The 103,833-nt window shown below is 38.5% G+C and overlaps 4 protein-coding genes and 3 pseudogenes across 10 annotated transcripts; 4 read left to right on the top strand and 3 right to left on the bottom strand.

Annotated features, from left to right (window-relative positions):
- The first annotated feature begins 8,004 nt into the window (after nucleotides 1-8,004).
- Nucleotides 8,005-14,934, top strand: LOC143850749 (zinc finger CCCH domain-containing protein 18-like). Of its 2 annotated transcripts, XM_077359997.1 has the most exons (8): nucleotides 8,006-8,149; nucleotides 8,976-9,931; nucleotides 10,301-10,468; nucleotides 10,562-10,741; nucleotides 13,590-13,666; nucleotides 13,795-13,962; nucleotides 14,044-14,170; nucleotides 14,400-14,934. In XM_077359997.1, exons 1-8 carry the CDS (start codon nucleotides 8,090-8,092, stop codon nucleotides 14,470-14,472), a joined length of 1,809 nt encoding a protein of 602 aa, XP_077216112.1. In that variant the 5' UTR covers nucleotides 8,006-8,089; the 3' UTR covers nucleotides 14,473-14,934. The 2 variants fall into 2 exon arrangements, with proteins under 2 accessions (XP_077216113.1, XP_077216112.1); XM_077359998.1 differs by lacking the exon at nucleotides 14,044-14,170 and having other exon boundaries at nucleotides 8,005-8,149.
- Nucleotides 14,935-27,121: 12,187 nt separating this feature from the next.
- LOC143851847 (uncharacterized) lies at nucleotides 27,122-37,361 on the top strand. 2 transcript variants are annotated; one of them, XM_077361346.1, is made up of 3 exons: nucleotides 27,122-27,251; nucleotides 34,473-34,706; nucleotides 36,494-37,361. In XM_077361346.1, the coding sequence occupies exons 2-3, from the start codon at nucleotides 34,502-34,504 to the stop codon at nucleotides 37,087-37,089; spliced, it is 801 nt and encodes a 266-aa protein (XP_077217461.1). In that variant the 5' UTR covers nucleotides 27,122-27,251; nucleotides 34,473-34,501; the 3' UTR covers nucleotides 37,090-37,361. The 2 variants fall into 2 exon arrangements, with proteins under 2 accessions (XP_077217461.1, XP_077217460.1); XM_077361345.1 differs by lacking the exon at nucleotides 27,122-27,251 and adding an exon at nucleotides 33,103-33,459.
- Nucleotides 37,362-39,907: 2,546 nt separating this feature from the next.
- Nucleotides 39,908-51,887, bottom strand: LOC143850179 (WRKY transcription factor SUSIBA2-like; annotated as a pseudogene).
- LOC143849523 (uncharacterized) lies at nucleotides 51,594-72,735 on the top strand. 5 transcript variants are annotated; one of them, XR_013235691.1, is made up of 7 exons: nucleotides 51,599-52,883; nucleotides 68,500-68,847; nucleotides 68,990-69,128; nucleotides 69,215-69,331; nucleotides 69,412-69,511; nucleotides 70,503-70,831; nucleotides 72,329-72,466. XR_013235691.1 is itself a non-coding variant. In XM_077358583.1 (6 exons), exons 2-6 carry the CDS (start codon nucleotides 68,781-68,783, stop codon nucleotides 72,511-72,513), a joined length of 537 nt encoding a protein of 178 aa, XP_077214698.1. In that variant the 5' UTR covers nucleotides 51,594-52,883; nucleotides 68,500-68,780; the 3' UTR covers nucleotides 72,514-72,735. The 5 variants fall into 5 exon arrangements, 4 of the variants coding, with proteins under 4 accessions (XP_077214698.1, XP_077214699.1, XP_077214697.1 ...); XM_077358583.1 differs by lacking the exon at nucleotides 70,503-70,831 and having other exon boundaries at nucleotides 51,594-52,883; nucleotides 68,500-68,807; nucleotides 68,990-69,097; nucleotides 72,329-72,735; XM_077358584.1 differs by lacking the exon at nucleotides 70,503-70,831 and having other exon boundaries at nucleotides 51,595-52,883; nucleotides 68,500-68,786; nucleotides 68,990-69,097; nucleotides 72,329-72,735.
- LOC143850178 (WRKY transcription factor SUSIBA2-like) lies at nucleotides 56,954-62,310 on the bottom strand (annotated as a pseudogene).
- A 9,395-nt stretch (nucleotides 72,736-82,130) lies between the features above and the next one.
- Nucleotides 82,131-84,329, top strand: LOC143851937 (uncharacterized). The gene is made up of 3 exons (XM_077361448.1): nucleotides 82,131-82,328; nucleotides 82,632-82,901; nucleotides 83,723-84,329. Exons 2-3 carry the CDS (start codon nucleotides 82,697-82,699, stop codon nucleotides 84,322-84,324), a joined length of 807 nt encoding a protein of 268 aa, XP_077217563.1. The 5' UTR covers nucleotides 82,131-82,328; nucleotides 82,632-82,696; the 3' UTR covers nucleotides 84,325-84,329.
- A 2,798-nt stretch (nucleotides 84,330-87,127) lies between these two features.
- Nucleotides 87,128-92,337, bottom strand: LOC143850177 (WRKY transcription factor SUSIBA2-like; annotated as a pseudogene).
- Nucleotides 92,338-103,833: the final 11,496 nt, after the last annotated feature.

Genomic DNA, 103,833 nt, shown 5'->3' with positions numbered 1-103,833 from the left:
AAATCCCTTTCTTAAATATGACTTCATTCTTACGTAGGCGGAAGCGTACTGAAAAGGTGAAGAACACCGTCTTCAACCCGGCGAAGAAGAGCACCGTCTTCTTTGATAAAAATAATCCTTGAATCTACAAGGACGAAGATAAAACTAGTAAACTGGAATTAGCATTCAAAATGTAATCTCCTTTACATAAAACCAATCGTTCCCTATTTATAGAAATCCTATTTCTAAACTCTATCACTAGCTAGGATAAACATTATCTTTAACTAACCAATCAAGATAAACGTTAGCTCTAACATCCTATCTAATGCTAACTAACCAAAAAGATTAAAAACAATTCTACGATTTTTGTTTGCCTTTTTCTTCATTTTCAATGAGGCTCCATTTATTTCTATGTAAAATCACCATAAAACAAATCTTACACTAATCTTTCACTTAAAAATAGGAGTAAAATTTGTTTTACGGCCATTTTATGTTGAAACTTAAAGAAACATAGCCTAAAAGACTAACAAGAGGCGTGGAAATGCTCCGAACGGGGGGATGCATACATGGATAGCTATTTACTATTCACTATTTAGTGACTAAATGATAGTGATGACTGATGTGTGCAGCAGATCATCATCTCAGGCACATGAGCTCCACAAGTCCTTCGAAAGTGGTATGCCCCAATTAGTAGCACCTTTGGCAATTGTGTATACAGAGAAACGTTCAATGTGTACTCTCTTCACTAATGGTGATGTGTGGTCTCTGGCCCGCATGTTTCTATTTTTATTTTAAGAATGAGAACTGGTATTAATATAATTAGACACCCACATATTTGACTTGGCATGAAATGCAGTGGTTGGTCCCACCCACATGAAATCAACATGAAAAGACAACAGAAAAAACCATCACCCAGACAAATCCTAGCCATCCAATTGAAGGGCATTTTGTTCATTTGGATCAAACAGCTAGGGTTGTTCTACAAGGGCGGTTGTTGTGGGGCCCATGGCCTGAATATTTGGCCCGCATGTGCCATGTGGACGTGATCGTATCCGCTGATCTGATCTATAAACACAAGTTTGGCATAATGTTTGTTGACCCCCGTCGATCGAATGATCCTAGCCCTAAATCTATGAAGCCTCATTTAGTAGGGAATTAAGCTTAAGTATTGATCTTTGTAGACCTTAATATTACCAACAAGATGTTTCATTCACAATGCAACAGACATTCTTAGGGCCCATAGTAAAAAAAAACTTCAAAAAATGCTTAGTATCTTTCCTAACAGACATCCTTTTGGCCCTTCTGTGCGCCATCTATATGATCAAATCCGTTCACCTGAGCGACCATCCCAAGCCCAGCCAAATTCTGTTGCGAACACCTTGATTGGATGGTCCTAGGCCCTTGATCCATTGAGTACATCCTTTGGGGCTCTGATCATAAAAAGCTAAACCCAAGGATTTTGTAGTTCTTTATCTTAAGCTATGGGATGCCTCTCCTTTATGGGACCAAGACAATGTCGGCCGCGTCCCAATGTTCTACCACATCAACGAACTTGATTGCACATATATGTCCCATTTGCAACCCTGGAATTGATCTTCGCCATTGATCCAAATGATCGACTTGCTTAACTGATCACAAAAACTTATGTTCATTAAGAAATGTGGACCCCATTACTTTCATCTCATGGAAAGTCTCATAAAGTGCATATCTCAATAAAATTCCGGGAAGTAATATATTCTCTCCATTTTCTTCCCCTTGCCACCCCCTCTAGTGTATTTATTAGTTATTACTATTCTTTTTTATTAAGGGTGCAACTCGGGTCGGGTTGGTTTCGGTTGAGGCCAACCCTAGCCCAACCTGCCTCTAAATCTCTCAACCCTAACCTAAACCGTCTTAACTTGTTTTTTCTCTTTTCAAATAAGGTCGGATTGAGTTTGGGTTAACCTAGGGCCCAGCATAAAAATACCAAAAAAAAAAAAAAAAAAAACCTAAGAAATCACAATATAATTAAAGGATGGACGTCAGGTTCTGGTCTGGTTGGGTTGCCCAATACCTCAACCGCAACCCAACCTGAGACAAAATCGGGTCGGTTTCGTGTTGAGCCCGACCCAAGTTGCACCCCAACTTTTTATATTAGAATGGGGTGGACCAGGAAAGAAAAGGGGGAGTATATATATCATTTCCCTAAAATTCCCCCTTATTTTTTAGAAGGGATTTGCTAGGGATTTTCGCATAAAAGCATTTCACGGCTTGTTGTTGCATGAGAGCAGCCACCTTAAATTCAAGGTGGCAAATGGGCCGTCATCCCCATGGAGTTCTGAGAATTTTTTTTTGAAACAGAACATTTCTCGGAACTCCGTGGGGATCCCACGGAGTTCCGAGAAATGTTCTGTTTTTTTTTTCAAATTTTGTGAACAATTTTCTTAGTCCCCTTTTGTCAATTTTTGTTTACAATTTTCTTGCTCCCCCTTTTGTCAATTTCATTTACAATTACTTTACAATAGTAATTTAGAAACAAAGATCGATTGTGCCCGGAATATTTATCCATGAATCCGGGCGGCACCTTTAAATTTTATTAATATCAAATATTATAATAAGAAAAGAAGAGCTGAGGAGGACATAAAACCTTGCCTCTAACCCTTTAAAGGAAAGAAAAGAGAAAAAATAAAGACAACTTTGAAATTACAATAACTTCTAAATTAAAAGTCTTCAGCAATCTTCAGATGATGAGCTTGAGCCTTCCAGTCCTTGTATCCTAACATCTGCATCAAGCCAGTCCTTCAAGCACACACATACCTCCAATGTTTTTTTATGACATTTTGGTTCTTTTGTCTTCCAAAACCCTGTTACCTGCACTAAAAGCGGACTCTGATGCTACTGTAGACACCGGAGGGGGGTTAGTAGATCACGTGCCATGACGGATAGCACTGCATATGTTTTCTCATTTGCTTTCCACCAAGGCAAAATTTCAAAAGTTTCCCATTCGTCGAGATTGATATAATGTTCATTTTTCAAATACAATGATAACTCATTGCAAGATGCTTCACCAACACTACTAGGTTTTGCTCTTTTAAGGCTTATTAAAGTAAAAATTGGATTATTTTTAGGCCTTGAGCTCGTAGAAGAACTGGGTCTTCTTTGTCCATGATCCACATCATATATATGATACATAGACCTTAATAATAATTTAATTTCATTTATACTATTCCCTGAATCTTCAGGATCATTACCGAGGTTGTTATTGCACTCTTTTAACAAGACTTCTAAACCTTGTAACTTAAACCTAGGATCTATTACTGTAGTGAAGGAATATAAAAGTGAAATTTTATTAAAATATTTTTTAAATTTAGCCTCCATGGCTTCAATTATTTGTTCATGTCTTTCAATTTTATTTTTTTTAAAAGTAAGCGTGATGTTATGTAAGTTACTCATAATTATGTTTGAGGTTGGTTTGTGAACAGCAGAAAAAGCATTAGTTGCAGTATAAAAAACTTCAAGAAAACTCATGAAACCCTCACAAGTGTTCCAATCTGGGAGACCTACAGTGTAACGGAGAGGTTGAGGTATATTTTTATTACCAAATGATTGAATTAAATTTTTATATGGGAGGCAATGTTTCAACATTAAATAAGTTGAATTCCACCTATGTCTAACATGTAATTTGAATTTAGAAAATTCTTTTCCATAACTGTTACATAATTTTGCAAATTCTTGTCTTTTAGACATTGAAGAATTGATAAATGTAATATAAGTTTTAATATTTTCTATTTGTGGGTTAATAGAGCTAAACCATCTTGCACAGCCAAATTTAAAATATGACATGCACATCTAAAATGAAATTTTTTTTCACTTAAAATATGTTTCAATTCAGTTTGTAATAATTCTACTGCGGAAGTATTACTACTAGCATTATCTAAAGTTATAGAATTTTTTTTGTAATATTATATTCACGAGCAATATTTTAAATATGTGTTGATGTAACATTTCCAGTATGTGGGTAATCAATAAGACTAAAGCTAATAATTCTTTTTTCTAAAAGTCAATTAGAGTTGATATAGTGTGCGGTTACACAAATATATGAATAACCATTTTTGGTACTCCAAATATCGGAAGTAAGTGCAACTTTCCCATTAAATCCTTCAAAATATGAAATCACTTGTTGTTTACGTTCATTAAAAAGTTTACAACTATCTGATTTTAGAGTGTTTCTAGGTACCCTTTTAAAAGCAGGATTTAAAGCTTGTTTAGCATATTTTTTAAAACATTTATCTTCTCAAAAAACAAATGGTTGTTCGAAGTGTATAACGTATGCGGCTAGTTCTCTTCTATTATTATCATGAGAGTAGGAAAATATTCCTATTGAACTAGACGTGCGACTTAGTTGGGTTTGCTTAGGGTCTAACGGGCCATACTTTTTACCACAAGCGTCGGCATGCCTTTTTAAGTGGCCCGTTCCACTCGAAACATTACAACTAAGATATCTTTTACAATATTTTCAAATTGCCCTAATTTCTATTTTCCCATCAGGACGTCTTATCTCTTCAGAAGTGAAGGTAGACCAAACAATTGAAGTTCTACCCCTTTTAACTTTAGAGCGAGAAGGAGCTTGGCTCCCACTAGCACTAAGGTTGGGTTCATTTTGGACTTCAAATTCAACCTCGTCTTCACTCCACTGACCTCCAAAATAAGCTTCCATTAACTCATCATTGCCCATGACTTGATTGTTGTCATGGCCAATGTTGGGGTAGAAAACTTCTTCCGAATCGGCCATTAAGAGAGATTTAAACAAAAATTAGTGAAAGGCAAATTACAATTAAATATTTAAATGGGTACCGACCTCAACCTATTTGAGCAAAATCTCGCCCTTTTTTTGATCGCCAATCGCCGCCCTCTTGATGAGTAGTTAACGCTATTAACTAGAGAGAGAAGTAGGTTGAAGATAGAGAGGGAGAAATTGATTGGGAGAGAGAGAGAGAGGAAGAACTTGATTAGGGAGAGAGAGAACTTGATTAGTGAGAGAGAGAACTTAATTGGAGATTTTAGATAATAGAGATAGAGTGAGCTTTGGTGAGAAATGAAGGGGGTGGGATTGGGTGGGTTATTTTTTGACTTCCCAAAATACTCCTAAAACTAGTTGTTGGGGGGGGGGGGGTTAATTTGGTAAAAGACATTAAATGACTTAAATATGCGCAAAAAAGAGTTGTTGGGGAGGGTATTTAGGGAAGGTAAAAGATTCAATCAATAAAAATCCAAAATACCCCTCAAAACTAGTTGTTGGGGGGTTAATTTGGTAAAAGACATGAAATGACTCAAATATCCAAAAAAAGAGTTGTTTTGGGGGTATTTAGAGAAGGTAAAAGATTTAAACAATGAAAATCCAAAATACCCCCCAAAACTAGTTTGGGGGGGGGGGGGGGGGTAATTTGGTAAAAAGCTTTTAACTTTCCAAAATACCCCCCAAACTAGCCGTTTGAAATAACTTTTGGGGGGTAATTTCGGGTTTTTCAAAAATAAAAATAAAAAAATATAATAAGAACCGGGCTCGCGGGCCGTGCTGGGCCGCCGTGTCGTGTCGTACCTGGGCAAACAGGCTGTGCTGTGTCGGGCCGCCCAACCAAGCTTGGCACGGCCCGCGGCTTCTTGCCGTGCCGGCACGGCACGCGTCACTGTAGCTATCCGTGCCGTAATGTGCCTTGCAGGGCCGCGGGCCGGCACGACCCGTTTGCCACCTTGACCTCAAATGAATTAACAAATAGAAAAAATTGCCAATGAGGGACCCCAAAATAAAGGAATTGTGAACGGGGGATACAATTTTGAAAAATTGTTAAAGAGGGTTGATGACCCCTTTCGAGAGTTTGATAACTCCATTTAGAGGGTTGATAACCCCTTTTTAGAGACTTGATAACCCCCATTTCGTCCCTCCCTAACAATTTTTCAAAAGTGTGTCCCCCATTCACAATTCTTGTATTTTGGTGTCTCCCATTGGCAATTTTCCTAATGAATAAGACAAAATCTGCTGAAAAGTGATCCTATGTGGCTGTTCTCTCATGCAACAGCCAGATGCGAAATGCCTTTAAGCGAAAGTCCCTAGCAAATTCCTAGTGGGATATAGGAGAAGGTTCAAATTTGAACTATGGTCAAAACGAAAAAACCCTAGTTGTTGGTGTTATCCCAACGGAACGGCCCGGTTCAGACGGGATCCGAAAAGCTCTTTTCCGTAATCGGATCAAACGAGATTTAATCATTTAACAATCTGCCCGTGAAGGTGGGGTCTTTCCGTCACCCCCGTTGACGGTAATCCCTCCATTCTAGCCGGTTGAACCGGTCGTCCTATCGGAACACAACACTCTCTAATGACCAAAATGCCCTTACAACCTCCCCTTTTACTTATTTACCATCATAAAATTGATAAATGACTAGTCACTCTATATGAAAAATTCTAGTTTTTTTTTTTAAGATAGTGATATTGGCACTACATTGTTCTACTAATTGCACAAACTCACCTTGTCTTTTCATTGTCAATGGGTGTCGGAGAGCATCTTGGAAATTGTAACAACTTTTGGCTGTTGCATGCAATTGAACAATATCGGGATGATCTAGATGGTTCATCTAGTGGGCCATACTATGGAGCAAAAAATTTGTTCTCAAATGAACAATTCTAACCCTTGGATTATGGAGAATTGAATTAGTTCTGTGATGGAGCATCTGATCAATGAAACTTTGAGCCTACAACATCTCCATTCTGGGGCCCATCTGATGAGTAATCTAGACAATTCGAATGTCTTGGGAGGAGCCCACCTACATGTAGTTGTGCCCAGTTTTTTTTTAAATACAATGGAATCCACCTTATTTGAAGATCCAAACTATTCATTTGTTGGGCCCTAACAAAAGTAGGCCATGCCTTAAAAAATATCTCCATTAGGGGTGCAACTCAGGTCGGGTTGGATCGGGTTGAGACCAGCCCTAACCCAACCTGAGATATCATTCCTTCAACCCTAACCCAACCCGAGCCTCGGGTTGAGGATGGTCAACCCTAACCCAACCAACCTTTAAATATCTCGATCCTAAACCAACCCATGTAACCCGAAATCGAGTCGGTTCAGTTGGGTTGGTTCCGGTTCACCTTGGGCCAAATAGAAATATACAATAACCCAAAGAAAATTAATATAAAATTAGAGGATGGAGGTCGGGTTGCCAAGGCCTCAACCCTAACCTAACATGAAATTAAATCGGGTCGGCTCTGACCAGAACCAAAATCGAGTTCGGGTTGAGCCCGACCCAAGTTGCACCCCTAATCTCCATAGGACGATCTTATCCCTCCGACCTATAGATGTTTTCTATACCGATCGGAGGGTTAGGATCATCCTATGGAGAAAATTTTGTGGGCATAATAACCTATTTACAATGGCCCCATGGTGGGACCCACTATATTTTTTGAAAATATATGCACGTGGGGAAACCATTTTAAAACTCTTCCTAAATAGGATTTAGATTTGGTCAGACGACAAGAAAAGAATTAAAGAAGAGAGAGAGAGAGAGAATACTTTTATGACCTTTACAAAATTAGCAAGGGTATTTTAGTCATTTAAATTATAGCAAGCTGTTTCTATCGATTCGGAAATTCAGGAGCATTATTTCAATTCCACCCCGTAATTTTCTGCAACGACAAATACAACCTGTAATTCGAGAAAACAAGAAAAAAAATGAGTTAGAAATTTAAAATTTCTAAAAGGGTCTCTTTGGTAAGCTTTGTTTTTTTTTTTTTTTAACTCTGTTTTATTTATCTAGTTGATTTGAACTCTTAAGGACAGGCGCCCTTTATAGCTATCCTTTTATTTTTACATTTTAAGATGATGTCTTTGTTTCAGAGAATAGAAGGTGAGTAATCATGGAGTCTGAGGCTTTGGATTGTTTCTTCTGAAAAAAATACAGTAAGTTTATTATCTGTCTATTCTAAAAATGGATAAAATCTTTATATTTGCCTTTTATTTCTTCCCTACTTAATTTGTCTTGGGTTTCTTTTATCATCATAAAAAAATGCCTTTTTTATACAAAAAGATGTTTATTAAGTTTGTTCTTTGGATTTCTTGAGAAAGATTGTTTCTGGGTCATGGGTTTGTGCTCTAATGATCAAAAGAGGGGTTTTTTCTTCCAATCTGCCATGAAAAGGGTATTTTTTTTTTGTTGTTTTGAGTTTTAGTTTCTCTACTAGCTTTTGCTCATAATCATGGAAATGGGGTTTTCATTTTTTTTTCTGTATCTCTTTTAACTTCTTATTTTCAAAGGAAAAAAAAGATTACTTTTTGGCCTGTTTTTGACAACCATGATTTTTTTTTTTTTTTTGGGTTCTCAAATGGTGGGAAGTGTCTAAAAACAAGGAAAAATCAATCATATTTTGAGTGGAGTTTTTTGGTTTCCTTGTTTTTCAGGCTTTTCCCACCCTCTACTCATTCATGTCCTCTCAAATTTTTTTTTTCTCCTACATGCACTACCCCCTCTCTCTCACTACTTGAGAAAATAAATTCATCATTAAAAAAAAAAAATTCATGGTTGCCAAACATGGCTTTAAGTGTCAAAAGAAGTTCTTTTTTAATATTCTAAATGGGGGAATAAATCTATTGTTATGTTTGTGGCAAATTCCTCCAGCTTTTCTTTTAGGGTTTTTTCAAGGCTCTTACCATCTTTCCTCTTTTGGGTTAATCAGAAAAAATGAGAAAAAACTATCATTCTTTGTTCTTATTTTCTTGTGCTAATCTCTTAGTATGACTTGTATGTTTCAATCTAGGTTTTTGATAGCTAAACCTTGTTATATGCTCATTTTGTGTGTTTCAATCTAGGTTTTTGATAGCTAAACCTTCTAATATGCTCATTTTGTTGGTAGATCTATAAATGTTTCAAAATTTCTTTTGGATGTTTTATTTTTGAAGAGCTCTTCATTGATTCTCTCTTTTCTAATTCTTATAAAATTTCTCTGTTTTTTTGTTTTCTTTCTGCAGATGGACTTTTCTGAGTCTACTAAGATTGTTTTCAATAGAATCCAGAGCCTAGAACCTGAAAATGTCACCAAAATTATAGGATACCTTCTTTTACAGGATCACGGTGAACGCGAAATGATCAGGTTAGCATTCAGCCCTGATAATATTCTCCATTCCTTGATTACCAAGGCTAAAGCCGAGCTCGGATTGATCCCCAAAATGACAATTCCAACCCCAATTCAACCCGCTTCCATCAATCCAACTGCCATTTCTGATCTTCCCTTACAATTCACACCCTTCACTCCATCTCGCCCGTTCTCTTCTCCTGCAACTTTTCGGATCTCAAATCCCTACTGGGAAGCTCAACTTGCTAATGATCAGCAGCCTATTCACAGCATAGATTTTGTGCCTCCACCGTATAGGGAGTCACTCGGAGATGAGTACCATCTTCATAATCGAGCTCAGTTCTTGAGTTTAGAGGATCAATTAGAGCCTTCCAACCCTGTGGGTCCTGACTTCTCAAGCAATTATTACTACCCCGGACCCACATTGGGAACTCTGAGTGCAAGAACCAGTAGGAGATCACCAAGTCTGCCCGAGTTCCCTGTCAAAGTTTGCCACTACTTTAACAAAGGTTACTGCAAACATGGTACCAATTGTAGATACTTTCATGGTCAATCGATGCCGGATAGCTTCTCACAGATCTTTAGTCCAAACCAAAATGAATTAGCTAATGAAGATCATGTGTTCTCACCCGGGTCACTTGAGAAACTAGAATTGGAGCTTACGGGGCTCTTAAAAGCAAGAAGAGGAATGCCGGTTTCGATTGCCTCTCTGCCAATGCTGTATTATGAGACATATGGTAAGACACTCCAAGCAGAGGGATACCTTACAGAGAGCCAGAGGCATGGCAAGGCAGGTTATAGTCTTACAAAGTTGCTTGCTCGATTGAAGAACAGTATTCGACTCATCGACAGGTGAATATGCTCCTCTGTCAGAGTTATTGTTGAAGTATAAATGATTTAGTAACACCATCTCTAACAGCCTAGGCTTTTGGAGTAACTGGTTGTTTCACATGGTATCAGAGCTATTGTTACAAAGCAGGTCTTGGGTTCAGAACCCAACAAATCCTAGATATTAAAAATCCACGTGCACAGCCAACCCAATAGAGGGGCCACACGTGAGGGGGTGTTGAATTACAAATGATTAAATAACACCAACTCTAACAGCTTAAGCTTTTAGAGTAATTGGTTGTTTCACACAGCCTGAAATTAGAGGATGTTCACTATTGAGATATCTTTTCTCTTAATGTCATAATGTTATTATTTCTTGTAATTGAGGTACAGGCCGCATGGACAGCATTGTGTCGTTTTAGCGGAAGATGCTCCAAGATATATGGAATACAGGAGTGAGAGGAGTGATCCCGGTGCGATAGTTGCCGGGTCTCGACAGATTTATCTGACTTTTCCAGCCGAAAGCACCTTCTCCGAGGAAGATGTTTCCAACTACTTTAAGTAATTAGTTATTGATAATGTTGTATGAAAAGCAGACGCTTTCACTTAAATTTCTCAGTATTTATATGTTATGCTTGTTTTGTGGTCTATCAGGACATACGGGCCAGTTCAGGATGTTAGGATTCCCACGCAGCAGAAGCGTATGTTTGGGTTTGTAACATTTGTTTATCCGGAGACTGTGAAAACCGTTCTTACAAAGGGAAATCCCCATTTTGTTTGTGGTGCTCGTGTTTTGGTTAAACCATACAGGGAAAAATCGAGGCTAATTGACAGGTACGTGTTCTGCTTTCTTTAAATAGACATTGATTTTTTCAGTAAATCCAATTGGGTTTCCGAGATTAGCCTTTTATTTTCTTCCTTTTTCTTTCACTGGTGTTGGTCAATGGAGAGAGCTGATATTATAATGGCTCTTATGATTCTGAGGTCGATGCTCAATCCTTTTTTTTTTTGGTCGATGTTAGCTTTAAACTATACCAAAGAAAAAAAGCATTTTTAGAGAAAGAAAGGGTTTACTCAGAGGTACATATGCTTATTTGATCTGTTAAACATATAATTAACCATTCTTGTAATGCCAATTCCTCTTTATTTCCATATTCCCAAAGGGGCATGCCCATAACACTAGAAACCCTTTTGCTGGGACATATTTATATACCATCATAAGTATCTACTACCATAAGAAGAATCAGGGACTGAGTTTGCACAACACACTATAAGGATTTTGCCATTCAAAACGAAAAAAAACCACTATAAGGATTTTGCATTTGCAGCTTGGAAAGGTGTTCCCGATGCAACTGGGATTACATTTTGAATACTTGGTCATAGAAACATGGGACCTCGTTTGTTTACATAACAAGGTATCAATCTTGAAACTCGAATTCGAATCAACAAGGGCCCAATTAGGGTTTACTTGGATGCTGGATTGACCTTTTTCAAATTTAAGTGGCGTACATTATAGTGTGAAGTTTTGAATTTTCAATTGTTCAACTTCAATCAACTTTTGAGTATTTGAGTGATTATTTCGGGTATTTGAATGAACTTAACGAATTCTTTAAGTACTTAATTTTTTGAGTTTAGGTGACAAGATTCATTTCATATGAGCACCAGGCGCCTACTGTTTTGCCTCCGCGTTTTAGTTTTGACCTATACCTATATCTGATATGTATATCATTCCAGTGTGGGTGTACGAAAATTTAGATAGTCCAACATGCGCCAATTCTCCCTTTAGCTGCATACCCATATTTTTTGCAAGGAAACTTCAGACCACGGATGCTCAATTGAACTCATTGAAAATGTGCATATGCATGTGTGTGCAAGGTTTTAAATTTCAGTTTCGGTTTCGGATATGGCTGAAAATTGGAAATTTCGGATATGGCGGGAAATTGAAATATTTTGGTTTCATTGGAAATTTGGGCTGCAATCGTGTAAAATTCAGTTGCAATATTTCGATTTCTCTTAAATTTCGGTGGACATCTTGTAAATAGGTGGTAACCCTCGTGAGAACGATTTGTTTTTTCGCTGAAATTTTGGCAAAATCTTGTAAATTTCCGATTTAATGTGAATCTCGTTTTAGCTTCCAACCGAAACTGACACATTTTTTTAAACCATGTGTGTGTGATAGACCCATTCTCCTTCTATCGGGGTCTGATTGGTTGCACTAAATCCCGACAACCGTCAGAATTCTGGATGCCATTCCTCATTTGGTTGTCAATACTGCATTGAACTCCTCGGAGACTCCGGGATGTCTCCTAGGTAATTATTGCATGTCCGTTGAGGTGGCATTTTTGTCCCATCCTTATAACTTTCAAACCAAAGTCTACAAAAAAAGGTGGAATTTTGCTTGAAAATCTTGGGAATGGTGCACCAAATCTTGGGACAGTGCTCTCTCTCTCTCTCTCTCTCTCTCTCTCTCTCTATATATATATATATATATATATATATATATATATATATATATATATATTGGTAATGACACCCCTTACTTATTCCCCTACTCTCCGAGTCTATGCCGGCCAACCAAACACTAACCATCATTCTCCAAGTAATTCCAGCCATATCCCGTGCTTGTCTCCTCGCTAGTTGACTACTTATTTCACTACTCTCCGAGTCTATGCCGCACATCCAAACATATCCTCGGTGTTTGGGAAAAGCCGTAGTGAATGTGCTTTGAGCTTGTTTGACTTGTGCATCATGTGCGCTTGTTGGTTCAATTCAATTTACCCAATAAAAAGAGGGTATGGCATACTTCACTTGCAAAATAGTTCTTGGTTCTGTAAACATATACCACCCTTGTCGGCTTGTCTAAACTTGCATCTTGGGGACAAAGGCCAATGCGCTGATATCCATTCATCTACTGTTGAATCGGAGTTTCTTGTTTTCCTTCTTTTTTTTTTTTTGAATAAGGCAGTTTTTTATTAAAAACAGAACCGAGATGGTCCTGAAGAGAAACAAAGAGAAGAGAAAAATTACAATAAGTCAAGGAGGAAGATAATCAAAACACTCTAAAACTGCCCTAAAAACACCTCCCCTGGCTAGGGAATCTGCTTCAGCATTGGTTGATCTCCTAACATAGTCAAACACAATAGAAGAACCCTGAACCAGATCCTCAATCTCCTCGAAAAAAGGCAAATATCTCCAAGGAGGAATCGCTTTACCCGAAAGCCAGCGAATTACATTTAAGGAATCCCCTTCCACTATAATTTTGTCAAAAGCGGATCTATCCAAATACTTGATCCCGCTATGAACAGCTCTGACCTCTGCTTCATTTGAATCCGCTACTCCGATAGGACCCGAGTAAGCCCAAAGAACTTCCCCTTTTTCATTTCTACATAAACCCCCAATTCCTGCTTCTCCAGGGTTACCAAGGGACGAACCATCGAAGTTAAGCTTGATTAGCCCATCTGAAGGAGGATGCCAAGATTGGATGATTTTCACTTTGCTGACCCCTTCCTTACAGATGATTGCCCATCCTTCCCAAAGGTCAAAAGCTGAAACAAAACGAAACAAAGGGAGGCTTCGAGGCCAAGATATAACAGCAGCTATCAGCTTTTCCTTATTATTTATTTATTTTTCATTTTGTGGATTGATGACTTTTGACTATTGAAAGTTTTTCTTGCCTCTACAGAAAGTACACAGACAAAATTGAGCCTCCAATATATTATCCATCTCACTTTCTAGATATGGATCCCGAGCTTCATTCAAGTAAGTAGTGTAGATGTTCCTTGACGTATCAAATGCACATTTTATCTTCATCCTTTTTGTTGCATCAAAGTTAGTCTTTATCAACATAGTTATTAATCTGGTATACTTTTTTTCTCTCGTTCTTTTAGTGCCAAGATTCTGTGATAATTCCAGATTGCTTAGAAAGCAACTGATGGATGAGCATGAACAGACACTTGAACTCGAGAGAAGACGTTTCTCTGAGTTGCAGTTAGCACCTAAGCCGCATATTCAACCCTATTTCAGCCATCCCATGGAAGACTTGAAACTCTTAGAAGGTCTGTCTAAGAATCTCTAATTCTAATTTTAAAATAGATTTTTTTTTCTTCTCCATCCTGAAATATCACTCCACCTTAAAGCTCGTACCGGTCACAATGAGTTTCCATCAGCCGATCGATTCAATTATCTGCTTGGTGTTCTAAACAATGGTTCCACAAGCGACGACAAAGCTAGGCATACAAGCAGCAATTACAATGATCAGGAAAGGTAAGACAAATGATATAAAAAAAACAAAAAAAACAAAAAAAAAAACCCCAAAGCTTATAGATTGCAGCCTTATGTTTCAATTGGAACACAAACTCATTTCCATTTCGTAATGTAGTTTAATTTCATGACAATCAGCTTAATTTTAGTTGATTGCATTTTATTATGCATGTGCCATGGCCCCTTTTATGTTGCTGATAGTGTTTTTCTGATGTTGTTTTTTTTTTTGCAGCGGCCAAGGAATTGATCTCCCGGAGAGTCCATTTGCATCTCCAATAGCAAGCAGCATTTCCACAATCATATAGATGTTTAAAACAGACGAATTATAGGTGTAGAGAGTATGACATTCCTTTTATTTCTCCGCTTTGATACTACACTTTTTTCAGACTCGCTACCGAATGATTGAGCTCCTCTGCGAGTCTATACCCAGCTGAAACAGCAGAAGCTTTCTTCTCCCTGTTGGGGGAAGGAAGTGCAAAGAAGATAATAGGTACAGGTACACTTTTTTATTGTAAAATCACAGAAGCAAGTTGTCTGTGAATCTTAGAATCTGTAATATATTTTGGTTTAGTTGTAGAAAAACTACAAATACGCAGGGTTCAAAGAAAAAGTTGTTAGAATCCCCTGCAATGTTGACAAACAGATGAAAATAACTATTTAAAGAAAGAAAAGGGCTTGGCATCTTATACCAAGTAGCTTCAATGAGTAATTATTCAATGCAAATACAATTATAGAGGAAATTTTATAGAAGAAATGTGCTTACATGAGTATTGGGGGATGTTGCAAATACACAATTTGAGCTAATGTCTACAATCTTATCGGTTACATCATTTTTCAAGACAATGTCATAAATATTAATCTGTGAATGGATTATCTTAATTGATTTGTGTTCTTGTTTGCATCATCCTCGCATAACCCACGAAATCCTTAAAGCAAGCAAATCAAAATATGATTTCTTTTTGATATTTCATGCATATTTGAAATCAAATATGTATGCTGTTGTACTTGAGCTTTGTTTTCTCATTTTCTTCTGATATATATTTAACCCAAATGATTTAAGAACATGCTGTCGGGGTCGTCAGTGTAACTTTGCCAGTTTGGTAATTTTAACCGGGAAAATCTGTTGGTTCTGGTTTTGATTCTAATGCCCATTTTAAGTTTGGAATCATGATTTCTGCGCTGTGGAATTTATCCGAAACAAACCAAGATAAATTTATATTTACTTCTGTTTTTATTTAGACTTCATCAGCGATTTTACATTATACAACCCTATTGAATATATATGAGCAGTATTATAAGTATATCATTGATAAAATATTAAAGAAAAAGTATATCATTGATAAAATATTTAAAAAAAGAGAGTATATCATTGGATTGATCCTTGGAATGATTAGTGTTTGTTGGATTGATCCTTGGAATGATTGTTTTTGGCATGGTTTTAAATTTTCACCGATGTGACCAAATTGCATAAACTAGAATCGAAAGTATAAGTACAATAGCAGTAAACTATATTAGTATGTATTAAATAATTATATTTATATGAATTGCATGTGAAATGTGGTGCATGTATTGGGTATACATATTTATATGAAGGGAGCCGATATTTACACCCCTTTTAATTCTGCGGACACCCATTTCAAACCTTTTCACCGGTTAAAGAAAGTAGCCAGTTTCACATACCCAGTCCTTTTGAAAATGACCAAAATACCCATAATTGCATCTGAATCGCTTACTCTCCTTTCCATCTCTCCCACGCCTCTCGCCCAAATCCAGAGTCCAAGCTGGGCTGTAAATGGCTGCCTGCCTGATTACATGCCATGGTCCCACTGGAATGGGAAAAGAGATAGGTTTTGTTTCCTTCTCTTTTACTCCGATTATGAGTGCATTCCCTGTTTCAGCTACTATATATATAAAAAAAAATCAGCCTTTTTTCTTTCTATTTTCCTCGGAAAACCTAAAATCACACAATCGGCTTGGTGAGATGGGGTTGGATTTGGGTGAGACGCTGCTGGTTTAGGGCGAGAGACAGACGTGTGGGAGAGAGAGAGGAAGACGGTTTAAGGGTTTGGAGAGAGATGGGATTTGAATCACTGTCATGGGTATTTTGGTAATTTCCAAAAGTACTTTTGTGGTATAAATGGCTACCTTCTTTAGCCCGTTTTGTGGGGCGAAAATGGGTGTCCGCAGAATTAAAAGGGGTGTAAATATCAGCTCCCTTATATGAATTATATGTTAAATTTGATATATACTAAACTATCAGACATGCGAGACAATACCCGTCACTAGGTGTTCTATGTTTTTAAACCATTATAGATGATTGTCTTACTTATGTGATGGTTTCAAAGTGTGTAATTGTGCTTATTCTAGCATGTCCCAACGTTTCATCCTAAAATTTTATCATTTGCATTGTTTTATGTGTTTTTAGATGATTTTCACCAGAATTTTCACAACTGAAACAAAAATGTTTCTGTTTCAATGACGACCGAAACTGAATTTTAAAACCTTGGTTTCTAGTTAATACTTAATGTTCGTTATCCCCTCTTAATTAATTGATATGACATTCCCACTACCAAGTTTTGATAATGATACAAACTCACCTTGTCAGCCATTCAGTACCAGATTCAAGTGGCTGTTCTCTCCTGAAAAAGTGAGCTGCAAAATAGCTTTATGCGAAATTGCCTACAAGTTCCATTTATTAAAAGTTTACTTTCTGTTATAAATGAACCACTGCCTGAAAATCACATGGACATGATTGACTAAAGTTCTGCTAATTCGTTACAGCTCACCATTTGAAACTTCGAATCCTCAGCCTGCTGAATTTAGGGCCAAATTAGTAGACTATGTTGGAATCTACCTTGCAAATGAGGTTAGGTTTGCTGATGAGAGGCCCCTTGAAGACAGACAGATACAATCCACCAAACCAAAACCACAGAAAGCAACACAATTTCACAGCCATGAGCTTTTGTAATATCAAAATCATGTCACCCCACAAGAAGACATACACCAAATGCTTCCTGTATATGCCCTGAAGATCAGATATCCTCTCACCAAGACCACTTGTTATATATTTTTTTTATTTAATATTTTTTAAAGCAACAAAAAGGAAGAGGAGGTTTCTATAACATGGGGGCTCCAACATGGTGGGGCCCAAGTGGAATTAGATACTGTGGGACCCACTTGGGTGTTTAACAGTTGGGCTTCTTTTGTCAACAGCTGAGTAACCCCGAAGGCTTCAAAGCCAGTTCTCTTGTTTGTACTACTCGTAGACTTCATTTAACGGTGTCAAAGGACAAAAAGACCCTTATCCGACCAAAAGAAAAAAAGGAGAAGACTTGCTAAGAAGTAAGATGACAGAATCGCGTGTTCGAATTGTTTTGATAATGACACTCACCTATTTGAACAACTTTTTTATAGGCTCTTGTCAATTTCTTGATACTTGGGTATGTTTGGATGTGCGGCATAGGCTAAGAGTCGTGGAATAAGAAGTCAAAAAGGAGGAAATAAGCATTGTTTTTTGTTTTTTTCTAGAATTACCTCTTGGAGAACTGGAATAGATTCCAGTAGTGTTTGGTAAAGTGGCTCAGATTTGCTAGACTTGCTGAGAGAGTAGGAGAACAAGTAGGGGTGTCATTACCAATGGAGAGAGAGGCACCTTTTTCAAGATTTTTTAACCAAAATTCTCCATTTTTGAGAGGTTTGAAAGTATGCATTAGTGGCAACCAAATGAGGAATCGGCTTTACTTTTCTCTCAAAATTCCAATGGATGCTGCCGTGCGTTTGTGAATGAAATGCAGGGTTCAGACACGCTTTCATTCAGAGCCTTTGTCACCTGTGTCCTACAAAAAATAATTAACTATTTTCTCTTGATGAAAGTACCCTTGTATTCTAGGCGTGGAACATGGGTGAGGCAATCCAAACCTGACGGGCTTGACCCGATTTTTCCTCAGTTTGGGTTGGGAAAAGCCGACCCTATTTATTTTCGAATTGGGATAGGGTTGAGGCGTTGGGCAACCTCACAAGATCCAACTCAAACCCATCCCCATCGCATAATTTTATCGGAATTTTCAAAATCTTAGGATTATGGTTGGTTTTTTTTTTCCTGTTTTTGCCCTGTCAACTTGAATCTAACTAAACCAAATTTGAAAAATTGAGTTAGATGGATTGGGTTAGAGTTGACCATTCTCGACCTGATGCTCAGATTAGGTCGATTTAGGGTTAAGGTATTGCGGCCTCAGGTAGTTCTAGGCTTGGTCTTAACCCGACCCTAGTCGCATCCCCATTCCCAGTCCCTTTCTCACCATGCGTCCGACAAAAAAAACAAAATTTTTTTTTTCTCACGACAAAAGTAAGTACCCATGTTTTCCCAATAAAATGACAAAAATAACTGTACTTTGATGCACATAGCAAGATAGAGTGAGTGTTTGGGACAACCCAAAACCAAACGTTCTTGATATTATTACTAGTGGGACACCCCTCGCAAGGGGGAAAATGCACAGGGCGAGAAAAAAGCATGCTTTGGAAGAAGGACAAATAATTCTTACAAAAGAATAACCGACTCTAATAGCTGAATATAAAGGCCCATAGATCTCCTTCCCATTTCAAATTGGGAGAATTTTTTTTAAAAAAAGAGTTACACTTTTAATTTGATTCCATTGAGTCTAGATATGCGGTATCACTCTAGTCACTTTACTTCAGCATGACTGAAACAAAAATATTTGGACCCTCCAATGGTTCAATTCCTGATTCATGTCCAAGTCTGTGGTTGTTTCATGAAATGCAAAAGTATTAGAAAATGGTAGAGGAATGTAGTAGCTAAGAGATTAGCATAGTATAAAGGAAATTCATGAGTAGCTAATACAATTCATGCCCAAGACTATCATGAATAGGAAGTATTAAAAAATGATAGAGGTTAGCATAGGAGAAAGAACAATCCAGAGTGACAAATACCAAAGCAAAATAAATGGGCAATAAAGAAACAAATCATGAATTCTTTTTTAAAATCTCATCTAAAAATATGAAAAGTCTTACATATCTGAGATCTACCACTAAGAAAGAAAAGAAGAACTAATGAAGGAAAGAGCAGCTAATATTAAATGGGTGCCTTGAGAAACCTTGAAAAGACCATGTTACATAACCATTTGATAGAGAAAGAAAAAGAAAAAAAGCAACAAAACTAAGGAAGAAAACTGTTGAGTATTGAGTACTTGATCAATTCTTCGGTTGCTAACAAAAGAACAACTTAATAACTACATATTTGTTAACCCTTACCTTGTAAATTTGTTGAAGATGGGGGAGGGGGCTGTTTATAGTAAATATTGTGGGCTCATTTATCATTATAATCCTTACCGATCGTATCATATGCTCAAGCTTAGAGTATACACCACCTCTAATCTAATCAGGCAAATGCCCATTGATTCAATTAGCTCACAAACCAAACATATCATCAATAGACTGATATTTTTGAACACCGGTTGGGGTCCGGTCAAACCCCTGCTTGCCCTTCAAAAAACAAAAATAAAATAAAATTTAATGATAAGTAGAACAAAATGTATCATGTGCAAATGAAATTGGATGTTCAAATTGCCTTTCATAAAATCTGCTTCAGCGGGTTTGAAATCCTCAGCCAAACAAAGAAAACCCTTTTTAACAGCCGGAAGAGATTAAACCCAAAAACCAATAAATCAGCCTCACCCTCTAAAAAAATGCCCTACCACATAGGGCACTAAAAAAAAAAAAAAACAACAACAAAGGCCAAAAAATTAATACCCAAATAGGGCTGGCAATTTCACCTGTGAAAACGGGGATCCGCCTGCCCCGTCCGGGGCGGGGATTTCCTCGACTTGGAGCGGGGATGGGGTGGGCCCCGCCCCGTTTTAATATGCAAGCCATTATCAATATTCTCTTATTTTAGTAATGTTTTAGTATTTTTTTTGTTAACAGTAAATATTTCTTTTAGGCTAGCGATATTGGCACTACCATATTTTGATAAGTGCACAACCACGGCTTATCTTTTTCTTTTTTATGGGCGTTAAATAGTTTTTTTGAGGTGAGGATTTTTTTGTGCGGGACGGGACGGGGACGTGGAATGCAACATCCAGCCCCACCCTGCCCCGTTGCCAGCCCTACTGGGAAACACAAAGTGCAACTTGTGTCCCAACTCACTACCCAAAAACTTCATAAGATCTAAAATCCTTATATGATATGCATGGAGAGAGGTGTTTTGTGGTGAAAGGCAGAGAAAAGGTTTCTACAACAGGTTGCAAGGCTGTTTTTGCCCTGTCTGGTTCACCTTCAAACAGAGCCTTTCAACGAACTGGATCCCCGGGGTGGGCAGAGAGATGGAGAAAAAAAATTTAGAAAACATGGGTCGATGGAGGAGAGAGAGATTACGGCCAATTAAGCACGTAAAAGACGGGCGGAATTGGGGGAAAACTCATTAAGAAGAACGATTACCATATAGCATGCAAGGTAATCTTGGCGGTGAATCTTTCCTTTCTATTTAGGCTTTAGGCGATAAACGTGGAATAGGAAAATGTAGCCAGAGAAAATACTGGAATACCAAAATAACGATTTTTTTTTTTTTTTTTTTTGAGTTATTTTGGAAAACTTTAAGTGCCACGTGAGATTGAGGCTGGATGGGGGGCTGTCCACATCAGCGTGAACAGTGAAACCCCCATCCCGCTATATTATAATAGATTCTAGAAGTTTGGTTACTATCACAGATTATAATACTTAAAATAGAATGGTATAAAATGAAGAGGGGTGCAATTGTTAAAATATGGGAGTCCAGATATCATTTCTCACCAATGAGAGAACCACTTTATTTTGTCATACCTTCAATACTCTCATAGTCTCTCATCGTGGCTGGTATATACGCATAGTTTTGGTGTGTTTCTTTGAGTTGTTAGCGTAATTTTTGCTTGAAAGCTTTGATTTAGAATTAGAGCAGTCAGCAAATGCAGTCAGCAAATGTGATTAAATTAAGGGAAATGATATCAGCACAACCATGCTTTAATAATTGTACAAGCTCAGCTTGTCTTTTCCTTTTAATTGGTTTGTAAGAGCTTTTTGGGGACTGTAATAACCCTTGACAGCTCTTTAAATACTAAAAGACAAGATGACTCAGTGCAATTATCAAAACATGGTGTTGCTGATATTATTTCCCTGAATTAAAGTTAAGAAAATTCTGCATATACACCAAAAGTCGTCCAAGTATTCAACATCTATTGACCACTCAATGTAGATGCGCAGATTGATATCGATCATCAGATCAAAATGCGCATTAATCTAATGGTTAGGATCACTCCATCATGACACTTCTGTGCTGTTTTTCATTGCGGAGAATTCAGCTAATTTCTTCCATTTCCAACTCTTGAGCAGATTTTTTAGTGGATTTGCACTGATTTTTTTCGGAACTAAGCATCGTCTGTTCTGCCTGTTTCGCCCTCTCTCGGAAGCTGAAAATTAGAAGCCTCGAAGAAAGCAACCTTAGAAGCCAAGCAGCTGGTGAAGTCTTCTAACAAAATTAAACAATATCAGTATAGATAAAATGATTTGTATTTCTTACAGCCCTAAGTGGGGGAATGCCAAGGTATGGGACTCGGTGGGACCCAGCTTGATGTGGGACAGGCTTAAAACGCTTATCCCAATGCATTCCATCAATCCTAGGGCTTTTGGATTATTGGTTAGGTATCTAACATTTAGTATAGAGCAATTACAATAGCACGTGTTCGAGTCTGTTGTCTCAGTCTCTGTCTTTTGGAATCTGGGTAACATAGAGAACATGTCATGATGCAACAATCTTTTACTAATCACAACTTGCTTCCATGAATTAATGAACGTGACAATCCTCGTTGCTCAAACAAGAATCCATGATAATTGATAAATTATAAGCAGATTTCACTAAGCTACAGCCACTTCCATTAACAATAGCATGTGCATATTATATAGAGCACTTGAGATTAGCATGGAGTGAAATCTAGATAAGCATGGGAACAGATAACTCTAATCAATTCTACTATCATAATTTATTTAGCTTACCTCGTTTAACCTACTTACCTAATCTACCATTGTTGACGGATTTTTTTTTTTGTAATGGATTGCTCGTCAAACTACAATGCACTTCTGGGATGCGATTGGATTCATGCCAATTTCTGTGTACCGTCATCACTTCATCAGAAGTTAGTTTTTTGGAATGGAAATCAGGTGGAAGTTGTTACTGCTGACGGAAAGCCATTCTTGGTGAATGCAAATATGGCAGAAGCCATATTCTATTATGCAAACATCGGTCCTTTGATACTAGAGACTGATTATCGTGGGAGTGGTAGGCCGAATCTATGAATAATGTGTTCCTTTAAAATTTTTATAACATCGGTCTGTGTAACCGACTTCATAGGAACACCTACCACCCATTTGATGAAATAATCCGTAGCCAACCATCAAGATGATCAAACGGTGAGATCTGTCACACACTAACAATAATAACCATATGTTTTGAGAAAGAATGTGAAAATGCAAAATATTTTTGACTCATAGCCATCATCTCTAAGAAACCCAAAAGACCCATAATAAGAGCGCATTATCATAATATCATATTTGAAATCATTTCTCTCTACATCTTTAAAACTCACCAACCGAAAATAGGATTACCTTTTTCTTCAGAAGGTATAATCTCCAGAAAAATCCATGAATGTTCATCAACCAATCACTAATTTTCAGCATATTTTCTGCCATTTCATCAAAAAAAAAAATTAGCAGAAAAATTGTGTTTAGCCCTTGCTCTCTTGCTTCATGAAAACCCATTGCCAAAAATCAGCTTTCAATCACTTATATGCAATTCAAAGAATGTAAAATAAAAGAAATTTCCACTAATCTTAGATAATTTACAATGAACTAATGAGTGTTTAAATAGAACACTCAAAGAGCAAAACATGGAAAGATATAATCTCAATCTAATCTACTTTCCTAACAAGCCTTCCTACCTCAATTTACCACCAAATCAAATCAAATCAAATCTGATATCCTAATTTATTTTGCATGCCCCATCCAACCTACTTACTAATTAACTCTTGTTGCCTCATCTAGCCAGATTATCTCATTTAACCAACATGCCTAGTCTACCACGAAGATGATCCAACGGTGAATCTCAACCCAATACAACCGTTAGATCTCACATATTCTAACAAAGAAAAACTATAATAAAGAAAACAGTTTATAGTCTTTCCCCAAGCAGTTCTCAACCATTTCTTTTCGGGCCATTTCATCAGAACCCAGAAATCAAAATATCATTTTGAAAACTCTTCAAAAAAAAATCCATCAATATACAATAATTTTTCATCCATTTCTCAACCTAGATTTGATAGCAACCAACTTAGTATTTTCACAATCAGCTCAGCATTTTCTTGTAATGCTAATTTGAGATCTCTGTTTACTGGTTGACTAGTAGAATGCTGATAAAATAAGAAGTGGTTCAGGGATGGTAGGTGCCTTCCATTTCTCAGAGCTGGTGCACTAATCCTAGGAAATCAGTATCCTTCAAAATAGGTAAAGTATCTATTTGAATTTTGGTGGGAAGATTCCAAACAAATAATCTTCCTCGTTTATCCCCTTGTTTCCAGCAGATGAAATAGTTCACGTTCTTATTCCAGTTTTCTTGGAATCTCGCATCCTACAATGCGATGGTGTTTTTTGTGTGTGTTTAGAAAGGCTTGAAATCAAGACCGTGTGATTGTGTGCACCACGTTAATGGGATGAAACTCAAAGCCAAAAGTTGGTACCACTTCGGAATGGCGAAATAAACTTTTATTGGTTATAAGAGGTAGGGTTGAAGAAAAGCCTAGGGTATTTCACAGGGCATTACAATTGTTTGGGTGGTCCCATTTTAAGATGGACCAAAACAAACCCACACAGGCGACAGGCCGTGTGACGCGTAGCGCGAGTGAGTGGGCTCTTATTTTTAAACTAGGTTCTAATCTGTTTATTATGTCATAAATCTTTCTCTAAATCCACTCTTGGTAGGTTTGCTTAAAGTTTTTTTATTAGTGAAAACACTAATTCTGAAAATATTGTGTTTGCAAGGATTGTTGAAGCTCAAGGCCTTATGTTTATAATGGGTGTGGTTTTTCTAGGATGCTCATGGTTTCATATTCAATAATCTTCACATGGGTTGTAGGTTTTGAGTTATCTGCACCTGGTGAAAGCATATTGTTTTCATCATTGGATCCGTCACAACCGACACTATCTGTGAAACAACCAATTACTCCATAGGTTAAGCTGCTAGAGGTGGTGTTAATCATTTACACTTCAACACTCCCCCTACCTGTGGCCCCTCTTTTTCTGATTTGTCCGTCCGCGTGGCACATGTGGCCCCTCTTTTAGGTTGGCCGCACATGTTTTCTAAGACGAAGGAGTTGTTACGTTTAGAGCCGAGGGCATACCGTGAGGCAACAGTTCTGATACCATATGAAACAATCAGATGCTCCAAAAGCTTGGCGTTCGAGTTAGTGTTATTTAATCATTTATACCAACACTAGGCTGAGGAATGGCAAATCGGGGTGTCTACACAAGGTCAATAATTTCGGGGGGCAATTGTTTTGGGTTTTGTGCCCATTTCGATTGGGGTGGCCATACAGTAGCCAGGGCTGATCGGAAAAGCCTTCTTTGGCTTTACTATATTGGTTATAAGTTCTGGTCGGCCCGCCAGCATTTGGAGAAGGCCGACTGCAGAAAAGGAAAAAATAAAACCTTCATTAGCTGAGTTTTAGGATGAGTGAATGGATGTTGATGGGCTTATGAGGAAATGGGCACCCTCCCCTTAAAGGCTAGCTTTTAAGGGTGAGTTTTATCCGAGTCCCAACAGCAACACGATAAAAAGCAAAACCTTTTTTATTCCTGTAACTTTATTTTTGATGTTTTAATCCTATTTCTGTGGTTGGCTCTTGTATAAGTTGTACAACCAGATCAAATATACCTTAATTGGATTAACTTTAGATCTAATATAAAAAATATCAAATGTAATTGATCTAATAGATTAAATAATATTAGTAATCTAACATTAGATAGATCTATGATTAATCTAACTATCTAACCATATAGATTATTAAAATGCAAAACAAGTTTTAGATCTTACACCATCTATCTATATCTTGATTGTGTACCAGCAACATGGATCTTTCAATACCTCTCTCTAGCTCGATCAGAACTTGTAATGGGGCTAGACCACCTCAGTTGCCGTCGATGGATGGTAGTGGGACTCAATTCCGTATAAATAAAATATTCATGTTAGGTTCTACCCATCATAATAGAACTCTAACTTTGATCTTATCAGGTCAGATTTAGCTTAATCAATTAACCACCTTAACTAGATAAGGCTGGCCTATACTAATCCATCCATATTCACTAATGAGAACTAATTACCCTATTAACATTATAATCATTCCCTAATTATGGGTATTCCTTGTACTTTACACATCTAACCTCTTCTTCAATCTAGACCGTTCATAGGCCCATAATCAATGGAAACCAAAATTAGGTCTTAAATAGAGTAGCATCTTGGGAACCCCGTATTGGAAGGTACTGGTCACACTGCAGCAGTTACCGAATTTATACAGGTCTTTTGGCTACATGGATAGATTTGCATGGCTCGTATAAAAACAAACGTGGCCTCTTTATTGTACTTGATCATATGTGTCCACCTGAAAGCAATCTACTCAACCAAGAAATTTGTAACTTTCGTAAAAGAATAAAAGAAGGGCATCGTGAAAGAGAAGCAACTTAGAATCATTTTTGAAATCTAGCTAAAAAACGAAATTTATCTTCTAGCATTTGAGGAGGATTTATTACCATCCATGATTCAGTCTCATTAACTTATATTCATTTTAGAGTCTAGTAAAAAAAACAAATTTATCTTCTAGCATTTGAGGAGGATTTGTTTGTTTGAATCTCATTGTCACTAGAGGCAACAATCCAACGATTTAGACACTTCATTTGTCTTCTTCTAAAAAATCAAACCCTTTTGTTGTTATTTATTGTTGATAAAAGAAGTTTTTCGTTAGCCAGTTTCAGTTCTTAGGACGATTTCAAATAAAAAAAAAAAAAAAAACTTTATATCATTTCAATTTCTTGGAACGGGGAGAAAAAAGAAGTAATATATATTCCTTAATATTAGCGAAATATGAACAGGAGGCTAAATCTTGATATATCTCATAGCAATATATTTTTGTTACCACAAGATAAATTATCTTATTTCGGCTCTTATAAGATATGAAGCCACGACAGGAATTTTTCTTGTCACTCAACTTCTTCTTTTCACAATTATATCTTACATAATGAATACAATTATTGGCTATTTCATGCTACGAGGAGCTTTGTCAATACTAGAAAAGTTCGTTAAGCACAAATAGGTCAAGGCAAAAGCATGCACTGTGTAGAAGAGGAACCTATAAACCCTGTACCCTAAACCCTAAAATCCAACTAGTCATTTGTAAGTAGACAGTTGGATTTCTTGTGACCAACAAATTCTAGGCCACCAAATGGTTTAGACTCATCCCAATTGATGTGACTTTGGCACTGGGACCGACAAGTGATAGAGTCTAGTCGCCAACCATTGATAACGTGTATGGTCGAGATTGACCAGACAATTTGGGTTGTCCCCTCTCCTTCCATGAATAAATTTAAGTAAAAGACAAATAAAATCCTAAAAAAAAAAAGCAATATTTTAGGTTTTTGCATGCATTCACAAATTTATTGTTTTTTTATCCATCAAGTAGAGCATACGTTAAATGCCCTGCAACAAACATACAAAACACCATCTTTTCTTCTTTTGTCATTCTCCCCTCCCTACTATGAAATCAAAGGCCCCGCCACATTCTCGATATCTACTCTGGCGAACTCCATTTGCCTTTCCGAAAGCTATATTTTTAACATTCTTCCGGATGATCCAAACATCGCCTTATAGCACTTCATAACCTCTGAGAAAGCTCCAAAGATTGTCTGTAGACTTCACATATCTATCGGCTTAAAGGAGGGAACTTGAGATTTAGTCATCGGCCAGAAACTCGCTGGAGATCTTCCGATTCTCTCAACGGTAAGCATTTGAAACCACTATTTATATAAAAAATATATTTAATATATTTATGCCCATTTTAAAGTGAAAAAATGGGTGCAAAATTTGTTTTACACCCATTTTACGTTGGTTAACGATAATGTATTATTATCTGGGATTTGCTAGGGTCCATCGTAAAAGGCATTTCGCAGAACGTTTGTTGCATGACAGAGCAGCCACCTCATAAATAATGACAAAATCTATTGGAAAGTGAGCCTTTTGGGATGGACCATAGCAAATCCCTTATTATCTTGAAGACCATTCACCATTATTCGGTATATAGTGGCCATTTGTTAATATACCCATTTGTTTTGATCGACTATCTACAAGGGACAATTGCACAGTCTACATGCACATTATCACTGCTCATTTATCAAATATTTTTGTCTAGAAAAGTATGAATTAAATACATCATTCAAGTACTATATAAAATTGTTCGGTGTATAAAATATCGTTTAGAAAGGATGAGGAGATAGTGCACGATTGTCTCAAGACAGTGCCAACTACAGATCCTTCAATCAACTATATACACCCAATAAATGTGTAAGCATTGTTATACACCCTGACTTCCACTTGGGTGCAATTTTCATCCCTTTGATTGTGGATAATTTAGTCTTATCAAAGACTGGATCATCAATATATGGTGGCTTGTCAGATCAACGGCTTGGATCACTCCACAAAAGTGCCACAAGAACAGTGGAGATGAGAGGAACGACACAGTTTTGTACCTAAATTAGGCCATGGTAGAAAATTCGGGCTAAGATGGCAATGTGTGGAAGCAATTAATCCCACATCGGATAAGTGAGTAGATGTGGATGGGCTAAAAAAGGGATTCCGGCACCCTCTCCTTAATGGCTAGCTTTTGAGGGTGAGTTCTACCTAGGTCCCAACAAGTGGCATTAGAGCTAGGGCGTGGTAACCCCGGTGTTCCTCCGAGGACAAAAAAATCCCTCGGGGAAGAATCTTGGTAACCCCGATATATGGATATATGCCTCTGAGAAATGAAAAATCCCTCGGGAAAGATCTCGTAGTTCCCACGTTGCCTCCGCATGGAGCGGCAAGATTATCCATTGTGCTTCCACGTGGAGGGGGAGATTGCTGGGGGGTTCCACGTGAAAGCAATTAATCCCACATAGGATAAGTGAGTGGATGTGGATGGGCTCAAAAAGGATTTGGGCACTCTCCCCTTAACGGCTAGCTTTTGAGGGTGAGTTCTACCCGGGTCCAAACACTAACGGCTGTCATGTAGATGGCCCACTCCTTAGCTTAAAGTCATTCCTTTTGTACAATCACTGACCAATAGATGTACGGCTAGAAAATTAGCATAAGATGAGCAATGATCCACATTCAAAAGTTGTAATGATAAGATAGCTCTTAATTTCCCCTTCTTCTTCCCTCATATTCGGTAAAGAGAACCGAGAGCTGCTTTGGGTTGCATAGAAGGTTGGAGAGAAGGGTTTTATCGTTGGCTTTCACCGGTGTGAGGTAACATTGTACTATTTGGGTTCTAAATAATGGATTGTGTCTTCTTGTGGTTGTTTGTTTTACTTCGCTTTGGTGTTCGTGGTTTGTTGGTATATATTTTCTCCATCTTATTTGTACAAGATGTTGAATTTTTCCGTGTGTTTGCCAGTGTTAGATTGGTAATATTTTCCCAATAGCGCCTCGTAAGCACTTTCATACTTACACAAAAGTTGTTATTGGCGGTGGCTTTGGCCGCTTCAACAATCCTCATTTCTCAAGCAAGAACCCATCATAATAACTATCTGAGAAAGAATGTGAAAATGCAAAATGTTTCTCTCTGACTCGTAACCATCAACTCTAGGATACCCAAAACAGCCCATAATAAGAGCACATATTCATACTATCATTACATCATTTCTCTCTACATCTTCAAAACTCATCAATATAAAATAGGAATATCATTTTCTTCAGAAGGTCCAATTTCTCCATAAAAAAATCCATGAATGCTCATCAACCCAACACTAGTTTTCAATGAATATTCTGTCATTTCATCAAAACCCAATTGACAGAAAAATTGTATTTAGCCCTTTTTCTATAGCTTCATGAAAACCAATTGTCAAATTTTTTTAGCTTTCAGTCACTTTTGTGTTGGAGGGCGAGCCTTGGTGCAATGGTAAGGTTGCTTCATTGTGACCTGGTGGTCACGGGTTCGAGTCACGAAAACAGCCTCTCTGCAAAGCAGGCGTAAGGCTGCGTTCATCTAGCCCTCCCCAAACCCCGCAATGGCGGGAGCCTGCCGTTTAAAAAAAAAAACATAATAAAGGATACAATTTATAGCTACTCCCCAAGCAGTTCTCTACCATTTCTTTCCTGGCCATTCATCAGAACCTAGAAATCAAAGTATCATTTTAGAGCATCTTCAAAACAATCCATCAATCTATAGCAATTTTTCATCTATTTCTCAACCTAGATTTGATAGCAACCAACTCTAGGTGGAGATGCTCTGTATTTTGACCACGAATTCTGTATTTTCTTGTAAATGTCTGCTTTTGATTGACTGGTAGAATACTGATACAATAAGTGCCGGGGTCCCCACGAAAGCAAAGAATCCCACATCTGAAAAGTGAATGGGTGTGGATCGGCTCATACCCTCCCCTTAATGGCTAGCTTTTAAGGGTGAGTTCTACTTGGTTCCCAATAAAGTGGTATCAAAGCTAGGGCGTGGTAACCCTAGTGTGCCTTCGAGGACAGAAAAAATCCTCCAGGGAAGATCTCGGTAACCCCGGTGTACCTTCGAGGATATTGAAATTCCCTTGGATAAGATCTTGTAGTTCCCATGCTACCGTCGCGTGGAGGGGCAAGATTATCCACATTGCTTTTGCATGGAGGGGGAGATTGTTGGGGGTTCCATGCGAAAGCAAAGAATCCCGCATAAGAAAAGTGAATGGACGTGGATAGGCTTATAAGGACTTGGGCACCCTCCCCTTAATTGCTAGAGTTAAAGGGTGAGTTCTACCCGGATCCCAACAATAAGAAACTAGTTAAGGAATGGTAGGCAACTTCCATTTCTCATAGATGGTGTACTAATCCTAGGTATCCTTCAAAATAGGTTAAGTACCTGTTGGAATTTTGGTTGGAATATTGAAAACAAACAATCTTCTACTTAAATCCCCATGTTTTGTCTTTTTGTGTTCTGCAAAGGCTTCAAATCATGACATTGAGCTTGGGCGCGCGTGCAACGCCGGGATTAAACTAAAGGCAAAAAGTTTAGTCCCATATAAGAGATGGAGAAAAAAAAAACACTTTTACTACCTATAAAGGTAGGGTTGAAGAAAGACTTGGGTCTTTTAGGAGCATTGGAATTATTTGGGTGGTCCTATTTTAAGATGGACTAAAACAAACAAACAAACACATGTGCAAGCTTGTGTCCGAGTTGGGGCATGATCCGGTGCTGAGCAAGTGGGTTATTATTTTAAAGGGCGATTTCAAATAATTAAACAGTTACTGATGTTGGAGACTTTACTTTTTCCTTGCATGGTTGGTTTACTAAAGCGTTTTTTAGTTAAAAACACTAATTCTGGGAAATATTGGGTTTGCAGGGATTGGTGAGGCTCAAGGCCTTATGTTTAAAATGAATGTCGTTTTTCTAGCATGATGATAGTTTCATATTGAGTGATATTTACATGGAGTTGTAGGTCTATCACAACTGAGTAGTTAGTTGAGAATGGCAAAATGGGGTGTCTACACCAGGTCAATAATTTTGTTAACAATTGGTTTGGAATTTGTGCCCATTTCGATCGGGGTGGCCTTACATCAGTGGCCTTACATCGGCGGTGGTGACAACCAGGGCTGATTAGAAAAGCCTTCTTTGGCTTGGGTTTTACTAACGTGTGCCCTAAGGGCACCCGTTAAGGTGCATTAAGGTGCATTGGGAAAGAGATTTTACACATGTTTTTATAAAGAAGTCTCAAAACAGGTGTAAAAGTGTGAAAGTATGTGTAAAATGATTGGACAATTTCTTTTCCAATGCACCTTAACAGGTGCCCTTAGGGCACTCAATAGGAAAACTCTTAATCCTAGTTCAATGTGGTTTGCTCTTATAGCAATTGTACAACCATATCACACATATATACCTTAGATTAACTTTAGATCTAGTATAAAAAACATCTAATGTAATTGATCTAAGAGATTAAACAACTTAAATAATCTAACATTAGATCTATGATTATTCTGATCTAATCATATAGATTACTAGAATACAAAACAAGTTTTAAATCTTATACCATGGATCATTATCCAATACCTCTCTCTCTTTCGATCTTGTAATGTGGCTAGATCACATGTCAATGGATGGTAGTGGGGACAAATTCCATATAAATAAAAAAATCATGTTAGATTTCTAACCTGTGAGAGTGTAATTTTCTGTAACATTTTTGTGATTCTTCTACGAAATGGGATAGTGAGAATCTTCAGAGCGGATTATAGTCACTTCGGAAAATCTCATTATTCCACATACTTTAGGAAGGTACTAGTCACACTACAGCATTATGGAAGTTTTATGGGCCATTTGGGTTTCAAGGAATAGATTTGCATGGCTGCCTCTCGTATAACAACAAAGATAGAATCTTTATTGCACTTGGCCGTATGTGTCAAACTGAAAGAGAGTTACCCAACCCCAAAATTTGGAACTTTCGTAGAAGTAGATAAGAAAGACATCGTGAAAGAGAAGCAACTTATATCAATTTTGGAGTCTAGGTAAAAATCAAAATTTAATTTTCTAGCATTTGATGAGGATTTGTTACCATCTATTATGGGTGCAACTAGGTCGGACCCAACCTGACGTCAACCGGTTTAACCCGATTTCAGCTCGGGTTGGGTTGGGTTGGGTTGGCCTTCCCTTGGATTGGGTTGGGAAAAGCCAACATAGTTGGGTTAGGATTGAGGGCTTAGGCAACCCTAACCCAATTTTTTTGTGATTTTATTGAGACCCCAATCCGACTCTACCCGACTTGACCTGAACCCAAAATTCATTTTTTTTGGGAAATGATAAAGGCGCCCCTTTTCATCACTTGGGACACCCAGCTGCATTGTACGTGGCAATCAGGTAACTTAATTCCTTCAAATGTGGAGTACATTAGCACCTTTTCAGTCATAGATACACTGTAGATGGGTGTCCCAAGTAATGAAAAGGGGCGCGTTTCTCTTTTCCCCCTTTTTTTTTTTTTTTTGTCTAGTTTTGCCCCGGGCCAACCAGAACCCCACCAACCTGAAATTTGGGTTAAATAGGTTGGGTTAGGGTTTACAAATTTAAACACAGGTTTGGTTTGGGTTACGGTGTTGACCCTCTCAACCCAAGGTTGGTGTTGGGTTGGGTTAGGGTTGAGGTAATGCTATCCTCAACCCAGTTAGTGCTGGCCTCAACCCGTCCTGAGTTGCACCTCTACCATCTATGATTGAATCTCACTGTCACTAGTGGCAACAATCAAATGATCTGGACCGTTCATTTAATACGCCCCACCATCTTTAGGGTCATCATACAAAATTTGTACCGATCATCAAACAATCCAAAACACTCAACGAGCCATTTATAAATCTACGGTTGGATTTCTTTTGACCATCAAATTCTAGGCCACCAAATGGTCTAGACTCATCGCAATTGATGTGACTATAGCACTGGGACGCACCAAGTGATTGAGTCTAGTCGCCAACCATTAATAACGTGTATGGTGACCAGACAATTTGGGTTGTCCCCTCTCCTCCAATGAATAAATTTATGTAAAATCCAAAAGAATCCTAAACAAAGAAATATATTTTTTCCCTTTAATTAGTAGGCATACGTTAGGTTTTTTTATAGTTTCAAACCATTTCCTTCTTGTCTTAGTCTCTCCAACTATCTCTTCTCTTACACTTTGGCATTTGTCGAGATTCAACACCTCCCTTACATGCCCTGCAACAAACATACAAAACCCCATCTATTCTTCTTTTGTCTTTCACCTCTGCCTGCTATGGAATCAAAGGCCCCTCCACGTTCTCTACTTCTACTCCGGTGAAGTCCATTTTTCGCCGCGAAATCTATTTCAACAGTAATCTTTCATATTATCCTTCACCATATCTCACTCCATAACATTTGTGAAAGCTCCAAAGATTGTCTATAGACTTCTCATATCTATTGGCTTAAGGGAGGAAGCTCGAAATTCAATCATCGGATCTTCCTATTCTCGCTGAGGTAATCATTTGAAACCACTATATTGATAAGTGCAACATGTAAATCACTAGTTGGAGAAAATGTTATATAAAGTACCTAACATGATTTGGTACATCTCCTCCCCCTCCCCGAGCTATGGCCAACACTGATTACTAAGCTCCACCATTTCGTGGGTACTCGTTTGGATCCGGGCTTTCTTTCATCCTTTGCTTTCTTTATAGAATACAGAAAAGCGCTTAGTAACCGGTTAGTTTTTTATATAGCTTTTGCTCTTTCTGTGCTCAAACATGGATATGAGAGTATCCACATGTTAAGAGGACTGCAAAGAGTGCAATCATCTGAATCTATTTCCTTTTACTAAGGAAGAATGAATCAAATCTTTCTTTCCTCAGGAAATCACAATCCGACAACCGCTTTTTTTTTAATGTAAAATGAGCATAAAACAAAAGTTATGCCCATTTAAGTGAAAAAATGGGTGCAAAATTTGTTTTACACCCACTTTACGTAGAACTAAACGGATCCATATGTATTATTATTATCTCAAAGACTATACGTCATTTTTCCATGTATAGCGGTCATTTGTTACCATAACCATTTTCTTTGATGGACTATCTACACCGGTTGCACAGTCTATATGCTCATGATCATTTCTCATATACCAATTTTTTTTGTCTAGAAAGTATGAATAAAATATATCATCTCAAGGACTATATAACATTATTCAGTGTATAGATAGGGAGATGATATTTTCACCCCCTGCAGTGCGCATTCGCTCCCCTTACAACGTGAACAGTGGGTAACTTTTTTGACATGAAATCACGTACGATAAAAGGGGGGCGAATGTGTACTGCAGGGGGTGAAAATATCATCGCCCTATCAATCATTCAAGGTTGTGGAGATAGTGTACTCATGTCTCAAGACTGCTAACTAGATCCTTCGATCAACTATATATACCGAATAAGTTGTGTATGCATTGTTATACACATGGACTTCGGTGTACAGTCTTTACTAATCATGGCTTTTTTTTGTGATAGATAACCAACCAAACGAGAGAGAGAGAGAGATGTATGCAGTTTGGTTATCAATGAAGAAGAGCATGAACTGTAGCGCGAGAACGCCGGAAGTTTACCTGCCGCAAAAAGTGAAGGGGAGGAAAAGTGGGATTGGAAAGCTGATGTCCGCGAGAGATTGGTTGCTAGAAAGGGAAGATCAATCGGACGAAGAAGTCATTTTTTCGCAGAAGATCAACGGCGGGGAACGCTTTTGTGGTAAGATGAACATTCCTACTCTCTTTTGTTAATGGCAAAACCATAGATCACATGCGTGACGATCAGTACCATTGATTTGGTTGGCTTCCACTTGGGTGCAATTTTCATCCCTTTGATTGTGGATCATTTGGCTTTATCAACGACCGGATCATCTATATATGGTGGCTTGTCAGATCAATTGGCTTGGATCACTCCACAAAGGTGACACATGAACAGTGGAGATGAGTCAGTTGATCTAACGGCTGTCATGTAGATGGCCCACCCCTCAGCACAAAGTTATTCTTTTTTTTACAATCACTGGCCAATAGATGGAGAGCTAGAAAATTAGCATAAGAATAACTGAATAAGATGGGCAATGATCCACATTCAAAGGTTGTAATATGATAAGATAGCTCTGGTTTTTCAGTGGCTCTTTTGTAACCATTCTAAAAATAAAAACGAAATGCTGCCTCACTTTTTGTTCCAAAATTAAGCTGGTTTCAAGCATTGTTTTTTGGAGCGAAATGGAGTTGAGCTTTTGGGTCGGGTCGGGTCGGGTTGAGCTTTTTCTTAAAAAAATGAATTGGATTCAACCCATTACTTGACCCAATTTTATGGCAAGAGCTAAACCAAAATTCCCAAAAATCGACCCAAGTTGCACCCCTAATGTGGAGAGAATGCGGGTTAATGTATAAACGTGGGGATTAGAGATTTTTATACTTTTGCAGTAAATTATTTAAATTTATTTATTACATTGTTGGTCGTCCATCTAAAGAATGTAAAACTTAATAATTTTTATCTTAATTGGCCCACCTAGGAAGTAGGATGGGACTTTGCTTTATATATAGCCACACTCGATATCTGATCCGACGACAGCTGACTTTTTCAAAGGCTGTCATTGGATCAAATATCAAGGGTGGCACCTATGTCGTACCCGATATTACAAGTACCAATACGTGAACACCATATAATTTCACTATATATAGTATAGTTTGCCTGAAATGCTATCAGCACTACTGTATTTTGATGAGGGCACTACTCACTTTATTAAAAGTACGGTATGGCCCGCACCATATGATGATCCAAACTGTCCATTAGATGGGCCACAGCCTAAATAGGTTGTGCCCCAAAAATAATTTCCATAGGTTAATCCTAACCCTCTGATCTGAATGTTAGAGGGTTGATCCTAACCCTCCGATCTGTGTTAGAGGGTTGATCCTAACCCCTTATAGATCGGAGGGTTAGGATCAACCCATGTAAATGATTTTTGGGGCACAACCTATTTAGGCTTTGGCCTTACGGTTTGGATCATCCTATGGTGCGAGCCAGTACTTTTAATAAAGTGAGGAGTGCCCTCATCAAAATACAAAGTGCTGATAACATTTCCTGCTGATTTATCTGGATATATGGTATACCGCTGATTTATTTGGATATATGGTATAGTTATGCATGTGAAACAACCAATTACTCTAAAAGCTTAAGCTGTTAGAGTTGGCATTGTTTAATCATTTATTTATACCGCACTCTCCCCTCACGTGTGGCCCCTGTTTTGAGTAGGCCTTTCATGTGGATTTTTAATATCAAGGAGTTGTTGGGTTTTGAACCCAAGACCTGCCGTGAGGCAATAGCCCTGATAACATGTGAAACAACCAATTACCCCAAAAGCTTAAGCTGTTAGAGTTGGTGTTATTTAATCATTTATACTTCAACAGAGCCACAATGAAGCATTATAATTATATAATCCCAATCGTTTATACATCGAATTTAGTTATATAATCTGACCAAATTCTTTTATAATATGTACATAGAGCTCGACGCTGGAGACATATCTAGAAATATCGTGGAGATGATCTTCCACGCAGCATTGATGAGGCCAGGAGAATGCATCAAGAAAATCGAAAAAGTCTTGAAGGTGAAGAACCCACCCGAGACCTTGGAAAGATTTGAGGAATATAGAGAGATGGTGAAGAGAAGAGCGCATATTCTAGATAAGTGGCACCCACGAAGCGCCGTTGATGGTAACGAGCTCTTAAGGTTTTATGTCACAACCATGAGTTGTTCGTGGAAGACGGCCAAGGTGTCGGAACTCTGTCGGGATCTCAGGTGCGGCGTGTGTCGGATAATCCTATCTGGGTCCGAAGAAGAGGATGTGAAGAGAGATGGGATTCTATTGAGGGCAAGTAGTGACATGTTGGAGGGCGAGGAGGTTGTGAAGGAGGAAGGGAATGTGAAGAGGGCAGTGGTGGTTTGTAGGGTGATAGCAGGGAAGGTGGTTAATATGGTTGAAGGAGTGTGTGAGGAAGGGTTTGGGGAAGTTGGGAGTAGTGGAGAGTTTTATGCTGAATTTGAGCATTTGTTTGTGAGGAATCCTAATGCTGTTCTTCCTTGCTTTGTTATTGTATGAGAGGAAGTTGGGAGTAGTGGAGAGTTTTATGCTGAATTTGTGCATTTGTTTGTGAGGAATCCTAATGCTGTTCTTCCTTGCTTTGTTATTGTATGAGAGAGAGAGAGAGAGAGAGAGAGAGAGCTTCTCTTTGTTATTATTGTAATTCTAGCTTAGTACTACTTTTAAGGGGCTTGTACAAAAATAAAAAATAAACCCAAGTTGTTTTCTTAATTTGTTGTTATTGTAATTCTAGTGTAGGCCTATTTATAAGGGGCAGCTACAAAATAAAAAATAAACCTATGTTCTAATTCACATTAGGGAAATGACAGTAGTACTCTCTCTCTCTCTCTCTCTCTCTCTCTCAGACCCTATTTTCACTCTTCCCCACCAATCTCTCTCTATAAGAAATCAGCCACTGAGTTCCAATAAAAGATCCACCATTGCGTTACACAGGCCAAGGTCAGCTCTCACTTCATGTCTCCCATCTCTTTTTCCAGTCGGTGTGTTACGTATGCAAGTTAATTCATAACATGATTGACCTTCTTAGGAGGAAGATCAGCCTCTTGACCCACTTCGAGGGAAGGGTCGGTCCTCCTCTCTATGTTCAAGAAACAGTTTTGGGTTTGAAAATTTTCATTCCGTTGAAAAATGGTTGATTATAAGTTATAAAACCACTTGATAACCATGAGACCCAATCCTATAAAACCTATTAAGACTAGGACCAAGACCTATTTGTCAACAACTCATTGTAAATAGTCATACTAAGTCCAAAAAACTAACACTATAACTCTTATCCTACCTTCATGATAAGATCATATCAAATAACAAACAATTAACTTATCATTACCCAAGGAACTAGGTACGTATCACATGGTGATTTTCTGCCTTTATATCTCCCGTCTTCTCCTCTTCCAGCCTTTGTTCATCTGTCTTTTTATCTCCCATCTTCTCCTTTTCCGATCACATGCACACCCCATCTATAAGATGAATGTCGACAAAATCAAAGGTTTATAATGCTCCTAGAGCCATGCTTATTCTAGGATCATTCAATTGTGAGAGTAGCTGCATTGAGCTAGACTTGTGGTGAATATGTGACACATGACACATGCATGGGCCTAGAGTCATCTTTCTTTACTTTCTCTCTTTCTATTTTTTTTGTGTAACAAAGAAGCCTTCTTTTTACACGGTTAAGGAAAAACCTTTGGATTTTAGCTTGCATTCGGTGACCATTCTCCACCCACTTTTTTAGTTGTGGTGAATGAGGGAAAAAAAAGAAAAGAATCTGAAGAAGCCTGTTCGGCAACCTGGATCGGTAGAGCCAGTTTCTCAGGTTGTCGCAATTTGTGCTGCTAAAAGATGAGAAAAGATAAGATTTTCCAACATGGAGTTTTTCCGAAAGATTGTCAACATCCCGTTTAGTTGGGGGAGAATGAGAAGACTTACTGAACATGTTGTTAGAATTATTAATTTTATTTTGGGATTTGCTGGGGTACACACAAAAGGCATTTTGCAGATGCTCTATCGCATGCCAGAGCAGCCACCTCTTGAATGAAGACAAAATCTGCTGAAAAGTGAGCCTCTGTGGCTGCTCTGACATGTGCGAAATGCCTTTTGCGATGGAGGCTAGCAAATCCCTTTTATTTTATAGGGATTTGCTAGGGTCCATCGCAAAAGGCATTTCACAGCTGGTCTGTCGCATGTCAGACCAGCCATTTTTTTGAATGAATACAACAACTTTTGTCTCCATTCACGAGGTGGCTGGTCTGATGTGCGATAGACTAGCCACGAAATGCCTTTTGTGATGGACGCTAGCAATTCCCTATTTTATATAGTTATGTTTTCTTCTTTTCATGAGTTTTCGTTACCAATTGTAGATTATATGTATAAATTTAACTGCATTATAATATAGTATGCAATAATATATAGATTCATTCAATATTATTGTTTGATAGGTATGATATTTAATAGCTAAAAGCAATTTAAATTGATAAGGTATTTAATAGTTGTAGAGAATTTACATTTATACAACAACTATAAAGAAATTTGCATTTATAGGATATTTAACAGATAAAGAAAAATTTACATTTATAAGGTTCTAAATAATTAATATATAGATTCCTTCAATATTATTGTTTGTTATGTAAGATATTTAATAGCGCAAAGAAATTTAAATCTTTAAGGAAGTTCGTCGTTGTTGAGAGTTTACACTTGTATAATATCTATAAGGAACTTTGCGGTTATAAGTTATTCAATAGAAAAGGGAAATTTTACATTTATATAGTATAGATAATTTGCATATAATGATTATGATGGTTTTATAAACTAAACAATTTATGGCTTACAAAGAGGCCTTAATGTCACATTTACAAATAAGATAAACATCAAATAATATTTGTGAATATTTTAGAGAAGGTTTGGATGCATGAAGCACTGCTGATGATCTGCAAAGAGGGATTCTTTCCCACCAGCTTCTACTTTAAATGATCTAAAATAGTTAGAGCATTGTCTTTGGAAATCAGAACATCTTGCCTTCATTAATTTTAGAAGATAATTTGTACACAATTCATCTGTTTACAAGGTCAAGAAAAGGCTTTCAAACATGGAAAGAGCTTATTTCAAAGGACAGTTACAGGATAAAGCAACAAAGCTCTCACACAACACAGAGAAAAGGAGCGTCTGTTCCTAACCGAACTATATTATAACATGAGATTCTCACCTTGCCCACAGAAGATCAATGACTTGTTTTCAACAGAAGCGAAGAACAACGCCGATCACTTTGCAGTCATAGAATGCAAGCTGTTATACTGGTTTTTTCTGCAACCTATAGGTGTCAATCTTATGGACCCAGTACCAATCCACCGGTCATTTGCCGATAAGAGTTGGAGGAATGGTTTAAAGGTGGAGTGTTGAAGCTAAAATTTTCTCCCTGGTCTTGTCTAGACACACAATGACCTGTGCCATCTTTGAAAACTTCCATAATATGATGCAATTGGGGGTTGCTTGAATCACCTTACCACAACTGGAACTTCTGGTGATTTGGATTTGTTCTTTGTCTGGTCTTTGCTTCTGCTTGATTGATCTATTTTCGTAACTTAAGCTGATCCCAACACCAAGATCAATGCTAATCACGTCGCTTTCTTCTGACTGTTCGTAGTGCTGAGGACTTTCTTTTGTTCAAAGCTGCTGACATGTAACCTGTTTAGAGCATTGGCTGTGTTTAATATCATGGACCCGGAGTGGTGTGACTACTAGTCCTCGCGGCAGGAATGTCGTGGTTATGGTTTCCTTCGTATGTGAATATAATGGCCTTCAGATCATGTGATGCCCTCTCAACGTGCTTCCTAGCAGGGCATCCAGCGTTTGTGCATTTGTAGTAAGTCCTGCATAACATGACTAGGATAAGAATACCCACAGATCTCAAAGGCAGAAGAATATGAAGCAAGCTTTGGAGTTGCTAGTTGCAGAAAAATGGCAAATGTTGCGACGCTATAAATCATGAATCCACTGAACCAACTTCGTGAAGAAAGTTCAGCGACAGTAAATGCAAAATTTTAACAAGAATCAAATTGAGAGAGCATGTGAACCAAGAAGCTTTCTCAGGTGCCTGCCATTATATAAAAAGAGCTAAAAATGTGTACTCTGCGTAATCAGAAAATAAAAGGGAAAAGAAAACCTACACCATGTTCACCAGAGATTAGAGATGCATGTCCTGACTGAGATCCATCAGATAAAATGAAGAAAAGATGAGTTTATGTGAAATATGAAAATGACTATTTGCCTTCTGCTGCCCTCTCAAGGAATTTCTTGAACAATACCTAAACTATGCAGATCTGAATCTTCAAGGGATGTAAATACTGTGAGAAACATATCATAAATAACAAGAATAAGATCATTTCACATCCACGCCACTAGTTGAAATGGGGCATTGCATTTTTTTAGCTGTAAACTCAGTCCAGTTACTTTATTACAGAAACAAAGTATGCTTTCTCATATAAGTCACTTAGGTTACATTTGAGCCATCCTATTATGAATGTCAAGATTATGAGATGTCAAGACACTAAAATGAGCACCGTTATGAGATGTCTCTACAATAGAATGTGCAAGAAGCAAACTTAACCTAAGGGCCTCTTTGGGTACCCCTAAAATATATTTGCAAATAATCTTATATGGATGCAGTCTTATTTGAATAAAATTTTATACATAAATGGCGGTCATAAAATTTTTTATATGAATCTTAGTTAATGGCTCCCAAAGTGACCTTAATGTCACATTTACAAATAAGATTAACTTTGAATAATCTCATTTTCAAAAGAACTGATTATGGTTGTATCCAAAGAGTCCCTAAAACAACTAAGAAATGAAAAAGAAACTACTCTAACCACTATCAGATATAGAATAGAAAGATGCACCTATCAAGCGTTCAGTAGCCATGTTCACCTCTAAGAGGACAGGTGAAACTGCAATGTGACCCCAAGAAGCCTTATTTGATAATACTAGCTTATGGAAACAAAGACAATCCATGTGCCTGAAGTAAAAGAGAAACATGCACAAACCAAAAGCTTTCACCTGAATTGACAATGCACATTTCCACCATTTATTGCAGGTAAAGTTATGCATTCATTTGTACTGGACAAGTAGCCAAAGCATTTTCTGGAGATACATGTATAACCAGGATAAGATGCATGGATAATACTTTGCTACTACTGGAGAACCTTTTCAAACTTCATTTTGGTCAGAAAAGAAATTCAGTTGCTTAGAAATAAGGAAGAGACACAGGCTAGTTTTGACGAGTTGATTTTTATGTTAGGCTCCGTTCTTTCGACGTAAAATTGCATGTAGAATTTGTTTTATTCTACATGCATTTTTATGTCGAAAAAAATGGAGCCTAAACAAAATTGACGACAGAAGTCTCTAAATTCGAGATTTCAAAGGACTACTTTTTTGGAAATTGGAAAGATTTAGAAAAGGATGCACCGGAAACTTGAGTACTGAAATATATTTAGCCCTAGTCATGCAAAGAAATTGGCAGTCATACATAATGACAGTGAATGACGTGCCGATATTTTGTGAACCATAGAAGTTGCCTTCTAAGTATGGGCGTTTTAGGTGACCACATTCTACATGGTTAATGGGATCAGCACACTGTAGTAAAGAAACTAAATCAAGACAAGAAATCAAAGTCACAACCCACCCACCCCCCCCCCCCCACCTCTCTTTTCCTGACTCCAAAAATTTCCCAATTGCTCTGCTTGCTGTACTTCAAGGTCCATATGTATTATCAGTCCAGCAAGTACTGAAAATTGCAGATAAAGATGAAGGCAGAGTTCAGAGTTATTATGTGTCTGTTATCAACATATGGAGGAGGCCTGTCTCTGTGCTTGCAACAGTGTTAACTGAATGAAATGAACAGAAACATTCTTCCACAAATTTTATGATCCAAGTATCATCCAAGGAAAGGGTAAGTATAAAAGAGAAAGGAGGACCAAAAGCAATAAGACAATCGCTTCTGCCTATTAGTTGTCTGATCCCAAGTAGTAACAGATACCTTGGATTAGGGTTCCATTTCACAACTTTCTGCCCATATTTACGCCAACAATACCCATCATCCAGGATATCGACCTCACTCATAGTTTGTACAACAACACGTCGGTTTACTTTACCCATCAGAGGTTTACTTTACCCATCAGAGGAGTAACATCTATACCGCCAATATCTTTCTTCCTGCTTGCAATTTTATTCGAGAGTAGAATAGAATTTAGCATTTATGTGTGCACCTTTTTATATGTAAAGGCCATACAAGTAAATTCAAACTAAGGCACCTTCGCTTTGACTCCGGATCATCATCACCAATCTTGTTGGATCGTCCACATGCACCTTCCATATATCATCACTTACTTAGACAGGAGAAGGCTCAGAGGCACTATTTGGATCAATAATGTGAGCTATATGGGCATTTGAATTTGATGGCTTCTCTGCAAGAAAAACAGTATGTACAAATCTTTCAAAATTTCATTTTTAAATAGAATTTACAAGCACAAAAATATCATTATCAGTGGAACAATATACAATACCTTCTGCACTGATTAAAGAAGAAAACCCACCGACCGCTAATCGACGACTAGTTTGAAGTTTAGGATGGTTATGCTGACCCTTATATATAGTCCCCGTAATTTGCCCATCATGTGAGCGTTCCAATTGCTTTTTCACTTGAAGGATGTGTACATTTATAATAGCTCCGTGGAAATTCACTTCCTTTAAAATATTTCTGCCCATATTTTCGTCAATTATACCCATCTTCTGACGATCTCTCATCTACGATCAAAGGATTAGGTTCTTTAGGATCAGATTGTGATGCTTGGATCCCACAGTCCGAGACCTGCCACTGCTGTGATTCATCGGAAATAACTTCAGAAGGTGCACTAGCCATCAAGGTAACCATGTGAGCTGGTGGATTTGAAGGTGTTACAGATAGAGCTGTGAAGTGACTGCCCCGTTCTCAGTTGTAACTGAAGGTGGACATGTAAATACTTGGGATTGGAGACCCTGGACTTGTGCAAATGGCTTAGCGTGAGTAGTTTGAACTAACAGAAGGCTTAAATTTAAAAAAAAGAACGTTAGGCAACCAGTGTCAGTAAACCTGGCCAAATCGCCTATGTAAACTACTAAACTGAACATACATAGAAACCAAAAATATGCTAGTAGAATGAAAGCTAACGAACGCATGTAAAATAGAAAACAGAACCTAACTCCTCATAGAAGCAGTTAAGATCAATCAGAAGCAATCACCTGCATCCTCTTTAGGATGCCTCCCACATTTTACAACATTTTAGACGAGAAATCAATTTATTTGTAATGGTCGTATCTTCCAAGTGAAAACAATGTCCAAACAACCTCACTTCAACTTCTTTATTGAATATAAAAAATAGCCCTTTTAAAAATAAAATAAATTATATATATATATATATATGTGTGTGTGTGTGTGTGTGTGTGTGTGTGTGTGTGTGTGTGTGTGTGTGTGTGGGTGATGATAAATTCGCACCCCCTGTAGGATGCGTTCACACTCCTTTAAGGGTGAATTTACGTCAAAAAGCGTTAAAGTCTGACGCTTTTTGACGTTTTCTGCCGTCAATTCACCTTATAGTGTGTGAATCATCCTACAGAGGGTGCGGATTTATCATCTCCCTATATGTACTTTTTCTTTTTATTTACCGTGAACGATTCCATCATTCAATATAGTATGCCTGGTCCAAATCAGGCATATTTGTGTTTTACTTCCCGTAACTCTTCCTCAGCTAGGCTTGGGCAGAATAGCAGAGCAAATACAAGTATTAGTAGCATAGCAAAGCAAAAATGTCTAATGCTATATATATAAAACAAATAGCATTAGAACAAGAAATTGCATCAGCATTCGGCATTAGCTATTTGGGAGATTTACTGCTGTAAACACCATTCCTTTGAGGGAACATATATTCTATGCATATATCTGAGTTTTTATATGATGTCCACGCGTACCTGCTCGTAATCAAGGCGCTGCCCTTGACATTTGATCCAACAGCAGCCCACTTTATAAGAGGCTGCTGTCTGATCAAAAGACAAGGGTGGCACTTCTGCCATACCCTGAATGCTTGAATTTTGCATGTGCGTGCGAACTGCATATAATCTCACTTATATATCCAATGAGGTGAACCAATGCTGCACCTGACCCTTTTTGGGGATTGACATGTCCAAGCATCATACTGTTAGAACTTCTCGAACAAAACAAGTAGGGGTATTTTGGTCATTATGTTACTCATGTATCAATTGTATTAAATAATTTTGATGAATGAAGAAACTGAGTTTAGACTCCCCACACGATTTTCTATCCTTTTCTCTTCTCTACTTTCATCTCATTTTCATATGTACGATAAATTTTACATGTTGTAAGAGCCATTTGATCAAAATCAACAGGCAACCATTTTCTCTCAATCATATAGGTACTTCTCTCCTACATAGAATCTTCCTCTACTAAGGTTATTTAGTTGGTTCAAATGCAATAAAAATAGGGCTCGAATTAATAGATCTAAGAGGTTATTTATTTGGTTCAAATGCAATAAAAATAGGTGAACAGTTAATTCCTAATCTAAGTGTTAGATTGGAGATGGATAGCTAAAACTCTAGATGAACGATTGGAAGAATTATGGAAAGAGAAGAACTAGAATACTGATAAATAAGACAAGTAGAAAAAACTAAAAGATGAATCGAATTATGACTAGAAAACTCACGAAAATAATAAACTAGCAACTAAAAAAAGTCGTGCAACATGTAGACCCCATAACTAACACTCATCCTACTAATAACTCCTAAGAATGGCAAATAAAAGGAAGGAAAATAAAAGTTAAACTCCGCTAATGTGGGCCCTGCTGCAGTTTATAATAAGAAAATTAATGGAAAGAAAGGGGAAATGGTTAGAGAACTGAACAATTATTGCATCATGGTAAGAGCTCTTTAGCATCTCGTGTTTACAAGACCTAGCACGTGTAATAAATTAAGTTTTTCAATATCTAGATGATCCAACAGAGTAGCATCTACATATAACCAAATGTATCGTGAGGAAGAGTAGAGGAATGCTAGATCATGGACTATTTTAAAGAGCGCATCACAATAAGGCAATCAGAGTGTATGGATATTAAGATGTTGATTGGCAGAGATATTCAAACACACAAGGGTCAGTTACAGGGTATTGCATTTTAGTGAATGATTGTGTAACCTCCTAGAGCAATAAGAAACATGACAATTGCCAGATCCAGTGTAGATGCAGAATATAGAGCTATGGCCTCCACTACAACAGAGCTCACTTCGTTGGGGAATCTCTTGCAGGAACTTCATTTACACTGATGTGACAACCAAAGTGCCATCAAGCTATTTCAACCCCAGTTTTCAATGCCAGGATAAAGCACATTGAGATTGATTATCACTTTTCCATGAAAAGGTTGAGAATGGTGTGTAAAGTTATGATGAGGTTATGATGAAACTGAGTTCAGAACCCATCCACACACTATTTCTCTCCTCTTCTCTGTTTTCACCCCATTATCATATTTACAATTCTACACAATACTATTACCTGACTCATGCCTGTGTACCTTAGTGCAACAAGCAACCAGCAAATTCAGGGCAGCATGTTGAGCTTTCCTTTTCTTTTCTTGTATTTTATCGCATTATTATTATTGTTGCTGTTGTTATCATTCTTTTGGTTGATGGAGATTTTCTACCTGACATAGCAAACCTTATTGCAACAAGGGACCAACATATTCCGGGCAGCATGTTGCACCTTCTTTTTCTTTTCTTATATTTTATATATTATTCTGTTGTTGTTATTATATGATTGAGTAAGATCTTTTACCGCACATAGTTTGCTTGCTTTTCTCACACTTCATCCTTTAAATCACTCATAATGATATGCATCTTTCGGCCTTTCTCAGCATCATTCAAATTGTTGATATGCATCTTCCCCTCCCATAAGATTTCTGCTTGAATTGATTCAATGCACAGTAATTGTCATTCAATTAAAGACTGACGAAGTTTTTAGGCTACATCTTTGGCCACAAATATGGGTTACATGTTATATGTCCTTTGTCACTCTTGCTCCAGTCTGCAACTTCCCATTTGTTTCTTGCTATCAAATTTTGGCACTACCATCGTGAAGAACTAATGGCAGATGAATTCTGTTTAGGTCAATAAGCATTCAATCAAGTATAGCAGGCAACAACTAAGAATCCAAGGCGTCATTGTGCATATTTCTTGCCGAAGATTATATCTTAATTTGTGCTGCAAGTATTTCATTACATTGGTATATCAAAGAGAATATTAGAACTTAATTTGGGTAGTGTGTCATGGTTTTCATCAGTAATCAGACTTTGGTTGAGTACACAATCAGTAGATGGGTTTATTCTTTTGTTAATTCACTGGCCATTATTTATCATGTACAACCCATAAATTTTGATGCGATGGACGATGATGCAGAGGAGACCTTAAAAAATGATTTTTCTGGGTGAAAGATTCTCCTAGCCATTTAGAACTATGTGCTGCTATCATGACAGTAACTTTTTTACTTTTTTTTTGAATGATAGCCAATTTCATTAAAAGGAGACCGAGATGGTCAGGATACAAAAAAATGAGAAAAACAAACGATAAAAAGGAACAAGAACAATCTAGAAACAAAACATTAGGGTGGAAGAGAATCGAATAGCACAAACTCCTCCAGGAAGACACAATCTCTTGCTAGAGCATCTGCCATCGAATTAGCAGACCTACGAATATGCTTGACGAGAAAAGATGAAGAACGCGTCCAATCACCTATCTCGTCAAAAAAGATGATCAAACCTCCAAGGGTGAGTAGCCGAATCATTAAGCCAACGAATGACATAGAGAGAATCCCCCTCAATCACTGGGTTATTCAAACAATCTCTGACTAGAAACTTGATACGCTGGAAAACAACTCTCACTATCATGACAGTAACTAAACAGTGAAGTACAGAGATTTGCATAACAAGGAGTATCTTAGAGACTGGCTATAGTCGTTAAATCTCCACTTTCATAATTTTTAATAACCCAACATCTATAGAAGGTCATAAATTTGATATTCATTTTGTCCGTAGCATTTCCATCGCGAAGCAAAGAATATGGAAATCCCTACTTTTATAATCATTTTGTCCACACGAAAGCAAAGAATCCCACATCGAAAAAGTGAATGGATGTGGATCAGCTTATACCTCCTTAATGGCTAGCTTTTAAGGGTGAGTCCTACCTGATTCCCAACAAAGTGGTATCAGAGCCAGGGCGTGGTAACCCCAGTGTGTCTCCGAGGATGGAAAAAATCCTCCGGGGAATATCTCGGTAACCCCGGTGTACCTTCGAGCATAGTGAAATTCCCTTGGATAAAATCTTGTTTTCCCATGCTACCGTCGCGTGGAGGAGGAGATTGTTGGGGGTTCCATGCGAAAGCAAAGAATCCCCATCATGCTACCGTCGCATGGAGGAGGAGATTGTTGGGGATTCCATGCGAAAGCAAAGAATCCCCATCGGAAAAGTGAATGGATGTGGATAGGCTTATAAGGACTTGGGCACCCTCCCCTTAATTGCTAGAGTTAAAGGGTGAGTTCTACCTGGATCCCAACAATAAGAAACGGGTTAAGGAATGGTAGCCAACTTCCATTTCTCATAGATGGTGCACTAATCCTAGGTATCCTTCAAAATCGGTAAAGTATTAGAGGCAAGGTTCTATGTCTTCTTCTAATAATTTTCTATATTAACAAAATTTTAAGGTGCCGCCCGGGTTCCTGGATAAATATTCCAGACACAATCGATCTTTGTTTTTAAATTACTTGCAATTTGACTTGCAAATTTTTCATAAATGACTTGCAAATTTTTTCAATTTTTTCCAACAAGTGCATTCTTGGAAATCGAAATCAAAATCCCCTTAATGACTTCCTTCCCCGTCGCTGCTCCTCGACGTTGCTCCGGCGGCAGCGAGACATCCGTTTCTCTCTCCCCCCCACCTCTCTCTCTCTCTCTAAACATGATCATGAAGATGATTGATGTATTTTGTATCCAAAACTCAAATCGAAATCAAAATACAAATGCATGAGGTATCCAAACGGGCCCTTATATAATATCTGTAAAAAAATTTGTGTTTATCAGGTATTCAATAAATAACGGAAAATTTACATTTATACAGAATAGATAATTTGCATATAATGATTATGATGGTTTTATAAACTAAACAACTTATGGCTTACAAAGAGGCCTTAATGTCACATTTACAAATAAGAGTAACATCAAATAATTTGTGTGACTATTGCAGAGAAGGTTTGAATGTGAAGCACTGCTGATGATCTGCAAAGAGGGATTCTTTTTTTTTTTTCTTTTTTAATGGTACAAAGAGGGATTCTTTCCTACCAGATTCTACTTAAATGATCTAAAATATGTAAAGAATTGTCTTTGGAAATCAAAACATCTTGCCTTCATTAATTTCAGGAGATAATTTGTACACAATCCATCTGTTTACATTGTCAAGAAATGGCTTTCAAACATGGAAAGAGCTTATTTCAAAGGACAGTTACAGGATGAAGCAACAAAGCTCTCACAGAACGCACAGGAAAGGAGTGTGTGTTCAGAACTGAATTATATTACAACATGAGATTCTCGCCTTGCCCACTGAAGACCAATGACTAGTTTTCAACAGATGCGAAGAACAACGCCGATCACCTTGCAGTCATAGAATGCAAGCTGTTATACTGGTTTTTTCTTCAACCTGTAGGTATCAATCTTAAGGACCCAGTACCAAACCACCGTTCTTTTGCCGAAAAGAGTGGGACGAATGGTTTAAAGGTGGAGTGTTGAACCTAAAGTTCTCTCCCTGGTCTTGTCTAGACACACAATGATCTGTGCCATCTTTGAAACTTCGATAATATGCTGCAATTGGAGTTGCTTGAATCACCTAACCACAACATGAAATTCTGGTGATTTGGATATGTTCTTTGTCTAGTCTTTGATGCGTATCTTTTGATCTATTTTCATAACTTAAGCTGACCCCAACACCAATTTCAAGGCTAATCACATCGCTCTCTATGTGTGAAACAACCAGTTACTCCAAAAGCTTAAGTTGTTACGGATGGTGTTATATAATTATTTATACTTCAACACGCCCCTCGTGTAGCCCCTCTTCTTTTGGTTGGCTGTACACGTGAATTTTTAATATCGAGGAGTTGTTGGGTTTCGAACCCAGGACCTACCATGAGGCAATAGCTCTATACCATGTGAAAAAACCAATTACTCCAAAAGCTTAAGCTGTTAGAGATGGTGTTATTTTGATCATTTTTTTTTTAAATTGACAATTTGATTGATACTATGAAAATTACATTGGGGACCAGGGGTCCCTACTTACATTACATAGAATCAAATAAGGGAGACGAGGAGCATGCTCCTAAGCCCGTAACAAACCAAAAATCTTCAGGGTCAACTACTACAGTGAAGTCTACACTACCATACACTGCCACCTTGTCGAGCAACTATTTCCCTTTCCTTTCGAATTCTTCCTCCACTACCCTTTATTTTGTGAGGTCCCGCGCTCATCTTTTCAAAGCCAGGGAGGAGACAAGGCATTCATCAAAACAGACTTGTCATCACCAACTAGATATTCTTTCAGTTAGAGCTTCTGGGCAAGTCGTCAAAACTGAAGGAACCTCCTCCATGCTATGTTGTAGCTGGGACACTAGCAAGTAAAGGAAAAAAACCTCTGGAATCATGTTCAGGACTTCCGAAGGTTCGCTGGTCGTAGGCTTTTCTTCCACCCGCCGGATACCCACCGCCTTATTCTTATCCCATTTTTGCCACCACCCAACCCTTTCTCCGAACCCAAGTATCCTAAAGAGAGAGTGCCTGAATAAATGGTTGTCCTTTAACAGAACAATCCCACAGAGTCTATACCTAGTGAACGGCCCGGCTTGAGGCTCTATCCTGAGAAGCTGTCTTCCAGAGCAAGATGAGGATTCTCATGAATCATCAGGAGATGCCATTCCTCCTTGTTAATGGTAGCCAGGAAGAAGAGATCTATCTTTAGGCTTGAGAGTCTTCAAAATATGAGATTGGGGTACCTTTTAATGCCAAACCCAAGACCTTGAAGCCTCCGCTCCTAGAAGAGAACGCTAGGAGGCTGAAAAAGACAACTTCCCAGCTATCGAGGAAGGTAAGTTAATCAATGCATCCATAAACGCTTTAATCACTATAATCTCCTTCAACCCCAGGATCCACGGCTACTGAGTTAGCTACAGATGAGACCTATCCAACCAGACTTGGAATAAAATTTTAGGAGCTTCAACAATCTGCTGTTTATCTCTCTTGATCCTGGTTGTAAAACCAAGATATTCCCCAATATATTCATAAGGAAATTTTCCTGTGATCTTGACCCCCTGGCTAGGGGATTTAAGCCATTGTAAGAACCGCCAGGGGCACGATAGTCAAAACTCTTCCTGGCTCTAGGGTGAAGACAACGTATTGGTATTAGTGAAAGGTGCAGCCAACAAAGCAGTTTCCGCCTAAGGGCAGGGTATTTAGGCTTATATTTCTCGGGACTCACCAACAGACCAGAATGATCAGCATTTCTTTCTTCAGGTCCCATCACACCTTTTTCAAAGCAGACCAACAACACATTCTTAGGCATCCCGACATGAGGATTTGATTGTGTAGACACCCCATTTTGACCGGGCCCTAAAGTCCCCAAGTGAGTCGAAGTTCCGAAGTTGAGTGAAATTCCCGAAGAAGTGGACGCTAAGCAAGGAGAGAGCCCGAATTTTTACGAGCTTTTTGTGTACATTTATAGGTGAAATATCAGGATAGGGGAAGTGCCCATATCAATCCAGAAAAGAGGAGAAAAGGGCTCAAATATATCATTTTCATTACCCTCGATTCCATCAAGTCACCCCCCCCCCCGGGGTATAAAAAAGAGTAGTCATAGATTCACTAAGAGGGGTTGTCCCAAGAGAAGAGAGAAAAGGGGATCAAATATATCATTTCTCTTTATACGAAGGGAGAACCGATTAGGGTAGGGGAGTTTTTTCCATTTTTAAGAGAAATCAAAGGGGAGAGGAGAACACAGAGAGAGGGTCGCAAGATAGAGAGGAGAATGTGTTGCCTTCTCCGGCAACTCGGACCACCATCCGACCGTCTCCGGCCACCATCACCATCGCTTCACCACCACCTCTATCACCAATTTTTTTGCTTCCCATAGCCACCAACTTCACCCCTCTTGCCTCCATCACAGCAGCCCTCAAAACCCACATCCACTAAACCCATTTTGACCTATCCGATCATCATTCCCCGCAAGATCCGGCCATCACCCACACCACCATCTCCGGCCATTCCTCGATTCCATTTCCAGCCCTACTTCATCCTCCCCAAAACCCACAAATCCACCCAAATCAGCCTCTACCCAATCCCACATCAAAACCCATTTTACCTCCACCTTCTTCTTCTTCCCCTTTTCCCTTCTCTCAAGATCCTAAAACCCATCTTCAACCTTAAACCCAATCTCTGCAACTCCGGCAAACCCCCATTGATTCCGGCAATCTTGCCGGAATCCGACCTTCTTCTCACCCTCTTGCCACCATTGCAACCTCCCCAGCCACAATCTCAGCCACCGTATCCCATTAAACCCATTCCATCATTTTCGGATCCCAAACCTCTCGAACCCACTCGTTTTTTTTCATTCTTGTTTTAAGCCATTTTCCATCTCCTCTACCCAAATCAGCCCCATTAAACCCTTCATCAACCATCCACCTCCATTAACACCACTTTGAACTCCTTCCTATCACACCCATTTCCACCGATCATCTCAAACCCCATCCAAACCCAAGCCTCCACCATAAACCCCCTTCATCAGCCACCACAAACCCATTTCGTTTTTCCTTCACTTGCTAGCCACCATTAAAACCCATCAGCTCCTACTCCAAACCCATTCTTACCTAAATCTGGGTTTACCCAAATCAGCCACCATCTCAGGTTTGGGACTTCATTTTATTAGAAAAACAGAGAGAGAGAGAGAGAGAGAGAGAGAGAGAGAGAGAGAGAGAGAGAGAGAGAGAGAGAGAGAGAGAGAGAGCCCCATTTCTGTGAGCAGAGGAGGGGTTTCTCATTTATTTTTTTTATATAGAAAAAATCAGAAGGGGAGCTCGAGCTCCACTTTCCGGACGCTCTCCAATCAACCCCGTTTCATCCACCGAGGCCCCATCTCCCCCATTTCGTTGACACCCCATCTCCACCATCTGCTCTTCACTTGGGTAACTCTAATATCTCCTCTTAATTTTTTTTCTTCTTCTTTCTAATGTTGCATTGCATGTGTGATTGTTCAAAGTTGATTCTTATCTTGTTTAGTTTGGTTGCTTTGGGTGAACTGTAATTGGATCTTAGCAATGGCATTGGGTCATATTGGGAACTTGTAAATGGGATTGTGATAGGTTTAATGCTGTTTCATTTATTGTTTCAAATTTTGTGAAGCCTGATTCATTATTTCCTTGCATGAGTTTACTTCTCTTATCATTGGTGTCGATACTCATTCCAAGCCCTCATTTGGTCTCTGTCTTAGGATTTATCTAACACCCTTCTAACCCTCCGACCATAATAATGGATATGTCTTAATCTCTTAGGATACTTGGTGAATTAGTAACTTGAACTCGTTGAACTCCATTTGGTCCGTGGGATACCCTTACTGATTCGGGTTCCTGTGTGCTTATCTCGCCCTTTGGTTCCATTTCAGCCCCAAACAATTGTTAATAGATCTGGGCATAGTTTCCTTTGCTAGAAGATCTTGGTATTTTACTACCGTGCATTAGTAATGAGACGAACTTGTATCACTGTCATATTTTTATTTTTATTTTTTTATTGTCAAAGGGTTATTCTAGATCTTAATGATCACTGGTCAAAGAGGCTTTCCCTTACACAAAATGAAATCAGCTCATCTATGTTTGAATTACTCAGTAAATTCTATGCGATTCTTTGACTTTCAATTTGTTTGGGAAATCATACCAGTTATGATTAATCTGTATAATGGTAAAAAGCCAGAAGAGTAATCATTAAAATTTAGTTGAGGCTGATATCAATCTCCCTATTCCTTTTTGCATGCTGAATTTTAATGAGTTTGTTCTGCAAGCCTTATGATCATTTGGGCTTACTGTTGGTTCTGCTTTTGGGATTAGTTGAAAGACAATCCTCGAGTGTCAAAGTTAAATCTAAAACAAAAGACTGATTCGATTAGGTTGTTTGATTGCACTACTTCATGGTTTCAGTATCAGAACTAAAAAAAAAGAAAGGAGAACGAGGTATTGTTTCTTTTTATTATGGACCTTCAATCCTTGTATCAGAAAAGGATCAGGAATGAATTTTGTTCTTTGATTCATTTATTGAACCTCAATTGTTGACAGAGAGAAGAGTCTGGCCTTGTGGTTAAATCCCATTCTGAGTTTCGAGCTCCTGGGTTATGATGAGGCTACTCGGAACCCACATTAATCTTCCTCTTTCCTTCCCTTTCGAGGATTCTCTTAGTTTTAGGATTTTCCTTAAATCTTAGGGTTCCTATAGATTTTCGAGGGGTTGTTCATCGATTTCAGAGGTTGTCTGTCGGGTCAAGGCTATGGCGGAATGCTTCTTGAGCAAACCCCTTCCCTCCATGTATCAGAGCTTTCACAGGTTGAGGGATCTCTTCCTCTTTAGGGAGAGTTAGGAGTTTGTCCTACCGTCATAGAGTTAGGAGTCTGTCCTACTCCTATAGAGTTTAGGAGTCTACCCTTTTAGAGTTATAGGAGTCTGTCCTACCACCCTAGAGTTTAGGAGTCTGCCCTACCGTCATAAGATTTAGGAGTTTGTCCTACCCTCATAGAGTTAGGAGTCTGTCCTGCAGTTGTAGAGCGTTGGGAATCTGTCCTACCGTCATATAGAGTTAGGAGTCTGTCCTGCCTTTCATAGAGTTTAGGATTCTGTCCTACCTCTATAGTATCATAGGAGTCTGTCCTACCCTCATATAGTTAGGAGTCCGTCCTGCAGTCGTAGAGCGTTGGGAGTCTGTCCTACCGTCATATAGAGTTAGGAGTCTGTCCTGCCTTTCATAGAGTTTAGGATTCTGTCCTACCTCTATAGTGTCATAGGAGTCTGTCCTACGCTCATAGAGTTAGGAGTCCGTACTGCAGTCGTAGAGCGTTGGGAGTCTGTCCTACCGTCATATAGAGTTTAGGAGTCTGTCCTACTCTTTATAGAGTTAGGAGTCTGTCCAACCTCTATGGAGTATAAGAGTTTGTCCAACCTTCATAGAGTTTAGGATTCCGTCCTTCCATCTTTCAGAGTCAGTCTTTGCATGTTCCTAGGTTTCGTAGTTTAGAAAACGTCCGAACTACGGATGACTTGATCCCTGCTGAGGGGTACGTAGGCAGCTCAGGCGTGCAGCTGGCATCCCGAGTTCAGTCACAACTTCAAAAACTTCCATAAGCTTCAAAACCTCTCAAACCTTCCCAAAATGCAAAAATTCTTCAAAATAACCTTGCAAGCCATTTTCAAAAGATCTTCCCATAGAGTTAGGAGTCTGTCCTAGGCGCTTGGGGTGTCTTAGAATTAGGAGTCTGTCCTGATTGTGTTGATATACTGTATCTGGTCGTATGAGTGTCCCTAGAGTTAGGAGGCCTCGAGTCGTGGTCGGCTAGACACTTAGTCGATCCGATGACTAGACTAGAACCCGCTTAGACAGCCCATGGTTTTTCTTAGGACGCACAGCCTAGTCACACATAGGATGTAGGGCCCACCTGCATTAATATAAGGCAAAGTTTGTATTAGTTAGGATATACAGGGAGTCCTAAAAATTACAATTCACTTGAACTTAAATAATAGCAAGAAGCTTTAAAAACTAGTCGAGTCTAGTTGATCGAGTCTAGGATAGCGGTCCTAGAGGGTTAGGCATTGTAGTTTAGCATAGGTCGCCGAACTACGTTGACTCTGATTCTTCCCGAGGCCGGGATACGTAGTGCAGCCAGGATGGATGGCCATCTTGGTCCGAGTCAAGTATCGCATTAGAGTCTAGGGTTTGTCGTGTGGAGTCGTATTGTGTTGCGTGTTTTGCTGTGTTTTCTTACTTTCATGTACAGACCCTATACCTTTAGCTTTAACATGCATGTGTTTGCCCATCAGAACTTAGACACGAATTAGGCATGGTACTCATAACCTAGCTATTCTTAAGTGCCATGTCTTTCATTTCTTTTGTGTGTGCTTCTTATTCATCTCCGAGACATGCATGATTAGCTAGACGTTATCTCGGGGATATTCGTTCCCATTTCGTATGATTTTCGCCAAAACTCTTCAAAGTTAATAATAAATGGCATAAGAGACCAGGTGCTTGCACTTGGGCGAATTGGGGGCGCCTAACCCCTTCCCCATTAATCATCAGGCACGGACCTTTTGTATCTCTGGTTATCTGTTGCGACAGAGCACAGCATGGGATCCAGGGCCTACTTCCTTGGATGGCGACTCTTTCTTTGTTTAAGGTACGCCTCGAATCCGGGCTAGTCCCCGAATCGAGAGGTATCTCACTTTACATCGCCACTCATGCTGTGAGGGGCACTCTTTTGAGAGTTCCTTGGTGGAGCTCTCCTTCACGTGGACGATCTAGAGACTTTCTAGGGGGCCCTTCCCCCGCCTCTCTCGGATCGGGGTCCACAGATTGGTTAGATTTAAAATTTGAATCCCATACGGGGCCCAACGGCTCATCAGGCAAAGGCCTTTTACTCGCCGGAGATCGATCCGTCAGCGAAGAAGGATTTTCCTTCAAAAGATCAACCCCAATGGTATAGGTCTGGCCTAAAATTTTGAGCTTAACGCAGGAATTAGGAAAAAGCCAGCGGGGGGCTATAATCTTGGCCGAGACATAACTCATACAATTCTGGTGGTTGCCCTCCATCTTGGTTTCTACAACCTTACCAAAAAGGCCCCCTAATGCCTTCACCGTTGAAATAGCCCAGGCGTGCAATGGGATGCCATAAAAGTGAACCCAAAGAGGCGCACAATCGGACACCTTCTACATCTAATCCGCCATCCAAAATTATGGTAGAGACAAAGTAGGCACTGCCAATCCACCTCCCCTCCCCGCCCATTAGCCATTGCTTGAACTGTTATCTTCTTCTCCTTCAATATGGAAGACTCATCCCGTACAAAACCTTAGATCACCGATTGGATCGTCCGGTCGATGCTACAACGGGGGAGAGTCCATTCTGCGGATGATCATCTTCCAGACGTTGGAAAATGAATATCAGCTTGAGGTGGCCTGAATTTCATGATATTTTAATTTCTTATGTGGGGAGAGGGGTAGGGCATGTAGGAGGAGGAGAGGTTTGAGAGCGCAAGAATTATTAGATCATTTATACTTTACAGCATTCTGATTGTTATGAGGAATTTGCCTTTGTAGTGCTGTCAGTACATGTAACCCTGTTTAGAGCATTGGCTTTGTTTAATATCATGGACCCACCAGAGTGGTGTGACTACTAGTCCTCGCGGCAGGAATGTCGTGGTTATGTTTTCCTTCATACGTGATTATAATGGCCTTCAGATCATGTGATGCCCTCTCAACGTGCTTCCTAGTGGGGCATCCAGCGTTTGTGCATTTGTAATAACTCCTGCATACATGACTAGGATAAGAATACCCACATATCTCAAAGGTAGAAGATTATGAAGCAAGCTTTGGAGTTTCTAGTTGCAGAAGAAAGGAAAATGTTGCAAAAAACAATAAATCATGCATCCACTGAGCTGATTTGAAGTCCAATGACAGCAAAAGAATTTTCTTTAGTAAGAACCATATGGAGGCAGCATATGAACCTAGAAGCTTTCTTAGATGCCTGTCATTACCCAAAAGGAGCTAAGAATGTGTACCTAGTGCAGAATAAGAAGAAAAAGAAAAAAGAAAAACAGCACCATGTTAACGAGCTCAAGATTAGAGATGCATGTGCTGACTGAGATCCATCAGTTAAGAACAAGAAAAGATGAGTCCGTGTGAAATATGAAAATGTCTTTGTTTACCTTCTACTGCCCTCTTCAAGGAACTTCTTGATCAAGACCTAAATTATGCAGATTTGCAACTTCACAGGCTTCAAATGCTGTGAGATATATATCATAAATGACAAGAATAAGATCATTTCACATCCATGCTGCTGGTTGAAATAGGGCATTAAATTAATTTTTAACTGTAAACTCTGGTCCAGTGACTTCATTACAGAAACAAATTATGCTTTCTTATATAAGTCACTTCAGGTTACGTTTGAGACATCCTATTATGAATTTCATGATTATGAGAAGTCCCCACACTAAAACAAGCACTGTTATGAGATGCATCTACAACAGAATATGCAAGAAACAAACTTTAACCTAAGAGGCTCTTTGGACACCCCTAAAATATATTTGCAAATAATCTTCTACGCATAGTCGTATTTGAATATAATTTAATATATAAATGGCAGTCATAAAAACAGGGGAGGTTGATGGGTTTGAGATGGGTTTGAGATGGGGGTTGAAGAAGATGGTGGAGAAGAAGAGGTGGAAGAAGGTGGTGGGATTCGGCCGGAGCTCCGGCAGGAATAGAATCAGAGAGGATGGAATTGGTGGCTCTCTCCCTCCCTTAGCTCTTTCTCTGTCTCTCTCTTGGCGGCTGATATAAGGCTCGGATTAGGGTAAAGGGAGGTGGAAGATGATGGTGGTTGTTAGGGTTTAATAAAATGTGAAAAGAAGATGGGATATGGGTTGGGGATAATGAGATTTGGAAATGGGTTTGGAGGTTGAAGATGGCCGGAGGGAGGTGTAGAAGGTGGGGACCGGAGATAGGGGCGGATTGCAGAAATGGGTGGAAATGGTGGGATTCCGGCAAGATTGCCGGAATCAATGAAGGTGGTATGGCTGAGAAGGGGTTTGATGGGGAGATGTGGGTGTGGTGGAGAAAAAAGGTGGAAGTTAATGGCTTCCAAAGTAACCTTAATGTCACATTTGCAAATAAGATTAACTTAGAGTAATCTCATTTGCAAAACATAACTGATTATGGTTGTATCTAAAGAGTCCCTAAACAAGTGAAAAATAAAAAAAGAAACTACTCTCTATTTCAAAAAAAAAAAAAGAAACTACTCTAACCACTATCAGATATAAAATAGAAAGATGCACCTATCAGGTGTTCAGTAGCTGTGTTCACCTCTAAGAGGATAGGTGAAACAACACTATGACCCCAATAAGCCTCATCTGATAATACTAGCTTAGGGAAACAAAGACAAGCCATGTGCCTAAAAGCGAAACATGCACAAAACAAAAGCTTGCACCTGAATTGACTATGCACATTTTCACCATTTATTGCAGGTAAAGTTATATGCATTCATTTGTACTGGATAAGTAGCCAAGCATTTTCTGGAGACACATGTATAACCAGGCTAAGATACATGAATAATACTTCTCTATTACTGGATATATCCTTTCCAAACTTCATTTTGGCCAGAAAAAGTAATTCAGTTGCTTAGAAATCAGGAAGAACCACAGGCAAGTTTGGACAAGTTGATTTTTCAGTTGACAAAATTGATGACATACTTCTCTAAATTCGAGATTTCAAAGGACTACTTTTTTGGAAACTGGAAAGATTTAGAAAAGGAAGCACCAGAAACATGAGTAGTGGAATATATTTAGTCATTGCCATGCAAAGAAACTGGCATAATCATACATAATGACAGTGAATGACGCGCCCCCATAATTTATGAACCATAGAAGTTGCCTTCTAAGTAGGGCATTTTAGGTGACCACATTCTACATAGTTAATGGGATCAGCACACTGGCAAGAGCTTTAATTGTTACCATAATGCAACTAAATCTAAGACAAGAAAACAAAGTCAGTCCAGCAAGTACTGAAAATTACAGATAAAGACGAAGGAAGAGTTCAGAGTTACTATCGTGTCTGTAGTCAGTGTGTGGAGGAGGCCTGTGAGCCTGTCTCATGATCTAAGTATCATCCCAGGAAAGGGTAAGAGTAAGAGGACAAAGCCAATAAGACATGCAATCACTTCTGCCTATCAGTTGTCTGAGCCCAAGTAGTAACAGATACCTAGGATTAGGATTTCATTTCACCACTTTCTGCCCATATTTACTCCAACGAAATCCATCATCCAGGATATCGACCTCACTCATTGTTTGTACAACAGTACATCGGGTTACTTTACCCATTGAAGTAACATCCATACCACCAATATCTTTCTTCCTACATGCAATTTTATTTGAGAGTAGAATAAAAGTTAGCATTTATGGATGCACCTGTTTATATGTAAAGTTCATACTTCATACAAGTAAATTCATATCAAGGCACCTTCGCTTTGACTCTGGATCATCATCATCAACAACATCATCACCAATCTTGTTGGATCGTCCACATGCACCGTCCATATCATCATCACTTACTGAGAAAGGAGAGCTCAGAGGCACCATTTGGATCAATAATGTGAGCAATCTGGGCATTTGCATTTGATGGCGTTTCTGTAAAGAATAGCACGTGAAATCTTCCAAATTTTCATTTTTAAATAGGATTTACAAACATAAAAATATCATCATCGGTGGAACAATATACAATATCTTCTGCACTGATTAAAGAAGAAAACCCATCAGTTCTTTGAAGAATTGCACCGACCACTAATCGACGACTAGGTTGAGGTTTAGGATGGTCATGCTGATCCTTATATAAAGTCTCTGTAATTTGCCCATCATGTGAGCGTTCCAATTGCTTTTTCACTTGGCAGTTAGGATGTGTACATTTGTAATAGCTCCGTTGAAATCCACTTCCTTTAGGGCCCGTTTGGATACCCCTTGGATTTGGATTTGGAGGTGAATTTGGATTTTTAAATCCAAATTCGGCGTTTGGCAAGTCTTTATGACATTTGGATTTGGATTTGAGTGAAATCCACAAGATTTACAAATTCCTCGTGTAAGTGTAATTTTTTGGATTTATAAATCCTTTCTGCTAGAGATTATTTATAAATCTAAATCTAACCCGTAATGCTCTGTTTGGTTGCCGGGTTTTTTTTGTTCCTGGGAGTTTTGTGGGAGAGTAAGTTAAATTTTGGTCCCATCCCATGTTTGGTTGCCTTTTAGCACTAGGTTTATTTTAATCCCACTCTTGTAATGATTACTTGTGGGGTGAATTTTTTAATCCCACTTTTGTAATGATTGCCTTTTCATCCCATCCCAAGATAACCCCCTGAACAAAAATAAACTCAGGAACCAAAAATAAGCTTGAGAAGAATTTTTTTCTACCCAACAGTTCAAACAACCAAACAAAGGTTTTTTTTTTTCCCACCATATCTCCCAAGGTATTTTTTTCTCCCACATAACCAAACATGGGATTTTTATTTTACCAGGATACTTCTAGGACTTTTTTTTTCCCACCTATCTCCCAGGGTATTTTTTTTCTCCCACATAACTCCCAGGAACAAAAAAAACCCGGCAACCATACAGAGCATAAGGGGTTAAAATGACCAAAATATACCAAAAAAGTGTTAAATGACTTAAGTACCCACATGACATTAAAAACTGCTCAAAATACATTGTATTAGGTAAAATGACTAGAAAACCCCCGAGTCAGGCAAAATGGCCGAAATACCCCTATCCGAGGTAAAAATGACAAAATACCCCGAGTCGTGCAAAATGACTAAAATACCCTTATGACATAAAAATGATCAAAATAACCTCATACAGGGTAAAATGACTAGAATACCCCAATATCATGAAAAATTACTAAAATACCCCTAGGTCAAGTAAAAATGACCCATGACTCATAAAAATGACTAAAAATACCATCATGAGATAAAAATGATAAAAATATGCCATATTAGGTACAATGACTAGAAATACCCCTATGCCAGGTAAAAATGACAAAATACCCCAAAGTAGTGCAAAATGACTAAAATACCCTTATGACATAAAAATGATCAAAATAACCTCATATAGGGTAAAATGACTAAAATAACCCAAGATCAGGAAAAATTATCGAAATACCCCTATGTCAAGTAAAAATGACTTATGGCTCTTAAAAAATGACTAAAATGACTAAAAATACACTCATGAGATAAAAATGACTAGAACACCCTCAGGTCATGCCAAATGACCGGAATACACCTATACCGGGTGAAAATGACCAAATACCCCGAGTCATGGAAAGTGACGAAAACACCCTTATGACATAAAAAATGATCAGAATACCCCCATATAGGGTAAAATGACTAGAATACCCCTGGATCATGGAAAATGGCTGAAATGCCCCTATATCAAGTATTTTAGGGCCTTTTGGTTTTTTTAGATTTCAAATTCAAATCCAAAGAGCATCCTAACAAAAAAAAATTAATTTAGATTTGAAATCCAAATCTATAAGTGGTCATCCAAACGACATTATTTATAAATTTGTGAATTTTAAAATTCTTGATTTCAAATCCATGGATTTTGGAAATCCAAATTCACCTCCAAATCCAAATCCAAGGGGGATTCAAACGGGCCCTTAATGTATTTCTGTCCATATTTTCGCCAATTATACCCATCTTCTGATGATTTTTCACCGACGAACAAAGGATTTGGTCCTTTAGGATTAGATTGTGATGCTTGGATCCCACTGTCTGAGACCTGCCTCTGCCGTGATTCATCAGAAATAACTTCAGCAGGTTCACTAGCCATTGAGGTAATTATAAAGAAAATACAATTAGAACAAGAAATTGCATTAGCAGTCGGCATTAGCTATTTGGGAGATTTACTGCTGGCAACACCATTCCTTTGAGGGAACATATATTATATGCATATATAATGTTGTCCGGGCATACCTGCTCGAACAAAATGAAGAAACTGAGTTTAGACTCCCAACACGATTTCTTTTCTCTTCTCTACTTTCATCTCATTTTCATATGTACAACACATTTTACAGGGTGTAAGAACCATTTGATCAAAATCAACAGCCAACCATTTACTCTCCATCTTTCTCCTACATAGTTTTTCGATCTTCTCTTCTTCCAAGATCCTCTACATTAATCTATTCTTTTTGTCACTCCCTTTATCCTATTTTCCTTTCTCTTCAACCTTAATAACTATAAAGTGTAAATCTCCTTATTTTCGTCCACTTGCTCTCCTTTATTCTTCCTTTTTCTCTCTCTCACATAACAACCTAGAGTTTCTCATACCCAGTATTTCAAAACTCAGACTCAACGAGAACTCGGCCAAGGTGAAAGGGGCTCGTCTAAAGTGAGTCAATGGTTGACGTGGTTCATTAACTTGGGCGAGTCAAAGGACTTTTGATTGACTTGGTAGGGCAAAACAAGGACTCAAGACAAGAACTCAATCAAGGTAAAAAGGGAATCGACTTGGACGAGACCCGAACTTGAACAAGAATATTGGTCTAAAAATTAGATTCAAAATTCAAATTTGAGTCCAATAATCGGTCTGGCCCTCACAATCGGTTTTCATAATCTCAGACGAACAGGGTATATAGCACCAACGGAGAGGATGACAATCAATTTTGAATAGGATGATTTTAGAGAACCAAGGAAAAATGGGTGAACTCTGAACTATTACTTATTGGGATATTTGATAGGGCGAAGGGCGTATTTCAAGGCCATAAGAGATCATCTATCAAGTAAATGGATTCTACTTGGAGAGCTTCAGCTATTTGCATTAGAGATTGGCTACAAACCCAGATGATTGTGTTCAAGTTCTTAAAGCTCCAAACCACAACTATAATGGGACAACATTGATCTTACAAAGGTGGACACCAGACAATCCCATTGAACGGTTGAAAGCTCAGTACCATCCCAGTCTGGATCCAATTCCTTGGTCTCCTCTTGAAGTATTGGACCCCGTGGCCTCAGCAAGTTGGCTAGTGCTATAGAAAGGCCCCTCTATATGGATACCTAGATAACAAATTGCACAAGACTAAAATATGCTAGACTTTGTGTTGAGATCACAATCGGAAAAATCCTACATGATACCATCCATATAAATACGCCCTTAGGCACCCAGATGCAGCCATTAGAATATGATTGGAAGCCCAAGTCTAGCAGCACTTGTAAGGACTATAGCCACATCCCCAAGCCCTAGATGGAGTGGCGCGAAGTAAAAAGATATAAACTATGACGGTGGATACACTTTAAAAAATAAGGAAAATAATCTTGAGAGAGAAGTGGCTAAACCACTCAGCCCATCTCAAAGAGCATTGGAAAAGATATATCACCGGCACCAAAACTGCCAAGCAAACAACTTCACAACCTCAGACTATGTCACTGATGAGACAGACAATCCATCAATTGAGGAGGACAAAAGGGGTCAACAAGGCCCATATAGTTCTTCACCGAGATGGGTAATTGATTTTGACCCTCGAAAGGCTAGAGGAAGGAACTCCTAGCATAAAAGAACCAACCCATACTAAAAGGGTTCCTAGAAAATTGAAAGAAGACCTCCCAACATATTCGGAGAAGGATTCCTCATCTGACTCCAACATCACAGAAGGAGGAATCTAGCATAAGGTTTCAAGGAAAAACGTATTTCCAAAGCCTTCCCCAAATTGCTTATGCAGACATGAAGAAAGGCCACTAAGAATTTCAATATTTGAACAAAATCAGTAATATGAAGAAGATAAGATCTAAGTCTATGTTGTCAGTAATGTCATAGTTCATCGTTGTACTCTTCTGGGTTCATCGGTGTCCTTTCGTTGTCCCTAACTCGTGTGTTCTATGATAGGGCTAGTGTTTAGCATGCGTGAAGGTAATATCTTTCTTTTTATTTAATAATCCGGTAAGGTTCCCCGCCAAACCTCAACCTGAAGAACCGAACCGAACTGGCCTATTTGGTTCAATCCGGTTCTAAAAATATGTGGTTTGGTTCTGGTTCCAAAATTTTGTAACTGTTGTTTTTCGGTTTGGTTCTGGTAAAGGACGGAGTGTGAAGGTGCTTCTTCGAAGGAGGCTAGCAAATCCCATATTAAATTTTTAAAAAGTTGGGTAAACCCAGAACTGGTTCGGTTCGGTTATGAGGTTCCATGGTTCGGTTCCAATAGCGATTGGTTCGGTTCTGGGGTAAGTCTTGGTTACCCCAGAACTATAACCGAACCATGTCCACCCCTGGATGGCATTACTGAATTTGCAAAACGATCCTAATTGTGATGACTCTTTTTGTAAATTGCCAATCTAGAAGACTTCTTTTGCAGAATCATATCTTTGCTGTATTTTTAATTAGCAAGAAAAGTTAGTAAAAATGAAAGGAAATTGGAAATTTTCTTGTAACTTTAATTTTTTCGGGGACAAAAAAAAATCGAACTTAAAAGTTAAAACCTCGGAATTATTATGCCAGATGGGGTAGGGAAAAAAGGGCGCTGATATCCCCCCCCCGGACGGCTGGCTAACGTTTTCCCACCATTTGACCGGTTTCTCTCTCTCTCTCTCTCTCTCTCTCTCTCTCTCTCTCTCTCGCCACACACACACACAACAGGAACAGTTGGTGGGCCCAACAGAAACCGTTGGTGGAATTGTGGGCCCATCTTTGAACAACGTAGGCCCCTCCAATACCACACCATAGGATAATCCAAACCGTCCATTTGATGGGCCATAAACGTAAATAGGTTGCGTCCCAAAATATTATTTCCATAGGCTGATCCTAGCCCTCTGATCTAAATAGAAACTACATCTTATGCAACCTCTATAGATGTAGGGTTGTGATCATCCTACGGAAATACTTTTGGGGCACAAACTATTTACATTGTGGAGCGCCCGGAAAAAAATGGGGAAAAAGTATCAGGTTCCTTCTTAGAGCCCTAACCATTCCCTCTTCTTCTCTCCAAAATCTAGTGAAGGAATTTTCATATGAAAAAACAGCAGTCAAAATATCAGCTGGTATTTATTTTCAATCCATTTTCTCAATTCTTCTCTATTCTTTCTCAGTAGTTTTTTTTCCCCTGCATTTGATTCGAGCTTCCATTGCAGTTCTCAAATTCTATCTTCGCTTCCTTTGATTGTGCTGTATGGTGGGTCTTTTTCGTTTCATTTGGGGGATTATTAACAGCTATGTTACTTTTGTTTTCATCTTCTTTACTTTTTTTGTTTATGCATTATGATCATGTTCAAATGCTTTTTCCGTATGTTTTTTTTTGAATGGTAGCAAGCTATAATATTAAAGAAGAGAAAAAAAAAAACCCGCGAATGACGTGGTCGATGCAACCGAAGAGAACAATCAAAGATGAAATCAAACAGCTCCAAACTCTCTTTGGATACCCCCTCATTGGCTACCCTATCGGCACCACCATTGACTGAACTCCTGACATGGTTGAATGAATGCTTGAGTCCCCCACTCGATCATTGATCGCATAAAAAAAGGGGACAAATCTCCATGGGTAGGCCTAGGAGCCCTTAAGCCATTGGATTACATTCATAGAGTCTCCCTCCACTATCACTCGGTCCAAACATACTCTCTTCAGAAGAATGATGCCCTAATGCGGTGCTCTCTAACCTCCATTTCAATGGAATCAATGATCCCTATGGGTCCTAAGAACGCCCATCTCATTGACCCTGTCTCGTCTCTGAGATCCCGGGTTTCCCCAACTAGAACCATCGAAGTTGAGCTTTATGCAACCCGAGGCAAGTGGCTTCCATTCCTACGATATCAAGCTCCCCTGCTCTGAACTAAAGCAAATCTCCTTCCACCCGTTCCATAGATCGAATGCAGACACAAACTTGAAGCATGGAATGGTCTTCACCCATGAGATAGTTAGGGGGGTCACTTTCAAGAGTAGGAAGTAGGCAATCTTCACAGAACTTCTAAATATTCGAGCATTCCTCTCTTTCCAATATACCCATGTTGTTGCTAGCAATGATACATTCCACATCATCTTTCCTTTTTTTCTTCAGGGTACCAACGGCCAATAGTTCAAGAGGTCAATGAGCTTGGATGGGAACACCCAAGACATACTAAATCTACCCAAGATTCTATTTTACATCTCCCTGGCCACTTTACAATGTATGAACCTGTGATCTACCCTCTCCCCGACCTCAATGCAAAAGGCACAGTGGTCTATAATTGGCATATGTTGGTCACGCAGGTGATCCACCGTCTGTATCCTGTCAAGGAAAATGGTCCAAATGAATGCACATATCCTGTGTGACGCCTGGAATGCCCCCACTTTGGCTATTCGTGAAGGCACAGGGCTAGGCACAAGCCGATGATAGAATGATTTTAAAAGTGAACTCCAATTCTAGATCCAAGATCTCTATCCTTGCTGTCCTCTTGATATGGCACCCTTCTAGCATCTCAATCAACTTGGCCATCCCTATGTACCTCTCTATCAAAGAAATTTCTTTTGAAGTTCATCTTTCATGAGACTCTGGCGCCTCCACTCAAAACATTCTTTCACTAAAGTCTCCTTGTCCTCTGCCACTACTAATAAGTCAAGTAAAAGCTCCTTCAAAGATGACTGCTCACACTACTTGTCGAGCCAGAACCTTATTTGATCCCCTGAATACACTCTTAACCGAATCCCTTCAGAATTTTTTTTGTCTTTGTCTTATTATATCCGTAGAAGCATGAACCTTCTCTCGGGGTGCCGCTCCTATCTCGGAACCTCGATTTGGCGCTCTTTAAAAAGGAGCTTCCAGGGAGCGCGACCCCAGAGAGACGAGTACTGCTCTAATGACGCTTCCAGCCTATTTCTTTTACTCTATAAGTCCCACCATCATCAACTTCCCTACATCAAACTCCTCCAACTCTTCAAAGTATTTCATTAGAGCAAGCACAAAGGCTTGTGCATCTTCAGAAGGCACAAGGAACGAGTGCACACAAATGAAGATGGTGAAGATGATTAGAAATTAGCTTTTAGATGTACTTAAATTTTGAAAGATACGTATGAAAATGGTTAGAAACTATTATTTTTTGATGTACTTGAATTTTGAAAGATATATAAAGAAAATATTGCATACATGCTCCCATGACGCTCCCAAACTTAGACTCTTCTAGACCCCCCGCTTCCCCACCCCTGCTTCGTGCTTTTATATCCCTCCAAACTGTCACCCTGTACCAACAACTTCGGCAAGGTTGGGGGAGGGAAGTGTTCTTTAGAATATTGGGCATAAAGGACACATAGGAGGTGAATCAGGTTGAAAGTTGCCAAAAAGTGGCAAAATGCTCTCGAAATCAATTCACTTGAGTAGTCGCCAAGTTGCCAAAAAGTGGTGAAATGCTCTCGAAACCAAGAGAGTCTGTATTGCCGTAGCATTGACTGCAGTACGGTAGCAATTCTAGTTGATTTCAATTATTAGAACTAGTTCACTAACCCATAGTTTATTGAGATACATGTATTATTGTTTGAGGATTGGTTTGGTGGCTTGCGCGACCTCCAGAAATTGTGCTTTTCATGTGTATAGTGATGGATCAAGTGGTGTGTCCCACAGGGGGCCGCCCGTGGGTAAGAATCTCAGCTAACCAAATGATCCTACGTATCGATATCAGTGGGCTGAAAATGGGTCGAACATAACTGGTTAATAGTTCATGTTGAATAGAAGAACAACATTGAGCAAATGCTTCTTGCAGTGCCAGTCACAGCTGCCACTGTCCGAATTGGTATTTTATAGAGATTTCTCTGATGAAACTTGACATTCCACATCAAATATTTGGTGGGAAGTAAACACATGGAAAACTATGACACCCTACTTCTATTCCATTGCTGTGTTATAGTTTTGAAAAGTATTTATATGTAAGACAGCTATCATGATAGTTAGAGCTCTGCAAATTTCAATTTTTACATTTTTGCATGATATTTTATTAATTTTCTTCTGTGATCTACATAGTACCATGACTTTTAAGTTCTCATCTTTATTCCATTTGTCTTAAATTCAGGCTTGCAACTTCAGCTTTTCTTATAGTGATGCTTTGTTTGGGTACTTGGTTTGCCGTGACTTCATCTTCTCTTGGATCTCAACGGCCAGGTGCCTATTGTCTTGAAATGTACCTATTTTAAAGAACCCTGCCACGATTATCCACTCTTCTTTGGGGTGCACAACCATTTAAATCGATCACATGATGGCTTATGTAATGTGGAGTTTGAAAGACCAAGACGGACAGCATATGTTTCACTAATCATCTCAGTCTTATTACAATGGCTTCTGAATTGGCATATTATGGGTGTATCCTGCTCTACCTTCATGGTCTTGTTCTCTCCTGCCTCTCTCTCACTCATGAAAATCTGTTAGTTTCTTAACTCAAAAAATCTGTAGCATTGATTAGTACTTATTGTGTAAGTGCTTATTGTGGATCTCTAGTAAGTGCTTATTGTGTATTATTTTGTACTGGTAATTAGAAAGATGTTTTCTACTTAATGATGTCACAGTATCGATGTCAAAGTACTGAATGTTGGGGAGGAGCTATGGAAGGAAACTTTCCCATTACAAATGGGTCGTCGCCTTTATCAACTACATGGATTCAAAGCATCCACGTGGTATGAAGTGAAGATATCATATCCAGCTTCCGTATGTATCATTTTTTTATTCGATCATTCTTTTTTTTTCCCTCATATTTTCTTTATGAAAGCTTACTCAAGGCTATCGAACAATAGATACCAGTTAGCTTTTCAATTCAACTGAAGCGAGACAGATCCGAACTTTGGTTGAACATGAATCGCAGATTGCTCAATACCGAGAAATTGATTTTCAAGGCTGATAGTCATGACCTGGTTAGTATTCATGTCCAATTTATATATTTTGTTATATTTAGCAAGATTTTCTTGCCTTGTTCTTAATAATCTTCTTGCAGCACTCTGATCACAGTGAGATGTATGTTCTCGTAACTGTGGAGCCTGCTGGGATTGTTGCAAAGCCCGTACGTGAAAGAGAGTTTGTCATATTCAATATTGGTAAGCCGCAATTATTTATTTACTAGTGGTTCAGCATCTGCAAGTGGGTCTTCTGCATAAGAACACATATATGCTCTACTTGCACATAACCCCACATATTTAGGCCGTCATGAAGATGAATAAGTGAAAGTGGAAATACAGTGTGAAAGGGTTTTTCATTCTTTTTCATGCATGAGTAATAGTTATTGTCAATGACGTAACACGCTAATTAGACCTATGTCACAAATATCTCTGATATTTTCAAAATGGGAATATATCCTCCCCTTTTGATTACATGGGACGCCGAGGGCCATTGTACATGGCAATCAGCCTCATTGAGTCCTTCTGACGTGAAGTACATCAGCCCCTCTGCAGTAATTGATACACTGCTGCTGGGTGTCCCAAGCAGGGTTGCCAGAGCGGGAATCGAAGGCTCCCAGGGAAGAATCCTACTCAAGGTTGCCAGAGCGGGAATCGAAACGGGAATCGAAGCGGGAATCGAAGGCTCCCAGGGAAGAATCCTGCTTCCTTGGTCCCAAGTAATCAAAAGGGGTGGATACATCACTTCCCTTTCAAAATAAAGCGATTTTATCGGCATTTTGATAAAACAACAAAATCTCAAAATAATTCCGAGAATTTAAAAAATACAACGGTATTTTCATTTACCGTGATAATATCACCATAATATCACAATATTTTTATAATATTTTTTATAATATTTTTTTTCTTAATTTATAAATTTATAAAAAATTTATTTTATCATTTTTTCCCCGATATAAACCCGAAAAAAATGAAAAATCATTAATCTATCCCAACATTTTCCCTTGCCGAAAATTCCCGAGAACGATATTTGTGACACAGGACGAGACTAACTGAATTCACTAGCAACAATAGTTTATTATACATGGTAATATGGTTATATTTAGAAGCTTTCACTCAGATATCCAGATTGTTGTTGCTTGATGGTAGATTTTTTCTTTCTTTTTTGAAAGATAATGACTTTATTAAGCAGTAATTAGGTTACATTCAAGGGGACATGGCGTCTCACCAATGCAACAATCATACAGTGCAAATAGAAGCAGGAATCTTCCCTCGGGGTGCCGCTCCTGACTTGGAATGTCGATTCGGCTTTCCTTAGGAAGGAGCTTCTCGGGAGCGCGGTCCTGAAGAGATGGAAACCGGTCCCATGGCGCTCCCAATCCACTTCTATTACTCCATTAGTAACCCCCTTACCAACTTACTTGCATCAAACTCCTCTAACTGTTAAAAGTACTACATGGGAGCAAGCATAGAGGCAAATCTTCAAAAGGCATGGGGAAAGACGGAATGAAAATGAAGAGGGTGCGAAATTACTACTTTTGATATACTTAAATTTTGAAAGATTTATATGAAGATAGTTAAAAATTATTATTTTTTATGTACTTGAATTTTGAAAGACGTGATAAATTTTTTTTTGAAAGGATTCATTTTAGCCGACCACAACTAGTTTGGGACAAAAGCTTTGTTGAGTTGAGTTGAGTTGAGTTGATGATAAAAAATAGGGAAATGATTTCAGCACAAACAAGTTTTGATGCATGCGCTCATGTATCTTGTCTTTTAGTATTTAAAAAGTTGTAAAAGGGTCATTATGTTTCCCAAAAAACACTTATGAGACAATGAAATACTAAATGACAAGATACATGAGCCCATGTTTCAAAACATGTTTGTTCTGAGATCATTTCCCTAAAAATATTACATTAACGCTCCCACGACACTCCCAACCTTAGACTCTTCTAGACTCACACGCTTCCCCGCACTTGCTCCTGCTCCCGCACCGTCACCCGCTCCATGCTTCTATGAAACCCCTCTTCCATTACCCCTTGCTACAGCCCAGCTCTATGACCCAAAAAACACAGTTTACCCCCGCCTGTTACCCCTGCTTTAGTATATTTCTGCAAACAGAGCTCAACCATATGAAACAAAAAACAAGTAAGAGCCCCATCAGTAATGGCAGCAGAAACTGCACCCGCACCCCAAAAAAATAGTGCAGGATTGGTACCAACTTGGCAAACAGTGGTACTGAGCTTGATGATGAAGCCACAAACCTGTTGATCAAGTTCCTGAAAAAATAGCAGAATATTTCAAACCAGATGATTGATCGTAGAATTTAGTGAAGGTTTCATTTCACTGCGACTGTAGTTACTTGATTTTGACACACTACCTTGCCTTTATGTTCTCCATATGCTGCTCCAAGAACTTGTATGATTTGCCAGGCTATTATATAATAACCATGATTTGTAGCTCATCTAATTTATAAGCTGAGATATTGCTTTATGCTGATCAGTTTTTACCGGAGACGATATATGGTTGTAATATAAACCGATAAAAAAACTGATAAGTTGGCTGATTAATCAGTTTTTGACCAGTCAACAAAATTCAAGATTGAGATTAACATGTAATTTATCCACGTACAGTTTCCTCAAAAGAAATTCAGTTATAAGACTCACAGAGATACACCGAGATAGTATCCGAGGTATCAGCCGGTGTATTGAATTTACAAGGAACTCAAATGCTTTTTTTATGATGGTTTTACTTTCTGCATCTTTAGTGCGTCATCTCTTCCCAGTACTACCTGTAAATCTCTAAATATTTATTGAACAAATATGAGATACCCAAGTTTGAGAACATATGAAATACTTGGTTGCTGCCGATTTCCTTGAACTCTGCTTTTGTTTTCACTGATGATCCTGTCTCTTTGAACATCTCCTTCCATTTCCTTTCACTTGTTTCTGTGACACAATTATATTGAAATGGTCTTTTTGTATTCATTTCTCATTCTCTTCCGTATCCAATGTGCAGTCTGTGATGAACTATCGTTTGGGATCCCACACAAAGCTTGGTGGGTCGGAATCATGGTTATTCTCTGCTTGGGAATGGCATTAATTATTCCATATTTTCTTCCATCGTATCTTCTCCTGAAGAATCAAAGCTCGCGATCAAGCAACCAGGATTTTCTGAAGTCCCCTTCACGTCGCCGGAAATAAAGGTTTTTGCCCATTCTGCAAACTGTATGTTGGCTTCATTTTGTAATCTTAGTTGACCATTTGTTTAAATGTTTCTGATACTCATATGATTTGATTTACTAGAATCATAATTTGAAATATCAGCCAATGTGACAAATCTATAATATGTATGATTCTAAATGACTTCCGAAGTGGCCTTAATAATATCCCATCTCCAATTAAGATTAATTTATTTTAAGTTAATATTATCTATGAATGGGACATTAAGGTCTATGTGGGAGCCATTAACACTGGGGAAATTTCCACCCTCTTTCCTGCGAATAAACTTATTTTAAAGGAATGTCAAACAAAATTGGTTAAATATATCATTTCTTTTAAGATTATACTTGTCTTTTTTCTTTTTACAAGCCTAAAAACACACAACAAAAAGGGAATGCAGATCAAGAAGTTCTCTATTATCGAGATCAAGTCTCTTATAAGGAAATTTGATTACCTTCTAATGTTCATTGTACTTAAATTCACTTAAAAACAAAAATAAAAAGAAGAGGAAGAAAACATATACTAGAAAGCAAGACAAAAGGAAAATAACACTGATCACTGTTGATAAAGAAAAAGAAAAATTATGGGGAAACAAAAACATACACCCATGATCATTGTTTCAGCTCTAAATTGCTGAACACCAAAAATTGTAAGCTATTTGCAAAAATGAGAGAGAGAAAGAGCTAGCCAAAGTAGGAGCCTTGTCCTCTGTGCGGCATCTGGCGAGCATTGTTGTTATTAAGGTACTGCTCTATCTGTTGCGAGGGGCTATCAGGCGTGCCCAGTACATCATTCGGAATTGCCCCAACGTACTGTTGTATCACCAGCACTGACACTGTTGCAGAGAAATCTGAGGACGCCAACAGATCCCCTATCGCCCCGAGCTCCGGGCACTCACTCCAGTCTGTCATCCCAGTTGTCAATGGTGACACCGTCCCCTGCCCCCTCCCCATAATATAAAGATCATTGATACTGTCCATACACCTGTTGGAAAAACAAAAATGGATGTGAATCAATTAATACGTCAACCCTGAATCACAGCTAATAGGCATGCTGCAATGCAAAGTCAAGTCTTCAGAGAAACCAAACAAAAATGAGGGTAATTTTTTTTTTGTCTCAAATTATAGTTTAGAGACATACTGTAATATTGCCTTTTGAAGATAGAGTACCAAATTGGCCTTAGGGCTTGTTTGTTTTGGACTTTGCGGACTGATTGCGAGTCCAAAACTGATCATTGGATTCGAAATTAAGTCCGTGTTTGGCAACCATGAAAGTTCTTTCCGTGAAATATTAGTTTATCAAGGGGTGGGAAAAACAAGAAAAGAAAGAGTACTCAAAATAGAGTTTTTCTATAATTTTCCCATTTTCTTTTCTTTTCCCATTTTTTGTTCTGTCCGACATCTTACTTTCACCTTCTTCTGGGAGGAGGACGATCATCAAAAAATCAGTGGAACCAAATAGTGGAAAGGGTGGAAAGAAGATTGATTACTTGGGAGCAAAATTTAGTTTCTTTAGGAGGGATGATAACACTAATTAAGGCAATCCTTGTAAATATCTCAATTTGTCAACTATCCATATTCAAATGCCCAGTGAGTGTCGTAATCATAAACAAGATAGAAAAAATTCAAAGAAGATTCCTTTGGAGGGAGCAAATGATAAGAAGAAGAATTGCATCTGTGTGTTGGAAGGAGGTATGCACACCAAGGCAGGGGGGCCTTGGCATCAGAAGATGTGGTACTCCTAGGCAAGTGGCTATGGAGGTTTTGGGAAGAAAATCATTGTCTATGGGTGAAAGTAATTGAAGGAAACTACGGAGCACTATCACGGAGATGGGTATTAGATGACAAATTCCAACATGGAGGGGTAACAGTATGGAGGGATATCCATACCAAAGGAACATATTCAATGAAGGTATCGGGTTTAGAGCATATTCGGGGGAGACGATTAAGTTTTGGTTCACGCATGGTGTGGAGAGGCCCCGTTGAAAGAGGTATTCCCAGATTTGTTTAATGAAATAGAGGACCACGAGGCTCGGGTCAATGATTGCCTAGAGAGAGGGGAGGAGATATCATGGAAGATTGCTTTAAAAAGGAACTTTTTTTGGACAGGTAGCTAAAGAGGATAGCAAGGCTGTTACCGTTGCTAGCGTTCCTTTGGATCCAGTGCTCTTTTGGATCTTTCAGTGTCAAGTCATTCTATAACTTGATTGCATCAAATCCTATAGCTTCACTTGGATGACAGCTAAAGTGTGGAACATACTGGTTCCTCTGAGGGTGTGTGCCTTCTACTTGGACGACGGCTCTAGACAAGATCTTTACGACTAGACAAGATCTTTACGACCATCTACGTAAGCGACACATGTAGATCATAGACCCTTGTGCACACTGTGTAGGCGCAGGAGAGATAGTTGACCCCATATTCCTACATTAAAAAAATAGCCAGGTGTGTGTGGAGTAAAATCCGAAGCACATTTGGTATGTTATTGGTGTTCCCAGCCAAGCTTTCAGAGGTAGTGGAAAGCTGGTCTTCTGTACCATGGTGTAGAAGAGGTAAAATCCTATGTACCATGGGGCAGAAGAGGTAAAATCTCATGAAACGTGATATCTTAAGACTTAAACCACCATTTTGGTATTATGGAAAGATTGAAATGCCAAGGTGCTTAGTGGTGTATCGAACACCCCTCATCTTCTATTCATAACAGTAGTAGCTTTGACCGTCGCCTTGGTTAGAGCTCTGCCTAGTTTTCTATTTGTCTCAGCATATGGTTTGTGGCTGAGGATGGGAAAGATATGTAAGCGAGACAAGGCCGATCATCTCACGGGCTTGGGAGCCTCCTAGTAGCGGGTTCCTAAAGTTGAACTTTGATGGTTCTAGTTTGAGGAATTTAGGCTGACCGGAATAGGTGGCCTTCTAAGAGATGATGGCAGCGCCACGAGATGGGCTTTCTTAGGCTCCATTGGAATTGCTGGAAGAAAAAAAACATCATCTCCTCGTGACTAATCCCATCTCAATTCACACCCTCTCCCACTCTCCCTACGACCTTCTCAACACTTGGTAAACTAATATTCCATGAAAAAAAAATTCATGATTGCCAAACCTGTCATAAATCTAATTTGGAGTCCAATAATTAGTTTTAGATTCACAATCAATTCTCAAATCCAAGGTGCATAAATTTTGTTTTATGCCATTTTAGGTCAAAAGAAATGGATCCTTAGGGAGTTTTTAGTAGACCCAAACCAAAATAAAGGTAATTTTCTAAATTATTTTCTAAGATATTAAAACACTTAGCTCGTGTTCATTTTGGATTTTGAGAATTGATTCTGAGCTGAAAATTGATCCGCTGACTTGGATTATTGGACTCAAAAGCGCGTCTAATTTTGAGTCCAATAATCAGTTTTGGGCTCAAAATCAATTTCAAAATCCAAAACAGTTTGGGCTGTCCCCTCCCTTCCATGAATAAATTTATCTAAAAGACAAAGGAATCCTAAAAAAGAAAATATTGTTTTTTCCCTTATAAGTAAGCATACGTTAGGTTTTTTTTGGCATCTGTCGAGATCCAACACCTCCCTTAAATGCCCTGCAACAAACATACAAAATCCCATTTATTCTTCTGTTGTCTTTCACCTCTTCCTACCATGGAATCAAAGGCCCCGCCACGTTCTCTACCTCTACTCCGGTGAACATTTTTCACCGTGAAAGCTATTTCAACACTATCTCACTGCATAACATTTGATAAAGCTCCATAGATTGTCTATAGGGTTCTCATATCTATTGGCTCAGCGGAGGGAGCTCGAAATTCATTCATCAGCCGGAGATCATCCTATTCTTGCTACGCTAATCATTTGAAAACACTAATTCTGGAAAATATTGGGTTTGCAGGGATTGGTGAGGCTCAAGGCCTTATGTTTATAATGAGTGTGGTTTTTCTAGCGTTATGATAGTTTCATATTGAGTGATCTTTACATGGGGTTGTAGGTCCATCACAACAGACTATAGTTAGTTGAGGAATGACAAAATGGGGTGTCTACACCAGGTCAATCATTTTCATGAACAATTGTTTTAGAATTTGCACCCATTTTGATTGGGTGGCCTTACATCGGCGGTGGTGACACCCAGGACTGATCATCAAAGCCTTCTTTGGCTTGGGTAAGGGCACCCGTTATGGTTAAGGTGCATTGGGAAAGAGATTTTACAAATGCATGTTTTAATAAAGAAATCTCAAAACGGTGTAAAAGTATGAAAGTATGTGTAAAATGATTGGAAATTTTCTTTTCCAATGCACCTTAACTGGTGCGCTTAGGGCACTCATTAGCAAAACCCTTAATCCTAGTTCTATGCGGTTTGCTCTTATACCAAATGTACAACTATATCAAACATATATACCTTAGATTAACTTTAGATCTAGTATAAAAAACATCTAATGTAATTGATCTAAGAAATTAAATAATTTTATTAATCTAACATTAGATCTAAGTAATCCAATACTTCTCCGATCTTGTAATGTGGCTAGATCACCTGTCAATGGATGGTAGTGGGGACCAATTCCATATAAATAAAAACATCGTGTTAGATTTCTAGCCATCATAGTAGAGCTCTAACCTGTGAGAGTGTAATTTTGGGTAATATTTTTGTGATTCTTCTACGAAATGGACTGACACGGGATAATAAGAATCTTCGGAGCGGATCATAGTCACTTCGGAAAATCTCATTAGTCCACATACTTAAAAAAGCTAGTCACACTACAGCATTATCGAAGTTTTAGAGGCCATTTGGTTTTCAAGGAATAGATTTGCATGGCTACCTCTCGTATCACAACAAAGATAGGCTCTTTATTGCACTTGGCCATATGTGTCAAGTTACCCAACCCCAAAATTTGAAACTTTCCTAAAAGTAGATAAGAAAGACATCGTGAAAGAGAAGCAACTTAGATCCATTTTGGAGTCTAGGTAAAAATCAAAATTTAATTTTCTAGCATTTGAAGAGGATTTGTTACCATCTAATTAAGGGTGCAATTGGGTCGGACCCAACTTGACCCCGACTGGTTTAACCCGATTCAGCTCAGGTTGGGTTGGCCTTCCCTTGAGTTGGGATGGGAAAAGCCAATACAGTTGGGCTAGGGTTGAGGCATTGGGCAACCCTAAAACAATTTTTTTGTGATTTTATTGAGACTTGAACCCAACTTTACTTGACCTGACCTGAACCCAATATCCATTTTTTTTTTAAGGGAAATGATAAATGCACCCCTTTTCTTCACTTGGGACACCCAGCTGCATTGTACGTGGCAAGCAGGTCACTTCATTCCTTCAAAAGTGGAGTACATCAGCACCTTTTCAGTCATAGATACATTGTAGCTGGGTGTCCCAAGTAATGAAAAGGAGCGCATTTATCATTTCTCTCTCTTTTTTTTTTTGTATTTTTTGTCTCTTTTTGCCCCGGGTCAAGGTGGCAATTGGGCTGTGCCGGCCCGCGGCACGCCCGGCACGACACGATTACTACAGTGACGTGGGCCGTGCCGGGCTAGGCTTGCCAGCCCACTGGCAATTTTGCCTTTGTTTTTTTGTGTTTTTTTGAAATCTTTTGTGTTTTCTCAAAAATACCCCTTAAAGTTAGGAAAAACGGCTAGTGAGGGGGGTAATTTCGAAAATTACATTGTATAATTTCTTGTGTTCCAAAAACACCCTTCCCAACAACTATATTTGGGGGGTACTTTAGATATTACACATGTTTTTACTAAAATAACCCCCCAACAACTATATTTGAGGGTACTTTAGGGATTACTCATGTTTTTACCAAAATAACTCCCCTCCTCCCAACAACTATATTTGGAGGTACTTTAGGGATTACACATGTTTTTACCAAAATAACCCCCCCCCCCAACAACTATATTTTTTGGGTATTTTGGTAACTTATTATATTACAAGTCTTATAAATATCACCCCCCTCCCTTCATTTCTCACCCTCAATTACTCTCTTATTACTTTCTTCTTACTCTCACTCTTATTGCTCTCTCTCTCTCTTTCATATTACTCTCTCTAATTACATCAAATTCTCTTATTACATCCAATTCTTTAATCCTTCTCTCTTATTACTCTCTCTAATCCTTCTCTCCGTTACGCACTTCGATTAGCGATTAAGAAGAAGGGATTAAGGAGGTGCTTAAAAACTTGCGGTAATTAGTATTCAAGAAGGCGCTTAACAACTCCGTGGGCAATTCAAGCAAAGTTGAGGTATTTAGAATTTATTTTTTAAAATTTACTTATAGCCCATCTTTGTAATTTTTTTAAAATGGCCGGTTCAATTGACAACTATTTTCAACCAAATGAAATCATGGGAAATGATGAATTACTGGAGGCTTGTGTAGAACCTTGGAATGATGATACATATACTCCAGAATCCGAATATCCAATTGCTCATGAACCTACCGAAGGACCTTGTAGTACTAGTGGGAGTCAAGCTCCTAGTACTAAAACGTCCAGAGGTAGGATTTCTCAAGTATGGAAGTTCTTTACCATTGAAGAAAAGAAGGATTCTAAGGGAGTTTTAGAACAAAGAGCTATTTGTAAATCATGTAAAAAAAAATTTAGTTGTAAGAGTAAAGGTGGAACAGGGCACTTCACAAGGCATTCCACTGTTTGTAGTGCAAACCCAATTAAGACTCACTTCTATTTCATTAGGAAATTTTTCTTATTTTCAAGATAGGAATAGGAGAGAACTAGCATCATACATCGTACAAGATTAGCAACCATTTATTATGGCCGAAAGTAAAAGATTTGAAAAATATATTCAAAAAGCTCTAAATCCTGCTTTTAAAAAGGTGACTAGAAATACTATAAAATCAGATTCCTTTAAATTACATATTGAAAGCAAAGAACGATTGATTTCAAGTTTTAAAAATTTTAATGGAAAAATTGCACTTACTTCTGATATTTGGACTAGTAAACAAAATGAAGGCTATATTTGTGTAACAGGACATTATATTAATTTGAACTGGATGTTAGAAAAAAAGAATACTTAGTTTTACTCAATTAGAATTCCCGCATAATGGTCATTCTATATCAAAATCTATATTATCTACTGTTCAAGATTTTAAAATTCAAAATAAATTTTTTTCTATTAGCTTCGATAATGCTAGTAATAATACTGCATCAATAGGGTTATTAAAATCTCAATTGAAACCTATTTTAGATGGACAACTGTTTCATATTAGATGTGCATGCCATATTTTAAATTTAACTGTACAAGATGGTTTATCGAAAATTGCACCACATATAGAGATTATTACGAATTGTCTTCAATTTATTCAGTCTTCAGGGCATAGAAGACAAGAATTTAAAGCTTTATGTAAAAATTTTGAAAAAAACTAGAAAAAAATCCCCTTAGATATTAAAACTAGGTGGAATTCAACTTATAAAATGTTAAAAGCATAATTTGAGTTCAAAACTATAATTACAACATTTTGCCAATAACATATGCCCCACCTTGCAATCATACTATATCTCTAGAATATTTGAACAATTGTGAAATTATTGCAGATTTATTAGAAGTATTTTTAAATGCAACTAATATTCTTTCCGGTGTTTACTATCCAACTTCACAATTAATTTTGGGTCAAATATATAAAATTACTATTTGTTTTAAAAACAATAGATTGAGATTGGAAAATGGAAGTCTACTACATAGAATGAAGGATAAATTTAGAAAATAATTTCAAGAAATTCCTCCTCTATATTTTTTAAGTACAATAATAGACCCAATGATCAAGTTACAAGGTTTATAGGTCATTTTAGATGCAAGCAATGAAAACGCAGGTATTGGATCTGGGAATAGTATAGATGAGATTACAAATTTATTACATTCTATGTATGCATTGTATGAGACAGAACATGGACATAGAAGACCGAGTTCTTCACAAAACTACCAACCTAGAAATAACTCACTTTGGTCACTAATAAATCAAAAAAGACCTACAAATAGTGCTAGTACATCTTCTGATGAGCTATCATTATATCTGGGAAATGATTATTCAAGCTACCTTAATCCTGATGAATGAAAGAGTTTTGATGTTTTGACATGGTGGAAAGAACATGGAAAAAGTTATCCAGTACTATCCGTCATGACACGTGATCTACTAACCCCCTAGTGTCCACAGTAGCATCGGAGTCTGCTTTTAGTGCAGGTAACAGGGTCTTAGATGACACACGGAGTAGAATGTCACAAAAAACAGTAGAGGTATGCGTGTGCCTCAAGGACTGGTTGGATACAGATGATAGAGCACAAGACAGAAGAGATGATGACTCAACAGACTCACCTGAAGAAATATAAAGATTCGAATTTTTAAGTCGTTAATTTCTACTTGTACTTCACAATGTATTTGTACTTCTTTTTTTTTTCTTTTTTTCTTGTATGTTGGTGGGTTAGAGGCAAGGTTCTATGTCATCCTCTAATAATTTTCTATATTAACAAAATTTTAAGGTGCCGCCCGGGTTCCTGGATAAATATTCCAGGCACAATCGATCTTTGTTTTTAAATTACTTGCAATTTGACTTGCAAATTTTTCATAAATGACTTGCAAAATTTTTCAATTTTTCCCAACAAGTGCATTATCGGAATTCTGAGAATATGTTTTTTTGTACTGGAATTTTTCTCGGAACTCCGAAAATTTTCGTGGAATTTCGAAAAATAATCCAATAGAAAAAAAACATATTCTCGGAATTCCTAGAAAAATTCCAGTAGAAAAAAAACATATTCTCAGAATTCCGAGAACGCACTTGTTTGAAAAAAAATAACCGTTACGTGCCAACACGGCACGCCACGCCACGCCACGCCACGAGTGGGCCGTGCCGTGCCTTAACCCCCCTTGGCGTGCCGGCACGGCACGGCCCGTGACCAAATCGTGCCATGCCGGCACGGCCCACGGGCCACGTTGGGCAGAGAATTTTCGTGACGTGCCGTTCGTTTGCCACCTTGAGCCCCGGGCCAACCTGAACCCCACCAACCTGAAAACTAGTGTTAAACAGGTTGGGTTAGGGTTTAAAAATTAAGGACAGGTTTGGGTTTGGTTATGGTTGACCCTCTCAACCCAAGGTTGGGGTTGGGTTGAGTTAGGGTTGAGGTAATGCTACAATGGCTTGAGTTAGGGCTGGCCTCAACCCGGCCTCAGTTGCACTTCTACCATCTATGATTGAATCTCACTTTCACTAGTGGCAACAAGCCAATGATCTAGACCGTTCATTGAATATTCCCCACCATATCTTTAGGGTCATCATACAAAATTTGTACCGATCATCAAACAATCCTAAACACTCAACGAGCCATTTGTAAATCTACGGTTGGATTTGTTGTGACCATCATATTCTAGGCCACCAAATGGTTTAGGCCTCCAAATGGTTTAGACGCATCGCAATTGATGTGACTATAGCACTGGGACCCACCAAGTGATTGAGTCTAGTCGCCAACCATTGATAACGTACGTATGGTCGAGATTAACCATACGTACACTTTGGCATCTGTCGAGATCCAACACCTCCCTTAAATGCCCTGCAACAAACATACAAAATCCCATTTATTCATCTGTTGTCTTTCACCCTTCCTACTATGGAATCAAAGGCCCCGCTACGTTCTCTACCTCTACTCCGGTGAACATTTTTCTCCGTGAAAGCTATTTCAACACTATCTCACTGCATAACATTTGATAAAGCTCCATAGATTGTCTATAGGGTTCTCATATCTATTTACACAGGGGAGGGAGCTCGAAATTCATTCATCAGCCGGAGATCGATCGTCCTATTCTTGCTACGGTAATCAATTGAAACTACTATATTGATAAGTGCACCATGTAAATTAAATCACTAGTAAGAGAAAATGTTATATAAACTATAAAGCACTTAACATAATTTGGTACACCCCCTCCCCGAGCTATGGCCAGCATTGATTGGTACTCGTTCGGATCCGTGATTTCCTTATAGAATATAGAAAAGTGCTTAGTAACTGCTTAGTTTTTGCTATATCTTTGCTTCTTTCTGCGCTCAAATGTGTATGCATTGTTATACACCTGGACTTCAGTGTATAGTCTTTACTAATCATGGCTTTTTTTGTTATAGATAACCAACCAAACGAGAGAGAGAGAGAGAGAGAGAGAGAGAGAGAGAGAGAGAGAGAGAGAGAGATGCATGCAGTTTGGTTATCAATGAAGAAGGTCATGAACTGTAGGGCGAGAACGCCGGAAGTTTACCTGCCGGAAAAAGTGAAGGGGAGGAAAAGTGGGATTGGAAAGGTGATGTCCGCGAGAGATTGGTTGCTAGAAAGGGAAGATCAATCGGACGAAGAAGTCATTTTTTTGCAGAAGATCAACGGCGGGGAACGCTTTTGTGGTAAGATGAACATTCCTACTCTCTTTTGTTAATGGCAAAACCATAGATCACATGTGTGACGATCAGTACCGTTGATTTGGTTGGCTTCCACTTGGGTGCAATTTTCATCCCTTTGATTGTGGATCGTTTGGCTTTATCAACGGCTGGATCATCTATAAATGGTGGCTTGTAAGATCAATGTCTTGGATTACATTGTTGGTCGTCCATCTAAAGAATGTAAAACCTAATAATTTTTATTTTAATTGCCCACCTAGGAAGTAGGATGGGACTTTGCTTTATATAGAGCCACACTCGATATCTGATCCAATGACAGCTGACTTTTTCAGAGGCTGTCATTGGATCAAATATCAAGGGCGGCACCTATGTCGTGCCCCATATATTACAAGTAGCAATATGCGAACACCATATAATTTCACCGTATATAGTATAGTTATGCATGCTGATTTATTTGGATATATAATATAGTTATGCTTAACCATGTGAAACAACCAATTACTCCAAAAGCTTAAGCTGTTAGAGTTGGCATTGTTTAATCATTTATACCACACTCTCCCCCTCACGTGTGGCCCCTGTTTTGAGTAGGCCTTACGTGTGGATTTTTAATATTAAGGAGTTGTTAGGTTTTGAACCCAAGACCTGCTATGAGGTAACATGTGAAACAATCAATTACCCCAAAAGCTGAAGTTGTTAGAGTTGGCATTATTTTATCATTTATACTTCAACAGAGCCACAATGAAGCATTATAATTATATAATCCCAATCATTTATACATCGAATTTAGTTATATAATCTGACCAAATTCTTTTATAATATGTACATAGAGCTCGACGCTGGAGACATATCTAGAAATATCGTGGAGATGATCTTCCATGCAGCGTTGATGAGGCCAGGAGAATGCATCAAGAAAATCGAAAAAGTCTTGAAGGTGAAGAACCCGCCCGAGACCTTGGAAAGATTTGAGGAATATAGAGAGATGGTGAAGAGAAGAGCGCAAATTCTAGATAAGCAGCACCCACGAAGCGCCGTTGATGGTAACGAGCTCTTAAGATTTTATGTCACAACAATGAGTTGTTCGTGGAAGACGGCCAAGGTGTCGGAACTCTGTCAGGATCTCAGGTGCGGCGTGTGTCGGATAATCCGATCGGGGTCCGAAGCCGAGGACGAGAAGAGAGATGGGATTCTATTGAGGGCAAGTAGTGACATGTTGGATTGCGAGGAGGTTGTGAAGGAGGAGGGGAATGTAAAGAGGGCTGTGGTGGTTTGTAGGGTGATAGCAGGGAAGGTGGTTGCTAAGGTTGAAGGAGGGTGTGAGGAAGGCCTTGGGGAAGTTGGGAGTAGTGGAGAGTTTTATGCTGAATTTGAGCATTTGTTTGTGAGGAATCCTAATGCTGTTCTTCCTTGCTTTGTTATTGTATGTTCATGAGAGAGAGAGAGAGAGAGGTTTTCTTTGTTATTATTGTCACTCTAGAGAGAGAGAGAGAGAGCTTTTCTTTGTTATTATTGTAATTCTAGTGTAGTACTACTTGGTAGGGGTGTTCATTATTCGGTTAAAACCGAATAACCGAACCGAACCGAATTGGTTTGGTCAGTTCGGTTCGGTTTTTTTCCCTTTCGGTTCTGTTTCTGTTATTTTTTTTTTGGGAAATTCGGTTATTCGGGTTCGGTTTTCTCAAAAAAAATATTCAGTTAACCGAATAACCGAAATTATGGATAAAAACCATTATTTTCCCAAAAAAAGTGCTATATGGTCACTCCGTAGGATGATCTAAACCGTCCATTTGATTGATCACAACTTAATTAGGTTGTTCTCAACAAATTATTTCGATAGGATGATCCTAGCCCTCCGATCCGAACTGAGATTTTGCTTTTTTTCCTCTTTTTCTCCCACTATTCGGTTATAACCATGGTTTAAAATTTCGGTTTCGGTACCGGTTTCGGACTCTGGAATTGCGAAATTTCGACCGAAATTTTGAACATTTATACAGAATAGATAATTTGCATATAATGATTATGATGGTTTTATAAACTAAACAACTTATGGCTTACAAAGAGGCCTTAATGTCACATTTACAAATAAGAGTAACATCAAATAAATTTTGTGACTATTGCAGAGAAGGTTTGAATGTGAAGCACTGCTGATGATCTGCAAAGAGGGATTCTTTTTCTTTTCTTTTTTAATGGTACAAAGAGGGATTCTTTCCCACCAGATTCTACTTAAATGATCTAAAATATGTAGAGAATTGTCTTTGGAAATCAAAACATCTTGCCTTCATTAATTTCAGGAGATAATTTGTACACAATCCATCTGTTTACATTGTCAAGAAATGGCTTTCAAACATGGAAAGAGCTTATTTCAAAGGACAGTTACAGGATGAAGCAACAAAGCTCTCACAGAACACACAGGAAAGGAGCGTGTGTTCCTAACTGAATTATATTACAACATGAGATTCTCGCCTTGCCCACAAAAGACCAATGAGTAGTTTTCAACAGATGCGAAGAACAACGCCGATCACCTTGCAGTCATAGAATGCAAGCTGTTATACTGGTTTTTTCTTCAACCTGTAGGTTTCAATCTTAAGGACCCAGTACCAAACCACCGTTCTTTTGCCGAAAAGAGTGGGACGAATGGTTTAAAGGTGGAGTGTTGAACCTAAAGTTCTCTCCCTGGTCTTGTCTAGACACACAATGATCAGTGCCATCTTTGAAACTTCGATAATATGCTGCAATTGGAGTTGCTTGAATCACCTAACCACAACAGGAAATTATGGTGATTTGGATATGTTCTTTGTCTAGTCTTTGATGCGTTTCTTTTGATCTATTTTCATAACTTAAGCTGACCCCAACACCAATTTCAAGGCTAATCACATCGCTCTCTATGTGTGAAACAACCAGTTACTCCAAAAGCTTAAGTTGTTACAGGTGGTGTTATATAATTATTTATACTTCAACACACCCCTCGTGTAGCCCCTCTTTTTCTGGTTGGCTGTACACGTGAATTTTTAATATCGAGGAGTTGTTGGGTTTTGAACCCAGGACCTACCGTGAGGCAATAGCTCTGATACCATTTGAAAAAACCAAATACTCTAAAAGCTTAAGCTGTTAGAAAAATCTTCAGGGTCAACTACTACAGTGAAGTCTACACTACCATACATTGCCACCTTGTCGAGCAACTATTTCACTTTCCTTTCGAATTCTTCCTCCACTACCCTTTATTTCTTGAGGTCCCACGCTCATCTTTTCAAAGCCAAGGAGGAGACAAGGCATTCATCAAAACAAACTTGTCATCACCAACTAGATAGTCATTCAGTTAGAGCTTCTGGGCAAGTCGTCAAAACTGAAGGAACCTCCTCCATGCTATGCTGTATCTGGGACACTGGCAAGTAAAGGAGAAAAACCTCTGGAATCATGTTCAGGACTTCCGGAGGTTCGCTGGTCGTAGGCTTTTCTTCCACCCGCCGGATACCCACCGTCTTATTCTTATCCCATTTTTGCCACCACCCAACCCTTTCTCCGAACCCAAGTATCCTAAAGAGAGAGTGCTTGAATAAATGGTTGTCCTTTAACAGAATAATCTCACAGAGTCTATACCTAGTGAACGGCCCGGCTTGAGGCTCTATCCTGAGAAGCCGTCTTCCAGAGCAAGAGGAGAATTCTCGTGAATCATCAGGTGATGCCATTCCTCCTTGTTAATGGTAGCCAGGAAGAAAAGATCTATCTTTAGGCTTGAGAGTCTTCAAAATATGAGATTGGGGGTACCTTTTAATACCAAACCCAAGACCTTGAAGCCTCCGCTCCTAGAAGAGAACGCTAGGAGGCTGAAAAGACAACTTCCCAGCTATCGAGGAAGGTAAGTTAATCAATGCATCCATAAACGCTTTAATCACTATAATCTCCTTCAACCCCAGGATCCACGGCTACTGAGTTAGCTACAGATGGGACCTATCCAACCAGACTTGGAATAAAATTTTAGGAACTTCAACAATCTGCTGTTTTTCTTCCTTGATCCTATTTGTAAAACCAAGATATTCCCCAATATATTCATAAGGAAATTTTCTTGTGATCTTGACCCCCTGGCTTGGGAATTTAAGCCATTGTAAGAATCGCTAGGGGCACGATAGTCAAAACTCTTCCTGGCTCTAGGGTGAAGACAACGTATTGGTATTAGTGAAAGGTGTAGCCAACAAAGCAGTTTTCCGCCTAAGGGCAGGGTATTTAGGCTTATATTTCTAGGGACTCTCCAACAGACCAGAATGGTCAGCATTTCTCTCTTCAGATCCCATCACACCTTTTTCAAAACAGACCAACGACACATTCTTAGGCATCCCGACATGAGGATTTGATTGGTTAGATTTAAAATTTGAATCCCATAGGGGGCCCAACAGCTCATCAGGCAAAGGCCTTTTACTCGCCGGAGATCGATCCGTCAGCGAAGAAGGATTTTCCTTCAAAAGATCAACCCCAATGGTATAGGTCTGGCCTAAAATTTTGAACTTAACGCAGAAATTAGGAAAAAGCCAGGGGGGGCTATAATCTTGGCCGAGACATAACTCATACAATTCTGGTGGTTGCCCTCCATCTTGGTTTCTACAACCATACCAAAAAGGCCCCCTAATGCCTCCACCGTTGAAATAGCCCAGGCGTGCAATGGGACGCCATAAAAGTGAACCCAAAGAGGCGCACAATCGGACACCTTCTACATCTAATCCGCCATCCAAAATTATGGTAGCGACAAAGTAGGCACTCCCAATCCACCTCCCCTCCCCGCCCATTAGCCATTGCTTGAACTGTTATCTTCTTCTCCTTCAATATGGAAGACTCATCCCGTACAAAACCTTAGATCACCGATTGGATCGTCCGGTCGATGCTACAATGGGGGAGAGTCCATTCGGCGGATGATCATCTTCCAGACGTCGGAAAATGAATATCAGCTTGAGGTCGCCTGAATTTCATGATATTTTAATTTCTTATGTGGGGAGAGGGGTAGGGCATGTAGGAGGAGGAGATGTTTGAGAGCGCAAGAATTATTTGATCATTTATACTTTACAACATTCTGATTGTTCTGAGGAATTTGCCTTTGTAGTGCTGTCAGTACATGTAACCCTGTTTAGAGCATTGGCTTTGTTTAATATCATGGACCCACTAGAGTGGTGTGACTACTAGTCCTCGCGGCAGGAATGTCGTGGTTATGTTTTCCTTCATACGTGATTATAATGGCCTTCAGATCATGTGATGCCCTCTCAACGTGCTTCCTAGTGGGGCATCCAGCGTTTGTGCATTTGTAATAACTCCTGCATACATGACTAGGATAAGAATACGCACATATCTCAAAGGTAGAAGATTATGAAGGAAGCTTTGGAGTTGCTAGTTGCAGAAAAAAGGAAAATGTTGCAAAAAACAACAAATCATGCATCCACTGAGCTGATTTGAAGTCCAATGACAGCAAAAGAATTTTTTTTTAGTAAGAACCATATGGAGGCAGCGTATGAACCAAGAAGCTTTCTTAGATGCCTGTCATTGCCCAAAAGGAGCTAAGAATGTGTACCTAGTGCAGAATAAGAAGAAAAAGAAAAAAGAAAAACAGCACCATGTTAACGAGCTCGAGATTAGAGATGCATGTGCTGACTGAGATCCATCAGTTAAGAACAAGAAAAGATGAGTCCGTGTGAAATATGAAAATGTCTTCTACTGCCCTCCACTGCCCTCTTCAAGGAACTTCTTGATCAAGACCTACATTATGCAGATTTCAACTTCACAGGCTTCAAATGCTGTGAGATATATATCATAAATGACAAGAATAAGATCATTTCACATCCATGCTGCTGGTTGAAATAGGGCATTAAATTAATTTTTAACTGTAAACTCTGGTCCAGTGACTTCATTACAGAAACAAATTATGCTTTCTTATATTAGTCACTTCAGGTTACGTTTGAGACATCCTATTATGAATTTCAGGATTATGAGAAGTCCCCACACTAAAACAAGCACTATTATGAGATGCATCTACAACAGAATATGCAAGAAACAAACTTTAACCTAAGAGGCTCTTTGGACACCCCTAAAATATATTTGCAAATAATCTTCTACACATAGTCGTATTTGAATATAATTTTATATATAAATGGCAGTCATAAATATATATAGATATATATATATATATATATATATATATATATATATATATATATATATGTATATATATATCTTAGTTAATGGCTTCCAAAGTAACCTTAATGTCACATTTGCAAATAAGATTAACTTAGAGTAATCTCATTTGCAAAACATAACTGATTATGGTTGTATCTAAAGAGTCCCTAAACAAGTGAAAAATAAAAAAAGAAACTACTCTAACCACTGTCAGATATAAAATAGAAAGATGCACCTATCAGGTGTTCAGTAGCCGTGTTCACCTCTAAGAGGACATGTGAAACAACACTATGACCCCAATAAGCCTCATCTGATAATACTAGCTTAGGGAAACAAAGACAAGCCATGTGCCTAAAAGAGAAACATGCAAAAACCAAAAGCTTGCACCTGAATTGACTATGCACATTTTCACCATTTATTGCTGGTAAAGTTATATGCATTCATTTGTACTGGATAAGTAGCCAAGCATTTTCTGGAGACACATGTATAACCAGGCTAAGATACATGAATAATACTTCTCTATTACTGGATATATCCTTTCCAAACTTCATTTTGGCAAGAAAAAGTAATTCAGTTGCTTAGAAATCAGGAAGAACCACAGGCAAGTTTGGACAAGTTGATTTTTTCAGTTGACAAAATTGATGACATACTTCTCTAAATTCGAGATTTCGAAGGACTACTTTTTTGGAAACTGGAAAGATTTAGAAAAGGAAGCACCAGAAACATGAGTAGTAGAATATATTTAGTCATTGTCATGCAAAGAAACTAGCATAATCATACATAATGACAGTGAATGACGTGCCCGCATAATTTATGAACCATAGAAGTCGCCTTCTACGTAGGGCATTTTAGGTGACCACATTCTACATAGTTAATGGGATCAGCACACTCGCAAGAGCTTTAATTGTTACCATAAAGCAACTAAATCTAAGACAAGAAAACAAAGTCAGTCCAGCAAGTACTGAAAATTACAGATAAAGACGAAGGAAGAGTTCAGAGTTACTATCGTGTCTGTAGTCAATATATGGAGGAGGCCTGTGAGCCTGTCTCATGATCTAAGTATCATCCCAGGAAAGGGTAAGAGTAAGAGGACAAAATCAGTAAGACATGCAATCACTTCTGCCTATTAGTTGTCTGAGCCCAAGTAGTAACAGATACCTAGGATTAGGATTCCATTTCACCACTTTCTGCCCATATTTACTCCAACGAAACCCATCATCCAGGATATCGACCTCACTCATTGTTTGTACAACAGTACATCGAGTTACTTTACCCATTGAAGTAACATCCATACCGCCAATATCTTTCTTCCTACATGCAATTTTATTTGAGAGTAGAATAAAAGTTAGCATTTATGGATGCACCTGTTTATATGTAAAGTTCATACAAGTAAACTCATATCAAGGCACCTTCGCTTTGACTCTGGATCATCATCATCAACAACATCATCACCAATCTTGTTGGATCGTCCACATGCACCTTCCATATCATCATCACTTACTGAGAAAGGAGAAAGCTCAGAGGCACCATTTGGATCAATAATGTGAGCAATCTGGGCATTTGCATTTGATGGCTTCTCTGCAAAAAAATAGCACGTGAAAATCTTCCAAATTTTCATTTTTAAATAGGATTTACAAACATAAAAATATCATCATCGGTGGAACAATATACAATACCTTGTGCACTGATTAAAGAAGAAAACCCATCAGTTCTTTGAAGGATTGCACCGACCACTAATCGACGACTAGGTTGAGGTTTAGGATGGTCATGCTGATCCTTACATAAAGTCTCTGTAATTTGCCCATCATGTGAGCGTTCCAATTGCTTTTTCACTTGGCAGTTAGGATGTGTACATTTGTAATAGTTCCGTGGAAATCCACTTCCTTTAGGGCCCGTTTGGATACCCCTTGGATTTGGATTTGGAGCTGAATTTGGATTTTTAAATCCAATTCGGCATTTGGCAAGCCTTTATGACATTTGGATTTGGATTTGAGTGAAATCCACAAGATTTACAAATTCCTCGTGTAAGTGTAATTTTTTGGATTTATAAATCCTTTCTGCTAGAGGTTATTTATAAATCTAAATCTGACCCGTAAGGGGTTAAAATGACCAAAATATACCAAAAAAGTGTTAAATGACTTAAGTACGTACATGACATTAAAAACTGCTCAAAATACATTGTATTAGGTAAAATGACTAAAAAACCCCCGAGTCAAGCAAAATGGCCGAAATACCCCTATCCTAGGTAAAAATGACAAAATACCCCGAGTCGTGCAAAATGACTAAAATACCCTTATGACATAAAAATGATCAAAATAACCTCATACAGGGTAAAATGACTAGAATACCCCAATATCATGAAAAATACTAAAATACCCCTAGATCAAGTAAAAATGACCCATGACTCATAAAAATGACTAAAAATACCATCATGAGATAAAAATGATAAAAATATGCCATATTAGGTACAATGACTAGAAATACCCCTATGCGTAAAAATGACAAAATACCCCCGAGTAGTGCAAAATGACTAAAATACCCTTATGACATAAAAATGATCAAAATACCCTCATATAGGGTAAAATGACTAAAATACCCCAAGATCAGGAAAAATTATCGAAATACCCCTATATCAAGTAAAAATGACTTATGGCTCATAAAAAATGACTAAAATGACTAAAAATACCCTCATGAGATAAAAATGACTAGAACACCCTCAGGTCATGCCAAATGACCGGAATACACCAATACCGGGTGAAAATGACCAAATACCCTGAGTCATGGAAAGTGACGAAACACCCTTATGACATAAAAAATGATCAGAATACCCCCATATAGGGTAAAATGACTATAATACCCCTGGATCATGGAAAATGGCTGAAATGCCCCTATATCAAGTATTTTAGGGCCTTTTGGTTTTGTTAGATTTCAAATTCAAATCCAAAGAGCATCCTAACAAAAAAAAATTAATTTAGATTTGAAATCCAAATCTATACGTGGTCATCCAAACGACATTATTTATAAATTTGTGAATTTTAAAATTCTTGATTTCAAATCTATGAATTTTGGAAATCCAAATTCACCTCCAAATCCAAATCCAAGGGGGATTCAAACGGGCCCTTAATGTATTTCTGTCCATATTTTCGCCAATTATACCCATCTTCTGATGATTTCTCACCGACGATCAAAGGATTTGGTCCTTTAGGATCAGATTGTGATGCTTGGATCCCACTGTCTGAGACCTGCCTCGCCGTGATTCATTAGAAATAACTGCAGCAGGTTCACTAGCCATTGAGGTAATTATAAAGAAAATACAATTAGAACAAGAAATTGCATCAGCAGTCGGCATTAGCTATTTGGGAGATTTACTGCTGGCAACACCATTCCTTTGAGGGAACATATATTATATGCATATATATATCTGAGTTTCTTAATGTTGTCCGGGCATACCTGCTCGAACAAAATGAAGAAACTGAGTTTAGACTCCCAACACGATTTCTTTTCTCTTCTCTACTTTCATCTCATTTTCATATGTACAACACATTTTACAGGGTCTAAGAACCATTTGATCAAAATCAACAGCCAACCATTTACTCACCGTCTTTCCCCTACATAGTTTTTCGATCTTCTCTCTTCTTCCAAGATCCTCTACATTTATCTAATCTTTTTGTCACTCCCTTTATCCTATTTTCCTTTCTCTTCAACCTTAATAACTATAAAGTGTAAATCTCCTTATTTTCTTCCACTTGCTCTCCTTTATTCTTCCTTTTTCTCTCTCTCACATAACAACCTAGAGTTTCTCGCACCCAGTATTTCAAAACTCAGACTCAACGAGAACTCGGCGAAGGTGAAAGGGGCTCGTCTAAAGTGAGTCAATGGTTGACGTGGTTCATTAACTTGGGCGGGACAAAGGACTTTTGATTAACTTGGTAGGGCAAAACAAGTACTCAAGACAAGAACTCAATCAAGGTAAAAAGGGAATCGACTTGGATGAGACCTGGACTTGAACAAGAATCTTGGTCTAAAAATTAGATTCAAAATTCAAATTTGAGCCTAATAATCGGTCTGGCCCTCACAATCGGTTTTCATAATCTCAGACGAACAGGGTATGTAGCACCAACGGAGAGGATGACAATCAATTTTGAATAGGATGATTTTAGAGAACCAAGGAAAAATGGGTGAACTATTACTTATTGGGATATTTGAAAGGGCAAAGGGCATATTTCAAGGCCATAAGAGATCATCTATCAAGTAAATGGATTCTACTTGGAGAGCTTCAGCTATTTGCATTAGAGATTGGCTACAAACCCAGATGATTGTGTTCAAGTTCTTAAAGCTCCAAACCACAACTATAATGGGACAACATTGATCTTACAAAGGTGGACACCAGACAATCTCATTGAACGGTTGAAAGCTCAGTACCATCCCAGTCTGGATCCGATTCCTTAGTCTCCTCTGGAAGTATTGGACCCCGTGGCCTCAGCAAGTTGGCTAGTGCTATAGAAAGGCCACTCTATATGGATACCTAGATAACAAATTGCACAAGACTAAAATATGCTAGACTTTGTGTTGAGATCACAATTGGAAAAATCCTACATGATACCATCCATATATATACGCCCTTAGGCACCCAGATGGAGCCATTAGAATATGATTGGAAGCCCAAGTCTAGCAGCACTTGTACGGACTATAGCCACATCCCCAAGCCCTAGATGTAGTAGCACGAAGTAAAAAGATATAAACTATGACAGTAGATACACTTAAAAAAATAAGGAAAATAATCTTGAGAGAGAAATGGCTAAACCACTCCGCCCATCTCAAAGAGCATTGGAAAATATATATCACCGGCACCAAAACTGCCAAGCAAACAACTTCACAACCTTAGACTATGTCACTGATGAGACCGACACTCCTTCAATTGAGGAGGACAAAAGGGGTCAACAAGGCCCATATAGTTCTTCACCAAGATGGGTAATTGATTTTGACCCTCGAAAGGCTAGAGGAAGGAACTCCTAGCATAAAAGAACCAACCCATACTAAAAGGGTTCCTAGAAAATTGAAAGAAGACCTCCCAACATATTCGGAGAAGGATTCCTCTTCTGACTCCAACATCACAGAAGGAGGAAACTAGCATAAGGTTTCAAGGGAAAACGTATTTCCAAAGCCTTCCCCAAATTGCTTATGCGGACATGAAGAAAGGCCACTAAGAATTTCAATATTTGAACAAAATCAGTAATATGAAGAAGATAAGATCTAAGTCTATGTCATCAGTAACTCATACGACCCCTTGGATAAAAGTAAAAATAAGAGAGAAAGAAACAATGTAGGCCTCTTCGAGATGGCCAAATCTCCTAAAACAGTCCTTGTTTTTCATTTCATACGTTAAAAAGAGAGAGATTACATACTTATAGAATTAGCATTTCCACTATTTAGGAAACAATCCAAACTTCCCAAATCCTAAAGGATACTTAGGAAACAAGATAATAATAAAAAGAAACTAATATTAAGGGGAATATCCTAGCTATAGCAAGAAATAAGGAAATCTACTACTAAGGAAATCTTCCAACTAATCTTGGGTACGTAACATTCCCTTCCTCTTAAGAGTCCTTGTGCTCAAGGACTAAGATCCTTCTACTTTTATTATTTCTTCTTCCTCGTTTTCAAATCCAAATCCTTCTAATATCGCCAACTGTCCTCGACATTGATGGAGTGGGCTATACTTCTCATTGCAATTATAGCATAACCCTTTCTTTCGCCGCTCAAGCATTTCGGTAGGTGTTAATTTTTTTGCTGGTAATGGTCCTTCCTTCATGAGGGCAACCGCCATAGAAGTAGACGTTGATGGATTTGGTAGTGGGGGGCGCGAGTATCGACCACTAGTTAGAGATAATTCCTCATGTAACAAGGCTAGTTGGGATGCATGTTGGAGAGTAATCGGTTGAAACATTTTAACGCCGGCCCGAATATCGTCACGAAGGCCCGAAATAAAACATTCGATTAAGAATTATTCGGGTAATCGTGAGGTTCGGTTGACCAATCGCTCAAACTCCGACTGATATTCCCAAACAGATACCGTTTGTTCTAATTTTGATAGTGCTCCTCCTGGATCGTCGCTTCCAGGCGGCCCAAACCGAGCACATAAAGCATGCTTGAATTGTGACCATGCCATTACGCCCATGGTCTTCTCCATCCAACAAAACCATGGTATTGCATCCCCAGTAAGGTGGATCGATGCCAAATCTACCATACGCTCATCGGGTATTTTATTGAACCTTTGAGATTGTTCAGCACTAAAAACCCATCCGGCTGGATCAGATCCGTCAAATCTAGGAAATTCTAGACAGAGGGTACGGAGATGTGTCTGCACATCTTCAAGATTTCCTTGATTTACTTGTGGTGCTACGGGGGCATCATCCAATTCGTCCTTGTAGACACCCCATTTTGACCGGACTCAAGTTCGTAGTGTTTGTGCGAGACCTCGTCAAATCAGTGAGTTGGGATCCCAAATTGAATTCTGAGGTAGCTTAAGGTCTCCCATAGGTCTCTGTAAAATTTCAGCAAAATCTGCTCAGAAATTACAAATAAGACGAGCGTCACAGTAAAGTGTATTGCAATCATAAAAGGGGGTGAATTATCTGCGATTGAGAATCAACCGAAGCAAGCGGGGTGAATCAGCTTGTCTGGGACGGAGCTGATTCGCGCGCTCATTAAAATTCTGTGCGCTTATCAATTGTAGGTGTGCCAATATCCCAACCATTATATGGGTATATAAAAAAGATAAGAAGGAAGTGACGCTCGTTTTTTATTTTTTTTGTTCTTTCACTGAGAGAGAGAGAGGGAGAGAGAGAGAGAGAGAGAGAGAGAGAGAGAAGGAAATTTGGGGGAAATCCGTTGCTTGTCTTTCTCCAGCAATTATTCGATCAGCGAGCTCATCTTCTCCGGCCAATTCCTCCGGTAGATCTTTCATTCTCCGATTAATCGCCGGTAGAATCTTCTTCATACTTCTTTGAGTTTCTTTAAATCCTTAATTTTCTCCCATTTTCTAATACGGTTGCCATCTCCGATCGATTCACTGGAGCTCCGGCTAGCTATATTTTTTTTTCTCTCCGATTTGTTTCTGGTAGTTTTGTTCCTCTTTAAGATTTTTAACATGTGTTTCAAATTTTCAAAGATCCAAGATAGAAAAACCCTAGGATTTTCATAGGAACCTTTGATTCAAGCACTATAACCCTAGATCTCTTATACTCTCAACCAATATATAAAAAAATAATTTCAGATCTATTATCTGCTTCTTCGGAAACTCTAGTTTGTAACTTTTGATCTCATATCTGTTGATTTCATGCCCTAACCTTCATTACCTCTGCGATTTGGGAGTTATCAAACCTCGAATTTGTTGTTTGCTACTTCTGAATCTTTGAATCTATTGGTTTTTCTTCTTTGATTCTTCAATTTACAATTGATTCTATCCAAAACCTCAGATCTAAGTATTATGGCTCAGATTGAGTAGGCTTGTAAAGAGTTTTCTTTGGATCTGGATATTTTCTACTCGTAAAGTCGTGGCTAACAACTCAGATTGTTCTGCGTTTGAGAAGCTGTGAAAAGCTTAGGCGATCAGGTTCGTTTGATTGTGATTTTGAAAATTTGCTCTATCTTCTGTTCTCAGCAATTTTTCAGAGCTCGAACAAGTTATTTTCGATTCAAGTATGTATTCATTTTTTTTTTAGCAATTTTGAAATAGATCATGTTCTATGATAAGCTTGATTGTTCTAAATGATTTCTTAGAAATGTAATGTGTTTTATAGATCACAGTGATCGATCTAATCCGTGATGATTTATGAGTATCTGTTGAGGGTAGTTTAGAGGGTTTTACACTATATTTTTCTTCAGCTGTTTTTAGATCCCTGTGTTTTTCATGATGAAACTGACGAGATTGGGCTATTTCATGAGTAATGCTTTTGTTGTTGTCTGCTAATTATTGTAATTGCTCCATGTCAAGGATGAAAATGCATGAATTGTTTGATTTCATATCCTTGTTTGTTTTTAAGAGCACCCATAGTTGTCTCGGGCTGGATATTGCTATACATCTGTTTATTATTCCTCAATTGAGTTACCATTTGTTTTGCAAAGCACTTTAGAAGACTCTGTTGTTATTTGGATATCTCAGTTCTTGATTGTTCTCATTTGAGAAAAGATGAGTAGTGTATGACTCCCTTTACTATTCAAATTGATTACAGACATGGGTACATGTATAAGCCATGCATTTTTAAAGTTTAAAAGTCGTTTGAAATGATAATTTGATGGTTTACTTCTCTTGCAGTGGTGGGTTGTTGCTATGATTGTGTTTCATTGGATCACTTGCCATCTAACTACAAAATTGATAGAGGCAAAATTTTCTTTTGATCCTAGCCTTTAAATTTCAATGATAATTTGCTAGTAGATCCCATTCTTTATAATATTTTCTTTAGGCTTGTTATCTCTATGAGCATGTTTTAATAAATATATCTGTTGGTAGACACCCCACTGATTGAAGGATTGTGATAATAAATGCACTAGGTCGTCTTGTTTCGTACACATCTTGAAATTAGCAAAATGGTGCATGCTGTAATCTGTCCTTTTGTAGCCTTTAAATCCATGTATGCTTCCTGTTGGAATTATCTTCCTCAAAAATTTGTCTCAGGAATTTATTAGATGGTTTCTACCCCATGTCGAGGGTGTAAGTGTTTGAATTATTAGACTGCATGATTTTTCTGCCAATCCTAAAATGTTCAGGATTTATTGAAATAAATATTTCTACATTTCTGTTGATCCTTCTCTTGTTAAAGTCGCTATCGGTCTTAATTCATAGAAATAAAGGTTGGAGTCATACAGTTGGATTTGTTTCGCTCATCTTTAGGAATTAGGCCTTATTTTCATTATGAATTGTCCATTCGAAGTATTTGTCAGAGAGCCTAAATTATATGGTGTTATTGTTTGGATTGACCATCTCATGGTTCCCATTCTAATCTGCTTGCTTGGATTTTTGAATAAGGTTTTAAAGTATTATTTAGTTTCACACAGTGTTGTTCACTTGTCTTAGGGTCTAGTGGGTTTAGTTCATATATATATATATATATATATATATATATATATATATTTGTATTTTTTATTATTATTATTTATTTCAGAAGTTTCTGATCCTTGTTGAAATAGACTTGGTGTATTATCAATTTAATTTTGCATCCCTGTTGGTATGTAGTTCATATGTAGTTCAGCTCTTGCGTGACTCATTGCACATATATACAGTTCAGTTTTGAGCAGCTCTTTGCTTACTTATGGTTTAATTCCTATGTAGTTAAGATAATTGCCACAACAGTTTTGATAAAAAAAATAAATAAATATGGCTGCTGTCCTGCAAGCCTGGGTTTTGTTTGACAAAGCACACGGCTGCACCCCACTAGCTATGTACTTAAATGTTAAGACTTTGGGGGGGAGTAAGAGCGCATAATTGAATATATTTTTTTTTTGAATGGTTGAATATTTTGTACTGTATTTCTGCTGTTCTATAGTTTTGCTCTATAGTTGTAATTTTAGTTGGGTTATTCTATAGTTGGGTTAAGAAGCACATAATTGATGTCTATTATTGTATATCTGCTATCCTATAGTTTTTTTTTGCTCTATAGTTGTAATTCTAGTTGGGTTAAGAAGCACATAATTGATGTCCATTATTGCATATCTGCTGTCCAATATTTTTGCTCCACAGTTTTTTTTTTACACAAATTTTAGTTCACAATTCTGCTTTGTCTTGGCACAAATCTAGCTCACTTCCTACGCAATATTTCACCTTTGTTCAGTGTAATATAAGGTCAATTCAATCATTGATGAAGGCAGTTTATTTGCTTGCAGTTCAATCCATAGTTTAGTTCATGTTTTGTATAGTGTGAGGCCAGCTTATTCACAACCAAATGCATTTGTATTTCAGTTCTTTGTTCTGTGCATTTTTATAAATTCTGTACATTTTTGTTTATAGCTCAATGTAGATGTTGTATATTTTGCAAATTTAGTCCAGCTCATTTACAATTTAGTAAGTTTCGTATGTCTTGTAAACTCATTCCAACTTATTTGTAGTTTAATGGGTTATGTAAGTTATTAAAGGATGTGTTTAGATGATATAGGGCATTTTGTTTACATTTGTTTGGGACTTTAAAGTTGTCATCTCCATAAGAAATAATGCAATGCCGCAACCTGTCTCTTTTCCTCTATAGGCTTATGTAGTGTGGATATTTTCCCATGTGAAAAAGATTGCAACCTGTTTGGATACTTTCTCTCATTGCTAAAATCCTACTTGAGTTACAAAGGATTTTAAGAAAGGTTACAATGATTCATTGATTTAATAAGTACAGACATATTAAGTTCTCATTGTTGTTATGACTTTTCGCATGTTGTGGTTATCATTTATGCCGACCTTCAAGGTCACTTCGCAATTGTGGCATTTGTTCCAGCCTTGAGGTATAGGAGAATAAAAATCAATTGTTAGCTTTGCTTTCTAATTTCATAATCATATAAAATCCTTTTTATGATCAATGAACTTGTAGTTGATGTCTTTATATATTTTGCATTCTACTGTTAAAAGTTGTGTTTGACTAGAAGACATATTTTGTCTCGTTAGGCGCTCCTCCTCTGGAGGCAAACCTTATTTAGAGAATTTACCCTTAGGAGGCGTAACTTGCCTCATGTAAGAACCCTTTCCGGGTTGTATCCCAGCTTGTCCTCCTGTAAGTTGAAGACCAGCTTGGTCTATTAATTGCCTGTACTTAGTTTTTCATTGCAAAGGGCAATGAAAGAGTCATATGGAGCCCTCATTTAGGAGACCATTGTGGTCTCATTAGTGTGTTCCATTAGGAGACACACTCTGTCTCATTAGGATAGCCTTTCTTCAAAGGCAAGCCTTATCATTAGAGCCTCCCTCCTTAGGAGTTTGCTTTAGTTTGGTAGAGAGTTTACCCACAGGAAGCATGCCTTGCCTCACTTATAAAACCCCATATTTTGGTGGCTTTATTAGAGAGTCTTTGACTCGTTCATCATTTTGGTGGATTTATTAGAGAGTCTTTGACTTATTCATCCTTTTGGTGGTGTTATTAGAGAGTCTTTGACTCATTTGTCTTTTAATAGTATTGTCAGGGAGTCTTTGACTCATTTGTCCTTCTTACGGAGTCTTTGACTCAGTCGTCTTCTTTAGTGGTATTCATGGTTTTAAATTTCGGCCGAAATCTGAAATTTTGGCCGAAATGTTTCGGTTTCGGTGGACACCGAAACCGAAAGAACATTGAATCGGAAAAATACTTTATGTCGCCGAAATTTCGGTCGAAATTTCCGAAATTGCCGAAATTTCTGAAATTTTGGTGGGAAATTGGAATTGCATCGAAATTTGGGGAAATTTCCTGCAAATTCCGTGCAGTGCACCCACATGGTTTCTCTGAGAAAGGCAGAAAAGGGGTCTGAAGCCCATGTGCAAAGCCATGTGCAAAGCCAAAAAAAGCTCAAAAAATGAGATTGAATGGAATCTTACAGGAATAATCTTCCCTATAAGAAACAAGGTTGTCATCTTCTTTTCCATCATGCAAAATTTCTTCAATTTGTAGCCGCTTGCTTCCTCTCCTCTTCCGATTTCAACTTTCAAGAAAGGTAAGTTTTTAGGGTTTTTTTTCTTCTCTCTGGTTTCAAACCATTGCAAGTTAAAAAAAAGGAAGACAGATTCTCTGTATTGACTTTTGATGAGAAGTTAAAATTTATAAAGTGGCCTCATTTTTACATGGAACAGTCCCCTAACCTGTATTTATCACTTATATTTTACAATAGAGGGGGCTGTGCTAAGTAAAAAAGAGGACCCTAACGTGTATTTTTCACTTATCTTTTACACTAGAGGGGGCTGTGCCAAGTAAAAAAGAGGACCAGGAAATGAAAACCCATTTTTGTTTGGGAAATGTTATCAGCACTACTGTATTTTGATGAGGGGACTCCTCACTTAATTAAAACTTAAAAGTACGGTATGGTGATCCAAACCGTTCATTACATGGGTCACAGCCAAAATGTTGTCCAATTAATGATAAAAGGACAGATGAGTTTGTGCAAATATCAAAGCATGGTTATGCTGTTAACATATCCCACAACCATATGTTGATAATTTCACTAACCCATCTTGTATTTTAGTATGTAAAGTGCTGTCAAAGTTAGTTTTTTTTTTTAATTTAAAACGATAATATCAAGTTAGCATCTTTCATGTGTAAAAAAGTAGGAACATTCTAAACAACATACTCTTTGGCAGATTTTTTCAAGCTGTAAGCCTGTAACTACTTCACCATGCCACGTCATGGTCGAGATGAGGATGAAGTTGCAGACATTGGTTGGCAATATGGGCGGCCTGATGGCGGCAGCACACAAAAGGTTATATGCAATTTTTGTGGGAAGAAAATAGGCGGTGGAGGTATCACAAGATTGAAACATCACTTGATAGGTAAAGGGGGAGATGTGACAGCATGCCTATCTTGCCCTAGAGAGGCCAAGGAGATCATTTCAAAGTCCGTACAGGAGTCCAAAATGGATAAACAAAACAGAGAGAAGAGAAGAGCAGAGTTCATTGATGATGTGGCAGGAGACTACGGTGGAAATGACAGCGACGACGACGATATTGCATACCCATCTGATATAGAGACAGACATACACAAGATGCAGTATAAGCGTGCATTGAGAGAGTCCAGGAATGATGAGGACGAGAGGAGGCAGATGAGCCATCTTGCCTCTACCAGGCCGAAATTTGGCCCATCCATACATGAGGGGGGTGGCGGTAGTTCAAAGGGAGAAAAGCCGAAGCAGACGACCTTGGCACGTGGGGTTAGCTTAAGGGATCCAGCAAGCATGGACCCGGCTCTATATAGAAAAGGAAAACAGAGAAGTATTAAAAACGTGTGGGATTATAGTAATGAATTATTTCTTATTAGCATATTATCTCAATCCAAAGTACCAATACACCCAGCAACTTGCTACTCGCGCCGATCTCATTGAAGATTTACAGATTGTAGTCGCCAAGTTGGAACCGGATGCGAGTGCAGAAGCCACTGCTTTAGGAGAGGTAAACATTGCATTATTTCACTATAAATAGATGAGTATATATTGTAATTTTTAACTAATAGCTATTATTGTTAATTCTATTGTAGATCAAGATGTTTAGGGATGCACTTGGATCCTTTGGACGTCCAGCTGGCATAGCTGGACGACTAAGACACTACCAGGTATAAGCTAAAGCTAGTTAAGTTATTAGTTGTTGATTGAGCAACCAATTAATTAATCTGTTGTTATTTTGCAGCTGAGTGGTGGTTGTTATATGGGGGAGATGCTCCGAACCTGAGAAAGATAGCCATAAAAGTGTTATCTCAGACATCATCTTCTTCAGGTTGTGAGAGAAATTGGAGCACTTTCAACCTCATCCACTCTAAAAGGAGGAACAGGCTTGGACATGAAAACTTGCAGAAGCTCGTATATGTCCACTATAACACACGATTGAGGATGAAACACACCTCTATAGAAGAAAACCTGGAGGACTACACCGATCCAATTGATCTCACAGACATCTTCTGTGAAAATGATGAGGATGACCCTCTCTATGAGTGGGTGAAGGAGGTTGGAGAGCCAGTGCTGGATGCACCGGGTGGTAGACCGAATCCTATAATCGCTGAACAGATGCAAGACGATGATAATACATTGCCGCCGGATACAGAGGGCCTCGCTCAACCCATTGCCGTTCCAATACAGGGTACTAGTGACGATGATTTGTCCATAGACTCTCCATCGGATGATGATACAGGTGGGAATGCCGCTGGTGGTGGGGGCAGTGTGGGAGGTGCTAGAACTTCTGGTGGTGGGGGTAGTGTGGGAGGTGATGAGCCTTATAGGCCACTTAGCCCATTCACAGCGGAGCTGAGATTTGACCACGTTACACAAGATGAGGATCACGGTGCACGACCCCAACCAAGGCAAAGACAAGTATTCCAACGACAACGGAAGTATCATCCCACTGATGAAGAAGATGACTCCTTACATGCGCATTCTCGTTATGGAGTTGATAGTTTGACAGACACATTCGAGAGTTTGAGCGTTGAAGGTGGGATTCCACAGAGTTATGGTTATGGACCGATCGATGCATCTTTCGAGAGTGGATGGGGTTCGACTGCTTCTTATGGGTATGGCTATGGCCATGAGTATGGGTATGGGATGTCATATGATTCACATGCACATGCACATGACGAGGCATCATCTTCGTTCGAAGCAGCACCGATAGCGCTTGTCCCTACTATGGCGTACCCACGTGTGGGATTGTTGATGCAAGTTGAGCCATATGTCTATCAGTATTATGTCCAGCAATACCAACAGTCATACGTCCTTCACATGTCCTGGCAAGAGTACTACTTATTCATTGAAAACCAGATTCGCCAGCAGATGCATCGTGCCCATCATGACCAAGTTCGAGAAAGGGATGATGGATTCGAACCGCCTCGTAACTCAATGTGGTATTGACATCGAGTTGGACTCTTTAGATGGGTGGTTGCCGATTCTACTGTGTTTACATTATGCTCTGTTACATTGTATTTCTTTACTTATGTTTAGAATTCACTTTATGATTCAAGACATGAGTGATAGCACGAAATTGCCCTGAAAATTGGAATATATGTGCCCCTGTTTTTACCTGGGACAGCTCCATATAGTGTATACGAGTAGCCATAAATACACTAGAGGGGGCTATTCCAAGTAAAACAAG

Source organism: Tasmannia lanceolata, unplaced genomic scaffold (genome assembly GCF_043159265.1).
Source record: "Tasmannia lanceolata isolate RefF3 unplaced genomic scaffold, GAP_Taslan_0.1 ptg000018l, whole genome shotgun sequence".
NCBI lineage: Eukaryota > Viridiplantae > Streptophyta > Magnoliopsida > Canellales > Winteraceae > Tasmannia > Tasmannia lanceolata.
Note: the sequence above shows the minus strand (reverse complement) of the source record. Positions and strands in the feature narration are given on the sequence as shown.

Bases quoted from the DNA above. Each gene is read 5' to 3' on its own strand.
- LOC143850749 (XM_077359997.1), top strand. From the start codon at position 8,090: ATGGGTTTGTGCTCTAATGATCAAAAGAGGGGTTTTTTCTTCCAATCT. The intron at 8,150-8,975 runs GTATTTTTTTTT...TTCTTTCTGCAG, and splicing joins TCCAATCTGCCATGAAAAGG to ATGGACTTTTCTGAGTCTAC. The intron at 14,171-14,399 runs GTAAGACAAATG...TTTTTTTTGCAG, and splicing joins AATTACAATGATCAGGAAAG to CGGCCAAGGAATTGATCTCC.
- LOC143851847 (XM_077361346.1), top strand. From the start codon at position 34,502: ATGTATGCAGTTTGGTTATCAATGAAGAAGAGCATGAACTGTAGCGCG. The intron at 34,707-36,493 runs GTAAGATGAACA...ATATGTACATAG, and splicing joins CGGCGGGGAACGCTTTTGTG to AGCTCGACGCTGGAGACATA.
- LOC143849523 (XM_077358582.1), top strand. From the start codon at position 68,759: ATGGCTTCTGAATTGGCATATTATGGGTGTATCCTGCTCTACCTTCAT. The intron at 69,129-69,214 runs GTATGTATCATT...ATCGAACAATAG, and splicing joins AGATATCATATCCAGCTTCC to ATACCAGTTAGCTTTTCAAT. The intron at 69,512-72,328 runs GTAAGCCGCAAT...TCCAATGTGCAG, and splicing joins GTTTGTCATATTCAATATTG to TCTGTGATGAACTATCGTTT.
- LOC143851937 (XM_077361448.1), top strand. From the start codon at position 82,697: ATGCATGCAGTTTGGTTATCAATGAAGAAGGTCATGAACTGTAGGGCG. The intron at 82,902-83,722 runs GTAAGATGAACA...ATATGTACATAG, and splicing joins CGGCGGGGAACGCTTTTGTG to AGCTCGACGCTGGAGACATA.